The sequence below is a fragment of the Scardinius erythrophthalmus genome, assembly GCF_964197995.2.
Source record: "Scardinius erythrophthalmus genome assembly, chromosome: 23".
Classification (NCBI taxonomy): Eukaryota; Metazoa; Chordata; class Actinopteri; order Cypriniformes; family Leuciscidae; genus Scardinius; species Scardinius erythrophthalmus.
Window position 1 is genome coordinate 4,623,280 of NC_138243.1, and position 133,485 is coordinate 4,756,764.

General features: G+C 41.1%; 2 protein-coding genes across 5 annotated transcripts; both read left to right on the forward strand.

The window, feature by feature from the left end:
• Positions 1-50,687: 50,687 nt before the first annotated feature.
• On the forward strand, positions 50,688-74,429 carry ankrd55 (ankyrin repeat domain 55). The gene is made up of 11 exons (XM_081354164.1): positions 50,688-51,070; positions 51,920-52,039; positions 54,266-54,396; positions 56,145-56,254; positions 57,117-57,177; positions 58,603-58,731; positions 59,254-59,438; positions 64,791-64,958; positions 70,329-70,990; positions 71,693-71,782; positions 73,890-74,429. The coding sequence occupies exons 1-11, from the start codon at positions 51,031-51,033 to the stop codon at positions 74,159-74,161; spliced, it is 1,968 nt and encodes a 655-aa protein (XP_081210290.1). The 5' UTR covers positions 50,688-51,030; the 3' UTR covers positions 74,162-74,429.
• Positions 74,430-74,798: 369 nt separating this feature from the next.
• LOC308684006 (interleukin-6 receptor subunit beta-like) lies at positions 74,799-117,569 on the forward strand. Of its 4 annotated transcripts, none has more exons than XM_081354982.1 (15): positions 74,998-75,092; positions 94,013-94,090; positions 94,179-94,481; positions 96,851-96,989; positions 97,102-97,268; positions 99,768-99,922; positions 100,186-100,345; positions 102,299-102,375; positions 102,526-102,715; positions 108,249-108,431; positions 109,457-109,594; positions 114,315-114,464; positions 114,553-114,693; positions 114,837-114,853; positions 116,926-117,568. In XM_081354982.1, exons 2-15 carry the CDS (start codon positions 94,036-94,038, stop codon positions 116,974-116,976), a joined length of 1,926 nt encoding a protein of 641 aa, XP_081211108.1. In that variant the 5' UTR covers positions 74,998-75,092; positions 94,013-94,035; the 3' UTR covers positions 116,977-117,568. The 4 variants fall into 4 exon arrangements, with proteins under 4 accessions (XP_081211106.1, XP_081211108.1, XP_081211105.1 ...); XM_081354981.1 differs by lacking the exon at positions 74,998-75,092 and adding an exon at positions 77,141-77,258; XM_081354980.1 differs by lacking the exon at positions 114,837-114,853 and having other exon boundaries at positions 74,799-75,092; positions 116,926-117,569.
• Positions 117,570-133,485: the final 15,916 nt, after the last annotated feature.

Sequence of the window (133,485 nt, forward strand, 5' to 3'; positions counted from 1 at the left end):
ATTGATGGTTCTGTGAAGAACATTTAACCACTTCGAGGTCTTTGGGATCAGGCTGACCCCATTTGAATTTTTCTTCTTTGAAAAACATGGTTTCCTTCATCTCAGTGGCATGAGAGTTTGTATTTTTGCGACATACCTATCTATAACACACAAAACATCTGGGTTTGATTTGGTTGTTCTGAAGGTCCCACATCAAAATGACCCCAAATTTAAAATGCATGGGAAAGATGAAAAACAAAAAATAGTTTTTTAATTTTCTTTTGTCAGAAAAACACAAAAATTAAGCCAGCATAAATCAGAAAATTTCCACAAAGAAATAAAGGCCTGGTACTAGAGCATAAATGCAATGTGGAAAGAACATGTTCACTCACACACACACATATATGCACACACACACACACATACAGACACACACACACTCAAACACACATGCACACACACACACACACACACACACACACACACACACACACACACACACACACACACATACGCACACACACCATTGTGTGCACTCTTCACTCCTGTTCATATCTGTTCATATCTTCATATTCATATCTTCATTTATTTTCTTTTTTTTCTTTTTTTTTGCTGATTGTTGGTTTTATTTACTTTTTTATTATTAATTTCTTATTCTAAAATTAATGATTTTTTTATATTTGAATTATTGAAATAAACTAATTTTTGTGGCATTATTGCAAAAACACACTTCAAAAGACCTCAAACAACAACAACTAATTCTAATCTTTGAAAAAATACAGATTTTAACGTATTTTAAATGTTTAAATATATATTCACAAAATATATTACAAAAGTCGTGAGAGGAGCAGTTGGCCACATCCAGATAAATGAATGGATCTCTATGAGCCTCTGCTGGATATACTGTATATGGTCATTTGTTCTACAACTGTAATTCCAACAGGTTTTCCTCTAATCAGCAGATGCAGAATTCTGCCCCTGGATCAATATCCAGAAATAACTCATATTTGCTCATAACAATCGATTTGACACAATTCTCTAAACTCAGATCACTGTTCTCAAAACAGTTAACACAGTAACCTGAACAGTTGTAATTGTCCTAAACAGGTTGTAAATGGTCCTCAATTTCATGCATATTACAAATCACATGCATCATTTTCTCAAAACACTGCACCAGATTGTTTTCACAGTAGATCATACAACCAGCCAAAACTTTAATATATCAAGAAAAACAATTGCAGATTTTTTTTTATTGGTTTCACAAGAATCACAATCATGTGTGCACCATTTTTCCAACCACAACAAACAAAACTCTGTTATTTGTTAAATTGTCAGTTGCACGTGGAATGTCCTCAATCAGCCCCAAATACATCTCTGCTGAGTTCCTATAAAAGAGGAAAAGAAAAAAAGGAGAAGAATGGGAAATTAAGAAATGTAAGAGTAAGATATTTTGGAGAGAATAGAGGAAGAGGTAGAAAGAGATGAGGGGAAATGAACAGATGGTATAGGAAGAGGAGATGGAGCAAGAAGAGCTGAGGATGTAGAAAGAGGAGAAGAGGGGAAAGTAGAGGGAGAATAGATGGAGGGGCAGGGGAGGTAAGGATAGGGTACAAACGGGTTTCAAATGAAACCAGAGCCACCCTAATTTACCATGTCATTAATGATGGTCTTTCCTTGAGAGAAAAGAGAGGACAGAAAACTCATCGTTATACAACTAAACTCGTCATTACAGAACTTTGAAGAACACGATTAAAGAACACGAAAAACATGTATTTTCATTCATGTATAACAGCTGAATTTGTTATTAAACCAACAGAGAGCACACTTGTAGTTTTGATGTTAGTATTTATTTTTGATAAACGCATTAGAATAAAATGCAGTGCTTCATTAATATGCAGTAAGTGAATACTGAACTGTTTTGCCAACATAAGAGTGTTTAGTTTGCTGCACTAATTGTTTTGAGCAACTACATTCATTTGGAGAAATGCGTCAAATCGATTGAGAAATTTTTTTTTTTTTAAATCAACATTAAAGTGCTTTATGCATAAAAATTTTATATTTCACAAGCAAACTAATGGTCTAGTTGAGTAATTTTGCGGGAAATAGGTTAAAAAAACACACAGCACAAACGTATAGTTAAGAAGTAAATAAAAAATGTGATATTTCAATTGTATTATTAGATTTTATGTTTTTTATACAATCGCTCTGTAAAAGTTTGGTCTAAATGACCCCCAAGACACTAAGTGTTAACTGTATATGAGGACCGCTACTAACATTCATGGACCCTTTCCATTCCACAAAGCTTCTTATAGAAAAGGGTTCTCAAGTTTTTTAGAATGTTCTTCACACTAAGGAAAAAAAGTGGTTCTTTTAAGAACTGTTCACCGAAAGGTTCTTTGGTTCTTCTATGGCACTGATGCTAGAACACCCATTTGGAAGCTTTATTTTTAAGAGTGTACTTCAATAATCTGTGTTTATTTATGATTTGGATCTGCGCTTCTCGTCCGGTGTGCGACCCCCTTTTAGCTCCAACTTGCCTCAACACAGCTGCCTGGAAGTTTCTATAGGTGCGTCACAATCAGCTCCCTACTTCAGCAGTCAGCCATATACCCTGATCAGGGAGGCGGCCATTTGAAGGATTTGCAGAATCCTTTCAGGGCACTAAAATGTATGCTCCCTAAAAAGTCCCACAGTGCACCATGAAAACCAGGGCGCATTGCTACTAATATGCATCACAGCAGAGCAGACGGGACTGAAGAGCCCTACGGTGGAACAGAGGACCACCACAGCAGAGTAAACGGGACTGAAGAGCCCCACGGCGGAGCAGAGGACCACCACAGCAGAGTAAACGGGACTGAAGAGCCCCACGGCGGAGGAGAGGACCACCACAGCAGAGTAAACGGGACTGAAGAGCCCCACGGCAGAGCAGAGGACCACCACAGCAGAGCAGACGGGACTGAAGAGCCCCACGGCGGAGCAGAGGACCACCACAGCACAGTAAACAGGACTGAAGAGCCCCACGGCGGAGCAGAGGACCACCACAGCAGAGTAAACGGGACTGAAGAGCCCCACGGCAGAGCAGAGGACCACCACAGCAGAGCAGACGGGACTGAAGAGCCCCACGGCGGAGCAGAGGACCACCACAGCAGAGTAAACGGGACTGAAGAGCCCCACGGCGGAGCAGAGGACCACCACAGCAGAGTAAACGGGACTGAAGAGCCCCACGGCGGAGCAGAGGACCACCACAGCAGAGTAAACGGGACTGAAGAGCCCCACGGCAGAGCAGAGGACCACCACAGCAGAGTAAACGGGACTGAAGAGCCCCACGGCGGAGCAGAGGACCACCACAGCACAGTAAACAGGACTGAAGAGCCCCACGGCGGAGCAGAGGACCACCACAGCAGAGTAAACGGGACTGAAGAGCCCCACGGCAGAGCAGAGGACCACCACAGCAGAGCAGACGGGACTGAAGAGCCCCACGGCGGAGCAGAGGACCACCACAGCAGAGTAAACGGGACTGAAGAGCCCCACGGCGGAGCAGAGGACCACCACAGCAGAGTAAACGGGACTGAAGAGCCCCACGGCGGAGCAGAGGACCACCACAGCAGAGTAAACGGGACTGAAGAGCCCCACGGCGGAGCAGAGGACCACCACAGCAGAGTAAACGGGACTGAAGAGCCCCACGGCGGAGCAGAGGACCACCACAGCACAGTAAACAGGACTGAAGAGCCCCACGGCGGAGCAGAGGACCACCACAGCAGAGCAGACGGGACTGAAGAGCCCCACGGCGGAGCAGAGGACCACCACAGCAGAGTAAACGGGACTGAAGAGCCCCACGGCGGAGCAGAGGACGACCACAGCAGAGTAAACGGGACTGAAGAGCCCCACGGCGGAGCAAAGGACCACCACAGCAGAGTAAACGGGACTGAAGAGCCTCACGGCAGAGCAGACGGGACTGAAGAGCCCCACGGCGGAGCAGAGGACCACCACAAAGGAGTAAACGGGACTGAAGAGCCCCACGGCAGAGCAGAGGACCACCACAGCAGAGTAAACGGGACTGAAGAGCCCCATGGCGGAGCAGAGAACCACCACAGCAGAGCAGACGGGACTGAAGAGCCCCACGGCGGAGCAGAGGTCCACCACAGCACAGTAAACGGGACTGAAGAGCCCCACGGCGGAGCAGAGGACCACCACAGCAGAGTAAACGGGACTGAAGAGCCCCACGGCGGAGCAGAGGACCACCACAGCAGAGTAAACGGGACTGAAGAGCCCCACGGCGGAACAGAGGACCACCACAGCAGAGTAAACGGGACTGAAGAGCCCCACGGCGGAGCAGAGGACCACCACAGCAGAGTAAACGGGACTGAAGAGCCCCACGGCAGAGCAGAGGACCACCACAGCAGAGCAAACGGGACTGAAGAGCCCCACGGCAGAGCAGACGGGACTGAAGAGCCCCACGGCGGAGCAGAGGACCACCACAAAGGAGTAAACGGGACTGAAGAGCCCCACGGCAGAGCAGAGGACCACCACAGCAGAGTAAACGGGACTGAAGAGCCCCATGGCGGAGCAGAGGACCACCACAGCAGAGCAGACGGGACTGAAGAGCCCCACGGCGGAGCAGAGGTCTGCCACAGCACAGTAAACGGGACTGAAGAGCCCCACGGTGGAGCAGAGGACCACCACAGCAGAGTAACCGGGAGTGTAGAGCCCCACGGCGGAGCAGAGGACCACCACAGCAGAGCAGACGGGACTGAAGAGCCCCACGGCGGAGCAGAGGACCACCACAGCAGAGCAGACGGGACTGAAGAGCCCCACGGTGGAGCAGAGAACCACCACAGCAGCGTAAACGGGACTGAAGAGCCCCACGGCGGAGCAGAGGACCACCACAGCAGAGTAAACGGGACTGAAGAGCCCCACGGCAGAGCAGACGGGACTGAAGAGCCCCATAGCGGAACAGAGGACCACCACAGCAGAGTAAACGGGACTGAAGAGCCCCACGGTGGAGCAGAGGACCACCACAGCAGAGCAAACGGGACTGAAGAGCCCCACGGCGGAGCAGAGGACCACCACAGCAGAGCAGACGGCACTGAAGAGTCCCACGGCGGAGCAGAGGACCACCACAGCAGAGCAGACGGGACTGAAGAGCCCCACGGCGGAGCAGAGGACCACCACAGCAGAGCAGACGGGACTGAAGAGCCCCACGGCGGAGCAGAGGACCACCACAGCAGAGCAGACGGGACTGAAGAGCCCCACGGCGGAGCAGAGGACCACCACAGCAGAGCAGACGGGACTGAAGAGCCCCACGGCGGAGCAGAGGACCACCACAGCAGAGCAGACGGGACTGAAGAGCCCCAGGGTGGAGCAGAGGACCACCACAGCAGAGTAAACGGGACTGAAGAGCCCCACGGCGGAGCAGAGGACCACCACAGCAGAGCAGACGGGACTGAAGAGCCCCAGGGCGGAGCAGAGGACCACCACAGCAGAGTAAACGGGACTGAAGAGCCCCACGGCGGAGCAGAGGACCACCACAGCAGAGCAGAGGACCACCACAGCAGAGTAAACGGGACTGAAGAGCCCCACGGCGGAGCAGAGGTCCACCACAGCAGAGCAGATGGGACTGAAGAGCCCCACGGCGGAGCAGAGGACCACCACAGCACAGTAAACGGGACTGAAGAGCCCCACGGCGGAGCAGAGGACCACCACAGCAGAACAGACGGGACTGAAGAGCCCCACGGCGGAGCAGAGGTCCACCACAGCACAGTAAACGGGACTGAAGAGCCCCACGGCGGAGCAGAGGACCACCACAGCAGAGTAAACGGGACTGAAGAGCCCCACGGCGGAGCAGAAGTCCACCACAGCAGAGTCAATGGGACCGGTGACCACCATGGCGTCGCTGAGGACCATCACGGTGGAGCTGAAGACTGGTTCATGACAGGGCAGGAGAATCAAGAGTGATGTCTGTGGCAAGGCAAGCAGAGTCTTTAATCTCGGCTTCCTTGGCCAAGGCTGGGGAGCTTACTCAAGTCAAGTCAAGTCACCTTCATTTATATAGCGCTTTTAGATAGTTTCAAAGCAGCTTTGCAGTGATAAAAGGAAATTAAAGAGATTGTTTTGGCTTTACAGCAGCTCTAGAATAAAGTTATTGTCCAGCTAAAGTTAGCTTTGATTGATTCACTTCCGTTGCAAAGATCATTAGTTGTTAAAGATCGGAGATCATTAATAGATTATGTTAGGGCCGCTTACACGACACCGTTCTAACAGAAAACCCTTAATGCGCTCCGGCCGTTCATTTACACAACAACAGTGTCTGGTGGCTCGAGAACGCAAACCTTGAAACAGGTTCCAAGGTGCAAGCCTTGCAAAATTTTGGGAAAAAAGAAAATCTCTGCGTAAACTTTAAAAAACGCGAACCTGTGAGTACGCTGACGTAGTGCACATGCGTATTATGTGTTTAGTCTATAGGTATGCGCGTTTGAATATATATGTGCGCAGGCGTGTAGTCTTTCTTTATAAATTGACCTCAACAAATTACTTGTCTAGCCTTAAAAATGTATAATACAGAATTTTTTTATCGCTTCCGCGTAACCATGTGAATTGGAATTATTTTGATAACATTTTATCTGTGCAGAGTTAAAGGGAAGGAGGTCTTCACAGGGGAGATGGGGGCGAGGGCGTTCAGTAACGGTCTCCGTGGCCATAACAGGGCTGGGCGCTCCAGATTGACCTCTGTGGTCGTGACAGGGCCGATAGAGAATACGGGGACAGGGACGACCTCCGTGGTCATTTCATAGTAGACCGAGTTCATGAGCGGGTACCACCGCCTCGGGAGGAGATGAAGTGTGAATGGTCCACACACACAAGATGGCGGTTGCCATCACAGGAAGCACATCTTAGCCACTACTGGAGCATGAAGTATCAAGTAATAATTAAACACCAAGCACAAACAATGCGAAAGCATCAGCCCTTCTGGCGCACTCAGTGTCCGATTTCGTTTTCATTCACTCCTTCAAGTGTAGGGGATAGTGAATGTGGGTATAGGGGGCGATTTCGAACACAGCTTAGGTATATAGGCAAGACAGGAACAGAAACATACACAAAGAACAAAACATAATCCTGACAATTATCTACTATCTTAAGTAAATATTTCTTTTATATATTTGAAGTACACGACAAATGCACATTCAATAATTTAAGAAGACATCTTTTTCACACAAATATATATATAATGTAGCATTATTTTAATGACAAATACATTTTAATGACAGTTCCACCTCATGAAATAGACCACATTTTGAAGATAAATGTTTAGGTATTAAAGCTAAAACGGAATCCCTCCTTTTCTTCTGGGTTTAAAATTGATTGTACGTGTTTGAATTGCAAGCAGTCCAGATCGAGAGATTGGAAAATCACTTTAACTGCAATCAAAAAGTCCCTGAATCAGCAAAAATGTGCCTTTTAAAGCAGAAGTTCAGTGGATCAGCCTTCTGTTGGCTGAACACAAGTAAGCAGAGCATTGGTTTAGGGGGAGGGCTGCTAGAGGAAGCAATTTCCTGTTAAAGTAGATCCACTTCATCAGTAAGTGTTATTCTTAGCCAGTCAGGCTTCCTGCAGCTTCTATGTTTTCCTGTTCACGCTGACCACGACACAAAATATTTTTGCCCCAACTTGCAATGCAGTTTAATCCCAAATTAGAGTTTAACAAAATGAGTAAGACAAATGATGGAAGAAAAAATTAAGCATAAATTATGCATAACAGTTCTTTTAGAGATTTGTTTGCACTGAATTACAGAGAAAACGGCCAGAAATTATTAGGCCCTTTCTAAAAGGTTACACTAAACATATTTCAACCTTTCTGATTTTTTTTCATTAATACCGAAACTTTGCTTCGATTTCTACATTTCTGTGACTGTCCAAGTAAAATACAATGCCATTTCAGCAAAAAGAAAACAAGACAAAAGACTTCCTGGACTTCCCACAGTAAACGACTCGACTGCAAACAAAGAGCTGGCTTGACTGCCATGGTAATCAAATGGTTTGAAGCAAATGTTCCTTAACAGGATCTATGCAAGATTTCTGCAGTAATACACATGCTGAAATCAACTACATATTCCATATTCTGAAGACATACAATAGCTTCATTTGATGAAAAGAACAATATTTAATTGAAATCTTCCTCTCTACGGTAGCTCTCAAACTAAACTTGCATTTAGGCTATAATCAGAAATGCTGGTATACTTAAAATGTGAATATGCAGAAGTACAAATGACATTTGAATGCTACTGCAGAGGGAAAGATGCAATGGGCTCAAATTTACTTGCGTATTGGTGTCAGTTTGTATTGTTAAACTCTGCATGAAATAAAAACTGACATTATTTATTTTCTTAATGCATCAATCTCATTGTGAGCAATCATCTGTTCATTTATTATTTTATTAGCCTATTATTATTTTTGGACTGCGCAACTTGTAATCAAATTGTAATAACTAGCTCTTCCTGTGATATGACACTATGCGAGGCTCGCTGAATTCAGCCAATCACATTGAAATCTGCCTCAGTTTCAATATGCAACACTCATTTTTCACAATCCAATCAAAAACTAATGTATAATACCAAGTCCTCCCCTAGATTTCCCCCCCTCTTCAAAATCCGCTTCACTCTAGAGTTTTCTTAGTATAATTTTTGAGTGTACAATATTTTCATAATGCTTTTCAAAAGTACAACTTATTTCTTTAGGGTTAAATCTTCTTCATACTGAGTGCACCTAAAAATATAGGTTGTAAATTCAGTTTCGTGATGACTTTAAGTTGCATCCAGTATGACTGAAAAAGTTTTACTCTATACCACAACAAAATTAACAATTCTTTTGACTCTCACACGTTTTTCAAAACTTTTCCTCTCTCCTTTGTCCTCCTCCTTCATCAACTCGTAACAGCTGATGACTTTGCCACATTCTTCATAAATAAAACAACAACAACAACCATCAGCGGCCAATTCTCCACACCACAGACCGACAAACACAAATCTTAACAGCAAACACACACACTCTCGCACTCACTCATATCATCAACACCTCTCTGGAGCAACACCCACAGCATTTAAGCTCGGGTAACCCCACTGCTTAAGAAACACACTCTAAATCCATCACTTTTAGAAAATTACAGACTAGTATCCCTTCTTCCATTCATTGCTAAAGCACTTGAACAAGTCGTGTTCAACCAAATCTCTGCCTTTCTCACACAGAACAGTCTGGTTTCAGAGAGATCACTCAACTGAGATGGCCTTGCTCTCAGTTACTGAAGCTCTGAGACGGCAAGAGCAGCTTCCACATCTTCAGTACTCATCCTTCAGGATCTGTCTGCTGCTTGTAACAGTTAACCAGCAGATCCTCCTGTCAAGGGCATAAGACACAACATCTAGCAACTGGAGTGCCTCAGGGCTCAGTGCTGGGACCACTTCTCTTCTCCATTTACTTGTGCCCTTCAGAGCCTTGCATTCTACAAGTGAACCTTGTGCACCTTGTGGTATCATCCCAAATATAACAGAAATCAGGTAACATAGCCTAGACATTAACAGGTACACATATACGTCAACAGAAACTAAACAGGACTAAACACGGGGCTTAAATACACAGCAAACAAGAGACACACCTGAACCGAACTAACTAACTCAATCATTTACCAAGGATACAAACAGACAGGGTACTGAGGAAGACTGAACCAATTAACACTAGAACAGAACTACACACATGAATCAAAACACGTGAACAAGCGACAGTACTGTGCTAGACTAACTGGGACTTAGAAGCTTATTATTATACAGCAGTTTACAGCATTTGACTGATCACAGAGTATCCACCAAGTATATCCACCTGTTATTATTTGATGTGAAAATGAATTTCACATGAAAAAAAATGGAAATAAAAAAATGTAAATCTTCCTGTGGAATATAAGTTAAACAGTGCACCAATACACAAAAGCATTCAAAGGAATAGGAGGCCAGTTTGGTCAAAGGCAGGAAACAGCTTTGTGGATAGATGTTATTGTTTCCAACTAATGAAAGGAAAAGTGTGACGCAAATGATGTGGATCGGAGTGGGTGGTTGTACATTCATGAAGAATTGTGGCATAGTTTTGGATGCTCTTCATAAATTGGAAGGTTAAACTGGACCCCTGATGGGTGAAATGTATCTGTAATATCAGAGTAATGAGACTCCATCAGACAGGTTGCATAACTAAGTGATTCAAACGCAGGCCAATTTAAGTAGTGCAGTATACTAAAAATATAAAGTAAAACGGTTTCATTAGTGAGAAATTAATATCATATCAAGGTTGTCAAGATAATGAAGATAATATCAATGTTTTGTCTGATAATCATGATGGTTGAAATACCAATATCACCTGGACTGTAATTCTTACTAATATCTATTATCTTGATTGTAATATGAATGATTCAAATTAATGTGAGAATTCATATTTTATATTATTGCCTGTAATTACGTAACGGAGCATTGTCAGGAAAAAAGGCTTGTCTTATTTTGAATAGCTGCATGAAGGTCCAGACACAAATATCTTTTCATATTCCTCTGCAGACAGTGACCTCTTAGTGACCTCTTGCGCCTTTATGATTCGCATTTCAGCATTTCGTGAGTTCACACTTACAAATCATCAGATAGATTAAAAGAGTAGGCGTATTTGGCATGCAGTCCGAGGGAGGCTCCGAGCTGGGAATGTGACCCAAACCCAGAGTACTCCCCCGTATACCTGGCTGGGATAGGAACCAGCCGAGAGTGAGGAGTCGGGGTGGAGGAGGGATGCAAAAAAAACTGTCGAGGAACGTAAGTGAGTGGGCTATTTATATAGGCCTCCAATCGTACTGATTGGGTGGATCATCTGAACGTGCTCCTCCCGAACTTTGTTAATGAAACATCATGTCTATGGCTGCACTTGGTCTTGATGCCCACTGTTAAAAGTGATCAGCTGACTTAACTGACTTAAATATTATTATTTTTTTATTAGTTTTAAATTTAGGATTCGTTCACTTCAGAATAAAAATTTCTCACCCCCATGTCATCCGATATGTTTATGTCTTTTCTTCTTCAGTCGAAAAGAAATTAAGGTTTTTGAGGAAAACATTCTTTTTCTCCATATAGTGACTTTATTGGCAACCAATGGGTTGAAGGTCCAAATGTGAGTTTCAGTGCAGCTTCGACACGATCCCAGCCGACGAATAAGGGTCTTATCTAGAGAAACGATTGGTCATTTTCTAAAAAAGTATAAAATTTTATATACATTTTAACCACAAATGCTTGTCTCTCTGCGATGCGCCCTGCATTACGTAATGACGTTGGAAAGGTCACGTGTGACGTATGCAGAAGTACCGCAGTAGGACGAAAAACTCCCATATAATTTTCTCCTCCAACTTCAAAATCGTCCGACACTGTTGTTTTACCTTTTTTGTAAAGGGCATTTGACTTAGTCTTTGCACGTTCGCTTTGTAAATATTGGATGGTACTTTCGTCTACGTCGCAATTGACCTTTCCAACGTAATTACATAATGCGTGGGTTCTGCAAGATGAGCATTTGTGGATAAAAAGTAAATACATTTTTATTTTATTTTTAGAAAATGGCCGATCGTTTTTCTAGATAAGACCCTTATTCGTCGGCTGGGATCGTGTCGAGACTTTGAAGCTGCATTGAAATTGCAATTTGGACCTTCAACCCGTTGGTTGCCATTGAGAACCACTATATGGAGAAAAATCCTGGAATGTTTTCCTCAAAAAAACGTAATTTCTTTTCGACTGAAGAAAGAAATACATAAACATCTTGAATGACATGGGGTTGAATAAATTATCAGGAAATTTTAATTCTGAACTAATCCTTTAATTTGAAAAAATTAAGTAATGTGGAATTGTCAATTTCACATAACTTAATTTTTTCAATTAAGTATTAAGTTTATTTTCTTAATAATTTTAAGGCAACGGGTTTACCAAAATATGTAAGTAAGTAAACTGAACACTTTTTACAGTCGACTCTATCCGGAAGCAGGGGCGTAGTTTGTGGGGGGGTTGGGGGGGAGATAACCCCCCAATATTTAAATCTATGCATTACAACCCCCCCCCAATATTTATACCATGATCACATGAAAAATATGCAGACCCAAATTTCAACCCCCCCAATGTTCAAACCAAATCTACACCCTTGTCCGGAAGGAAGTAAAAACGGTGTGATTTGCAATGGACGCAGACGAAATGATAATACAAGCTTTTGCTTTCCGCACCATCTTTCAAGGTCAGCAAAACATTGGGTTGAGCCTTTGTCCTCCATTGTGCCATTTAAAAGAGTCATGTGTCCACGGAATTGGACCACCGTTGCTTTTTCAATGACATACAACTCGCATTGATGGAAATATCAGATCTGTCTGCTTACATGGCAGATGCAAATGCACGTCTTCGATTCATATCAGATGTATTTACACATACCTGTATGAATGAGGCCTGAAACCACATGAATGAGCTAAACTCTGCAGGACAGTGGATTTTGAGGGCCAGAGTTGAGAACCCCTGCAATACATATTGTTAAAAATGTGGACATTTAGTTCATAGCACAAAAGATTAATTTAAGATAATTCTATAAAATTGTATTTTGTTAGTTAATTATTTAATTTGACTTATTTCAGTTTGGTTTTCAGATTTGAGTTGAGGTTAATGTTAAAGAGGTCCATGTGTCGAGCAGGGCAGACTGAGAGCCGAGGGAAGTAATGAGCGTCAGCTGAGCCCCACACCTGCCTCGAGTCTCACGGAGGAGCTCCTGAAGGAGAAAAAGAGGAGTGATGACAGTAGCCGCGTTTCCATTTCCCTTCAAATTGCGCAAATTGAAATTACGAATTGAAAATACGCCCAATGGAAACACGTCAATTTCGCAAAAACTCCCATTTATTGCAAAAAATGTTTTTACGCTCGCATGAGGGGGTTCTTCAGGCAATTCGAAAAAGAAATATTTCGCAAAACTGCAATGGAAACAGTTTTTGCGCATTTACATGTCACCTGATGTAGATGACGAGGTATGTTTGGACAGAATACGAGATAGAGTTCTTTATTAAATTCATATAAGACAAAAGAATTACAGGAATAATGGATTCTAAACCTCAAAAAAATGCCACAATCAAGACCTCGAAGCAGATCTGAGGGAGAAACACCCAGAAACACCTCATATGAGCCGCTCACAAGTATAAGAGTCTTTCCTTGCCATTAATGCTTGGAAAACACACATACATCTCCTTCGATTAATAATAATGGCTAGTGCAGTGGCTGGGATATAGTACATAAACTACCAACGTCCGTTGACATGGTTTTTGGAATGACTTTACTGATCGCGAGAGGAAAAAATGAAGTTTTAGTCACATAACATTGGTTAATGGAAATGCGAAGTTTTTTTCCGACATTTTGTCGAAAAGTTTTGCGCAAATCTGTAATGGAAACGCGCCTATTGAAGGATGAGAGAGGACCAGGTCTGGACTTCATGTTGTGTTTTACAGTTTTTTAAAAATGATTACACACTTTTTTTTTTAATTATGGCTCCATTTCTCAAAACTCTACACACAAAACCACAAAACACACACACACGATGCAAAATGCCACTCATCTCTTGTAAAAGCAAACACTTCATTTAAAACTATATTAACTTCTAAAAATGCTATTTTTGTGTAGTAACTTTACACAAACATAAAATGATTAGCCACATATACAAACTTTACGTTGATTGTTCGCCTGTACAACTACTTTAAAGACTTGGGGTTGGGCTCTTCTGTTAGCAACTGCCCACCCGAGCAGGATGACAAGTTTAGCATCGCAATTTACCATTAGGATTCTCTTTAGAAAATCATTTATATATGCATCATTTGCAGTTCTGTAATTTATAATCAAAGAATTCACTGTTTTGATTAAAACGCACCTGATGTCATAATTATGAATTCCCGACTCGTAAATATGAGCTTCCCAGGAAGACTTAAACACACTCTGTGACTGGCGTTTCGGTTTCATCTGCAAATTACTAATCTAAATGGACAACTGCACTTTCATGAAAACTATATTGTCTGAGCAGGAAAGCCAGTATTGGAAGCAAAAAGTTCATTTCATGCTCATTTGGTATCAGAAAAGCTTCTGAGGACATGAGAGACTCTGGCATTTTATATAATAACAGCAGTTGCTCTTTTAATGCTCGTGGAAATAAGGCCATGATGACAGATGGGGGAAGATAAACCGAACTCCCCCACGCCAGTGAGTGCAACAGTGGATTTCAGTGCTTGATTGTGTTGACTCCATTACCGTGAACTAAGAGAAACAAGAAGAGAAAAAATATACATTCTACAGTTTTGTGACAAACCATATGAAAAAAAAAAAAAAAATTCTCCAAAATATATTTTTAAAAACAGCAGATTATTATAATATAGCTCATTTGCTGTATCTCCTGATTATAAAACTTTTTTCAGACTGCCTAACATTTCAGCCTGTTCAAACATGTATATTATAAAATATATTTTGTTTAAAGCAAATATCAAAATATACTGTAAAATTCAATGGGCATGTAAATACATTTATAATCATAAAACATATTTTGGGTAAATATCCCCCCCCCCCCAATATATTAATATTTAAACAAACAAACAAACAAACAAACAAACAAACAACAACAACACACTTATTTGTATTGACAATATATAAAAATGTCCCAAAAATAGGCCTATATGAGGAAATATAAGTAACTAAAACGTATCGAAAATATTTTGTTTTTTTACTTTGGCAATACATTTTTGAAATTTTTTTTATATATATATTTTGAAATCCATGTGAAAATCTATGTATATTGTTTGCCGTATGGGACTGCAGGGGAGGTTAATATCAAAGCAGTGGTATGCACCCCCCCCCCCAGCTCAGTGCCTGGTACAGCCGAGCCTCGTCTACACACTCCTCTGTCCTCCTCCACCAGAGCCTGTTACCAGAACAACCAGTGGAGCATGTCAAGCGGCATCACACAGATTATACAGTGGCTACACAGCAGTGTGCTATAGCTCTGCTTTTACAGCTTTCAACAATGGCCAAGGCGTGATTTCTAGAACTTCTATAAACTCATACAAAACCCCAAAACAAACACATGGGGTGGGGGCTCCTATTATGCATTACATTTACTCATTGTCCCACTCTCACACACAACATGCAAAACATTACATATCTTTTCAACAAGACTGTAATAAAACTGAGCCAGGAGGTCTTTCTGTGTGAAGTTTGCATGCTTTTCCAGAGTCTGCGTTGGTTTCCCCCACTGTCCAAAAACAACAGTCCGTATGTGTGAGTGTGTGTGAGTCCCAAGCCATGTAACCTACCCTGGAAAAAATCATTGCCAAAACATTTCATGGAGTATCTTGCTTTTGGCAAGAGGTGGTCACAGAATCACCAAGAGTCAGACATGACTGAAAAGGTTAATGACTGAATGATAATAAAACTATTATTGTATCGAGGAGAGCAAGGGAGGCTTGTGGAAAAGTGAATCTAATTGCAGGAGATTTTAATAAATGGAAGAAGAAGAAGAAGAAAACAACAACCAGGAACACAGAAGCACTTTCTGAGCACTTAATGATTATCGAGTTTACAAGTTGGCAAATGAGCATTGTGTAAGTAATTGGTAAATGAATGTGTCATTTTGAAAGCCAGCTATCAGAATGAGAGTCGTAGATCCAAATGCAAGCAAACAGTTTATTGAAGGCAGGTTGAACAGATGATAATACTCAAAACACCACGTATAGCAGGCGGGCGACCAGGATACAAATACACCGGAGAGGATGAGTGAGATGAATATTCCTGTGTGGATGCCAAACGGGAACTGGAATGAAGAGAACTCCAAACGATCTCCAGAAGTCTGGGAACACAGACGAGATCGAGGAAATAACTCCGTAAGGAAACTCAGGCACCGGAACTGGGTAAGACAGCATAAACAAGTGACGAACCGACACCAGGCAATAATCACTCCTGCTAGATATAGGCAGCTAACAACAGAATTGACTAGCTGCAGCTGCGGGTTGATTAAATGATCAGCTAGTTACTAAGCAACAAACAAGACAACACACTCAGATCCCACACCCATAACAACCAACAGATACACAAAATGAACACACGGATGGATGAACCATGACACCAGCGTTTTCCAAATAAAACAAATGAGCTGTTTTGTATGATGAGTCTAATGTAGAAAAATGTGTTTAGATTTTTGCAAAACAAATATTGCAAACTGAGTGTATTTTCAGGTTTACTTTCCTTGTGGACTGCACAATGTACATTTAACCCACACACACAAACACTCTCTCTCTCTCTCTCTCTCTCATACACACACACACACACACACACACACACACACACACACACACACACACACACACACACACACACACATTCTCTCTCTCTCTCTCTCTCTCTCTCTCTCTCTCTCTTTCTCTTTCTCTCTCTCTCTCTCTCTCTCTCTCTCTCTCTCTCTCTCTCTCTCTCTCTCTCTCTCTCATACACACACACACACACACACACACACACACACACACACTTAATTTCAAAAAATCATTGTGTCTGTACAGATGGTTTTTTTTATCACAGTAATAAGAATGCTATTTTTTCACTGATTGATCATTTTGGAAGAAATGCCACTAAGCAAAAAACAAACAAACAAACAAACTGACTCTAAAATTTTGAGAATAACTGACTCTCAAAACCTGAAATGTAACTGATTGTCTCCTGAACTGTTCAGTATTTCTGTGAAACTTAACTCAAGTGCAGTTTCAGTCCGTCTCTAGATGTTGTGTAATTGGACCAGATCAGTGAGGAGAGAGTGAATCGGCTCAAGGGCTGCCTGGGTTTAGGTGAAAACTGCAATTAATCAGCTTTAATCACAGCGGTGGGGAGATTCAAACTCATACCCCACAGACAGAGTGTTCTTTTGGCTTCGCCAATTAGTCGACAAACTAATCTTATCCAACTGGTCCAGACAGATTTTCTCCCAAAACAAGGGCCATATATGTCGGGCAGGTTTTAATTTCACAGCAGTCGTCAATGACATCATTGTTTGATGCAATAAAAGGAGTATTATTTGTCAAGTTGTGCGCTGTTGATAGAGGAACTCTGCTGATACATGTTTGAACAGGCTGAAATATTGGGTAGTCGGAAAAAAGTTTTACAATCAGGAGATACAGCAAATGAGCTATATTTCTGCATCTGTAAAAGTTGTATCTATTCCTGAGGAGTTGGTCTGGCCTCATATTGACACAGCAATGTGTTTTGAGCTGACAATGATGGTGCTGTTGGTTTACAGTTTTTTCTGAATGCTTAAGCGCTAATCGTGATTCTTGTAGCACAATTTCTAAAACTATTAATACGTATAGCAAAACCACTCACTGAGTTTGCAAAACTAAAAGCACAAACACTGCTTTGCACTCAGTTTGCAATTTTGTAACACACACTTTGCAAAACTGTAGGCACAATTCACTGCACAACACTCTTTTTGCAGAACTTTAAACACAACTCACTGCTTACACTCAATTACCAAATTTCCAACACACTCCTAGCAAAATTATACACATGTATGTCTATCATTAACACTATTTTGCCAACTGCACTGTAAAAAAATTTAAGCCAGTACAACAAAAAAAATCTTAGTACTAATTTCCTTCAGCTTTTTTTCGTTTACTCAACTTTTGTAAATAACAGTTAGACTGACTGAAATTAAGTTGTAAGTCTTACAATTTTTTTTTTATTGGGTTAACTTAAGATTGTTAGTTTTCTGGAGAGGTGCAACTATTTTTTAACAAAACTTTTTAAGTTGAGCCAATTCAAAAAAAATTGTCTCAATGTCTGAAGTTGAGTGAACAAAAAAATCCTAAAGGAAATTGGTACTAAGTAATAATATGTTAAGACTGGAAACTAAAATAACTTTGCCCAAGTCAAAAACTGAAAACAGTGAGTCAATGTTAACAAAACATTTATTCAGAAGCATGTTGAAGGCAAATAAAAATGTCATTTCAATTAGCTGTCATCATGACAAGAATTTTCTTTTTTTATTCAAAGGAATATATTACCCCAAAATTATAATTATTTACTTTTTTCTGTCTCAAACTCATAGGACTATTTTCTTCTATGCAAGACACAAAGACATGCAGCTGTAATTTGTATTTTCTGAAGTAATACAGTTTTGGGAGAAACAATAAACTAACAATTCTTTTTAAATCTTGATATCCGATTGTATTCAGAAGACATGGATTAAATCATATGTGTTACATTTATATAAAACATGGTTTACATTTATATATTTATGTTCTAGAGAATAAATGAAGCCATAAAAAGACTATGCACTAAATAAGAGTACAAACTGGAACAAATAAATGCTCAATCTGACAATTATCCATATGGATTGCAGCTACTTGAACAAAAATATTTTTGAAGGACCGGACTCTTGCTGAGCACTTTAAGTCAAGACCAATAAACAATTTTTAATTTAGTCAAAAGTGTATTGTATGCATTTTAATTGTTTAGGACAGTTCACATTGAGGGCATAAATCAAGCCAAAGATGAGAGTAACAGCTGTGGCAAAGTTCTTGCACATTATCTAGCCCAATCTGCTCTTATAGTACTACAGAGAGGCACCTTATAATTGGGTTGGAGTGGAACAGTTGCAACATCATCTTCAATGATAGTTAAGATCCTCATCTTCTCCCCTTGTGAATGTCTTCTGGCTCTGTGTCCTGCAGTAGAAAATAAATTGACATAACTTTTTTTTATTTTGAATTGTTAAACCACAGAGTGACCCTAAACATGTGCTCATGTACCTTCACTTGAAAAGTAAAGGTGGTCATGTTTTTAAGCTTGTTCAAATTCAGCCATAGAACTAAAACTGATAAACAGAATACATCTCCCAATTTCCTGCACCTGTGCTGTTAGATGCCATATCAGTATTAAAGGGATAGTTTACCCAAAAATGAAAATTAGCCCATGATTTACTCACCCTCAAGTCTGCCACTATATCACTGCCCTTATAAAGCTTGGAAGAGCCAGGAATCGTTTTAATATAACTCCAAATGTATTTGTCTGAAAGAAGAATGCCATATACACCTAATGACTTCAGGGTGAGTAAATCATGGGCTAATTTTCATTTTTGGGTGAACTATTCCTTTAATATAGTTACACGTGGCACAACATCATGGGGATCTGGTGAACAGGTGAAATTATATCAAGTGTGAGTGTATATTGCAGCACATTGCAGTTTCTGTGTCTGAAAGACAGAAAACAAATATGGAACAATCTATGCATGTTATATCCAAAGAGAAGCATGGGAATTACCTTGAAAAGGAGATGGCAAAATTCAGCCTTTAACCAGAGAGATATGACCACATGCAAAATAATTACCTGATGATTAAGTTGGTCTAGGAGGATCTTCATCTCATCGGATACACTCCACCACTTGTTTTGTACAATTAGATGTGTATTCATCTAACTAAGAGAAAAAGGTGCTCTTCTGATTAGTTTGTGTAAACCTGTAATACTCAGCACAGACCCTGAAAAAAAAAAAAAAAACACTGTTAAAACAGTAAGAATTAAGTGTAGGCCTACACGTTAATTCAGTTCTACTAACTAAAAATGATAAACTCACCTGATCTTTCAAAAACAAAGGCCACTGTTTTAGCACATCAGAGGTTCTTGTTGCTGTACTGATGTTCTTTAGTCTAAAAGGGACAAATACAACATAACAAAGATTCATATTAAACAAAAAAACAAAACAAAAAAAAAAACAGTTACAGTAGGTTAATTTACATATAGTAAAAATACTACAGAAATGGAATAATCAAATGTGAAAAAAATGTATTCATTTTTTCCTTAAAAATACAAAAGTTATAAAGAGCAGTGAGTGATTTTGTCTTTCGTTGATTAACAGGAAGGACACTGACAGCGGCAGATAACATATTTTCACTTTAAACATTATTTAATATACAAAGCAAACATGCGTATTTTTAACATAACATTTGTTTTGCATATATAGGCCTATATTTTTCCCCTCTAAATTGTATTATATTGAATTATATTGCACTACTGTAGAATGCCTGAGCCTCAACCTAAGCATGTACAAATTGTCACTGACATTTGTATATAGGCCATACAACAAATAAACTTGAAATTGAATTTAAATCGAATAGACTACTGTCACTTTAAGAGCTATTGCACAAATTTAATACTGAAACATCTGGATTTTACAACATTGTTTGTTCACTTAAGACATAGCCGACTGTATTACATGAATACTACACACACAGTGTTTTTTTTTGAAATAATTATGTGTATTTCACTATTAATTAGCAATAAGCCGTGAAAGATAACTGAATTCGCACTCACATTCTGTCTGAGATAAACAGCTCTCTTCTGTCTCAATCAGCGCAAGCACCAGATTTGAGTCTTTTTCTAACGACTTACTGCGCTTAACATTTTAAACTTCGTGCACGTTCTTGTCTTTTCTCATTCAAGCATGTTTCCTCGCTTTAACGTTAGTCTAGGTGTCAATAGTTAAGTAAGTTAGCCATGTGCTACGCGGATAATCTCTAACAATAGACACTTATCGTCTCCACAGAAAATATCTTTTAACATAATACTATATTTTACCAACATATGTCTGCAATCAATGTAGCTTATTTTCATTCATAAAACAAAATAAAACTTACCTCAGAGATGAATCCAGTCCCTTCGATAGCGTGGTTGAAGGAGGAAACCCCGTGTAACGTACATAGAGACAGACTGCGCATGCGCGATGGTGGGAAGTTAAACGTTCCAGCGCAGAAATCAAAACATTAAGTTTTCTCAACTTATTTTTTTGTGTTCATTGGACAAATAGTAGTAAACATGCAGTTAAATAGTTTTTATAAGTTAACTCAACATTGCGCTCAAACATTTGCCCACTCAACTTATAATCTTAAGGTGAGTAAACAATTTGCAAGTTGGATTTTTTACAGTGTGTCTGGCACACTTTCACATGTGAAAACTGTTTTAGATAATTAGTTCACTTTGCAATCAGCCTAAGCACTATAAATAAGCCACAGGTAAGCTGTCTGTGTGGAGTACAATGGAAGGAGCAGTAAGAGTGAGAAGAGTGAGAATCAGAGGAGGCAGAGGGAGAGGACGTGGAGGTGAAGAAGTTGGAGGAAGAGGACGTGGAGGTGAAGAAGTTGGAGGAAGAGGACGTGGAGGTGAAGAAGTTGGAGGAAGAGGACGTGGAGGTGAAGAAGTTGGAGGAAGAGGACGTGGAGGTGAAGAAGTTGGAGGAAGAGGACGTGGAGTTGAAGAAGCGAGAGGGTTAGAGGAAGTTAGAGGAAGAGGACAAGGAGGAGCAAGAAGAGGACGAGGAGGCCGAGGGAGAGGACGTGGAGGTGAAGAAGTCGGAGGAAGAGGACGTGGAGTTGAAGAAGCGAGAGGGTTAGAGGAAGTTAGAGGAAGAGGACAAGGAGGAGCAAGAAGAGGACGAGGAGGGGAAAGAGGAAGGGTAAGAAGAGTAAGAAATAGAATAACTGATGACATCAGAGCTACAATAGTGGACCATGTCATCAACCATGGGATGACCCTGAGGGAAGCTGGCCAACGGGTTCAGCCTAATTTGAGCCGCTACACTGTGGCAAGCATCATTAGGACATTTCGAAATGAGAATCGGTAAGTACTTTGTAGCACTGCCATACTCTAATGAGAAACACAACAGTATGCAAAAATACTGAAATTGTTACTTTACAGAATTGCTAGACGTCCAGATGTTGGGGGCAGAGGAAGAATGTTCACTCCAGAGCAAGAGACCCATATAGTGAACATGGTGATTGCCAATAATGCAATAAGACTGCGCGAAATACAGCAGCGCATAATTGATAATGACACCATCTTTCAAAATATACACAGTGTAAGCATTTCTGCACTAAGTCGTGTACTTGCGCGCCACAGAATAAGAATGAAGCAAATTTACAGAGTTCCTTTCGAGAGAAACACAGAACGTGTAAAGCAACTGCCATATGACTATGTGCAGGTAAGCTATAGTGTCATTGGTTCTGAATTTGGAAGTGCATACTGTAGTGCTGTGCATGGGCCTGATGTGTTGCATTTGTTTTGTCTTGCCCAGAGAGTGATGGAACGAGAAGCAGATGTCATGGGACATGAGCTACTTTTTGTAGATGAGGCCGGTTTTAACCTCAGTAAAACCAGGAGACGTGGCAGGAACATTTTTGGACACCGTGCCATCATCAATGTCCCAGGACAACGTGGTGGTAACATAACCATGTGTGCAGCTATAAGCCAAAATGGTGTTGTTCACCATCATGCAACTATAGGCCCATACAACACTGCACACATTATTGCATTCCTGGACACCTTACATGACATGCTCACTGTTCAGAGACCAGAGCAGACCCAATATGTCATCATATGGGACAATGTTAGTTTCCATAGGGCTGCTTTGGTCCGCAACTAGTTTACAGACCACCCATCCTTCATGGCACTCAACCTCCCTCCATATTCTCCATTCTTAAATCCCATCGAGGAGTTCTTCTCTGCCTGGCGCTGGAAAGTGTACGACCGTCATCCTCATCAGCAGGTAGCCCTTTTACAGGCAATGGAGGAGGCATGTGGAGATATTGACCAGGCATCATGTCAGGCCTGGATACGGCATTCAAGGAGATATTTTCCCCGGTGCCTTGGACTGGAGGATATCGCATGCGATGTGGATGAAATTTTGTGGCCGGACCCAGAAAGACGACATGATGTAGGCTGATTGTCTTTTTTTTTCCCTTTTTTTTTGTGAAATTACTATTTTGTGTTCTGACTTTGTCTTGGTTTTGATGAGTGTGAATAAACACCAACACTTGAAGTTTGGATCCTTATATGTTTACATGACACTATGACAAAAGTATGACCTCAAATTGACATCTGTACACAGAGAAAGCAAAAGCCAGATGTGTTTTGTATTCATACCATCAGTGTGTAGTTGGCACATTGTGTGCTTAGTAGATGATGGCTTGTGTTTACTGTTTGATACGAAAACACCATTTTTACGAAGGTGTGAAGAGTTAATCTAGCTGTGTTCGCTTTTGCAAGAGAACTACAATGTTTTGATAATTGGGTGAAAGGTTTTCTTATTTGTGTGTAGAGTTTTGCAAAAATAGCCAATAGTTACAAAAAATGTGCTTAAGCAATCAGAAAAAACTGTAATATTAAAGTGTACCCTCTTTAAGTACACTTAGGTTGCTTTTTATTTCATTACAGTTTTTTCTGGATTGTTTACACACATTTTCTGAAAGCATGCCTCATATTCTCAGAACTCTACACACAAATCCAAAAACACACACACAAAGGGCAAAACCCCTCAATTCTCCTACAAAATGAAACTTTACATTCAAAACAATGTTATTTCTTCTCAAAATGATATTTTGTTTTCAAATGACACACACAAACCATCATATGAATAGACATTTATAAGAACCAGTTGAACACTGATGTGCTCAGTGTAAAACACTATGATGAATGGAAAACACTTCTTCTCCAGTCATCATAATGACTTAGGCCTTTTTTGTTCAGTGTTACACTTACTACAGACAGTACATGCATAAGTGTGTTGTAAAATTTCTGAGAATATTGTTTTTATACTCAGAACACACAAATGCACGGTAACAAATATATTTTATTTTTCCCACAAAAACAATGTACACAGTGTACATCCCAACCAACACAAAGCTGCACATACAGTGGTCTACATACAAAACAACAGAAGAATTGACTGTATACAGTAAAAAAATAAAAATAATCCAATTTTGGCATCCATTGCTCCATTGAAGAGCTGACCTGTTGCCCTTTTATGCTAAAGCTCTGATTGCTAATTGTAAAACTGTGTGACGGGTGTTTGCCCATGTGATGAGTTAGTGTGCATATTTGAATTGCAGTGTGTTCCTTGTGAAAACAAGAGATTTTCTGCATGAAAATTGTGCCAAAAGCAGAGAACTGTGTGTAGTGTTTTGAAAAACGTGTGTTTTAGAGCTGCAATCTGAGTGTAAAGCAGGAATTGTGCTTGTAGTTTAGCAGAATTGGTTCAGGGGGTTGGCAAATGAGTTACATGTTGTGGTCATTGTGTCTCAAGTACCAGTATTTGTGTGTAAACAACTGAGAAAAACTGTAATATTATATCTACATGTCAAGTTTTTTTTTTTAAATAAATAATTTTTAGATTTAATATTTAAAGTACACTACTTAGGACTTCCTTGTCCTTATTTTCTGAGTCCTAACAGAACCAGAGCGGGAACTTTGAGACAGAAGGCAGTTGTCACAGTCATGTTTAGTTGCATTGTCTTGTTCTGTGTCTGAAATCGCCGCCCATTTGTAGTGTTGTCCAAAACCATAGCGGACGTTATCAAGTGCACTCTTTCAATCCCAAAATGCACTGCAATAATACATTTTAATTTTACTGATTGTGCACTTTTAGTGTACTTTAAATCTTAAACATATTTTTTTTAAACTTGACTTGTAGGTAATATAATGTTAATGAAATAAAAGGCAGCTTAAGTGTACTTAAAGACAGCACACTTTTGTGACTTCCACTAACATACTTGTACACTTCGATGGAAAACATCAAGATTTGAATAAAATGCTCATTTAAAAAAACAAAAAAAACAACTTACATTCACTTGAGGTGGATATGGTTTTTGTTTGATAAGAAGAAATGCACATAAACTATGATAAAATACTACATTCATATTCAAAAACTTATGTGACTGAATATTTTTCTCAGAATGAAAGAAAATTTGTGTTCGACAGCTCCATCAATTCATGTGAAGTGACATGGTCTTGTTACAATTTCACTATAGTGCATGCTCATGTACGTATTGTGTGGTTATGCAGTTTGTCTATTTATTAAATTACGTTTACTGTATCATTTGGCAGACACTTAAAAGTGACTCAGTGTGCCTGGTATGCATTGTTTACAAGCTGTTTGATTGATGTACTTCTCGAAAACTTGAAAGTAAACTTAGCATGCTGATTTAAATCTTGCCATTCAAGACATGACATCAGACTGTGGTGGTACTAGTGGTTAAAGATGTTGACAGTTTGGTCCAGTTGTGCCTGCAGAAAGGGAGCTGTAGATTGATAGCATTTGTTTGATTGGTTTGCTGGATGCAAACATAACAGCTGCTTTAGCATCAATGCATGTGAATCAGTATGATAGTTTACAAAATGTTTAGTACAGAGATCATGGGCTCAGGAAGTTTTTAAATAGTTGTCCTGGGAGCTTAAGTTACAACATGCATCAGTCTACAGCCTAAGTTTGAGGTTTTGAATTTAAAGACCTTTTTTATTTTTGATCTTAGCAAAGACGTCAAAACTTTGGAATGCCACAAAGTGGAAAAACTCACACAAAAGAAACCTGACTAAGGCAGTTTGCTTCTTAACAACTACCTGTTGATACCCTCATTACATTTGATTATTTCATGATCCGCAATCCCATGCTGAAACAGTTTTGAAAAAGAACAGATACAGTTGCTTCTATGGTTTTAGTTAAAGGTGAAGTGTGTCGTTTTCGATGCACCTAAACTTTCTAAACTTTTTTTCGATGCACCTAACCCTAACCCTAACCCTAACCTTTGCAGGGGATTGGAGTCTTGGGATCCTTGATGAGTCCAGGCGGGGTGTGAGCAGTTCCCCCCGATTGTTCTGTGGTAGAAGAGCTGAAGCTTCCCAGCAGTTCCTTAGGGGTTGGAGTTCTATGTGACGAGGGTGGTAAATACTGATTCTAAATGCAACCCTTGTATTTGCTCCCCCTAGAGGTAGAACTGCTGCTGACTGATAAAAGGAGCTTCTCCTTCATCTTGCCTCGGCACTGAAGAGCGGCAGATCACGTGCGCTCCACTGACTTCACTCCTATTGCTTGTCGCTCCCGAAAGTCGCTCTTCAATTGCATAAAGTTGAATATATATCAGCTTTGTCATGTCGCTTGACACGCATCCCATCCGGTCGCCAATGGTCACTGTCGCTCGTGCCGCAGGAAATCGCCCGCTCTCCATTGAAATGAATGGGATCATGTCGCTTTACAGCTGCTTGTGGCTGGTTGTGTTATTGCACCTATATACAGCGTTTTTAGACGTTATCACGGATTTGTGTGAACGTGAATAATTTTAAAAACGTTGTCATCTGTACAGAGGAAAAAATTATTATGTTTTTAGTACTTCGTCGTTGTGTAAACAAGCAGAGGGCTAGCTAAAACCATGTAAAACCTGCAGTATGATTCTGTCTCTAGACTCCAGCACTCCCAGAGGTGCTCTACAACTGAACGGGTTCGCAAACCAGGGCAAACAAACCACCTCATTTTGGGGTCTAAAGCCAGGGGCACACTGTGCGATTTATAATAGTCCTTTACGATTGTTGCTTGTCAGACTGTACGAACATGATCGTCGCTGACATGACAAGTCATGTCACACTGTAAGATCTCAGTTGTCATTAATGTCAGACTATACGACAGTCGAGACACGTTAAACACAGACGCACACAAGAAAATTTGTCCAGAGTTTTACAACAATCAATGACACGTTCGGTGACTGTGAGCTGCATTACATGCGGGATTGAAACAGTGGCTACAGAGAAATCTCTTACATTAATTTTGGTCATGGCTTGTCTTGAAAAAATGAGGACAATTTGATGGTCGTCACACTGCAGGACTGTGAGTCAAATCTTCTGACACTGCCAGAATTTCGTCGGAGGTAAAATTTTATCGCAGCGGTCATTATTTGGCTGTCAGTGAACTTGTCAACCTAACCTAGGATCGGAGGATTCTTTTAGGATTTGTAAAATTTGTCTCAGACGGCCAAATCGCGGCCAAAATTGCACAGTGTGCACCAGCTTAAGGCCAGAAGAGCTCTGAGCCTTCCTTTGTCAGATGATAAAGTCTATACAGGGGCCAGACAAAGTACTGACCACGCCTTTTATAATGTATGTATTAGCAAAATGGGGCAAAAGACCACTTCTTGTAGGGTTCTCAAGATCGATCAAAGTACTCATCGCAGGGACTGGAGGACCCTACTTTAAGACCCGACTAAAGGGGAGGGTTCAGCTCTACAGTCAAACCCGATGAAATTGGGCTCTCTAAAGTCTATCACTCCCGAAGGTGCCTACAACTAGGAAGGGTTCGCAAACTAGGGTGAAAGGAGGTGCCACCACTGAGCTCGTTCTCGAAGAGTGGAGAACCCAACTATTAAGAGTTCTACAACACAAAAGTTTCTCTCGTTTCTCTCTTTTTCTCTCGTCTGGTCCGTTTAGTGGCCTGGAGAGCAATATCTATAGTGCGGCGTAGCTTGGCCACCACCTCAGGGGAAAGACCCTGGTCTTGGTCCTTCAGCAGGTTGGCCTGGTAAGCTTGCAACATGGCCATCTTGTGCATGGCAGTCCCAGCCTGACCCGCTGCCACGTATGCTCTGCCATTCAAACGCGATGTAACACGCAGAGGCTTGGATGGCAGAGCCGGAGTCTTCAATGTCGATGCCTCGCCTACTGAGAGATAGCTTGTCAGCGTCTCTTCCACGGAGGGCAATGATACATATCCGTGCTCATGCATCCCCTCTACATTTGCATAATTCACGTGCTGAAAGGGGTGGATGCAGGACGAATATGGTTTCCTCCATGACCTCAGCGTGGAGATCCATAAGAAACGGAAGACTCAAGGGAGCAGGACGGTTATGCCCAGACAGAAATATTGAGGAGCAAACCCAACTAATATTTCAATCAACAGCCAGAGTATGTAAGCAGCCGCTTACCTCTCTCTAGGTTCAGCAGTTCCAGCATCCCTCCACCTCCCCAAACTCCACCTTCATCTTAGGTACCTTGCCCTTCATAATGATATCCCACATTTAGCCACTCTGGGGGTATATCAGAGCTTGAGTTGAAGCTGCTTCATCGAGCCCCTCATCAGTGGACAACAAGCCAAATAAGTTTAACCTAATATCTTAAAGATTTTATGGGCAAGCAAACTTGTTAACTGAACTGTGTATGAATGTAACCGTATTAAGGACTCAAATGCTGGACTGACAACCATATTCTGTAGCGGTGTAAATCTGGTCAAAGTACGCCTGTGAAACGTCTCTGGTTACTTGCGTAACCTATGTTATCTGAATAGGGAACGAGACGCTGCGGATAGCGCAGTGGGATATTCTCTGAATGTGCCGATTGTCTGAAGCCCTATAGAATCACGCCAATTCATTGGCTGATGGTGCCCACGCAATCTGGCTCTGCCCCGACGCTCTTATGTCACATCATTACATATTTGCGTGCACCATCTGCTCCTCAGATTTCTCTGCCGAAAAGAAAACTGTCAGCAGCGCGAGGAGCTTGGCAGCTAACGCAGCGTCTCGTTCTCTATTCAGAGAACATAGGTTACGCAAGTAACCAGAGACGTTCTCTTTCATAGGTTCACTCAACGCTGCGGATAGCGCAGTGGGAACGGACTACCAAACTCGCCAAGCTAGAGCGCTTTCCATGACTGGTACATAAATGAGACAACGACCAAGATGAGTTCAAACAGAAAGAACCTGGGAAATTATAGAACCTTACAAAAGTGTGCAGAGAGGACCAGCCTGCCGCAACACAAATGTCCTCCAAAAGTGCTCCTCTAAAAAGAGCTTGAGAAGATGCCACACTTCTGGTGGAATGTGCTCTAATGCTAAGAGGTGAAGGCAAGCCACGCACCTCGTAAGCCAACGAGATAGCTTCTGTGACCCAGTGAGAAATCCTCTGCTTTGATGCAGCAAGCCCACGGCGGCCAGCATCGAAGCAAACCAGAAGCTGGTTCGATTTCCTCCAACCGCCTGAGCGGTCTAAATATATCTTAAGAGAACGAACTGGGCAGAGCAAGTTAAGCTTCTTATCTTCCTCAGAAGAAAATGGAGGAGGGTGGAAAGCGTTAAGATTAACTACCTGCGAGCGGAAAGTTGTGGAAAGATCTTTGGGGACATACCCTGGTCTCGGCCTCAAGGAAACCTTGACCAAGCCAGGAGCAAAGTCCAAGCAAGACTCGCTAACAGAAAGAGCTTGTAAGTCTCCTACCCACTTTAACGAGGACAAAGCCAACAAAAGAGAAACCTTGAGAGTCAGAATCCGCTCCGGAGCTGACTCCAAGGGCTCAAAGGGGGCCTTCGTCAAACCCTCTAGGACAACAGAAATGTCCCATGAGGGAATTCTAGGGGAGCGAGCCGGTTTCAGGCGCTTAACCCCACGCATGAAGGCCGAAACTAACCTTAGTTTCCCCAGGGGAATCTCGTCCGATTCCCTATGTGCTGCAATAGCTGCGACATAAACTCTGAGAGTAAACTCCAGAAGCAAACTTCTCCTGCAGGAATTCCAGTACTGAACCAACAGGGCAGTTAACTGGGCTCCTATCATGTGCTAAGCACCATGTCTCAAAAACCTTCCATTTGGAAGAATATAGCCTCCTTGTAGAAGGGGCTCTAGCACTCGCAATGGTCTCCTGAACGTCAGTTGGGAGATCAGAACTTAATGCTAACGGCCTCTGATCGGCCAAACATACAGCTTCCACATGTCTGGGTGAGGATGCCATATCCTGCCCTGCAGCTGGCACAGCAGGTCTTCCCTGACCGGGATCTTCCAGGGGGAAGATTCCAGCAGAGGAATTAGCTCCGAAAACCATGGCTGAGACGGCCAGAACGGAACTACCAGGAGGAGGCGGACTCCGCTCTCTCTCACTCTGGCCAAGACCGCCTGGATCAGTTTGATGGGCGGGAAGGCATAGAGTTTCTGCGTTGGCCAAGGGTGAGTGAACGCATCTATCCCTAATGGAGCCGGGGGACTTAGGGAGAACCAAAGCGGGCATTGGGACGACTCTTGAGATGCAAAGAGGTCCACTTCCGCTTCTCTGAAAACCTCCCAGATCTGGGCCACCGTCTGGCGGTTCAACATCCATTCTCCCGATCTGAGTTTCTGCCTCGACAGAAAATCTGCTGCGAGGTTCAGAACCCCTGGGACATGAACTGCTCTCAGAGATAGGAATCTGCTCTGAGACCACAGGAGAAGGTGACGCGCATGCCTGTCTAGGGTGCGCGACCGAGAACCCCCCTGCCAGTTCACATGAGACACCACTGCCATGTTGTCTGTTCTGACAATTACATGGTGTCCCTTCAGAAGAGGGAGTAAATGATGCAGAGCCAGAAAAACGGCTCTTAACTCCAGGCAGTTTATGTGCCAAGAGAGAGTCTCGCCAGTCCAGACCCCACATGCTGGTCTGCCCTCGAAAACTGCTCCCCAGCCGGTGAGAGATGTATCCGTCGTAATCATCTGGCGACGAAATACTGCACCCATGCTGACCCCTTTCCGAAGAAAAAGAGGGTCCCGCCAAATTGACAGGGCTCGAAAGCAACTGCACGATACCTTCAGTAGGCGAAGGGTTGGCCCGGAGGGCCGAACCCCTGAGAGCTTCATCCACCACATGAAGGGTCTCATGTGGAGCAGGCCCAGCGGTAGCACGGAGGAGGCCGCGGCCATTAGGCCCAGCATCCTGCGGCAAGTGCCCACAGACACATGATGGCCTAGCGAAAAACGGGCCAAGCATGTCGTTAGACTGGAAATCCGCGTAGGAGCCAAGCGGGCCTGCATGAGAACGGAATCCATGTCATGCAATCCAAGAAAACGGTGCTTTGAGCCGGAGCAAGAACACTCTTCTCCGAGTTCAACCTCAAACCGAGAGACTGGATATGACTCAGGACGATGTCTCTGTGGTGGGTCACTAGCTCCCTGGACTGGGCAAAAATGAGCCAATGGTCCAGGTAATTTAGAATACGGATGCCCTGGAGCCGCAATGGGGCCAGAGCTGCATCCATACACTTCGTGAATGTCCTCGGGGCCAGAGCGAGGCCGAAGGGAAGGACCCTGTACTGGAACGCTCTTTCTCCAAAGGCGAACCTGAGGAACTGCCTGTTTCGCCGTACAACCTGGATGTGAAAGTAAGCATCCTTTAGGTCTACTGTCACGAACCAATCCCCTGGCTGAATCTGAGATTTGATAGCTTTCAGCATCAACATCTTGAATTTCCCTTTGTAAAGGGCGAAGTTCAGTCGGCGGAGGTCCAGTATGGGACGCAAACCGCCGCCCTTCTTTGGGACCAGGAAATAACGGCTGTAAAAGCCCTGTTCGGTTTCCCCTGAAGGAACCTCCTCTATTGCTCCTTTGAGAAGGAGGGATAAAATTTCCTGCTGAAGCACAGAAGCCTGAGTGGCGCTGTCTACTACAGTAGGAAAGACCCCGTTGAAACAGGGGGGATTGCGGCAAAACTGATGAGTGTAGCCGAACCAAACTGTTTGAAGAACCCAAGACGATACCCCTGGTAAGCGCTCCCATTCTTGAAAGAAATGTGAAAGAGGAAGAGGGATGTTGTAATGCAGACGACATACCTGAGAGAGGGTGCCGTGTTGACGTTCATGGGGTAGAGAAGTTGACTGTGCAGGAGAGCCCTTGGCGTCCTGGCACATGATGGGAGGCATCGATGCTGGGGTCATGGTGACCAGGTCCGCCTGCTCCGGAGGAAAATGAAAAGTGCCTCAGAGGATGCGACCGGCAGTTATAGAGAGTGTCGGGGGTGAGGGGAGAAAGCAAAAAGCGTCTCCTTCCTCCCGCGCCAGGCTGAGTAGAGATGGTGAAAAATGGCCTGCACTTCGAGACACTCTGAGTGGCGAAGGTGACAGGGCAAGGAAAGGAGAGCTGGGAGGTGGGCAGAAACGCTTGCGCGGTCTGTCCCAACCTTGAGGAAGCAGAGGAGCTCTCCTTTTTCCGACCGGAGGGTCAGGAACTGCTCTGGGCCGCCGGAGCGGTCGGTTTGTCGGACCGCTTCATCTGGAGGTGCTTGTGAGGCCGTTGACGGGGAAACGGGCGACCACGGGCTCCCCAAACCGTGGTAGGTGGGGGATGCACCGGTTCGCTCCTCCTGGAAGAGAACTCCAGTCTATGAGAGGGACGTTCTCTGGGTCGAACAGGGGAGGGAGCAGAAGGTTCCCTAGCCCTCCTGGGCATGAACTGTCTGAACGCGGCCGATTGGGATTTGGAGGAGCGGAATTTCTCAACCATAGCGTTGACCGCCTCACCAAACAACCCTGTTTGAGAAATGGGGGCGTCCAAGAGGAAAACCTTCTCCTTGTCACGGATCTCCGTGAGATTAAGCCACAAGTGGCGCTCCACCGCAACGGAACCAGCCATAGAGTGACCTATAGTGCGTGCGGTATGTTTGGTGGCTCTTAAGGCTAAATCCGTAGCCTTACGAAGGTCCTTGACCGATTTCCTTCAGGACGTCCGCTTGGTAGGCCTGAAGAATGGCCATAGTGTGCAGGGTCATGCCTGCCTGCCCAGCCGCCATGTAGGATTTCCCAATGAGAGAGGAAGTAGTCCTACATGCTTTAGAGGGGAGGAGGAGGCGCGACTTCCAGGACAGCGCAGACGACGGAGCAAGATGGTCGGCTAAAGTCTCCTCAATCGCCGGAATGGCGGAATAGCCCTGTTCCACAGAACCTACAAGGTTGGTGAAATCAGCAGCTGCTGCATTAGTGAGGCGCGCAGAGAAAGGCTGCTTCCAGGATCTGGAAATCTCGTGATGCAGATCATTGAAAAATGGCAGCTTTCTCCATTGAGGCCTAGAATTAGGGCCACTGTAGAAGTCTCTCGTCGAGTTTCGACGACTGAGATTCGCGGGGCTCGTCGGGCCAATCAATAGCGAGCTTCTCTGTAGCGCGCGAAAGTACGTCAATGAGCTACGCGTAGGCCGCGCTTCCTGGCCGCTCGGCGGTATAACCTCGTCGGCGAGAGTAGGCCCGAAATCCTTGGAGTTGGAAGCCTCGGTAAAAAGTACATCCTCCAGCCCGAAAGAAACCGCGTCGCGTGCTCCCGGGCTGGGGCGCAAATAATCGTGCGAAAATTCGACTGGCATGCCTCGCGCGTGCCGAGGGAGGGAGGGAGAGAAAGAGCGGGGCTCGTCTGCTCGAACTCCACATCTTCAAGCTCTACATCCGAACCCCAAGTCGCGGATCCTGGAGAGGCCTCGGGAGCACGACAGGGGGAGACGAATGATTCCCTCTCAAAAACCGCGAGCCGCGATTTGAGGGTTTTGAGCAACAAATTTTCACAGAATTTGCATTTAGACGATCCTATGACTGCCTTGCGCGCATGTGAAAAGCCCAAACATTTAACACACTTACTGTGTGGGTCGTCGTTAGCGATGTAACAAGCACATGGCGGGGTACAGCGTCGGTATTCCATGGCAACTTCACCGTAAGGAGAAACAGAGTTCCGCTTGAACAGTCGCAGAAGCGCCAAGAATAATCCAGAAGTCGTATTTTTCGAGCTCAGAAAAATCACGAGCAAAGGCAAACGTGACCGCTTCGTTCTAAAGGCACAGAAATCTGAGGAGCAGATGGCACGCGCGAATATGTAATGATGCGACGTAAGAGCGTCGGGGCGGAGCCTGATAGCGCGGGCGCCATCAGGCAATAAATTGGCTTGATTCTTGATTGGATTGATTGGCTCCAGGGCTTCAGACAATCGGTACATTCAGAGAATATCCCACTGCGCTATCCGCAGCGTTGAGTGAACCTATGAAAGAGAACACAAATTTCTCTAACATCTTCTATGAAATCTAGTCCCATCTGAATAGGGCTCAGACAGCTTTAAGTATGACATTTATAGGATTTTCCTGAAAAGTGTAAACACTGTTGGTGACGCTTTATTGAAACTTGTTTTTTCAATGGTAATGGTGAAATGACTTCTGAAATCGTGGAATACTGGTCAAGAGCAGCACTGGATGCCTGATATGTAGCCTAATTATATTGGCAGTTTGAACTGCATTTGTGTGCAACAATCATATAGACCTATTAGTTTTCAAAGTGTATATCATGTCACCTTTATATGATAACAAATTATTTCAACTCACCCCTTTTCATTGATTTTAACTAAATAGCCTATATAATTATTATGATAAAATTATGTGTTTTGCCTATGATGAGTCACTCTTGCTATACAGCGATGAATCCCTCAATTTTATCATAATCATGAGTGACAGCAGAGGTCAAGAGACCTTTATATGGCTGTTATCACCTATTCATTCTGGCCCATACACCACTGGAACATGCTGAATTATTGCTATGCCAAGATATGTGCTCAAACTCTGCTTTCTGCTTAAGCAAACTGCTCTGGCCTTCTGTTGCTAAGATAACACCTGTGCTGGTTTTATGGGATGTTGATGAAAAACTGGAAAATACAGTGTTCTCACTAGCACATAAAACAGCTTTTATTTGTTCAGCTGTGAAATAAGCCACTGCTACAGAAAGACACTATGGGAGGAAAAGCTATAAAATTCTGTGTGTGTGTGTGTGTGTGTGTGTGTGTGTGTGTGAGAGAGAGAGAGAGAGAGAGAGGGAGAGAGAGTTTCATATTTTAAAATAAAAAAGTAGTAGATGAGAGGCTGTCATGATTTAATAAACTTCAGAGTTAGTGGCGCTTCTCAAAGATGCAGGTCATTTGCATGACAACTGAAGTAAAAAGTTAAAGCTTTATTTAAGATGTAAGCAATTTTGGAATAACAATAATAATAATGGGTTAATGGTACATGAACACTCAATAGCAGGTCGTTTTTATCTTAACTGTGTTTTTACAATACAATGTCAACAAATACATCACCATGTATGTTTATTTGTGAATGGTCTACTATAAGAATGGAAGATTTAATCACTTGCAACGACTGTTACATACACTGTAACAAAACAGTTTAGAAGATGTCCAGAGCATATATTATATATTATATTACATTATTACATTATATTTCCCTTATAAAAAACTAAATTTCTGGTAAATTTCCTGCAAGCTCATATTTTCACATGCTAATGAGATCTGTGGTAAAAGTTTGCAGTGGCAAACAGTAGCCTAGTAGCAAAGCTTTGATGAGCACAAGTGCAATATACAGGTGGGTAATTGCATTGAATGTGCACTTGTGCACTAAAGTCTTAAAAGTATATATTAAAAATCTGTACTTGCAGGAAATACATTAATTAAATAGACGGCCACCTAAGTGTACATAAAATACACTTTAATACATTTTCATTTAATTGTAAATGATGTGCAATTTAGTGTCCAAAGGCATTACATTCAATTCTTGATTCTTTTAAAGTAGGCCTTTATTATTTCTGCAGTCAAGTCAAGCCACCTTTATTTATACAGCTTTATACAATAGAGATTGTTTCAAAACTTTACAGTGATAAACAGGAAAATAATGATTCAATGTTGCAAACAAGTTCAATTCTGCTGTAAAGCAGCACTAAATAGACAATAGTGTCATTGTTCAGTTCAGTATTGATTCAGTTCAGTTCAATAACTGTAAAGATCATCAATTATGAAAGTGAGTTTAAAGGGATATTTCACTACTGGAAAGATTAATGTGTATTTAAATTAGGTAATTTATGTTGTAGAAATGTGAAATTATTTTAGAAGTTGGTGCCTTCTAGACTGAGAAAAGCCAGAAAATGTATTTTTGGCTCATGTGACAACAACTCCCAAAATGCACTTGCTTCACTGCCCTACGAGGCCACGCCTACCGGTTACAGAGGGCAGTATCGGGAGAAATGATACAACTAGGCTACTAGTCGACTCGAAACTGAAAAGACGGCGTTTTGTCGTGAGATCCCCCTATGGGCGAGTTGAACACATGCGGGACGAGCTCCTCCTACTGGCTGGAGTCTCTCGCCTCTGGACAAAAAAGCCTCTGATGAGCTAAATGACGATTTTTGCGTCATCTGAGGTTTTTTTCCAGACACACAATACAGAAATCTCTCGTCTCAGGGGGACATGAGGGAGGGACGCACGGTCATTCCAAAATACTACCGGGTTTCTACTGATACAAAGCTTAATGCTAATCGGTGAAGTATCCCTTTAATTCAGCTATAAAGCCGCTCTGGAGAAAACAGCGATGTACTAAAACACTTTCATTGAGTGGAAACATTTCCTTTATTTTTTTTATTATAAGATAAACGAATGCCATTTTACTGGTATTACTTGTTGGACATGACGAAAACTTTTTAGTGGTGTTAGGTCAGTGTTCCTGTAGTTCAAACTGTGGAGCATGACTCTAGCAATGCTAATTAAGGTCATGGGTTTGATTCCCAGATTTTAGGGGAGACTGCAATGGACTTCATCAGATGTATGTGATTTGTGCTTCAGACTGATCTGTGGTGAAATGGTTACCAGCCACTTCTTTCTCAGATTGGCTTGGGTTGGATTAAAACTTCATGTTTTATTGACTTGTTGGACAGAGTAATGTTCAGAGGATTCAGAGTAATCTTACGGACACTCATTTTAAGTGGTGTTCATGAAACTAGGCAACTACAGCACATTCAAAACATACATAACAAGAAATTATCAAGTTGCATTACTTGAAGTCGGAAGCCAGTGACAGAGCTCAGTGCAGACCACTGGAATTACAATGATTGAGATAAATGCCCAATATCATGGCTTTAGTAAAGTACTGGTAAGTCCCACCTTCAAAATAAAAGAGCTAATAACCATTTGATGTGAAATTGCTTATTTGAAATATGTTTATAGCTTTTGAAATGTTGGTGTTTCCCCATTCAATTAGTTAGAAGTTGTACTTTTATGACTGAAAATTGCTGCCCAAGTGTGTTTCCAAGATGGCCTCCAAGTGAACTGACTTGTCTTGATGGAGACTTTGGTTCTAGTAGTCTATTAGTGGGGCTGTGTCTGGATATTGTAAACGACCTTTCAATCAAGTCAATCTCAACCAACCAACAACCCATTGGTCCATTCGACCACTGAAAGTGTCTGGCAATGTCTGGTTGTATAATGAACTGTCTGTAAGTAAACAAGCATGCCAGTGTGTACTTCTGACGGCATCTGCTTTCTATAATCTCTATGTTTTTCTTTTACTCTGGCCACAGGCAATGTTTTCATGCTGATATACCTTTACAATATGTGTGCAGCTACTGCAATGATAAATAGAAAATAATTGGTTACATTTTATGGTCCACTTTAAACACTCTACTAACTACAACTTATTCTACTTACACCTAACCCTATATAATATAACAGTTTACTAACAGTCTACTACAGTCTAATACCGTACTGAGAGATATAGTTGACATGTAGTTGACAAGTTACTTATAGCTTGTAGAAAGTCTAAAGTGGACCATCAAAATAAAGTGTAACCAAGCATTCACCCAGAAAACCATCCAGAAACGATAGCCTTTCCTGCATCGATATGACCACTCGTTAAATCTCTGTCTTTCATTGCAGGATTTTGTGCTGCCCTAAGCAGCCTTTGTACTCTGTTGACTGCAAATCATCTAGAGGTTGGCAAAGTTTACTGCAGGGGAAAAGGGCCCTTTTCAAAGCCTCCTTTTGTCTTTTCCTTTCTTTCTCCTCCACGCCCAGCCTACGCTCTCTCCTCCCTCCCCTTGCCTTTCTTTCTCTGAAAGACAAATCACAAAAAAGTGGCAGCTTCAGGTCAGGTCATGTAAAACGAGCAGACATCAGTTTCTTCTTTGTCTTGAGGGAGAATACCACAGGTTGAGGGTACGGCTGCATTTGTGAGATAATGACCCTTCATTGGCCTGAGGGTGATGCTATTGAACTACAGCAACTATACAATGTCTTAGAGTTGAGATCCTCCCTGAGGAAACTTTTATGGCTCAGAAGCTTAGACTTATTGGAGACCTTGACTTAGTTTTAGATGTTTCTCTTCAAATTTCTTATGGGAAATAAAAATGGACATGAATTAGTCACTTGTTGACATATAGTAAGTGCAGTGCAGGGGTGTCCGATCCTGCGGGCCGCCTTCCTGCAGAGATTAGCTCCAACATGCCTGGATGTTTCTGATCCTGAAGACCTTGATTAGCTGGTTCAAGAGCATTTAATTAACTAAACTCTGCAGGACAGTGGCCCTCTAAGAGCAGGACCGCCTTGAGTAAGGGTATAGTCATGGAAGAAATATGCCAAAACCAATTATACAGTGGTTCTCAAACAGAGAGTTGGGACCCCCGGTTAAATCATTTAAAATCAGACAAAAGAAACTTTTTAAACTCTAAAAGGCTACACTGTAAAAAGTGGTAATTATTTCTACCTGACTCACCCATAAAAATGAGTTTTGTTGGTATAAATTGATTGGTTCTGTGATTATTTTGGATTTTAATACAACCAGTTAATTTAGATGTTACAATTTTTAGGTTACAATTTTTTCAGTGTAAAACAGCTAAAAATTAAGATTCAAAAGCATGTTTCTTATTTTAACGTGTTCCCTCAACATCTGTCATTTAGTTCCCATGGTCTTGGAAAAGTTTGATATGTGAGGGAAATTAAAAAGTGTGATTTCTAGACCTGAAAATGTCATGGACATTAATATAAAGGAATACTAAAGTAGAATTTTCTGTATTCATTTTTTCTAGTTACGTCAGGCTTTAAAATATTTTAGCAGGAAGAAATTAGCCTGGTAATACCAAACTCTGCTACTTCGCTTTGCTTCGTAGACAGAGTCTGGAATGGCATAATAGAGAAGTGTTTTCTCTCTCGCGGGGGGGCGCTTGTCTGAAGTTTAAAATCATTGGTTACCCGTAAGCCAATCACATGACGTTTGGTTATGGCGTGTGTTATGCGCAGGCTCAGCCGCATCTAACTTCCACTGTAAACACATGTATGATGCGAAAACAAAACCATCGAGTGAAATACCGGAGTAAACATGGCTGTGAACGACTTTTGCAGATTATGTGAAGTAAATCTACGCATCCACGGTACAATCAGCGTCTACGTCACGGTTCTCAGCCCGCCCTCTGTTCGTTGATTGGCCCGGCCGTCCGAAGGCCGCTGGAAAACTGAAAGATAGGCTGCTATCTCAGACTGACTACAGAAGCGAAATGAAATTGAGCGGAAGTAGGAAGTCTGACATAGTCAGGCTAGGAAGAAATTGCTATTTTTGAGTAAACTATTGTAATCGCTCTCAGTGCTGGGTTGTGTAAAGAAGGACATCTGGCATAAAACCAGTGCCAAATCCAACGTATTTGCAGATAATTCCAATGAAGAGGACCCTGCAAATGAACGAGACAAACGCTAGGAAAATATATGTATTTTAATTAATGAATCATAATTATTTAATTTAATTGTTGTGCTAAAGTATTGCCAGTCATAGTTTCTGTAAATACAAAAGGTTGAAAGTGAGCAGCTTTGTCTTCACAGCAGGAGTACCAGAAATATCTTTGGAGGCCTTTGGAGGTTTTGGACAGCGTAGGGCCTTGGAGTCAAGAAAGTTGGGAATCACTGCAATAAAATATCCAATGAATCCATAGTATATAGTGTTTTCATGTGAGAACAAACAAATGTATAAGGAATCTGCTTATTATCAGGACATTCACGTATGTACAGAATGGTAGTGGGTCTACAAGCAAGTGGAGTTGGGATATAACAATCACACAAAAGAAGCACACCTTGTCAATGAAAAGCTTGGCTCAGTTAGCCATCAGTTAGCCATTGAAAAGGGAAAAAGGACCAGGTGAAGCAAAGTTGATTGAGGGGGTTCAAAAGGGTTACAAGGTGAGTGAACAGCACAAAGGAAAATAGGAGCTCTGCCTTGTTTTGTTCACCGAGATCAAAAGTTGGGTTCAGCCAAATAATAAGTAACTCCATTAACTTGAACCCCAGAGTGTCTCCAACTGAATTAAAGTGGAAGAAAGGAGGGATTGGAAGAAACACACAGATATATTTGGCGGTGGACTAATACCTCGGACACAGTAGACTCTTACAAACAACCTAACAATGGCCTAACAATTACTAACACTGCAGAAACTCCTGTGACTCCACTGGGCTTCTCCAGCCGTGGAACAACAGTTTGTGGTTGAACCCCACCAGACAACGCTGTTGGTTGATTGTTGTCTCACACCGTCATATTCAGCCACTGACATGACATAGTCACTGAGAGTTTCTGATGTCTGGTGTACCCCTAGTGGTCATAAGGGGCTTTTAAACCGGGTAGCCTAGTTCTAGGAAATTAAGCGTAGCGTCAGTTCTGGCAGGTCACGTTAGTCAACTCGCATCAGTGACTCTCAGCTGATCCATGTATACCTATAGGAATATGACACCTATCACTGTATACATATATAAGCTCCTTCAGTATTATCAGCAGCTATCGTGTTTCTCAGGAGCCAATTACCCTTCTCTATCCCCAGCTCCTCCTCTCGTCAGTCAGGATTTGGCATTCCGGATTCCCCTGAATCAGGCTAAAGTTAATTATAATTAATTAATATAATACTCTAATTATAGCCGCTTTCCGACCAAGTAGTTACAGGAACTTAGTTCTAGGAACTGTCCACTTTTAAACAGTTCTAAGAACTACTCTCCCCCAAACTCGGTTTTGCTGTTTGCGTTCGCACTGGCCAAGTGCCCATAGGAACTGGTAGGAGGGGTAAGGGAATGACGCAAGCACAGTGACTTTTATTTTGACGGCGCAACGGACCTTTATTTTGACGGCGCTGAGAACGCCAGAGCAAACAATGCTCGCATTCTCTGTGTTTATTAGTTAGTGATCTGTCTAACAGTACTGTTTAACATGTTAATAGATAGAACTGTTATAGAAAGTAGACAATATATGAAAAAAAAATGTATTAGCCTATGCCGTGTGGTTGATGTCCAGTGTTGCTAGCTGGGCAGATAAACATAATCATGTTTGGCTTGGTCCCATCAAAGTTGCATTTGATTTTCTCTTCAGCATAAAGGTTTAGAGACCCATCTATCACTGTTTTCCATGTTTGTATAGTTAGTTTATGGAGTAAATATATAGGCTATAATCTGAGTGTTTACGTTCTAGCTGTTTTAAAAATGGCGGGTGCTGGTGTTCCGCTGGTGCGAACACTCCGACATCCGGGTACTTTAGCCAATAGTTCTAGGAACTGTGAAAAGGTTCCTCCGGTCGGAAAGCGGCTTATGTTGTACCATACCGCCAATCCTAACTGTATGTAATTGTCAATCGTATTTGACGATAGTGGTCCTGACAGAACTTAGTTCTAGAAACTAGCCACCAGTTCCCCGAGAACTAATGGTTCCAATAGGAACATTTTCCTGGTTGCATTCGCACCGCCAGTAGGAACTCTGAAGTGACGTAAGCCACGCTTGTTGTTGTGACTTTTATTTTGACAGCACTGAGAATGGCAGAGCCTGAGCTCACAGCGCTCACATTCTCCGAGTTCATTAGTTTACGATCAGTCTAACAGTCCCGTCTAATACGTTACTAGATAGAACTGTTATACATATAGAGTAGACAGTATGTATAAAGGTATTACCCATCTATCACTGTTTTCCATGTTCGTAGAGTTAGTTTCTGGAGTAAATATATAGGCTATAATCTGTGTTTACACAGTTTTTTTTTAAATGGCGGTGCTGGTGTTTCTCGTGCGTTCGGCCAGTCAGCGTCACTAAAGTCACTGTAGTTCCTATAGCGCTGGTTTAGACCGACTCTGAAGTAGGAGTAAATTAGTTCCTCCAAAAGAAGTTCCTAGAGCTAAAATCTTTCACAGTTCCTGCGGTGCGAACACCAGAAAATCCGGGTACTTCCGCCAATAGTTATAGGAACTATGAAAAGGTTCCTCCGGTGCAAAAGCCTCTATTGAGAGGTGGTCACAACCAACGCTTTTCTCCTTGGGTGGAATCACAGGGGTGCTTGTGTCCATTGGTCTCCAGTTCAGTCCAGGGACCACATCGGCCTACTGGAGTTGAGTGTGGTTTTCCCAGCCCTTCATTATTTCTTGCCAGTTCTGGCAGGCTGCCATGTGCTCATTCGGTCTGACAAAACCACTATTTAACCTGAACCATTAAAGTAGCACAAAGTTCCCTGCATTTCAATCACAAGATTCTCAGTTGATCTCTTCCTAGACTAGCATTGCTGAAGTTCACCTCCCAGGGTCGAGCAATTCACTGCCGCTTGTGGTTTGTGAGAACAGAGACAATCGGCCCGATGCTGAGGCCATCCAGGCCTTGGTTTCTCATGCTTCTGAGACTATTGGTGGGCAGGCCATGGTTGCTTCTGCTCTGGAAGCATTTGTTGTCACAGATGGACGGCGCTGTTTGATACCTGGATCCAGCCTGCCTGCAGCTTTAGGTGCAAAACTCTCTTTTAACTGATTGTGAACCTGCCGTTGTTCATACCATCACTAGTATTAGAGCTGCATCTGCACGTCTGCTCTATGCAGTACATTGGATTTTCTTCTCTTCATGGTGCAAGGATCATGAGCTGGATCCTATTACACTGTGTAGTTCCAAGAGTTCAGAGTCTTTTGCAGCAACTTTTGGATTCGGGCAATGTAGTCTCCACATTAAAGGTATATGTTGTGGGCATTTCTGCGTATCATCAGTATTCTTCACTTGGTGCTCATACTCCTTATTGTATTTTTTGTTAAAGGGAGTGAAGCAGTTAAGGCCAGCTTGTAACCCCCATTTTCCTGGGTTTCCTTTGTCACCATTTGAGCATTTGCATACAGCTGGCCTTAGGTGTATAAAGTGTATAGCTTTGAAAACTGTTTTTTATTGTTGTTATTGTTGTTGGCCATCACTTCCGCTACGCTTGATGTGCTGTCTGTTAGTGAATTATGCATCCATTGGTTGCTGGATGATTCTGGAGGTTTTCTTCGACTAAATTCATATTTTCTTCCTAAAGCTCTGCTTCATCAGTTTATAAACCAGTTGATCAATTTGGCAGCTTTTTAATCTCAATTGGATCAGATCAAAGCGTCCTGTGAGAGACTTTAAGAGTTGGCTGCTGCCATTCGCCTTAGACAAACATATCAGCTTTTTGTTCGTTAATTGTTGGTGTCTGGAAAGGGGCCGCTATATCAAAGCAGAGATTGTCCAATTGGATTATGGAGGTGATCACTATGGCATGCAAGAAAGCTCAAAAGCCTTTGCCAGGAGGAATCTCTTGTCTTTCCAATAGGGCTATATATACATCGTAGTCTCTATGGCGGATATCTGTGCAGCTGCATCTTAGGCTTCTCCCTGTACTTTTGTCCGCTTCTCCAAGGCCCTGTTTACACCTGGTATTAAGATGAGTTTGGTTGATCGGATCACAAGTGGTCAATGCTAATACATGTGTAAACGGGATCTAAAACGTTTTGAGCTTGTCCACTTTTGACCACTTCCAGAGGTACTTGAAAACAACGCCCAACTCTCCTCCTACTGACCAAATGCATAAAGATTATGGGAAGGGCACTAGCCAGGCGGGATTTAAACTTTGTCGACTGGAGACACAAGTTTTACCAAGCACAATGTTCTCTTTTGTCCATTAAATTGAAAGATCTGAAAAAAAACCCGTAGACCCTCCCTTTTGAAGAAATCAGGACAGAAGTGGTCTAAAGTGGACAAAAGAGACGGATTAAAACACCAGGTGTACACGGGAATGTTTCTCTCTCATCCACTTGTGATCCGACCGACCAAAACACATCTAAATACCAGGTATAAACAGGGCGTAAGTTCAACATTGCTATCCTTCTTCCTGTCAGTTCAGCGGTTCTTCAGGAGCAACCTAGTCCAGTCCAGTCCACTTTTAGACACGCACTTGCAAAATTCCCTAAGCACGTCCCCTCGGGGGAATCCCTGCCGCCATTTTGAAGTGCATTCCACTTCGTGAAAACCATCAGCCGAAAACTGAAGCTTCCCCGGGGGCCGCCATTGATTAGCAGGCCATCACCTGCTGTTAGTATTCCATTGACTCCCATTCATTTTGGCGTCACTTTGACAGCGTATAACTTTACATCTGAGGCATTTAAAGACTCCATTTGTCCATTATTTATTTCTAAAGAAACGCGAAAATGTATAAAAGGCTCCATTACCTTGTATCTTACGTTATGGCCCCGTAGAAGCAGTTTATGTAAAAATAGGCTAACGCGACTCTCTGTCGCACAGTAGAGAGATTACCGTATGGACAGGAGGAGAAGCTCGTGGGCAATCGGGGGGACGTGGAGGCAAAATGACAAAATAATTAATCAGAATTCTTAGCAAAAGTTTCTCCTGCTGCTAGCTCATGGACAGCTCCTCCTCACGCTCTCCGTCTCTGCAAGTTTCGGAAGGGAATGATTCAGATTTCTCTCGGCACAGCTACTAGAAGACAGACGGGTTGCTCACGTCACATCTACGTCGTCAAGCTCAGTTTGAGTCTGCGCAGTACGCTCAGGCATCAGGAAGTGAGTGCTTCTAATTGACTTCACTTTTCTCCGTTGAATCCAATGGGGTCACTCTGTCCATTTCTTTTACTGTCTATGGGCGTTCCTCAACATGTGGTAAGAATCCTCCACTAGTGCTTACACACTGCCTCTGGTGGTCAGGAAGAATGAAACAGAGCACTAGTTATAAAGGTAACTGAGGTTCTGTGAATGACCACCAGAATTACTTGTTACTCTGAATGTGCATAGACATACCAAGACTGAATGCTGAGCTAATTTGGCTATGAATATTTAGTATTCTGTTAGCAGATAGAAACTCCCCCTGAAATATGACTTGATGAACAGTTAGTGAGGTAAGTTCAAATTCACTTGAGAGATCAAAGTTCTTGTTCAACCTCAGATTTGAGACTCATATACATACTCATATACAGCATAAACATTCCCCTGATATAGTGACCATGGATGTGCTTGTCCTTGTGCAGATAAGAGTGGGGTGTGTATTAATGAGAAGAGGATGTGTGCTGCTACATCCACCAGCAGGACGTCCCTCCACACACTTCCTGATCAAGAGTTTTCCCCATTTCACTTGGCAGACACTTTGGAAGCTTTTTTGTGATGTGTATCCAAAAACGTCCCAGTGGTGCTGGCACTGCCATTTCAAAAAAATGCTTAGAGAGGGAATATCAAAGGCATTTCTGAAAAACAACTCTGGTCAGATGCAAAACACTGGAACATTCCTTCCTTGTTCAACTCTCATGTTCTGGTTTGCATCTGAGAGACCCCAAGGCCCTTTAAGAGCTTAAAAATATACTTTACATTTGAAGAATCAGGCAGATGAGCACTGATTAGATACAAATTTTGTAAAAATACTGTATTATGTAAAATTATTTTAAAAACAAAATAATGATTTGAAATGCTTATGATACCCCAACAAAACATGAATAAATGCAATTAATTTTTTTTAAGTACACTTAATTTGATAAGTTGATTAACATTTTAACTGTATAGTGTGTTATTCGCTGGTACCTTTGGAGTTAATATATTTTAAATGTACTAAATTGCAACTTCATCACTACAAATGCATAATTACCAATATATTTAAATGCATGACATACATGTTTCAATGGAAATGACATTAAAGTATATTTTACTTCACCATGAAATTAATTACATTAAAAAAATCAATTAAATAATTATGAAATTACTTTTTAATAGCTCTTTGTTGAACTAGTTGCATTTAATATATCTAATATTCATGTCTAACATTTAATTTTCATTTCAGTTTGAACAAAAGCATATTATTTTATAAAAATGTATATTATATAGGCAAGGCAAGGCATTAGCATTTCTAATGTTTTTTTTTTTAAGTATACATTTTAAAAGTATGCTAAATTGTACATTGTCACTAGGGACAGTTGTCTATTTTCATTTATTATCTTTATTATTTATTTATTATTATTTAGAAAGTCAGTTTCAGAATCTCATCATGTAAATATTTCTGGCACAGGAATGAATGTCCAGGAGAACAGGGAAAGGCATATACAGTATAACACATAATGGAGTTTTATCACTATTGCAGTAAAAACATATACTGAATGTGCACAAATGCATGTACTGTAAACCCACTGTAGCGTCTGTGCTGCTCCCATCCCCCTAAAACACACCCACCCTGCTCCGTCTGGCATCTGGGACAAGCCAGACATCTCCCACACAACTGACGTTCCCATTTCAAATTCCAAGGAACAAAAGCGGCTGCCCACAGCCGGCACAGACGTGCAGCCGGCCCGCAGTGCTCCAGTGGACACCGGCCCTGGCAGAGAGCCACTCGCTGTACAGACCCAGAGGAACACGTCCACATGAAGAGACCCCCACCTCTGTAGAGGAATGTGTTAATAATTCACTTCATAAAGATGAAAGGGCCTTTGATATGACAAGGAAGGGGAAAAACATTAACATGTCTCAAAGTCTCTTTCCAGTGCGCATGTAGGCCTAGTTATGCAGTGTTTTGAAGATTTCTAGTTACTGTTTGCTAAAAAATGCTCACAATAGCGCCTTGTTCACACTCATCAAAGTGTAATTCTTACAGTTTATTCAAGACTGTGATATTGGATCTTTGTTGGATTTGTAAAACAATTTGTAATATTTGTATTTATTGATTCCCTTTAAGGATATTTAGATTCACTGGTATTTCAACCAGCGTATCTCCATGAAAAAATTGCAAAATTATATGCTTACGGATTGTTCATATCACTCTTCTCTTCTCTTCTCTTCTCTTCTCTTCTCTTCTCTTCTCTTCTCTTCTCTTCTCTTCTCTTCTCTTCTCTTCTCTTCTCTTCTCTTCTCTTCTTTTTTTACAATGACATAATTTTCCCGTACTTTTTATGGAGTTCTTTGATTTCATCTGTTTATATAACAATGTTTATTGACCATAATTGCTCAAACCTCCAGTGTGCTCATAAAGGCGGGTTGAAGCAATTTCAGCCATGAGTTTTGCAAAGAACCTCGGGCTCATTTACATGCAGACAAATCACAAATGCTGATATGGGGAATACAATTCTGAATAATACGTTTTATTTACGGCTGCATAGCCATGTCAGAATATATCATCTAATGACATTTGACATGATTGGCCTATATTTATTTGCTTGTGTCTTGCGCCAGCTGCTGGCCCAAAGGGGATCATGCGGTTTCTGCACTATAAAGCGTTCGGTGTTGTTTAATGGCAGCTAAAATGCCAATAACCCTTGCGACTTTTTTTTTTTTTTTTTGTGTGTGTGTGTGTGTGTGTGTGTGTGTCCAGTTATCTGAGTAGCTGTATTAAGAGTAGCTTATTACAATGGTATGCTGCAAAGTCAAATTAGTTTCTTATTAAACAAAAGAAAAAAACTAAAAGACTAAATCTGCACAAATAAAAAAATAAAAAAACCTAATCTGAAAGAAATCATACAGACACACACACACACACACACACACACACACACACACACACACACACACACACACGCACGCACGCACACAAACACACGTTTACTTAACTATCTAAATGGGGACATTCCATAGACGTAAACTGTGTTCTCTCCCCTTGCACTAACCCTACCCCTAAAACTGCCCATCACAGAAAACTTACTGCATTTTTACATTTTAAAAAAACTTCAATATTTTTTTTTTTTTTTTTTTTTACCAGATTTACAAATGAGGACGTCCCAAAAGGGAGGTTTTTGGAGATTTTGGTCACTTCTGGGTACACATTTGTCCCACAAATATAGGAACACACACACACACACACTGGGGCGCGCGCGCGCACTTCTGGAACGCCCCCTTCCACTGGCAGAATGCAGCTGCTGCTGTTATGAATGAAACATTTCATTCTATCCATTGACGTCTCGTCACTGTCACTGTTACTCAGAGTGTAATTAGAATCACAATTGGATTGAATTGGAACCCTGTCAAAAACGGGCTTTATTCTACATGTGACTGATTCCTACAGAGAACTGTGATGTGGAGGTCGTGAGATATATCTCTGGAATCATGCGCGTAATTTGCACGGGGGTTAGGGGGGTCATGACCCCCTCAAAAATCTGATCCAGCTAATATAACCCCCCCAATATCATCACATCATTCAGATTAAAATAAATATGAAATATTCCGAATTAATACTTTTGTTCGTTTTCTTTTTTAATTTCATTTGCCAGCAAGAAAGACAGTATCATATTTTAAATAATCTGTAATGTCCCCCCCGCCTACCGCACCGACTACTTGGTATTACCCAACCCGCTTTCTCTACCAAGTTTGTTCACTATTTTGCGCAGTCGCCGACTCGCTGGGATGAATGGTTGTAGAAAGCTGACGGTGCATGCTAACGGATGGAAAGATGAAAAAGAACACTGAAACAGCCAGACAACGATTTTTCGTTGTTGGTCGACATCTGCCAAAAAGAGGAAAAATCCTGACCAAACGGAGGTATCCTTATTGCCAAGTTAGCTGTTAAGTTAGCTCAGCATTTCTCAAGGAAGGGCGCGGGCGCGGCCCACTGGTGGGGAATAGAGACATGACAAGTGGGGCGCGACAAACAGGTTTTGTGCCCATCTATTTAATTCCTTTATTTATTGACCATACACTCAAAACATAACAAAGACACATTTTAATGTAAGCCTTGCTTAACCTTTTCACACGTAAGTTTAAAAGTTGTTCAAGGCGACCGTTATTGATCGTAGTATCACTTTATGGTTCCCATGGAGACGCGTCATTCATTGCTTGTCACACCGCAGCCACAATGATCTGCTTTTATTTCCTTCTTTGTGAAATTTTGAATAAAAAATTGGATTTGTTTTGTTGTTCAAACACCTTTATAATGATCGCGTTAGTTGAGCTGTATGTGCAACGTATTTTAGGTAACGTTATCTTATTAAAAATACTTAAAAAAAAATACGTACATTATTAGGAATTTACTACCTCCGGCTCAATTTGAGATTATTATTATGTTTATTTATTTATTTATTTATTTATTGTTCTTTTTGCATGGAGTTTGCAAAGTGAAATGAATCAAAGCAAAACGAACGTTAGTCCACACTTGTTTCTGAATTTGATGTTATCAGAGGCTAACGTTAAATGTAAACACAATTTTTTTTATCTACTTTTGAGTCTTATTTCATGCAAAGTGATAATATAATTGCACTTTCATTTTCTCTATTGGAAAGTTGTTAATAAAATTGTTAAGATGTTAAAAATGTTAAGATGTTAATAAAATACATTTTAACAGTTCAACTTAAAGCCTAGTTTATTAACATTTTGTTGGGGTGATTGGGGACAGGTGGGGCTCGGACCCCTTTCCTACCTCCGAAGTGGGGAATGGCAGATAAAGTTTGAGAAACACTGAGTTTTGGTGATGCCCACCAATATGTGAAATCTGTTGAGAATAAAGGTGCAAGCTGCACTCCAGTGTGCCACCCTGTATTGTGTAATGTATTGAGAGTTGAATTGTGCATAATACATTTGCTGCATGTAGGTGCCAATGCAGTGATGCAATTGATTAATCTTTAAGTTCTTTTTTTTTTCTTTTCTTTTTTTTCATAAGATATTGAACACACAAAAAATCAATTAAATGGAAGCTGCCACTGCTGGCTAGTGCTTAAACACTTAATTTAACTACTGTGTGTCATTATGGCATAAATAGTCGTGAACAGCTGCATTTACGTTAAGTAGCCTAAATCAGTAAAAGTATCACAATGTATTTCTAATACAGGAACGGCAAATTAGCATGTTACCTTTTACGCAAGAAAATTATTCAATAAATTAATAAATTAATAAATATGCCGCGAGTTTAACCCCCCCAATGGTAGACCCAAAGTTACGCCCTTGTCTGGAATCAGTGTGTGAGGACATGGACTCACTGCTGCTCAATGACTGCCTCTCGTGATGTCCTCGAGGGTTCCCATGGTGACAGGCTGCATGATACATATGAATGAAATGAAAATATGTGTGAAGGACTGGTGCTGGTGATTCTGTTTTGACAAGATCGTAACAGGTTTAATCTTGACATTAAAACCTGACAATTCATGAAATTACTGTAATGACACAACAGAATGACAGAAGAATGTAAAAATTAAGATAGGACATAATAAAATGATATAGAATAGAATATAGAACAACAGAATAGAACAGAAGAATGTAAGAAATGATGTTGAGCATATAATAAAAAGTTGTTGATTAATACTTTAGTCCCCTGGAACTTGCTTGAGTTCGCCTGGGTTGTGCTGGTTAAAGGGATCACTGGTTAAAGGGTTAGTTCACCCAATGACAATTCCGTCATTAATTACTCACCCTCATGTCGTTCCAAACCCGTAAGACCTCCGTTCATCTTCACAACACAAATGAAGATCTTTTTAATGAAATCTGAGATGCCTCCATTGACAGTCTACAACCACTTTCAAGTCCCAGAAAGGTAAAGACATCATTAAAGTAATCCATGTGACTACAGGTGTTTAACTTCAATTTATGGAGCGTCGAAAGTGCTTAATTTGTGCAAAAAACAAACAAACAAACAAACATAATTTACCACTTTATTTACAAAATATCAATCTCCAATGCCCATTCACAAGAGCCCGACGCATGCGTGCTGTGATGACGCGAAAACAGCGTGAACGCGCATTGGAGGTTAATATTTTGTAAACATGGAGTCACGTTGATTACTTTAATGATGTGTTTACTACCTTTCTGGGGCTTGAAAGTGGTAGTAGTGTATCTGTCAATGCAATGGAGGGACAGAATGCGCTTTTCATCAAAAAGATCTTCATTTGTGTTCCGAGGATGAATGAAAGTCTACGGAACAATATGAGGGTGAGTAATTAATGACAGAGTTTTCATTTTTGGATAAACTACCCTTTAAAATAATAACTGCTTGAGTGAAGAGAGTACACAGCAACAGTCCTGTACTCTACAGCGTGTTGTGAAGTGATCTCACACACACACACACACACACAGGCCGTACACTAGTGATGCCAGCAGGCTTCTGCACATGCTCAGTGTGTTCCCCCATCATCACATCCCGCAAAATCAAACGGAGCCGCTGCACGCGCATCTGCGACACCTGAAGACGCGCTCTCGTCTCTCGCGTCTCCGCAGCGTCTTCTGCGCGTCCGTGCTGTCGCGTCGGGGTTCTCCACGCGAGCGGGTCGAGTCGCGGTGTGTGTGTGTGTGTAAGCGGACAGTGCTGGAATCAGGAGCCGAGGGACATCATCATGTCGTGGGCACTGGAGGGATTTCTCTGAAAGCTGCTTTTGATTATGGAGTTCAACACCTCATCCGTATTTGAGCAGCACAAAGGTAAAGCACTGCACACACACGCACACGCACACGCACACGCAAGAGCTGATAACAAGAAGGTGTTGCCATGGTAATGCTTATCAGTGGGGTTTGCCATAGCCCATCATTTGTTTATCTCGCCATCTGTTTGTGTGTTGGTATAACCCACCAGAATGAAGAATACTGGCGACTATGATTATGTTGATTAGTAAAACATGAGAGTGAGGGTCAACATCCAAAAGCTTCGTGAGAAACCCCAGGGGTTTCTGTTGTAGTCTGATGAGGTCTCTGTCAGCAGATCCTCCTTTGCAATATACCCAACAAGCTCCCCAGACAATATATATAAGCTCAAAGGAACATGATTGGATTTCTCTGTGGTTGTTAAAGCCGTAATGATTTCTCAGTATATTCATCAACGTTGTCTCCATATCTCCTTAGGAGTTAATTCATTTTCCAGTTGTTGACAACAGTAAGAGCACTGACCTATACAATTTCATTTTGGAAGAATTTGGAGAGAAACGTTTGAATTCATATTGAGATTTCTCTACTTTTGATTGCAGGAAAATGGAACAAATCTCCAGTCTATTTAATCTCATTGGTTTTTAGAAGAAACATCTGAGAGATCTAAATTCTTTTCAATAGGAAAGCCCATGGCGTCAAACACCTGCTTCTCTCGCTCGACCTGTTGATTTATTAGGACTGGAAATATAATTGTAGCGTACGATGATTAATGTGAAGCTGTGACAACTTCCCCTTATTCTTCTGTAACTCAGTCCTGAAATGTTCAAGCTCAAATGTGTCAGTACACCGCATTTTATTTACACCCAACAGATGTTGTTGAGTGATCCGTTTGATCCGTTTCCCTCTCAGAAGCTGCGGAGGAGGTTGATCTGAATGTGGTGTACCAGGCGGCAGCGAACGGAGACGTCAACACGCTGACCGCCACCATCCGAGAAGACCCCTCCATCCTCGAGTGCTGCGATGGGGAAGGTGTTCTCTCACACCACACACTGCACTTCTGCCATATACTCAAGATAACTGTTCTACCCTTGTGAAAAGATGCACACTTAATTGTATTGAATGTGCCCTTGTAGTGTACTTTAAATCTTAAAAGTATATTGTATATATTAAAGTATTTTTTTTTATATCTCAAAAGTATATTTTACACATGTATATTAATGACATAAAAGGCCACTTAAGTGTACTTAAAGATGACCTATTATGCCCCTTTTGACAAGATGTAATATAAGTCTCAGGTGTCCGCAGAATGTGTCTGTGAAGTTTCAGCTCAAAATACCCTACAGATCATTTATTATACCATGTTATAAATGCATAAAAACATGCTGTTTTCGTGCATGTATCTTTAAATGCAAATGAGCTGCTGCTCCTCCCCACCCCGCTTTCCAGAAGAGGGCGGAGCCTGTACAGCTCGTGCCTCGCATACTCTGCCAAAAACTAAAACATCTGTTAGGTTTTGATTATCATCTCTATCGCGGTCACGCTCCCTTGACATTACAGTTCTTCATCATCATGAAAGTTTAAACGTAAACAGCAAGTAAAGAAATCGCATGTGTATATTAGATCTGTGTATTACAGTGAAAGCAGCGTAATATACAATACAAACAACAAAAGAAAAACAGAAAATCACTCACTGACTAACAGTCACTTGACTGAATAACTTTAGTAGCTTTAATAAGACTATATTTCTTATGTGAATGCTGCTGTTAAATACTCTGGTGAGGAGATAAACATGGCGGTCTGTGTACAGCTCACTGAGGGCGGGGTTTATGCTAATTGGGCGGAGCCTGAACAATGTGACGTCACAAAAGCCAGAATCTGCAAACGGCTTATTCTGAGCCACTGCGCGATTTATAGGGTTTAAAAAAGTTTGACACATTTATATGTTCAAACACCATGTAAAACTGAACGTTTAAATCATTATGTTTTAATAATCTTTTGTCATGCTGTAAAGAAGTACACTTATTTTGATGGGCTGACTAACTAAACTTTAGCTATCATACTAAAATATGTATTTGATTAAAAGTATTTGATTATAATTTAACTATGTTATTCAATATTACATTTTAAGCTAAAGCAACACCAAGGAACTTTTCCTCTGCGGTCGCCCTGCCTATGGAAGCGGAATTGTCCATTACCGCTGTCGTAAATAATTTACCGCCTACCGCATCCTACTGTCGCACGCGCACGCTCGCTGTTTATCCAGCACCGGCAGTACGCTCCACCTATAGGCAATTGTAACGCTTGCTGTAAAGCAAGTCAAATTTGTAGTTTTCTTATGTCTCATTAGAACTACAGAAACGCGACCCGATCTGGCAATCTTACATAGCGTGGATATATCAGATAAAGGACCACTGAAACGATTTTGGAAACATTATTTGAAGGTAAAAAATCATACTTAGTGTTGCTTTAATATATTTTAAATCTACTAAATTGCAACTTCATCATTGCAAATATAAAATTACAAAATATTTTCAAAAGAAATGACAGCGAAGTAATTATGAAATTACATGAATATGTATTCTTAAGCAGGTCAAAAAAGCACTCTAAAGCTAGTTTAATATAAATGTAAACTATTATACATTTTCATTTAATTACAATTCCAACATGCAGTTGAGTACTGTATATATTTTAAAGTTTATTATTACAGTAATAAGATCTCTTTTAATTTTTTCACAAGGGTTGATACAACACTGTCCTGAAACTAAAGGCTGTGGTATTTCAGATGCAAGCTGGCCATTGTGATTGTGTTATTAATGGTGTTTGACAAGGCAACTATCATGTTGCTCATAGTTAGGGTTACCAATTTGAACAAACCCCTCAGCCTAAGTATTGAACTTTGATGCATAATGTGTTAATGCTGCTCACATGAGATACGTCAAATTATGCAGAATGTTGAGGAGAGCTGTGTTTTTATATTTGTGCAATATTTAGAAATACGTGATTGAGGGTGGGATGTTTCGCTGTGCCGAGCAGCCACCAGCTGGCAGACACCCACCCACAACCCTGATTAGGAAAAAATATTTCATGAGAGCATTCATCACTCAGAATCTGAAAACCTCTGATCATTGTCATTCAATCAGTCACAAATATTTCTGAGACAGAAATAATCCACCATCATAAACAGATTACAGTAGGGCTAACCTACATTGAAGTTTTGATGAGAACTGCTGTTAAGGTGTGTGTTTCTGACGACAGGCTCCACGCCGCTGATGCATGCTGTGTCTGGGAGACAGCTGGATACGGTCAAACTGCTGCTGAAGATGGGAGCTTCTATCAATACACAAGACGCCTGTGGACGGACCTCCCTCTCTCTAGCCACATACCTTGTACGGAAACACTCTCAGGATCCACTTCCTTTAACGAGGCCATATTATGCCCTTTTACAAAGTTTTGATTTTGTTTTTAGGCTCTACTAGAATATGCTTGCTTGTTTTCATGCTTGAATGTTTAAAAAACACATTCTTTTCCCCATGTCTGGCATTGTTGCAGCTCCTCTCTTCCCAGTCTGTCAGTAACGCTCTGGGATGTGTTTCCCGAAAGCGTCGTTAGCCAAATATGTTCCGTCATTATCAGCATAGTTCAACGAGTCGGTGTTTCCCGAAACTATAGTTCAAACAAATGTTCGCAAGCAGCATCACACAGTTGTGTTTGGAACGGCAGATCTCGACCTGTGGTTAGAAGCAGAGTTTCTTGTTTGCATGACATGTGGACTTAATAAATCCTTATCTTGAGCCAAATAAGCAAGTTGACATTCAGTACAAACTGTGTCTTTTAGTTCGAATACATACAAATGTCATTTATGTCTTTTAGTTTGTCAAGAGATTTAAAGCTGCGTTTTTGAAGAGTGCGCATGTGTGAATGTGCTCTAGTACATTAGAACGAGCCTATGATTGAATCTGGAAATAAAGCAAAATAACTGAGAAAAATTAGAAATAGTCTTCAGATGCCATATCCGTAATTTATAGCAAAAAATATAGTATTAATTAGATCTCAAAAAGATTCATTAAAGTCTCCCTGTAGTCAATAGATTTATCTTTTAAAACTCATCTTTGATCACCAAAATGACATATTTAAAAGTTTTTTCCTTAAAAGAAATGTCTTCATACAGCTTGAATGTAACTCGACACCCTTGCCTCATTTAGTATGCGTGGTTCTATGAATATGCAAATGAGCCCCGCCTCCACTCACTCACTCACTCAGCTCAGAGATCCACTCGTTGACGATCACACGTTGATCTGATTGGTTACAAGGTAATTTGTGACATCAGAAACACCAGCGATATCAAACCGTGTTTTTGAGACTGTCTTTGGTTCAATGCTAATCTGGCTATCACCAGACCAAGCTCAATCTTTTAAGACTGAACATTGGTCTGGGTCTGGGGGGTGGGATAAGCGAAATAAACCTAAAATTCTCGGGACAGCAGCATGTGTCCAAATTTTAATCTTAACCGTTCTATTTCATCAGAAACGATCTGTAAACAGGGCTTTAAGTGTAAAATACCGAACTTGTCCTTTAAGCAGCGAGTAACGTCATTGTACGGGAAATGCCACCCTGTTTAGTTCCGGTCCCTATGAAGCCCCTCCTTCTGAAAAGCACACTGTGCTCTGATTGGTCGACTGGAGCAGTGTGTTGTGATTGGTCACTTCGAGTGTGTTTGGGAAATGTCCCGCCCCTTACCATAACCGCCAGTTTCAACACTCTAATAACTAACTCAACCAAAACTCAAGACTACAATGGAGCGTTAGAGTTCAGAAACACTGACACTGATATAGAGAATAACTCCCGCGGGAGGGACTTTGTGCTTTAGAATTTAACAGAGCTTTTTCCTGCTCAAACAGCAACATTACACAGACTAAAGAAAGATGAACATGGAAAAAAACATAATAGGTCCTCTTTAAAAATGCACATTTCTGCCTTGTTTGTGTGCGCTGTTGTCTGATAATTGTTATTCTTCAGCATGTTTATGAGCTGTCATGTACAAAGTTGCAGTGACCTTCATTTCTTTGACTGAATGAAATGGTTGCTTATTGTTGTGTGTGACCTTTACTGTAATCTGTTGTTTTAACTTCTGCAGGGTTGGCTGGAAGGCTGTGTGTGTTTGCTTCGGAACGGGGCAAAGCAGAACATTCCTGATAAGAACGGACGCTTGCCAATTCATGCTGCTACTGCTGAAACTGACTTCAGGTAACAAGGAAAATAAACAGAAGTTGTTATTGCAAATAGGTTAATGAAACAAGAGGTAGCGAGAAGTACAGTAAAATTACTTGCTGTGCATTTGACAAGATGAAGAGATGGTTATTAGAAAACAGGAGGAAATCAAATCTCAGCCAACAAAAAAAATTGGATTTTTACATTAAAACCTCTTTTTTATTATATTCGTGCTATAAACATCCATCAGCAGATAACGTACTGGAAATAATGAGTTACGACAAGATAAGATATGTTGTTAAAGTCAACATGAAACCAAACATTTATTTTCTTAATGTACATTCCTTGATTCATCAGTGCACGTTATTCTGAAAAAAAGGTGGAAAATTTAAATTTTCTTCAAAATAATAATAATTGTCACGATCATGTTGTGTTTAGGTTCATTGTCATGTTCTGTTTATAGTTTTCACTTCCAGTTCTTGTTGATTGTTGGTTGTCATGGTTTCTGATTAGTTCACACCTGTTCCTGGTTCCATTGATTATCATTCATTGTGTATTTAATCAGCTTTTCAGCTGTCATTGTTCTGCACTGTCAATCTTTAATGTGCATTATTGGTCTTGGTGTTCAATTAAAAGTATCGTTATCGTTCTTTCTGCGTCACACATCGTTTTTGGGATTTTAAACTACATGCATTGTGAGAATAATGTGCTCTGCCTCTGAAATGAATGCTTGATTTCAGCTGATGTCACCAATCACTTTTAATTTTCAACCCCTCCCAACCACCATCCAAATCATTTCCTGACATCATTTTCCATTGATTATCTGGTTCGCATTCTATGATGGAATTAAAATGGTGTATTTATGGAGTTATAAACATGCTTTGTTTGTTTGTTGAAGGCTCATGGCTGTGCTGCTACAGCAGTCAACACTGTGTGAAATCAATCATCAAGACAATGAGGTGAGTCACAGCACTACGACTAGTGTACTTCAAATCTTAAAAATATATATTATTTTAAAAAACTAATTGCAGGTGATATATTTTAATAACACTTTTTAAAAACATAATTAAGAACACTTAACCCTCTGGTGTCCCTATCGTGGCAGTCAAAAATGGCTGAATTCTTTTTTTATTTCAAAGAAATGAATGTACTATATTTTAGTTTAGTTTTTTTAATTTAATATTTGGTATTTTTAGAGGATTTTATGGTACTAAATGATATTTATGAAGTAGTTATACTCCATTTATAACCATGAGCATCCTTTTTGAGCATGGACCTGCAAATTAAGTTTCCAACTTAAATTGTCAAACCGGCGAAGTACACTTTAGGCTTTGAGCTTGGTCTCTTTTTAAAGACAGCATATTGGCTGAAGCGGCGTTGTTCAGACCGATTGGTGTATGATATTAAAGTACCGCTAGAGCATTTAGAGAACAGACGGTTCTGTGTGCTGTCCAATCCCTCTCGTGGTACTTTGATGTCATACAACGATCGGTAAGTTAGTAGTTTGTTGAAACTGGCGATTATGGTAAGGGGTGGAATAGGTGTATTTAAGGCAAACACACCTATTTTCATAAAGGCAAAAAATCTTAACGTCTATAATAGGCTTCTTTTTCTTTCTTTATTTTGGTTGTAGGGTGACAAATATTGATGACCTGGATTGCTTTCACTGTGGTCATATTTATGTTTTCATACACTTACATCTATTTGTAAAAAGCATGGTCATCATTGTATCATGCTGTACTGTCATTCTGGCCTTTAGATAACAGTAGGGTTGTTGTATTTTTGCGGTTTGTACTAGGACATCATTGCTATCCAGGATCAGATAATCCATTTTACTTTTGTGCCGGTTTTTCAAAGCAAAATTGGATTGGATCACCTTGATTAGATACACACTTACATATTTCAATGCTTTTCAGAAAAGTGATGAAAAAAAAAACCACTTTAAATTAAATATAATTTTTTGTTTGATATTTATAGCTGTTTGGGGATTATTTTATGGTGCCAAAATCTCTTTTTCTACTTTACAGTTAGGCTACTGAAAGGCTTAATATGTACCCTAATGTCTACTTCTAATTTATTACTTCAACAGTTAAAAATAATCAAGAGCAAAATAAAACAATTTGTGTGTGTGTATGTATATGTATATATATTACATGATACAAATGTTGTATTTTTTCTCCAGTTTTAAAGTTTTATTACTGATGATTTGATCCAGATCAAAACCAAGATTGGATTTTGTGATCTAATCTGATTTTCAGAATTTTCAAGATTTGATCCAATCTGATCCGATTAATTTTGAACAACTCATGCTCCATTTGCTACTATAAATGAACAGCCATGAGCACTTGTGTAACCCGTGTAACGCTCTGATTGTTGTTGGGCAGGGAATGACAGCTCTTCACTGGGCTTCTTTCCACAACCGACCGGAGCATGTGCAGGCCCTGCTGCAGAAAGGAGCCGACCCGACACTCGTGGACAAAGACTTTAAAACAGCGCTCCACTGGGCTGTGCAGGTACAAATCATAAACATAACATTGTAATGGTATATTATAGCAAACTAATTCATACTCTGTTATAAATAATGTACTGAGATCTATATTTATACATAATATATTTATAATTGTAGAGTTCAGATGCAAAAGCCTCTAAGTGCTATCTGAAATTTTCTTCTAGAATGATCATTTTTATAAAGATTGTATATTTAAGTTAAGTAATTTCACTTAAATGACAATTAATAGGTAATTTGCATTGCCATTTAAGTGAAATTATTGAACTTAAATATACAAGCTTGATAAAAATGATCATTCTTGAAGAAAATTTCAGATGGCACTTAGAGGCTTTTGCATCTGAACTCTTCAATTGTAATATCAGAAATTTAATTTCCTTGTAAGGTAGAAAAATGTAAAGTTTCATCATGCAATTTAATGCTATTTATCTCTTAAAAATTCATTGTAAACAATGTTTTATATGTACATTTTATACGTGCAAGTTGATTATTAATTTACATGTCTCATTGTTTTATAACTATGTGGCAGAGTGGCAGCCAGTTAATGTGTTCCCTCATTCTTGACCATAATCTGGGCTCCTCTGTGATCAATTACGATGACGAGAATGGGAAGACCTGTGTTCACATCGCCGCCGCTGCAGGATTCAGCGACATCATCTATGAACTGTCTCGAATTCCTGAGACCAACTTGCAAGCTTTAGACGTGGATGAACGGTACAGTAAACGTGTTGTGTGATATGTGAGTGGCGTTGTGTGAGTGAGTCTGCGTTCAAGTGCTATCTTGCTCACTGTAGGAACAGCTAAGACAAAACTTGGTTTTGCTAGAAGGAGTGTTTAACAGAGAATGTTTGCCATTGGTTTGGAGGACATCATGTCACTTTTATTTGTGATGGGGCAGAATGAAACTCTAGTATCACCATAGAAACATTGTGGCAGAAATTCTTAAAGGGGACATATTATGCCCTTTTTCAGTTCATTTAATTTCAGTTAATTTCTAAAGCACATTTAATAACAGCAGCAAGGCTCACCAGAGTGCTGTACAACACAAAATAAAAAGACCATAAGAGAACAGATAAAACAAGACATTACAATGTATTAAAAGCCAACAAAAAGAGATGTGTTTTAAGACTAGATTCGAATGCAGATAAAGTAGAAGCAGCCCTAATGTGGTTTGGAAGGCTGTTCCCTAAAGTGGGACCGGCCACAGAAAAATCTCACTTTAAGCAAGTCCTTGTAATTTGGAGTAAGTTTTGATCTTCCGATCTTAGGCTTCATGATGGATTATAGGGTAAATTAGACAGATAGCTCGGCGTTTGATTATGTAAAGGTTTATAGACAAGTAATAGGATTTTAAACTTGATTCTATAATTAACTGGCAGCCAATGTAGGTCTTCCAGAAGGGGAATTTTTTACATCCTTTCAGAAATCTCGCTGCTGCATTTTCAAAGCCTTGATTTTGTTTCTGGGGTTTATGCTTGAATGCTTATACATATTTGACTTTGTTGCAGCTCGTCTCTTCACAGTCTGTCAATAACGCTCTGGCTGCGTTTCCCGTACAACAACGTAACTCGCTGCTTCACTACCATTGTACGAAGCATCGTTGAAGAAATCAACTAGATAGTTGCGACTGCTTCCCGAAACCATATTGTCGCAGATTGGTCGTTCAACCACGTTGGTTTATGATGTCACACAGGTGGTGGAGTAATAACTACTTTTAATAAATCGTTTGAGATCAAATTAAGGCTAGATGTTTTGCTATAAATTTCAGACATGGCACCTGAGTCAAGTCAAGCCATCTTCATTTATAAAGCGCTTTTAACAATGTAGATTGTTTCAAAGCAGCTTTACAGAGATAAACGTATAATTTAAGGTAACAGAGATTGTTTTGGCTTTATAGCAGTTCTTTAATAAAGTTATTTTCCAGCTAAAGTTAGTTTTGATTGATTCGCTTCCGTCGCAACGATCATTTGTTATTAAATTTGGGGCCTCTAAGACTCTACAGTAGACATGTGCCGGTATTCGGTAATGCAATAAATCGCGGTAATGAAAATGCACGATATTGTTATCGCGGGCACTTCAAAATACCGTGAAAAATAATAGATCAGAATTTATATTTATAGAACGCGCATAAGCTTTTTTCCATCAACCGCTTAAACAAACACGCTGCGCGAAACACGTGCGCACTCTGATGTAAACAATCCCCACATGAAGCGCTGTGTGCATGCGGCGCAGTGTGCACTCTAGTCTAATGTAAACAATCCTCACATGGAGAAGAAGCATGGCGGAAGGAGGAACGCTGCCGACGATTTATCCCCCTTCTAAAAGCAGGGCTGCCAACTCTACGCATTCAGTGTGAGACTCACGCAATCGACACTTTTCACACGCTCTCGCGCCACACATTCATTTTCTCAGTACACTGACATCGACAGACTAGACAGAGCAGGTTACTTTTGAAAATTCTCAGCTCTCATGTTCTGTCCATTTTATTACGAAATTCAGACAATAAATACCGTTTTGGTGCTTGTAAATGTGACGTGACAGATCGCTGTAGTAGCGCATCAGTTCAAGTAAACCGATCATCTGTTACTTTTTATTTAAAGATACAGCACAGCTTACCGAAAGGTATGCCTCATACATAATATAGATCAATCAGTGTTTTTCAACCACGGAAAGAGGTCAATAAAACTGCAGGTGAACAATTATTACATTTACCTCAGGAAAGCCATTTAATGACCAACACGTAGTAGAGAGGTGTATTTTGCTAAATATGTGCACTATATTACATTTGTATTATATTTTTACTTGTGTCATAATTTATTATAATGAAAACCTAATTATATTTAATTTAATTTGTTCATTTTTAACCTTTAATAATTATAGCAATTAAAATACCGTGATAATACCGTATACCGTGATAAAAGCTCAATCAATTAATCGCAGCATGAAAATTTGATACCGGCACATGCCTACTCTACAGTCTCTCTCTACACAAACTTTAAACGCGAACCTGAGAAATGCTGATGGCGTTTACATGCTCATTAAGAATTGGTTCTATAGTTTTGTGCATTTGAATATATGTGCGCAGGTTTGGAATTCCCTACAAACCAAGCCTAAACAAAGTACTGGTGTTTCCTTATAATTTTTGATACAGAATTTTATTTTATTTTATCAATTCGGGGTAGATACGCGAATTGAGTTTCCCGACAACGCTTTATCTGTAGAGTGGTAAAGGGATCCTCCATAGGGAGAGACTAGTTGGCACTTCAGCACTGCGTTGGATCGGGTTCAGGCGAAGGTCCTTCATCAGATCTGGATACGGCCTGGATACGGCCTGGATCCGGCAGGCTGCGGGAAAACCTCGGGATAAACACAGACACTAAAATTAGCGTAGATGCCATTCTTCTTATGATGTAACGAGTACATCAGGATTTATGGGAAGTGTTCCCAGTTCTGGCTGACCTAATCTATGCAGCCTAACATTGAATTATAGAAGTCTATAATGTATTATGTGAATGCTAGGTCAAAGAGATGTGTCTTTAATCTGGCTTTGAAATGACAGAGTGTGTCTGCTTCCCGGACAATGGTAGGAAGACTGTTCCAAAGTTTTGGTGCTAAATAGGAGAAGGATCTACCGCCAGCAGTCGATTTTGATATTCTAGGTATTATCAACTGGCCGTAATTTTGAGATTGCAATAGACGTGAAGGACTATTATGCGTTAAGAGCTCGCTCAAGTACTGGAGAACTAAACCATTTAGTGCTTTGTAAGTGATCAGCAATATTTTAAAATTTATGCAATGTTTAATAGGGAGCCAATGAAGTGTTGACAGAACCGGGCTAATATGGTCATACTTCCTGGTTCTGGTAAGAACTCTAGCTGCTGCGTTTTGAACTAGCTGTAGTTTGTTTATTAAGCGTGCAGGGCAACCACCCAGTAGAGCATTACAATAATCTAGCCTTGAGGTCATGAACGCATGAACTAATTGTTCCGCATTTGTCAATGAGAGCATATGACGTAATTTAGATATATTTTTAAGATGGAAAAATGCGGTTTTACAGACACTAGACATGTGACTTTCAAATGAAAGATTGGTATCAAAGAGCACACCCAGGTTCCTAACCGACGACGAAGACTTAACAGAGCAGCCATCAAGTGTTAGACAGTATTCTAGGTTATTACGTGAGGAAGTTTTTTGTCCAATAATTAGAAACTCTGTTTTTTCAGAATTTAGAAGTAGGAAATTACGAGTCAATTTTTTATATCAGCTATGCATTCCGTTAATTTTGTGAATTGGTAAGTTTCATCAGGGCGTGAAGAAATATAGAGCTGAGTATCATCAGCATAACAGTGGAAGCTAATGCCATGTTTCCTAATGATATCTCCTAATGGTAGCATGTACAGAGTGAACAGCAGCGGTCCTAGTACTGAGCCTTGTGGTACGCCATACTGAACTTGTGATCGACAAGACATCTCTTCATTTACTGCTACAAACTGATAACGGTCAGATAAGTATGATTTAAACCATGCTAGTGCAATTCCACTAATGCCAACATAATTTTAGAGTCTATTTAAAAGAATGTTGTGGTCGATAGTATCAAATGCAGCGCTAAGATCGAGTAACACTAATAGAGAGACACAACCACGATCGGATGATAAGAGCAAATCATTTGTGACTCTAACGAGAGCTGTTTCGGTACTATGGTACGGTCTAAATCCGGACTGGAAATCTTCGCAGATATCATTTCTTTCAAGAAAGGAACACAGTTGTGAGGATACTGCCTTTTCTAATATCTTTGACAGAAAAGGTAGATTCGAGATCGGCCTGTAATTGACTTATTCTGTAGGATCAAGTTGCGGTTTTTTAACAAGCGGTTTAATCATAGCCAGCTTAAAGGTTTTTGGTACGTATCCTAGAGACAAAGATGAATTAATGATATTAAGAAGAGGATCTATGACCTCTGGAAGCATCTCTTTCAGTAGCTTAGTCGGTATAGGGTCTAACATACATGTTGTAGATTTAGATGATTTCACGAGTTTAGTAAATTCTTCCTCTCCTATAGCAACGAACGAATCAAATTTTTCCTCAGGGAGACTACAATGCACTGCCTGATGTGATACTGTAATAGACGGTTGCATAGTTATAATTTTGTCCCTGATATTATCAATCTTATAAGTGAAGAAGTTCATAAAGTCATTACTGCTGTGTTGCTTGGAAACTTCGGTGCTTCAAGCTTTATTTTTCGTTAGTTTAGCCACCGTTTCAAATAAATACCTAGGATTATGTTTATTTTCTTCTAATAGGTTTGAAAAATAAGCAGATCTAGCAGCTTTTAAAGCCTCTCTGTAAGTAATTGAACTGTCTTTCCATGAAATGCGAAATACCTCCAATTTTGTTTTCTTCCAGTTGCGCTCCATTTTTCTGGCTGCTCTCTTAAGGGCCCGAGTGTGCTCGTTGTACCACGGCGTTGGACTATTTTCTTTAATCTTCTTTAAGCGCAACGGAGCAACTGTGTCTAAAGTGCTGAAAAAGAGAGTTAAAAGTTTCTGTTGCAATATCGAGTTTTTCTAAGCTATCTGGGATGCTGAGATGATTCTGCGTATGCCTTGGTCGGGAATTATTATAATGAGGAATATTGTGACGTGTTCGTTCCCAGACGAAAACTCAAGACTACAATGGAGGTACAATGGAGGCGTTTCAGGGAGTTCAGAAACAGTGACACTGATATACAGAATAACTCCCGCGGGGGGGACTTTGTGCTTTTGAACTTTGCAGAGCTTTTTCCTGCTCAAAAAGCAACATTACACACTAAATTAATCTAATTATGGGAGCCCTTTAAAATGAACCTAAAAATTTGTAAGCATAGTGCATTTTTACGTCTAAACACTTTTTTCAAAGTTACTTACAGTATACTTAGTTGATAATACTTCACTTTTAGAGCACATTACTGATGGGTAACAGCTGCAGTTCCTGAGTGTACTTATCATAATGATGTCACATTCTTAACCATAAGCCCAACACGCCCATGTTCTTTATAATCATACAGCATGATTTCTTTTTTTGTGTCAGGACCCCGCTCCACTGGGCCGCCGCTGCAGGTAAAGATGATTGTGTGCAGGTGTTGTTGGAGCTGGGAGTGGAGCCCAACCCTCGAGATATTAACGAGAATACGCCACTCACATATGCCATGTACTGTGGTCATACTGCATGCATCAAACTCCTCTCCACTGAAAACAGGTTTGTCATTTAGTTTTTTTGTTCAAATGTTGTTCTATTTTGTTGCCAATAAAAAAATAAAATAAAAATGTTGAGTACATACTGACATATCTGTGACTTTTTAAAGGAAGCAATGCCCCCTTATAGTGTCAATAACTGCCCCCCCCCCATTAGCATCAGTAACCGCTGTAGTTTCACACTGCTGTTGAGGAATTTTGGCGAAACTATTTAGCAAAACTTCCCCCAATAGTTTATTGAAAAATTAGGCAAAAGCGCACAGAAGGCAGAACCCCAGGCATAGAGAACGAAACAAAGCCGGACGTTGGCGGAGAGGAATGGGATTCTGAGAAACAACTGAGAGCCAAGAGAATAGTCCATTAAGACATCAAGAGAATGGTTGTGTGTCATAACCAGGGAGAGCACTCTGAATACCGTTTATTAACGGAGCTGGAGAGCGAGAGCAGGGCGGGACAGAGGACGGCTCCCACCACACAAGGCAAAATGGTATCAGGAAGTGGGAGAGAGAATCTGGATTGTTATTTTTGCAGCCGGATGATAATACAACACAAGTCAAAGTGCCCAAAGAAAAGTGCCCATCAATCCTGCCTCAAATTTGGTCTTTTGGCTGACCTGATGTATTTGAGGTTCCTGTGATTGGTCCACACCACAGATGGGACCACAGACCCTTCCAACTAGTGACGCCACTCACCCGGAGCCAGCCAAAAACTCCCTAAATTTAAATTGATTTCTTAAATATTAGCACAATATGAATTATACTTGAATTCTAAAGGCAATACTTAATGTTAGTCATATGCCCACAAGAGGGCGCAAATGAGCGCAATAAGCAAATATAAGCCAAATCAAGCATTGCATCTTTTATTGCAATTTAATGACATTCGCTTTTTAAAGTGCATTAACCTTTCAAAATATTTTTCTTAAATGAAATGTAATTTCCTTAATGTGCATGCAAGGAAAATTAGGTAACGAAAGTGCATAAAACAGCATGACAGCTGTAAAACTGTGACTCTAACAGTGTAATGTACTACATGAACACAAAATAGCAAACTGCCATTCAGAAACAATCCAGTTCCACTCACTACATCTACATATTGCTCATCAAAAACACCAGATGCTCAACTTGCTCAGCTCTAACCGATGTGGCAGGTATGGTCAAGTGTGTCTTTGCCAGCTGCGCAATACCTGAGAGGGTTTTCGTCAGCAGGAAGCCTTGTCCCGCCATTTTTCAAACTAACAACGCAGCTGCACTGCACTGGATAAGCTAACATACAAGCTAACATAAACTGCTTCAGTTACGTCATCATCATGTCTCGTGCTTCTTGACACCGAAAATATGAATGCAATTTTTTTTTATTGTTTACATTTTTTTATGTCAGCCTTAGTGGGGAGACAGGCATTGGGAGAAGTAGGGGCATTGGTGACCTTACCATCCTCCGGGAAACTCGGAAAACTGGCCCAACTCACTCTGTAGTCCTCAAGACCGGGGCCAAAGTAAAAAAGTTATGGGTTCACTTTATTTTGATGGTCCTGTTAACACATTCTGTTGACTATAAGTAATGTCATGCCTACATGTCTAACTCTCATTCGAGTATTAGTAGACTGTTTGGGTTAGAATAAGTTGACATGTTCTTGCAAAGTTACTGATGTCTGTTGAGGAGCATCAAAATAAAGTGTTAGCAGATATTAAGTCAAGTCAAGTCATCCTCATTTATATAGCGCTTTTAACAATGTAGATTGTTTCAAAGCATCTTTACAGAGATAAACGTATAATTTATGGTAACAGAGATTGTTTTGGCTTTATAGCGGTTCTTTAATAAAGTTATTTTTCAGCTAAAGTTAGTTTTGATTGATTCGCTTCTGTCGCAACGATCATTTGTTATTAAATTAGGGGCCGCTAAGACGACACCATTCTCTCTACACAGACTTTAAACGCGAACCTGAGAAATGCTGATGGCGTTCACATGCGCATTAAGAATTGGTTCTATAGTTTTGTGCATTTGAATATATGTACGCTGGTTTGGAATTCCCTACAAACCAAGCCTAAACAAGGTACTGGTCTTTCCTTATACATTTTGATACAGAATTTTATTTTATTTTGTCACTTCGGGGTAGGTACGCGAAACGAATTTCCTGACAGCGCTTTATCTGTAGAGTGGTAAAGGGATCCTCCATAGGGAGAGACTAGTTGGCACTTCAGCACTGCGTTGGATCGGGTCCAGGCGAAGGTCCTTCGTCAGATCTGGATACGGCAGGCTGCGGGAAAACTTTTCCAATTGTCTATGTCTATATTGTTTTGCGGACACCACCTCAACAGCCAGCCATTGAATGAATACAATCTACTAAGTATCTCATCACTCCTGCGAACAGGAAGGGAGCCAGAGCAAATTACAGTGCCTGACATCGTACTTGCGAGTTCACACATATCTCTTTAATGTTAATTTTTGTGATCTCCGACTGGTGGAGTCTAACATCATTAGTGCCGACGTGAATAATAATCTTAGAGAATTTACGAGTAGCATTAGCCAGCACTTTTAAATTTGCTTTGATGTCAGGCGCTCTGGCTCCAGGCAAACATGTGACTATGGTAGCTGGTGTCTCTATTTTCACGTTCCGTGTAATAGAATTGCCAATAACTAGGGCTCAATCGACAAAATTCTCAGTGGGTGTTTCACTGAGTGGGGAGAATCTGTTTGATGTTGTAATCGGAACGGAAGAGCTGTGTTTTGTCCCGCGACTACAGCGTCTCACTGTCACCCAGTTGCCCTGCTGCATGGGCTCTACTTCAGCTGGAACCGAACAGAGTACAGAGTTCACTAAGCTAGTCGCATCCAAAGCAGTATCTAAAGCCCTTGCACTCTTACAATTAACCTTTGAATAAAGTTTGGATGTGTGTCTCTAGTTCTGAAATCTTCTCCGCCAGCCTCATTATCTCCCTGCATTTATCACATGTAAAAAGGCTATGCTATACATGTTACATGAGGTACAGGTGACAATAAGAGGAGAAGATGACATGACTCACCGTGTTTGTTGACTGATACTCACCACAGTGTTTTGATGAACTCGTAAAAGGCGCGCGAGAAAAAAATAAAAATAAATAAAGAGCGCACGGAAGGCGCGAGCGTGATTGAGAAAAAATAAATAAATAAAGAGCGCATGATGGCATGCTAACAGGCTAGCGAATTACTAGCGTGTTGTGCTAGCAATAACAATTTAGATTGAAGCTAGCGATGACAGGTTAATGTGTGTTGTTGATTAAGTTATATTTAGCAGATTAAGTTATATAAATAACAAGGAATGATAGTAAATAATTATTAAAACAGAAAGATACGAAGCTTACAGACGCAAACCAATGCAACGCAGCAGCAGCAGAGCAGACAGTCTACTAATACTCTAATGAGAGTTAGTTCACATGTAGTTGAAAAGTTACTTATAGTCAACAGAATGTTCAAAAGGGAACATCAAAATAAAGTGAAACCAAAGTTATCAAAGCCAAAGCCATATTTATAATCCCTGTGGAGATGTTAAATACAATATTCCAATTTTTGCCCTCCGTAATCAAGACCAGATCGTAAGCATTGTGAAAGTGCAGTTTCATGAAATACCTTGCCCACTGCAAGATCTTGAAGACTGATGAAATATGAGGTTTTAATGGTTTTTAATGGTTCAGTCCTGCATTGTCATTGAGTCCCCAATAATCAGCTCAGGGCCGTGAGGAGCCACCCTTCTTCTTCATGAAAAAGAAACCCGCCCCCACCAGAGAAGATGACTTATGGATAATGCCTGAGACTGATAGCAAATTGTTGACGAAATTCTTTGCCCAGTTTATGTGGGGGTTATGGAGGGATAGCCAAGGATTGCCTTCAACTATAGAAGTGAATGTGGAGTCCAACACATAAAACACCAGTTCCTCAGTGTGGTTGTCATTTGTGAGACTCACTGGAGCAGCGACCTGTGAGACACTGGCCAATGGATGAGCATTTAGTGCATGAGGTGTAAGTGGGGCAGTCAAAACCTGAAGTGAAGCCCCCTTTCCTTAACCCATGAAGCGTCAATAAAATTCCTTGTCCTACCGCAGAGTAGCCGGTATGCAATGGTTAGTAGTACTTAACAAAAGTGGTGGAAGGAAGGACAACTGGTCATGGGTGCTCAAGGCTTATTGATGCACGTGTGGAGCAATGGCTAGCGCATCTGGTCCGATCACACAAAAGAGTTACTGTTGCCCAAATTGCTGAAAAACGTAATGCTACCAATGATGGAAAGGTGTCAGAACACACAGACCGTTCAGAGAGTGTCATGTTGAACCCTGTCCACTGCCGAAAGCACATACAATAGGCATGTGAGCGCCAGAACTGGACCATGGAGCAACGGAAGGAGGTTACCTGGTCTGATCACGTTTTCTTTTAGATCAGGTTGATGGCCAGGTGTGTACTCATTTTACCTGGGAAAGAGATGGACTATGGGAAGACAGCAGGTTGGCGGAGCCAGTGTTATGCTCTATACATAAACATTTCTGGCAATCATCTGGATGTTACTTTGACACTTACCACCTACCTAAAGATTGTTGTAGACCATGCACACCCCTTTATGGCAATGGTGTTCCCTGATGACTGTAGCCTCTTTTAGCGGGATAAGGATAAAAATATAAAAATGGTTCGGGAATGATTTGAGGAACATGACAAAGAGTTCAAGGTGTTGCCTTGGCCTCCAAATTCCCCTAATCTCAATCGATTGAGTATCTATGGGATTTTCTGAATCCATAAATCCGAGCTTGCAGGAGTTGAAGGATCTGCTGCTAATGTTTAGGTGCCAGAAACCACAGGACGCGTTCAGAGTCCATGCCTCGACACAATATTACGCTGGTGGATTTAATGTTGTGGCTGATCAGTGTTTAATGATACTTAAATATATGATAGAAAAGTGGTCATAGATGTATTGACATGCCTGGATTGCCGCTTGAGGGACAGTGGCAGTTAATACAGTAGGTCATCATTTCACTGACACTTTATTAACAATGGAACAAAAATGTGAGTTCAAGCTTGTTTGCATGAAATGCTTCCTTCTCAGTTTAATGATATAGTGCAGTCAACACTTTTTTGTTTATTTCTCATGAAATATGCAGCATAAAATAAGAAATATACAACTAAAAGTGGCATGTTAAGGCAATTTGTCCTCTACATTAAACCCATCCAAGTTAGTGCACACACAAGTAGTGAATAGTGAACACACACACACACACACACACACACACACACACACACACACACTGCAAACCATACTTTGTTCTAGTACCATTCAGATAAAATGCAGGAAGAGTATTTATGGTATTTATAAACTAAACTAAACTAAACTAAAGATGGGCATATTTTTTCACAGGTCTGACTCAGCAAGGCCACTGCATGCCCAAAACAGTGACTCTTTTATGCGCAAGGAGGGGAAATTTCGCATGCTAAATCACATCTTCTGCAAGAAGAAGAAAGACCTGCATCCTTCTCAGCAGACAGACTTGAGTCAAGAATGCCAGCTCAAAGAAGAGACGTCTGAGGTGGACGACATCATCACAATGTTCGATTGTGTTGTTGAGCCGTTAGCCAGAGATGAGAGTGAAAACAGCTCTACTGTCAGAAAGCGAAATAACGAGTCTGAGAAAGCCCACCTCATTGAGGACACATCCAGTAAAGACTTGATAAGTCTCCCACCCATACGCACACAGAGTCTTCCTCCAATCACTCTCGGTAAGTCTTTGCTGGCAGACTCTCAGGCTTTGGCCCACAGGACCGGCGGAGGTCACGCGGGAGGACATTTAGCGCACAGGTCGCAGAAGAGCAAGAGCGAGCATGACCTGTTTGATGGTAAAAATAAAGATGAAAAAGCTGTGGGACTTGCATGGAAGACTGAATCCAGTCAGATACTGACTCACAAAGCCTGGATCTCGACTCCATCTGAACGGCTGCTTGATAAGCTGCTGCAGGGATCTTCAAGCCCTTTAGATGTGCTGTGCTCAAATCACTCACCATACATACAAAGAAATGACCAAGGTAAGATATTCCATATTGGTAGTTAGATGATTCTTCAATTAGGTGAACATTTTGGACTCTTTTAGTTTATTTATTTAAAAATCATTTACGTTTTGAAAGCATTTGGCAGACTTTCCCTAATTTGGGCTTGCCTTGCCCCTTACACATACTTTTTAAAGAGTACTTATTACGTAATATATATGCACTTCACCTACTTAATTTATAATTACTTCTATTGTCTTTAATGCTGAATGAATGCACTGATAAGGATTTATGGTGATCTGAAATATATGTTTAAATATATTTGTAATTACTGTAAATATTTGTAATTGAAGTTGCAATTTAGTACATTTTAAAATATATCAACTGTGTAATACTGAACAACACATGGCAGGAAAAATAATTATAATTATATAAAATGTACTTTAGTACATTAGTAAATTTCAGAGTGCACTTTTAAAAGTGTTAAGCATAAGTGAACTCTCTTATAAGTGGCCTTTTATGAAATTAACATTTTTATAGTTTTAAGTTTTGACATGCATTACAAATGCATGCTTTATCGTATGAAACAATCTTTTAATAAGTTTTTAATTTTCAAGATTTCAAGTAGTCAAGTGTCCCTGATTGAAGAACCACCCAGATATAAATGAGTGAATTAGTCTATAAAATGTACACTTGCAGAATTTATGCAGTTTTTTTGTTTGTGTTTTTTCCTCTAAACAGCTCAAAATCATCTTTTCCCTCTGAGGGTTAGAGAAACTGCTCTCACACGAAACAGTCTTGCTCCTATCCGTGACCACTGCACTCACAGATGTAAGTCTAATCCTTGTGTCCTAACGTCATATTTTCATGGTTCATGCAATACCCTGTGTTCATGATGCTAAACAAAAAAAGAATTATTAGATTATTGCATTTTTATTGGTTTGTTCAGAAATCTACAGTAGATAGACACATAATTGCACACAAAAAGTCTCTGTGTAAAAATATAAAAGATTTGTGACAACAAACAATTTTGAAGTAAAAAAGTTACATTTGGTTTGAAAGTAAAACATCTGGTTAACATCCACACAAGTTTTTCATCTAAATGTTTGAAATAAAAATATAAAAATATCATCTTACTTCATTTAACCCTAGAAAGATTGCAGAGAATGCAACAGTATATAGGGCTACATTTGCAACAATTGAGAGAGAGCCTAATTCGCCTATGTTGATTATATTTATTCCATATTTACCAGGTATTTGCTTATTTGCTGTCTATATGTTTAATTATTACAATGGTCCATATTTGATGAAGTTTAAACAAAATGTGTTAAACACTTCCCGATCTTCCCTGCATGAAAAACATACAGTTGTAATCAAAATTATTTTTGATAATAGCAACATTTACAGACTTTCAGCTGTTTGCAATGAACAAATCAAACAAAAGCAATTGAAATAGCTCGACACAACAAATGTTTCAAGTGGATTCCCCAAATTCAACTGAAAATGCAACTTTTAATGACTTCTGCAGTCTCAAAATGATTCAACTAAGGCAAGCATCTTTAGTACTTAGTAAAACACCCTTTGTTGTTATGACCTTCTGCAAACGAGATGTATAACCAGACACTCAGCGTTTCTGAGGAATCTTAGCCTATTCCTCAAGAGCAATGGCCTCCAGTTCAGTAATATTCTGGGTTTGCGTGCTGCAACTGGCTTCTTCAAATCCCACCAGAGATTTCTATAGGGTTTAAGTCAGGTCACTGTGATGCCACTGTAGACTCTTCCAGGACTTCTTCTGCAACCAAGCTGTGGTGGAATTTGAGGTATGCTTGGGATCATTGTCCCGTTGGAAGGTCCAATGAATCCCAAGCTTCAGTGATACTGCATGATGCACGGCATGATACTTCAAAGAATCCGTCTTGCCTTCCACACGTTGCAGGTTTCCAGTGCCAGAGGATGTAAAGCAGCCGCAGAGCATCACCTGGCCACAACATGCTGAACTGTAGGCAGAGTGTTATTTTCAGCATATGCTTCATTCTTCTTCCTCCAGTCACACCGCTGATCCATAGGGCTGAAAAGTTCCAGTTTTGTTTCATCTCTCCACAGAACAGACTCATTTATATGATTTTGGGCAATTTTCTTGTGCTTTTGGGTCAGTAGTGGTGTACGTCTTGGAGTTCTGCCATGGAAACCGCATGCGTTTAGTATGGGCCTTACTGTGCAAGCTGAAACCTCAGTGCCTATTGCTACCAATCTTGCTGAAGGTCTTTTGCAGTCACTCGAGGGTTTTTCTGAACCTGCCTTCTCAGAAATCTGGTTGCAGCCGTCGATAGCTTCCTTTTTCTTCCTCGTCCAGGTAGTGTAACCACTGTTCCTTTAACTTTGAGCTTGCTAACTATGCTTCCAACGGTGTCTCTTGGAACATTTAGTGTCTTCGCTATCTTTTTGTATCCTGTTCCTTGTTTGTGAAGGGCAATGATATATTCTCTTAACTTTTTGGACCATTCTTTTGATTTCATATTTCTAACATGCAGTCAAACGTGATACTCAACAAACCTAACCAGTTGAGATATTTTGTGTGTTCTAGCTCAAGCACACCTGGTGACACTAATGATTAGTTGCATCAGGTGTGCTTGAGGCCTGTTTTGCAGATGTGTCCTGTTGTGAGGGATTCTATTCAGGTGGTGAATCATTTTGAGACTGCAGAAGTCATTAAAAGTTGCATTTTCAGTTGAATTTGGGGAATCCACTTGAAACATTTGTTGTGTTGAGCTATTTCAATTACTTTTGTTTAATTTGTTCATTGCAAACAGCTGAATGTCTGTACATTTTGCCAATCAATTCTGATTTGCAATGGGGGTTGAATAATTTCGATTGCAACTGTATATTGGAACCAATCAAATATTCAGTTTAACAAACCCAGCTTTCATGTCGTCCACAGTTTCTTTACCACCTGACCAGGTCTCCCAGGGAGTGAAGAAGTCCAAATCCTCTCTAGGAGCGAGTCTGACTGTACTTCCACCCCCGTTTGCATCCAAACTGCACCGATCCGGCATTCCCCAAAGCCAGTCGTTCGGCTCCTTCCCGACTCCACTGACAGGAGAACCTTTACGCAACATTCAAGTTCTTCCAGCCATTCCTCCGCAGAGAAAACGCAGCCCATCTCCTCTCGCGACCCAGAGGCCGCAGAATCGCTCTGACAGCAGAAACTGATGGAAATCTGCCTGAAATTAACGACCAATTGAAAACTGTAATTCTGTACAGCTTTTCATGGTCATCTGGATTCATTTCAATCATGAGGACACTGAAGAATCACTGTTTGATAAAGTTACTAAACAACAGGCTATTTTTTCATACAATTTTACAACTTTGATCTTTTTCTATGGTATGCACATGGTTGAACTTTTAACTGTAACATTTAAAGATACTTTAAGCTTATCGTTTACTGTTCTTATTAATAAAGGAAATTGTTGAAGTATTGAATAGCAATAACTTACTAAATAATACTCTGCCCAGCCAAAAGATAAAAGTCGCTGTTTGGATTTAAATAGGCAAATGCTTAAGAGTCTATGATTGGATTATTATTGCAGTGATTATTATGTTTCTAGCATGTTATATGTTTGGCAATACCCTAATTGATGGGTTGCCGTCTATTTAACCATCATTTGGTTTTTTTCTAACCAAACATCAATGCACCTTTTGATGGAAATAACATCACAATATTTATTTCCATCAAGAGGTGCATCAATGTTTGGTAAATATCTTGTATTGACAGTGCAAGAGTCCAGCACTCTGTAAATCATTTAGCCTACAGCAGCCTACTGTCGCACTGTTTATCCAGCACCGCTTTGCAATGAACGGTGTCCACAGACAAAGTAGAGTATGATGCATGATTTTATGAAAGTATGATGTATTGCGACATCAGAAATGAAGAAAAACTAAATAATGACTATTGTAACGCTTGCCGTAAAGCTAGTCAAATTTGTAGTTTTCTTATGTCTCATTAGAACTACAGAACCCGATCTGGCAATCTTACATAGTGTGGTTATAGAAGATAAAGGACCGCAAAGCGGAGGCATAAGTACCTTTCACCCTGTTACGACTTGATGAACCACTGAAACGATTTTAGAAACATTATTTTAAGGTAAACATTTTTATATGATATCATATAATATAAATTGCATTATTTTCTTAATTTCTAAGTCAATAAAGTGTATTCTAAATTAATAAATGTAGTGTAAATGTAGTAATGAAACAAACTTCCATTCAAAAGTTTGGGGTCAGTTTTTCAAAACAAATTAATACTTTCATTCAGCAAGGAAGCACTAAATTGATCAAAATTGACAGTAAAGACTTGAACATTGTTACAAAAAAAAAAAATCTATTTAAAAATCGATATGAATATGAACTTTCTGTTCAAAGAATCCTTTAAAAAACTATCACAGTTTCCCAAAAAATATATATTAAATATTAAGCACCACAACTGATCTCAACATTACTAATAATAATAATAACAACAATAATTGTTATGCTGAAAATTGCATCACAAAAAAAAAAAAAAAAAACTTTTAATATGTCCAAATAGAAACTGTTATTTAAAATTGTTATAATATATCAATACTGTTGTTTATACTGTATTTTTTATCAAATAAATGCAGGCTGGGTGAGCAGAAGAGACCAGGGACGGACTGGGGCTAAAAAACAGCCCTGGACTTTCTCCCAAATAGGCCCATCATCCGGCCATTCACCCCTAGCCGTGCGCTACAGACACTATAGCCAGGATGTCCTGATACTATAGCCTATGCCACATACTGTAGCCTATCAGACAAGTAACATCTCAAGACCAATAATGATAATTGGGGTTGTGTTTATTAATGAAGCCTCAGCCTTCAAATAAAAACAAAAAAAATTGTACAATGCCATTACATCTGCATTGAAAATAAAATACAAATAATGAAATGCCACTGGCCACAGAAACCCCAAATTACACAAACTTGTAATTTTAAAACATATAGTTACTATATACCAGGGGTCTCCAACCTTTTTGTGTGCTACCTCAATAATCTAGAAGGGTTATAGGCCTACTCAAATATTTATTATACATATAACATGGTGCTTTTTAACTTTACCTTCAACTTTTTTTTACTTTTCACCATCATGCGAAATAATAAAATATCTTGATATTCTGGTTCAGACTTACAAGCCTTTAAAAAAAAAACAATTCCTGAAAAATTATGAAAATATATATTGATTTGTTTTTTATTCTCTATAAACTTATTGTATGTGTTATCAGTAGCACAAATATTTAGTAGCCTATTAATATAAATGCAAAATAAATAAACTGCCATAACTTCTAAACAAAAACATTACTGCATTAGGCTACATTTAATAATTTATACGACTATATATAAAAGCTTTTTAATATGAACAGGCACATTTCTGCCCCATTTTTTTTTTTTTACTACAGTTTTACTATAGTAAAGTTGTGGAGTGAAATGTTTTCTAACTGGTTTGTTCTTGGAACAATGTTTCGCCTGTTTATTTGCGCTGTTTCATCTGTCTTTTAACTAACTTAAATCACATAGTCATCTGTGGGTTTATAATAGAGAATTCTCAGTGGATCGCGCAGCTCTGTGTAATAATGTTCGCGTTATCGATATCAGCACTGCTTGCTTTGGCCACGCACAGATCAAACAAGTTCCGTTCCCCTTTTTGAGCGTTTCCCATTTGATGTTTATCAAACGCAACGCAAACGACAGCGTTTAATCAAAGAAAGTTGGGTAATTCAGTGGCAAGTTGGGTAAAAATCGCAATAGCTTAAAATGTTATTTCAAAAACATTTTAAAATCCAACTGACCCCAAACTTTTGATCGTTAGTGTAGGCTACAGTACAAATTTCTTGGAGTGATTTTTTTTTTCGGATTATATTTGCTCACTATTAATTAAATTGGTTGTTAAATACTAAGCCATTAAAAGGTTATTAGAAGATGAATCACATATGTCTGATCAAATAATCAAATATCAAATGAAACTTATACCTTCGCCTATAGGCTACCTTCATGAATGTGTCTCTCTTGTCACGAAAGACGGAGGCGATGTCAGTTTTCTCTATCACTCTGGGCAATGTGTCAATAAGATGAGTTCCCTAATGAATATTCATGAGTCTTCCCCTACCACCCTGCAAAAAAAAAAAAAAAAAAAAAAAAAAAAAAAAAATCGCGGACGGCCAGAACAGACATGTTGACTTAATCCTCCGCGATGACTAAGTATTAAATTCATAGTAAACCATATAATGTGAACACCTCTAAAGGTAGGAAACCATTACAATGTCTCCAATTTGGTTTTATTATTATTATTCTCTCATTTATGATCCTATAATCTCGTATAGTGTGAACGTCCGTGTAGTTCACAGGGATCGTGTTACTCTGTGATATTTAAGTTATGAAAAGATAAACCTTTTTTGTTTGGCAATTCTAGCTCATTAAATAAAAAAATACTATATGATAATATAATATTACTATATGAATTATTTTCTGGAGCTTGTACATGTACAGACATATTGCTGGTTTCCTTGCCTCTGAAATAAGTGTCATGTAATATAATTGGAATAAAAACCATACATACTATATTATTATAATCGTGTGTAGGTTTAAGGAGGCCAACATTGTGATCTGTGGTTTAAAAATTGTTGGATTATGTATTGGATTATTATTTATGGATTATTTATTTTATAAACTTAAAATTAAATCAAGTAGCAAAACAGTATGATCTGCAATAGAAAATACTATACAGATAGTATTTTTGTCCATTATTTATTACTTATGGAATCTCAACATTAGTCTATATTATAATTGATTAGTAAAAAATAATGACATTAATCTGTTTGCAATATTTGTATATTTATATAACAAAATATTGTATATATATTGTATATTGTATATAACAACCAGACACAGTTTAAAAAAAACAAACAAACATTTTTTAGTTCTTTACAAAGTGCACGTATTAGCGATTTATATATTTTGCTCTCTAGTCCTCTCAAGCTTCAAGCAGCAGTGTTTTCTCTTACTGTGTAAATGATGTGTTTAAAGGGTTAGTTCACCCAAAAATGTCAATTCTTTCATAATGCACTTAACTATAGAACCAGTTCTTAATGCGCATGTGAACGCCATCAGCGTTTCTCACAGGTTCGCGTTTAAAGTCTGTGTAGAGAGAATGGTGTCGTCTTAGCGGCCCCTAATTTAATAACAAATGATCGTTGCGACGGAAGCGAATCAATCAAAACTAACTTTATTTAGCTGGAAAATAACTATTAAAGAACCGCTATAAAGCCAAAACAATCTCTGTTACCTTAAATTATACGTTTATCTCTGTAAAGATGCTTTGAAACAATCTACATTGTTAAAAGCTCTATATAAATGAAGATGACTTGACTTGTCAGTAATTACTCACTCTCATGTTGTTTCAACCCCGTAAGACTTTTGTTCATCTTCAGAACACAAATTAAGATCTTTTTGATGAAATCTGAGAGCTGGCTCACTCCTTCATAGGCTGCGAGGTAATTTCATTCTGCCGGCCCAGAAAAGTTAGTAAAGACATCGTTAAAATAGTCCAAGTGACTACAGTGGCTCAACCTTAAGTTTATCAAGCGACTAGAATACTTTTTGTGCGCAGAAAAAACTAAAATACAGACTTTATTCAACTATTGATTTTCTTCTGTGTGGGCCTCTGAGTTCATGAGAGACACGACGCATGCACTAGAACTGAAGAGATGACGCAGATGGGAAAATGTAAATGTGCCAGGGGGCCAATATTTCGGAAAAAACTGAAGCTTCCCCGGGCGCCGCCATTGATTAGCAGACCCTCACCTGCTGTTAGCATCCCATTGACTCTTTGACAGCGAATAACTTTACATCTGAGGCGTTTAAAGACTCCATTTGTCCATTATTTATTTCTAAAGAAACACAAAAATGTATAAAAGGCTCCATTACCTTATATGTTATGGCCCCGTAGAAGCAGTTTATGTAAAAATAGGCTAACGATTGCGTCATAACCACGCGACACTCTGTCGCACAGTAGAGAGATTACCGTATGGACAGGAGGAGAAGCTTGCGGGCAATCGGGGGACGTGGAGGCAAAATGACAAAATAATTAATCAGAATTCTTAGCAAAAGTTTCTCCTGCTGCTAGCTCATGGACATCTCCTCCTCACACTCTCCGTCTCTGCAAGTTTCGGAAGGGAATGATTCAGATTTCTCTTGGCACAGCTACTAGAAGACAGACGGGTTGCTCACGTCACATCTACGTCGTCAAGCTCAGTTTGAGTCTGCGCTGTACGCTCAGCCATCAGGAAGTGAGTGCTTCTAATTGACTTCACTTTTCTCCGTTGAATCCAATGGGGTCACTCTGTCCATTTCTTTTACTGTCTATGAAATGTGCCAATGAGAAAACGTAAAAGTGCCTTACCAATGCCGCAAAATGAATGGCTTACCTTTCGCACTTTCCCATCAAATGATCGTGAGCGTCATCTTCTCAGTTCTCGCGCATGCGTCGTGTCTCTCTTGAACTCACTCAGAGGCCCACACAGAAGAAAATCAATAGTTGAATAAAGTCGGTATTAGTTTAATTATAAACTAACTTTAATTATTAATTAATTATAGCTTTTTTTGCACACAAAAAGTATTCTTGTTCATTTTTGGGTGAACTAACCCTTTAAATTCTTCATATAGTAGCACTTTATTTTACAGTCCTTTGTGAAACTAATATATTATATAGACTCATTACATGCAAAGTGAGATATTTCAAGCATTTATTTGTTATAATTTTGATGATTATGGCTTACAGTTTATGAAAACCCCAATTTCAAACTCTCAGAAAATTTGAATATTACATGAAATCAATAAAACTGTCAACGTTTAGTCTATCTGGCACAAGCAAGCAAACTGCAAAGGGTTTTAGAACCCTAATTCAGATATCAGAAGCAAAGTCTCTGTCTCTGGCACAAGCAAACTCTGATTTTGTGATTACTTATCACAAGGTTTTGAGAATTAGTAATCTGTCTATAATCTGTCTAGTTTCTCTTCCCCTTCCTTTTATTTATACACACACACACACACACATACTCAAACTCACAAGTTTTCGCCAAAGTGTTTGGAAACATTTAAAAGCATAGGAATGTCGTTCCTTCAAAAAAACAAAAACAAATTTTAGTTGATTAATTAAAGTTGATTAATTAAAATACATCACATTCCCCTCTCTGGTCGTAATCATACGACCAATGTAGCTGGATTTTTAATTCCTCTAATGAATTATTCCATAACCACATGATTTACCTGCAATCTAATTTACCTTTACCAAATCATCCCATTATAAGTCAGTGACTTTAATACCACCTGATATCTCTAATCATACTGTACCATGTTTCATCTTTTACTTTATAATATCTGTAAGATATTCCTTCAATCAGCGTCCTAAGCTGTAATGAAAATACAACCAATTTCCAATGTTACCACATACACATACCATCTTCTCATCTTCTTCATCTTCTTCCCAACATTCTATCTTCAAGCAATCTAATTCTGTATCTTTAGTAAAAAGATAAACCATAGTACATTGCCTTTATAACTTTAGGAGATCTTGAGTCACATTTAAGTATCATCTTTCTCTGGATTTTGAATCTCATTGATCTATTAGGCCTTTAATAGAGAAGGTAAGAAACATTTTTTACAAAATCCTTAAATTGTCTCGGTTACTAACGTAACCTCGGTTCTCTCTAGATGAGGGAACGAGTGTTGCGTAAGCTAGGTTGCGCTACGGGAAAATCCCTTTTCTCCAGAATACTGAAGCCAAAAATTATCCTTAATTTTGTAGTAATTTAAAACGCATTTGCTGCACAGAGCAGACCTAGGCGAGGCGGCTTGCGCGCCTATTGGTCGCTCTGCGGCAACTGCTGCAGCCTATCGAGGGACTGCTCTTGACGTGAGCCCAATGAGGGTGCGGGCGCCCTCGCATGTCACGTCCCGCCAGAATGGGCGTGGCTTATGTCTATATAAGCCCAGTCCCGATAGGATGTTCTTTGGTTTTTCATACTGAAGCGAAACCAGAACGTAGCACAAGCACGGCAGGGTTACGCAACACTCGTTCCCTCATCTAGAGAGAACCGAGGCTACGTTAGTAACCGAGAGCTAGCTTACGCTACGGGAACCCAGTGTAAAATGCCGTGCGTACTGAGTGTTGTCCACAACATAGTCCCAAGGGCAGGTGCCCGGGCACACATGGTAGTGGTGATATCAAATCCAACTAGACTTGCAATATAACAGTCAGGAAGGACATAGTCGGCCTGAACTGTGAACAGACAGTTGGATTGAGCACAGTCCGCTCTGTACGCATAACACACAGTCCTGCCAGATGTAATCGAGCAGGGCTACTACACATCTGTTTAGACTGATAACAGTTTAGCCTGTAATGCAGGGACTTCTAGGTTATAAAACCTTATGAATATAGACGGAGAGGCCCAGCCTGCCGCCGTACAAATATCATGAAGTGATATCCCACTGGACCAGGCCCATGAAGAGGCCATGCCTCTGGTGGAGTGAGCTCTAACGCCCAATGGGCAGTTAAGGCCCTTGGCCGTGTAAGCCAGCGCGATAGCGTCTACTATCCACCTGGATAGGCTCTGTTTCGAGGTAGCTAACCCTTTGGTGCGGCCACCGAAGGAAATGAAGAGCTGTTCTGACTGTCTGAAGGCAGTCGAACGGTCCACGTAAATTCTCAGAGCCCTGACCGGGCAGAGAAGATTTGCATCATTCTCGCTGTCAGATCTCGGGAAGGCTGACAGGGAAATCACTTGTGCTCTGAAAGGGGTGGAGAGCACTTTGGGGACATAACCATGTCTCAGTTTGAGGATGACTTTGGAGTCATTAGGCCCAAACTCGAGGCACGTGGCACTCATGGAGAGCGCGTGCAAGTCACCCACTCGTTTAACCGAGGCGAGAGCCACCAGAAAAACGGTTTTAAACAAGAGATACCGTAGATCTACTGATTGCAAAGGTCATGGCCTCCAGGACCGTGGAAAGGTCCCATATGGGAACCAAGGGGAGTCGAGGGGGGTTCAGCCTCCTCGCTCCTCTCAGGAAGCGGATGATAAGTTCATTCCTACCCAGTGACTGACCATACGTAGTTTCTCTAAACACAGCCATGGCTGAAATGTGCACTTTGAGCGTGGAGGGGGATCTGCCCTGCTCCAGAAGCTCTTGTAGGAAGGAGAGAATCTCCGTCACCCCACAGCATTGTGGATCCAGATCTCGAGCTGAATACCAGCTGGAGAACACTGACCATTTAGACGCGTAGAGCCGTCTAGTAGAAGGAGCTCTAGCCTCTGTAATCGTGTTTAGTACTCCTATTGGGAGGTCAACGGGTACCCGTTGATGGCCCATACATGTAGAGCCCACAGCTCGGGGCGGGGATGCCAAATCACGCCCTTGGCCTGAGAGAGGAGATCTTTCCTCAATGGGATCGGCCATAGGGCTGCATTCGATAGCTGCATCAACTCTGGGAACCATACTTGGTTCGTCCAGAGCGGGGCCAGCGCGTTCCTGTCCTTTGAAAAGAATATTGGGCAGTGAGCGTTGTCTGACGACGCGAAGAGGTCAACTTCCACTCTGCCAAAGCTCACACCGAAGTTCCGTCTCGCGAAGAGGGGAGAAGCGGTTCCAGGTGGAGATCTCGAAGGCCGGGAGGGGCGGAGAGGTCCTTGCTCTGGTCCTGGCTCGCGTCTTCCGCTGGGGAATCACCCATGGTCCATGGTGTTGTGTCAGTGCCGGAGTGAACGAAACCAGGGATGATCGCGTCCTGGGTGCTTGGGTCCTGTGCAGAGAAACACACGGAGTAGACGACGTCGGAGTCAAAAGGTTACTAACCACTGACTTGTGAGCATCGGCGCGTGATGTTTCAAGCGCTGATCGCCGCTCTCTCAGCTCGGCTTGTCTCTCTAGTAGGTCGCGAATCTGCTTGTCCACGACTCCAATTCTAACTGCACAGAATGCAGCTCGAAGGTGTCCTCACCTGCACTCAAAGGTAACGTTAGACACAAATCCGATATATTCACCATTATAGCAGATGTGCTATAATGGCGAATTATAGCTTTCAGTGATACGGGTGTAAATAAGACGATCGATAGGCGCGACCACGCGTGCAATGCTAGCGGGCTAAGGCTAGTAGCGGAAGTTCGGAAAGTTGGATATAAATAGCGATATCAAAGCAATCCGATTGTTTTTTAAAGAGAATAGTATTCCAGATATGTTCACACACTGTAAAAATGAAAATGTTCGTTTGTAAAAGAGTGTAAAGAAGAAAATTAAGGATTATGAATTAATTCGACGGAGCTCCAAACACGACAACGCAACTCAGTGGCGACCAAAATGAGCCACAGAATCATGGTAATGTGGTAGATTTTTCCCTAAACCTAACTATCTGGGTCTCGTCTACAAATCGACGTCCCCTGGGTCTCATCTACAAATCGACATCCCCATTCAATAATAGTCACATTACTAACTTCTTCCCCTAAACTAGCTTCCTTCCAAAACTAGCTTCCTGCGCAGGAATAAATCGACAAACAGACCTGCAAATGTCCTTTAAATGCTTTAATCATGGCCAGGAGATCTTCCCGAGCAGTTCTCAAAGAATCTTTCCCAAGAAGCAAGGCCGGAGGATCTCAGACAAATTCCATTGAGAATCCCACCGTGAATCCCAAATAAGACTAACATGTCACCTTCAATATGATTGGTTAAAGCAACACCAAGGAACTTTTCCTCTGCGGTCGCCCTACAGGTTGGAAGCGGAATTGTCCATTACTGCTGTCGTAAATAATGTAGCCTACCGCATCCTACTGTCGCACGCGCACGCTCACTGTTTATCCAGCACCGGCTTTGGAATCTATTGTAACGCTTGCCGTAAAGCAAATTAAAATTTGTAGTTTTCTTATGTCTCATTAAAACTACAGAAACGCGACCCGATCTGGCAATCTTACATAGCGTGGATATACCAGATAAAGGACCGCAAAGCAGAGGCATAAGTGCCTTTCACCCTGTTACGACTTGATGAACCACTGAAACGATTTTGGAAACATTAATTGAAGGTAAAAAAATCCTACTTAGTGTTGCTTTAAATTGTTTCAAAAGCCCCAACCTTTTTTTCTCTGTCACTGGCACAATCAAACTCTGATTTTGTGATTAGGCTACTTATCACAAGGTTTTGAGAACTAGTAATCTGTCTAGTTTCACTTCCCCTTCCTGTTATTTACACACACACACACACACACACACACACACACACACACACACACACACACACACACACACACACACACATACTCAAAGTCACAAGTTTTCCCCAAAGAGTTTGAAAACATTTAAAAGCCATATGAATGTCGTTCCTGCAAAAAACAAAAAATAAATGTTAGTTGATTAATTAAAGTTGATTAATTAAAAAAAAATCCATCACAAGGTCAGGCGAGTTTGCTGGCCAGTCAAGCACAGTAATCCCATGGTCATTGAACCAGGTTTTGGTTCTTTTGGCAGTGTGGGCAGAGATACCAAGTCCTGCTGGAAATGAAGTCAGCATCTCCATAAAGCTTGTCTGCTGAAGGAAGCATGAAGTGCTCTAAAATGTCCTGGTAGATGGCTGTGTTGACTCTGGACTTAATAAAGCACAAAGGGGCCCAAACCAAGTACTGAGTACATATGCATGATTATACTTTTCAGAGGGCTGACATTTCTGTATGTAAAATCCTTTTTTTATTGATTTCATGTAATATTCAAATTTTCAGAGATTTTGAATTTGGGGTTTTCATAAACTGTAAGCCATAATCATCTTTATTCATTTATGCAAAAATACGTTAACAATGCTATTCATGCAATGTTTTGAATACACATCTTCTATGATAATATTGCTTTTAATTTCTAAATTAAAATAAATTTTGATATTTTTGGTAGACATAAAGACAAAAATATCAAATGATACAAATATCCAAAATTTCAGGTTATTTTACCATTTTGTAAAATAGATTTTCAGAGGAATTTATCTTTTCTTTATTGTGGAAAAACTAAAAATGCTTGTGTTGGAATTTAAGGAAGTATTAAAGGAACTATAACTTCCCTCATTATTATAACTCTATTATTTGAATAATGGTATGAAAATAAACAGGATGTCTATCAGGAGGGAAATAAAGAGCTCAAGTTAGCCGTTGCTCAGTGAGAGATTAGTTAGCTTTCATGCGTGTGCTGCACGTCTTAGTTTATTTAGATTTTTTTTTTAACCTTGTTTTAAAATTTTCATATCATGTTGATTTCTTTAAATCGAACAAATTACTCATCAGTGTAGTTGTAACAGAGACAGGGGTGCCACAAAGAGGCCCCAACAGCAGCAGCACCACTGCTCTGAATGTACCGGCAGATGGAGGCGAAAAAATGAAGTGACGTGATGATGAGGTCAAAAGTTCAGTGTTTAATCCAATAGGTGCAACTGGTATTTACAGTGAAAATCCAAAGAAGAAAAAAAAACTAATCAAACAAAAATAAATAAAATAAACTGTTTAAAGTTATCTGCAAACAAAATTTGGCTATACCAGTAAATCGGCCCAAAAACAGAGCAATAACTCCCAAACACTCACTCTACGAGCCTTTTTAACCACACTGAGGCGCCTTCTTAAAAAGGCTAAGCCCCTCCTACTTGGACCAAACCATTTGGTAATTAAAGATAATAAAAGACATTTAAAGAAGACAAATCAAAATAGATTTAACAGTAACACAGAGATAAACAGTTTGAATAATATAAAAATATATACACATTGAAAACAAAACAACTCAATTAATTATTAATGTTGAACAACGTTTATCAAAGAATCAAACAGAACTCCAATCTCCCCCTCACACATGACAACAATTAACTGTGCCTATTGGCGGGAAAGAGACATTCAAAATGGTGGCAGTTCCTTTGACCGGGTTTCGTCTGTTTGGTAAAGTAAAATGTTCCTATACGTAAGTATGACAATTTATTATTATGTGAGAGGTTAATTGAAATCAATAAACATATAACATGGTTACCGGCCTCGTTTGAGTTCTTTACAATATATAAATCAACAACGAGAAATTAATAACTCAGTAAATGAAAAAAGGGCATGGTGAAGACAGGTACAACACGAAACAATACACAATCAGTGACACACATATATCTGCATTAACTGGTGTAAAACTATGCGCAAAACAGATAGTGTGTTAAGATGTTAGTGTGAAAGTGTCTGTATGTATGCATTTTCTCAGTTCAGTGTCATACTAAGAGTCTTCTCCAAAATAAGAGTCTCTAGTCACTAGGGATGTAAACGGTTAATCGATTATCGATTAATTGTCGACAAGAATTTACTCGATTAAATAAAATTATTGTCGGTTAATTGAACATTGCGAACGTGCACGAGATTCTCGCGGGCGGCGAGAGACCCGACACAAACTTGAGGCGGCAAAAAAGAAACCAAACATGAGGCGGTCAAAACGGAGGGGAATGTGGGAGCATTTCAGAAACAGAGCTGCCAGCCCTCACGCATCACACCACACATCCATTATCTCATGCACAGAAAAATCGCGAAGCTAGAGAGAGGCGGGGTGCGTTTCCCGAAAGCATCGTTGGCCAACTATGGTCGCAAGTTCATCGCAATGTCCACTGAACTCTATTGGTAACGACGGAACTTGCGACCATAGTTGGCCAACGATGCTTTCGGGAAACGCACCCCAGGTTAGCTATGATATATAAAAACTCAGCACTCAGATTCTGTCAATTTTATTACGAAATTCAAACAATAAATACCGTTTTGGCGCTTGTAAATGTTATGTGACAGATCCCATAGCGCACGTGAACCGATCATCTCAAACGCTACTAGCTAATAGTAAAAAAATAACACGAACACTGTTGAAAGATACAGTACAACTTACCGAAATGTATATTTCTCATACATAATATTGATCAATCAGTGTTTTTCATCAGCGTGAATAGGTCAATAACATAGCTGGAGAACAATTATCTCACATTTACCTCAGGAAAGCCATTTAATGAACATAATATAGGCTATAGCACGTAGTTGGCAAGAAAAGAAATAGCTATAGAGAGTATTTTGCTAAATATGTGTTCTATATTACATATTTATTATATTTTTACTTGTATCATTAAATAAAGTTATTATAATAAAAAAACGCATCATATTTAATTATTTTTAACCTTAAATAATAGCCTACTACCAGCTGATAGGGCTTTCTGTATGTTTACAGCATTAGGTGAGTTGTTTTTTTTTTTCTTGAGAAAAATTAATGTCTATCTTGTGTAGCCTACCTAATATTTATCCAAACGAGTCAATATTAAATAAAATCACAATACCGGTAATTGAATTGAAATAATAAAAAAGCGTAGCTTACCAGAAATTGTACCATGTAAACATTGTAACATGTTGTCACTAAACCTAATAAAATTCAGTTTAGTTACTAAAATGTTAGTGACAATCACAATACACTTATTGTGATGCAATTTTTTTTTTACAATTATTTTTAAAAAATTTTATGTATTTTAATTTTCTGTGCATAATTTATTTTGTTAAACTACATAAATTCCATTATCTGTACCTTATCCCAACTGTTACAATAAAACATCAGTTGAGCAATATAACATGCATTTTTATTCAGTATAAGCAATATTTTGCTTTTTATGTTAAAGACACTATTGATACCGTGAGAAATTTACATTCTCAGGAAAATAGCCGCTTATCAATTAATCGTTAATCGATCGATAAGGTCAATCAACTAATGATTAATGAATTAATCGATAATTTGCATCCCTACTAGTCACAGATCCTCACTGTGACATTTCCCCCTCCCTCTCCAGACACCGCCTATGGTGTCCTCGAGAGAAAGTCCGCAGTGTAATTTTGTGACCCTGATCTGTACAGCACCTCAAAGTCAAACGGCTGCATGGCTAGAAACCACCTAGTAATGCGAGCATTTGTGTCTCTCATGCGGCCTAACCAGGCCAATGCTCGGTGGTCAGTTTCCAACCGGAATTTTCGTCCAAGCAAATAGTACCTTAAAGAGTCCAGGGCCCACTTAACAGCAAGGCACTCCTTTCCACAGTGGAATAGTTTACCTCTCTGGGCAGGAGTTTCCTACTGATGTACACAACTGGCTTGAGTTGACCTTCTTCCTCTTGAAGGAGTACAGCACCAATGCCATGTTGTGAGGCATCAGTCTGCACTGTGAACAGTTTCCCAAAATCAGGACTCTGCAGAACTGGTTCCTGACATAATGCTTCCTTTAAGTCTTTAAAGGCCTTTTCACAGTCCTCAGTCCATACTACATTGTTGGGCTGGCTCTTTTTTGTCAAATCTGTTAGGGTTATTGCCCTGGCTGTCACAGGCCTTCCTGCTCCTTTAACAGCCTCCACCATCCCCACCTGAGGTCAGGTACTTTGCCCTTCCCAGCCTCTCCACCAGTTCATCCACCCGTGGCATTGGATAAGGATCAAATTTACTAACGCTGTTCAGCTTCCCGAAGTCTAAGCAGAACCGCAAGGTACCATCTTTCTTCGGCACCAGCACTATGGGACTGCTCCATTCACTTGACGATGGCTCAATAACACCCAGTTGTTTCATGGTTTGTAATTCCTCTTTTATAACAGATAGTAATTTCTCTGGGACACGATACACCAACTGACGGACAGGTTTAGGGTCCGTGAGGATGATAGAATGTTCGACCAAGCCTGTTCTGCCAGGGGTATCCATGAACAGATGTTCAGGTATACATTCCCATAGTTGATGTCTTTGCTCTTCACTCAGGTGCTGCAAATTCAATTTGCTGTCACTGCGACAGGTCGGTAAATACTGTTCTTCTACTTCCTCTTCACCCTCTATGGCTCTCACCAGCAAAGCAATGTCATTGCTCTCCTCTGCTTGGTCTGGAGTTCGATGCGTATGCCATTTTTTCAGCATGTTCACATGAAATGTTTGCAGAGGCTGGTTTCTTGAGGGGATTTCGATCTGATAGGTCACCAGACCTACCTTCTTCTTTATCTGGTATGGGCCTTGCCACTTCGCTAACAGTTTATTGTCGGAGGTTGAAAGAAACAACAGGACTTCATCCCCTGGTTCGAAGCTTCGAGATCTAGCCGTCTTGTCATACCAGTGTTTCTGCTGTACTTGGGATCTTAACAGGTTTTCTCGTGCCAAGGCAGTACTCTGTTGAAGTTTCTCCCTCATTTTCATCACGTAAGTGAGGATGTTCGTCTTCTTTGGATTGTCTGTCGCCTCCCAGCTCTCTTTCAGGACATCTAGAGGACCTCTTACTTGGTGGGCGTATAGCAATTCAAACGGAGAGAATCCTGTAGAAGCCTGGGGTACTTCACGGTAGGCGAAAAGGAGGTACGGCAGCCATTTATCCCAGTCTTTGCCAGAGTCTGAAACAAACTTTTTTAACATATTCTTTAGAGTCTGATTGAATCTTCCAACAAGACCATCAGTCTGAGGGTGATATGGGGTTGTTCGTACTCTCTTAATGCCCAATAGCTGATAAACTTGTGTAGAGTGCGACTCATAAAGTTAGTGCCCTGGTCTGTCAGAACCTCTTTTGGTATGCCTACTTGCGAAAAGAATTTGAACAAGGCTGAAGCTATCTGCTTAGCAGTAACATCTCTCAAGGGATATGCTTCAGGGTATCTCGTGGCATAATCAGAGATTACTAGAATAAACCGGTTTCCTGCCTGACTTCTCTCAACTGGTCCAACAACATCCACTACTATTATCTCAAAAGGTACATCAATCACAGGCAAAGGGATTAGTGGTGCATAAGCAGGAGTCCGACCAGTAGTGAGTTGGCATTCAGGGCATTTTTGGCAGTATTCTTTAATGTCTGTGTGCATTCTGGGCCAATAAAATCTTTTAGAGATTCTCCAACATGTTTTTGCGAACCCTAAATGACCTGACCATGGAATGGAATGACCTAACTGTAACACCTCACTTCTTTGTGCATTAGGTACAACAAGTCGAAGATCTCCCTCTTTAGTCTGCTTATACAGGAGTTCATGTTTCAACACAAAAGCATCCTCAAGTAATACATCAGAGTCTTTCTTCTTCTTAACCTGATCAAAACATGTGGCTAGGGTTGGGTCTTCCCTCTGCAGCTGGGCTAGACCATTCGGAATCACAATGTCTGACTCACATAACTCAGGTTCAGCAATATCCTCGTTAGCCTGTTCTGAGGTGTCCATCAAGTCTGTTACCCAATCTCTACGCTGTTGCAACCTGTTGTCTTCTGTTGTTCCTGACTCAGTCTCAATATCAGCTGAACAAAAAGGCAAGGTTTGTAAGGGATCGTCTAGGTCTGGGTTGTGTGGTGTCTTCACTGCCTGCTTTGACTGAGCCCTTGTCACTACCCCACACCATTCTGTGTCCTGCAGTAATTCAGCCAACACTGGCATATCTGTGCCAAGGAGGATGGGATAAAGAAGAGTCTCAGCAATTCCAACCTTCATCAGATAAGACTGATTCAAGACTTCAATATACACTTCTGCAGTAGGCAATGGAGTGTTGTCACCATGTACACAACAAACAGTAACTGTTTCTGTGTCATTCCAGTCTTGTCTGGGCACATATCTGCTCTGCACTAGCGTATAGGGATCTCCCAGTCACGTGACCTCTAGCCGCGTGTCAGCCATTTTGACGGAATACTTCAGCGCACCTACATACATGAGAATGCGGATTATCACATGTTTTATGACGAATTGATTAAAATAATATAATAGTATATAATGGTCACTGTATTAATTATCTTGAGCCTGCTGTAATGTTCCTATAAATATATTTTCTTTCCAACTGTGCATTCTGAATAATAAATAGGCTAAATATATTTATCCACTAAGCTGCAGCAGTCATATGCTCGTCTTCCCATTAACAGTTTTTTTTTCTTCTCTTTCTGACATTTCTTACCTGTTGGGTTTACATTTTTTAATTAAATTGACTATAAAGATTGCTTGTGTGTGCTGGTGTTTATTCCAGTCTTTTAAAATAGTTGAATGAATGCTCGCGATCGTGCCTAGTAACGATGTTAAATAGGCTAACGTTAGGCTATTTAATCAATAACGTTAATGTACACAGGGTAGAGGAGAATGACAGTCAACTACTTTGAATATTATAGCATTTTGGGCATAAACATGTAAATAATGAAAAGATTGACATTGAAAAATGACAGAATGATTAAAATTTTAATTTTTAATTAAAATAAATAAATGTTCGTGGTTCACACTGATGTTATTCATTTGTTGTCACACACTTCAGCGTCACGGTCACTGGTTTAGACGAACACTGACCATTATCTATTATTAGCACAGCGGCCGTCAGCTAACTCTTCACGTCATGTCATCACAAAAAGAAATATACAAGAGGAAGATAAAGGAATTAGTAATCATAGATCCTTATGAAGCACCACAAGTTCTTTTTACAGACATTAAATGTGTAGAAAAACTTCCTGACATTTAGTTCGGTGACATTTACAGCTAACGTTAAGTTACCTTATTCACTTCCCATCACGCTACACCGGAGCTTCATTAAAAGCATACACAAGCTTAGCAGGCTATCGGTATCACAGCATCGCTCGGGCATGATAGAAAAATAGGTGAATACAGAGCCATATTAGACATTCTCTGGTGAATATTTCACGACGACCTGTATTATGACCAGCGGTTTAGGATTTTCTATACCGTCAAAATGGCTGCTCCAAATGGCGTGACGTCACGCGGGACATCCCTATATGTACAACCAGGCGGGAAGGAAGTCGACCGGAAGTTGAAGTCGGCCGGGTGCCGACATCTTGTAGCAGAACTTCACTTGCATTAGCATCCCATTGACTCCCATTCATTTTGGCGTCACTTTGACAGCGAATAACTTTACATCTGAGGCGTTTGAAGACTCCATTTGTCCATTATTTATTTCTAAAGATACACGACAATGTATAAAATGCTCCATTACCTTGTAGCTTATGTTATGGACCCGTAGAAGCAGTTTTTGTAAAAGTAGGCTAACGATTGCGTCATAACCACGCGACTCTCTGTCGCACAGTAGAGAGATTACCGTATAGACGGGAGGAGAAGCTCGCGGGCAATCGAGGGGATGTGGAGGCAAAATGACAATATAATTAATCAGAATACCTAGCAAAAGTTGCTCCTGCTCCTAGCTCATGGACAGCTCCTACTCACACTCTCCGTCTCTGCAAGATTCGGAAGGGAATGATTCAGATTTCTCTTGGCACAGACTCTAGAAGACAGACGGGTTGCTCACGTGGTCCGTGTAACGCTTTGCTCGGTTTGAGTCTGCGCGTCAGGAAAGGAAGTGCTAAGAAATCGCTGAAAATGGGCTTCACTTGTCTCAATTGAGTTCCAATGGGGTCGCTGTGTCCATTTCTTTTACTGTCTATGTGTACAACCAGTATCTACCAAGGCTAAAACTGGTCTACCATTTAACAAGACAGATCTAATTGGCTGTGAGTTGCATTTCATGGGGGATTACTGAACTGAGTGAGGAACATAAGGCTTGCCGTTTTCGGTTTCTTCAGGGGGCAAAGAGGTCTAGTATGGCCTGGCTGTCCACAATGATAACAGACAACATCCTCCTTAAAGGGATAGTTCACTTTGAAATTAATTTTTGATATGTTTTAGCTTACCTCAAGGGCATCCAAGATGTAGGTGTCTTTGTTTCTGCAGTAGTTTCAATTTGGATATTTTTAGGTCAAACCGTTCTTGTCTGTCAGTCATATAATGCAGGTCGATGGACACTGTCTCAAAACACAAGCACAAGCAGTCCAAATTAAAACAATTCCCCATCGTCCAAATTAAATAATTCCCCATCGTAAGTACACATTGATGGCCTAAGACACGAAACGAGCGGTTTGTGTGAGAAAACGAACAGTATTTATATCGTTGTTATCTCTTGAAAACAGCACACGTCCAAATGATCTGACGGCGCGGGCGGGTATAGATGTATACACTAGATGTCGCCTTGGCTACGCAGTTCATTGGAACGAAACCATAGCCAAGCGACATCTAGTGTATATATCTATACCCGCCCGCGCCGTCAGATCATTTGGACGTGTGCTGTGTTACAAGAGGTAAAAACGATATAAATACTGTTCGTTTTCTCACACAAACCGCTCGTTTCGTGTCTTAGGCCATCAATGTGTACTTACGATGGAGAATTGTTTAATTTGGACGATGGGGAATTGTTTTAATTTGGACTCTGTGCTTGTGTTTTGAGACAGTGTCCATCGACCTGCATTATATGACTGACAGACAAGAACGGTTTGACCTAAAAATATCCAAATTGAAACTACTGCAGAAACAAAGACACCTACATCTTGGATGCCCTTGAGGTAAGCTAAAACATACCAAAATTTATTTTCAAAGTGAACTATCCCTTTAACTACACTTTGTGAAGTTACATGCGGAGTAGTGGCTTTACTTTGTGTGAGTCTTAGGATTCTATCTTGAGAGTTTGAACAGCAGAATAGTGCATATGTTTGCGAGTCGGGACAAACAGTCTGAAGTGAGTTTAACATTTTCCAAATTGAATTAGCAGTGATTTAACCAACAGTGATGTCCTTAATATTAACCTGAATATTAATCAAGAAACCAAACAAAAAAACTCACTGCTCTTGATTTATTTCAGTGTTCTTTATTACTAATTTCTTGGATAAAAACTTTACTTCATTGAAAAATTGGTGGTCCAGTGACAGGTAAATTTTTTGCAGTTTTTTCTTTTTTTTTTTTTTTTCTGGACAGTAGAGCGTTATTTAAAAATTTGGCAGTTTTCAATTGTAGACGTTTTTGATTGCAGCAAATGGGAGCGATCCTCTCGACCCACAGCAGTGAAATCATGTAGTTTAATCTGAAAACATACATTACAGGGATATGAAATGTTCTGAGTGGGAATTACCACTATCTGTATTCACTATATCTATATCTTTTGATGTCCATATTTTATTTTTTCAGGTATATCCAGTTTTGATGTGACAATGGACGCTTCACATCATTTCTTCTTACTCTTGATGTTTTTGCACTGTACAATAGGTAAGCCATGTCACAAGTTATTTACTCCCAATTAACAGTTTCTTAATTGTTCTTTAGTGATACTCAATTTAGTGTTTTGTCCACACAGGAACCAATACAGCCTGTGTAAAAATTATTCCAGACTCCAACAGTAGTATTCCTGTTGAGGTGGGAAAAAACTTCACCGCGACATGTCACCTGCCGGAGGGATCTGATTACACCTCAGATGACATTGAATGGTTTTTGGAAGAATGCATTGCAAAGCAGCATTATCATAAAATAAATGAAACGGCCGTCAGTGTTACTGTTAACGCCAACAGTAACATGAAAGGCTGGTTGAAGTGCAAAGCCACCAGGAAGTCCTTGTCATACATACCACCGTGTGTCTATGGAGTCTCACTCCTTCCAGGATGTGAGTGTCTTCTTGCTGCAATCACATCATGTGTTACTTTCTAATTAAAAGGCTGGAATTCTTCCACACTCCAGTTGTGTTTTAGTGTTGTACGTATTGTAGGGATAGTCCCCTAAGGGACATGGTGAAGGAAAGAAAGATGAGATGGGAGGAAAACTTTTATGTCAATGCTTTTGCATTCTCTCTTAAATGTTTTGCTTTCCCCTTAGAAACTTTTGAGTTTTTTGGAGGAACACAAAAGTTTTGCGAGCGAACACAGTGTTTCTCAGGGAACGAAAAACGTTTACGAGAGAACCTCAAAAGCAATGGCATAATTTGTCCTCCTGTCTCATATGTTTTTCCATCACCTTGTCCCTTTAGGGGCTCCGTAGGATAGTTCCACCAAAATTGAAAATCTTTTGAATTTGTTTCTTCCATGGAACACAGAGGAAAAATATTGCAAAGTATCCAAGTAACCAGACATTTGTGTCCGGAAAAGACATTTCAGTCATTATAAGCTTTCCCTGCCTTAGATTTGAGATTTCAGTAGCGCTCAAGTTCAATTTCAAATAAAGTACTTTTTTCTTCAAAGACCATGATCATTGATGTCACACCTGGCCCGACAACCTTCAAAAAACCCTATTTGAATTAAATGAGATTTCAATAATGTTTTCAGCAAATAACGGAATCATTATTTCACACAGAAAGCTAGTGTGTGGCTTTAGAACATTTGGTTAATATTGACAATTTTCAGTTTTCAGTGAACTGCCCCTTAAGAAGCTTTTATTAATTTGTTTATAAAAATGTAGGAGAAAAGCAGCCCTTCTGTTGTGGGAAATGCCAAAAATGTTTTTTTCATTATTTTAAAGCTAATGTATTATTGACTTTTACTTCATTTTGTATTTTTATTCATTTACAGTGGGGAGAACAAGTATTTGATACATTGCCAATTTTGCAGGTTTTCCTACTTACAAAGCATGTAGAGGTCTGTAATTTTTTATCATAGGCACACTTCAACTGTGAGAGACGGAATCTAAAACAAAAATCCAGAAAATCTCATTGTATGATTTTTAAATAATTAATTTGCATTTTATTGCATGACATAAGTATTTGATCACCTACCAACCAGTAAGAATTCCGGCTCTTACAGACCTGTTAGTTTTTCTTTAAGAAGCCCTCCTGTTCTCCACTCATTACCTGTATTAACTGCACCTGTTTGAACTCTGTGTAAGGACATCAGGAATAAAATTGTAGACCTGCACAAGACTGGGATGGGCTACAGGACAATAGGCAAGCAGCTTGGTGAGAAGGCAACAACTGTTGGTGCAATTATTAGAAAATTCAAGATGACGGTCAATCTCCCTCTGTCTGGGGCACCATGCAAGATCTCACCTCGTGGGGCATCAATGATCATGAGGAAGGTGAGGGATCAGCCCAGAACTACACGGCAGGACCTGGTCAATGACCTGAAGAGAGCTGGGACCACAGTCTCAAAGAAAACCATTAGTAACACACTATGCCGTCATGGATTAAGCTCAAGCCAAGCGCATATCCAGGCCCGTCTGAAGTTTGCCAATGACCATCTGGATGATCCAGAGGAGGAACGGGAGAAGGTTATGTGGTCTGATGAGACAAAAAATTGAGGTTGTACCGTGAGTACAACCTCAAGAACACAATCCCAACCGTGAAGCATGGAGGTGGAAACATCATTTTTTGGGGATGCTTTTCTGCAAAGGGGACAGGACGACTGCACCGTATTGAGGGGAGGATGGATGGGGCCATGTATCACGAGATCTTGGCCAACAACCTCCTTCCCTCAGTAAGAGCATTGAAGATGGGTCGTGGCTGGGTCTTCCAGCATGACAACGACCCGAAACACACAGCCAGGGCAACTCAGGAGTGGCTTCGTAAGAGGCATCTCATGGTCCTGGAGTGGCCTAGCCAGTCTCCAGACCTGAACCCAATAGAAAATCTTTGGAGGGAGCTGAAAGTCCGTATTGCCCAGCGAAGGTCTGTATGGAGGAGTGGGCCAAAATCCTGCTGCAGTGTGCAAACCTGGTCAAGAACTACAGGAAACGTATGATCTCTGTAATTGCAAAAAAATGTTTCTGTACCAAATATTAAGTTCTGCTTTTCTGATGTATCAAATACTTGTCATGCAATAAAATGCTAATTAATTACTTAAAAATCATACAATGTGATTCCCTGGATTTTTGTTTTAGATTCCGTCACTCACAGTTGAAGAGTACCTATGATAAAAATTACAGACTTCTACATGCTTTGTAAGTGGGAAAACCTGCAAAATCAGCAGTGTATCAAATACTTGTTTTCCCAACTGTATGTACAGGTATTCTGTTTACATTCAATGTTTTTCTGTTTATGACCTCCAGACCCTCCGTTGAAACCAGAGAATCTGACGTGCATTGCTGTGCAGAAGGGCAATACTATTTCCCCTCACTTACAATGTTCCTGGGATCCAGGATCGCGGGATCCGCTGCTCGACACCACTTACACTCTTCATGTTAAAATGTATGTGTAAGAGTAGCTGTTGTATCTATTAACACTGCATCAGTTGTTACACCTTTAATTCAAGATGAAAGACTAGAGTATCACTTACCTTCTCTTCTTTTTCTTTTTATAGTGGGGATTTAGAGGTTTCCAGCAGCTGTAAACAGCGTCTTGCAGGAACTTGCATCGTCAACCTGAGTACTTTTCCGTTTTACATGATTGTGACTGTGTGGGTTGAAGTGAAGAACGGGTTGGGGTCAGTACGGTCAGACGAACTTCAATGCTATGCTTTGAAGTTTGGTAAGATATGGGCTTTTGCATTAGGAAAGAGTGCATTTTACACTCTACAGTGCGTGCAGAATTATTAGGCACGTTGATTTTCTGATCATAGTTTTTTCCCAGGCACATTTTACCAATTCCAAACCACATTAATCGTAATTTTGTATTTAATCATTTATAAGTGATATATAATTGTTCATGAAGGCTGGAAATGAAAAACACCTTATTTTCAGGTGCCAAGTCAAGTCAAGTCAAGTATATTTGGATAGCGCTTTTCACAATACAGATTGTATCAAAGCAGCTTCACAGTATTAAATCAAAATAACACAAAAAGGTTTGTTTCTAGTGGAAAAAACCCTCCACGTTTGGTAAGGCTGATCAATAGTATTATTGATTAATTAAATTAAATTAAATATCCCCAACTGAGCAAGCCAAAGGCAACAGTGGCAAGGAACCGAAAAACTCCATCAAGTGACCTAATGGTGACCTAAAACTCCATCAGGTGACCTAATGGAGAAAAAAAAAACCTTGGGAGAACCCGGGCTCAGTCGGGGGCCAGTTCTCCTCTGGCGTTTATGAACTAGAGGCCGGATTTAACTGTAAGATTAAAAATATGATATGAATGCCTGGCTGAAGAGATGCGTCTTTAATCTAGTTTTAAATTGGGAGAGCGAGTCTGAGCAACGAACAGTATCAGGAAGGCTATTCCAGAGTTTTGGAGCTAAATGTGAAAATGCTCTCCCTCCTTTGGTAGATCTGGATATCCTAGGTATGACCAAAAGCCTCGAATTTAGTGATCTTAAAGAGCGCGATGGATTATAGGGCGATAGAAGATCTGTTAAATAGACTGGAGCTAAGCCATTTAGGGCTTTATAAGTCAGTAGCAATACCTTGTAATTAATACGGAACTTTATAGGTAACCAATGTAGTGATGATAAAATCGGTGTTATATGATCATATTTTCTTGATCTAGTAAGAACTCTAGCGGCTGCATTTTGGACTAACTGTAGCTTGTTTATTGAGGATACAGGACAACCAGCTAATAAAGCATTACAGTAATCTAGTCTCGAGGTCATGAATGCATGAACTAACTTTTCTGCATCAGAAACTAATAGCATATTACATAGCTTAGCAATGTTTCTAAGGTTGAAAAAGGCTGTTTTTGAAACATATGAAATATGATTTTCAAAAGACAGGTTGCAGTCTAGTATAACACCAAGGTCTTTTACTGTAGAGGATGAAGTAACAGGACATCCTACTATGTTAAAGTTGTATTGTGAGAGGTTTTGTGGGCGTTTTTTTTAACCGATAAGTAGTACCCTTGTCTGGATTTAATAAAAGAAAATTACGCGTCATCCAATCTTTTATATCTTTAACACACTCTGTCAATTTGGATAATTTAGCGTTTTCAGCCGGCTGTGATGAAATATATATTTGAGTGTCATCAGCATAACAATGGAACCTAATTCCATGTTTCCTTATAATATTTCCAAGTAGCATCATATATATTGAGAATAATAGAGGGCCCAACACAGATCCCTGCGGCACTCCATAGTTTACTGGAGTTATGATCGATTTTTCTCCGTTTAAATAGACAAAATGGTAGCGGTCAGATAGGTATGATCTGAACCAGCTTAATGCTTGTCCTTGAACACCAGCATAATTTTGTAGTCGATCTAAGAGTATTGTGTGATCTATAGTATCGAACGCAGCACTAAGATCAAGTAAAACTAGTATTGAGATACAGCCTTGGTCAGAAGCTAAAAGTAAATCATTTCTGATTTCTTGATGAATTCTTCAAACAGTGGTAGAAGAGGATGTGGTGCTGGTCCTTCAAGAGTCACTCTCAATCTGTCTGTCTATAAAGCCTATAAAAAAACAGTCTTCATGTACAGTCTTTTACTATACTTCAGCTTGTGATTCTTATTAAGTGAGGGTTCATTTTAGGATTCTTTACCTAACCCAAGTCTCTGAGATCCTGACACCTTGCTCTTCTGGAGACTCCAGGTTGGTTGCAGTTCTGGAAAATGGTGGCACTGGAAACTAAAGGGTTCCTGATGGTTTCACACTTAATTCTTCACCTTAATTCTTCATTCTTTTGCAGTTAGCATGTGTCTTTTCTTCTCCACCTGTTTTTGTCTGACCCTGCTGACCTAATGAGTATTTCACTGTCCTATGGTCATGCCTTAACTGCAGTTTATAGTATTGCATTAGTATTGCATTCTTCTCATGGGCATTTAATAATTTTTCAGTCTGAGTTAAATCTCTTTTTTAGCTTATTTTATCTATAAAGAAAACTTGTAATTTATCACTTATAAATGATTAAATACAAAATTAATTGTAGTTATTATGAGTAATGTCGTTTGGAATTGGTAAAATGTGCCAGGGAAAAAAATATGATCAGAAAATCAACGTGCCTAATAATTCTGCACGCACTGTATATGGATGCGTAACTTCAGCTATCTTCTTCACTTTTTAATTATTTTTTGGTTTTTATTTGTTTTTGCATTTGTTTTGTAGCGAAACCCAATCCACCATTGGATGTCCAACCTCTTGCTGAAAATAACTCCTCCACATCTCTCATGGTTACTTGGAAACATCCCATTGAAAAGTCAACTATGCAACTCTCTTATGTCATCAGATACTGCCAAGTAGACTCAGATGTTTGGACCGAGGTACGAGAAAGCCAAAAGCAATTCAGATTTTAAAATGGTCAAGACAAATTATGATTTTTTTTATATGTGAATAGTGATTGTTAGTGAAAAATTTGATGTGATCTTTAGTTTTGACCGATCAAACATTTTATTTACCTACCAAAGCGGGTTTCTTATTTCAAACAATGGAGTACAAGCTTGAATTATGTTAATCTTACATTCCATGTTGTCCTCACATCAAAAAAGTCACAGTGTTTTATTCATGAATTGAATCCCTCTTTCAGGTGCCTGAGGATTACACCCGAGCACACACGGAGTCATTTAGACTGCAGTCGCTGAAGCCTTACACTGAATACGTGGTACAGATGCGATGCATTGAAGATCAGCATGGAAGCTACTGGAGTGACTGGAGCGCCAATGCTACAGTTCGCACTGCAGAAGCCCGTATGACCTGTATTATTCCCAAAGTTATTTAATTTTTCTGAAAGGGTTGTATTTATTTGGACAGCTGATGGAAGGATCCTAGAATTGCAAAATAAAATAAATATTCCTAAACACTAACCCCTAATTTCCACCAACTGCGGAACGGCTGCGGAACGGCTGCGTATCCGCTGCGGAACGGCGGCGGAGTCAATAGGTTTCCATTAAAGTCAATGTGTGTTTTTTCACTAACTGCGGAACGGCTGCTTTCCGACTACGGCGATCCGCAGCACTCCGGAGCAGATACGCAGAGCTTCTATTTTTGCCGGATGCCGGAGAGCTCCGCAGCAATTCAGCACTTATATCGTGCTATCATACATGAATTCACAAGATCTCGTGGGTCCTTGTGACTTCAGATGTCAGTCATGGCCGCTGCCGTTCCGAAACAAATCCGGACCTGGTGAGTATTGAAGGACAGCGGGGCACGGAGCCGATCCGCAGCGGAGCCGATCCGCAGCCATTCCGCAGTTGGTGGATATTCGGGGTGAGGATGACTTCAGAACTGTAGATTTGTAAAATAGTTCAAATTATTAATTTTCATGCGATTTTCAAATAGCGTTTTTATTGCCAATTTATGAACGGCTTTTAAGGAATAATAAGTAGCTTATCTTAGCTTTCATGCATGTTTAGAATTTTGAGAATTTTTTAGAGTTTTCCCCGACTTCCTAGGTTGTCTATGAAAGCCTGTGGGCTGATTTTTATGTGAAGGACTCTGGAAGTTTTTTTCCGGGAGAATCCAGAAAATGTGATGTTTATCTTCCGTTCAATGACACATGAAACGAATGCTTATACAATGTTGAGGGTAATGTCGAAAGAGCCATTTTGTATTGTAATGTCAATGTGTCATGCAAAGAAAAGGGATTAATTCAAACTATAGTCTCATAAAAAGCCAGATCTAAAACTATCAGAACAGTGTAATTTTAATGAACTCATCTGTCGACATGATGCCGGTGAATAGCAGAGGTCATGGATCGCTAAGATCAGATGCTTTCTGAACTGCTGTTTTCTCACCGTTGTCATTTTGTTATTGAGAGGAAAGCGTGCAGCACATATTTACGTTCTTCTAAACGCCGCTCTCAGCAGCGTTGACGGCGTCTGGATGTTTGTTAACAGTATATCACTATAGAGGTATTTCTTAATTCTTTTACTTCTAAGCAAAGAATGAAAAAGACCTCCGCAGTGAGTATATCAGGGTCTTGAATCACGATCAGTCTCTTGTGTGTTACGTGAGCATGAGCAATAAGCTGCTGGCTGCAGTTCACTCAATGGCCCCCGGTGTCATTAATAACAAGGGTTTCTGAATTCTACATATGACGCCCCTTCAAGCTACCCTTTTAAAAAACTAGTTAGCTGCTCTACAAGGCAACAAAAACAGTTTCTTTCCAATGATGTAAACTCGTCACTTGTCACTCCAAAATATGTCATTTACAAGATTTGTGCTGAACCAAAAGATTGTCAACACAAGAGTTTAAGTGAACATTTAAGAGCATTTAAGTGAACCGGCTTTTTTTCCACAATGCATATTTTAAATACAGGAATACGCGGAGAATGAATCTGAACGTACCATTTTACTTGACTCACTAATGAATTGGAGAAGATCATTTACAGGTGCAATGTGAGACTAACCACTTCAATAAAATGAATCTGACTTTCCAATGCAATTAATAAGAGAGTGAGTTTGATTATTCTCTGGACTTGCTTGACAGTAAAGTGTGTGCAAACAGTAAAGCATGCACAAGCAACTTGGCATTAAAAAAGTGATGTAAAAAAGCAGCTGAATTGCTGTCAAGCTACTAAAATGCATATTTAATTTAGCAGAATCACTGCTTAATTACTTCCCAACATTCAAAAATATTATTGAACCTGCATCTGCATTAATATTTATCAGTACATTTTTAAACCATCTTATTTCCTCAGAGCCAGCAAGTGCACCAGATCTGTGGAGAATCATCGAGCCCATTCGTGATAATAGAAATGTCAAATTACTATGGAAGGTAAATTCCTTTTTTCTTGTTTTTTTTTTACCTGGTAAACGATAAAATATCTTAGAGTGTTTATACAGGGTGGAAATCTCTATTAGTGTAATATTCAATTTCTGTTGACAAGTTTAATATTAAACATTTTAATATTGTCTCCTATTACAGCCTCCTGTGAAAGCTAATGGAGTAATAATTAAATATGACCTGTATATCAACGAGAAGCTTGAAATAGCACATAATCAGATGCATCAGATGCAGTTGCCACCAGGAAAAGAGGCAACCATTGAAATAACTGCAACCAATTCAGTTGGAGCGTCTCCTAATGCAACTTTATTCATTCCAAGATCAGATCAAGGTATATTAAAGATTTCAGAATTTTTCATTAGTTATTTTAAACAATTTATTACTTTTTTAATTTCATTATGCATGTAACACTGACCCTTCTGTTGCCTTCAGAACGCCTGTAGGACTTCACCAGATAGTCAAGTCACTTTCATTTATATAGCGCTTTTATCAATATAGATAGTTTCTAAGCAGCTTTACAGTGATAATAAGAAATTAAAGGGTGGTTGATCATGATTTCACTTTTCTAACTTTAGTTAGTGTGTAATGTTGCTGTTTGAGCATAAACAACATCTGCAAAGTTACAACGCTCAAAGTTCAAAGCAAAGGAAGATATTTGCTTTTAAAGAAATTGTTTTTGACATCACTAACCCTAAAATTTACATAAACCCTGCCCCCGGGAACATGCAAGCAGTGTTGAGAGAGGAAGAGTTGTAGTCGAGCACATTTGTGAGTCTGCTCAAGCTGTCGCATCCGTCTTTTCACATGCAATACAGTGCAGAACACAAATGCAATAGCATATCACTCTGTAGACATCTTACAACCGTTCCCACATGAGTAATTTTATAGATTATCATGACAGAATATGCTAATCAAAGACTTGAAGATAGTTAACTCCACATCAGCAACATAAATTTGTCAACTAACCATTTGGAAACGTCCTGTTGCATTCTACATGTTGTCGCTTCTTCTTGAGTTTCTCCATCATTGTCCGACTTCAGTTTAAACATAAAAGGCAGAACAGTGTCTGACATTTTAGTGTTTGTTTGCGTGAGGTAATCAGAGCTGCTAACACACACACACACACACACACACACACACACACACACACACACACACACACACACACAAACACACACACACACACACACACACAAGCTCTTGAAGCCCCACCCCCTGTGCCGGGAGCAGCAGCTCATTTGCTTTTAAAGGGACACACACAAAACAATGCGTTTTTGCTCCCCGTCAAAAAGGGACAATTTAAACATGCTGTAAAAAATGATCTGTGGTGTATTTTGAGCTAAAACTTCACATACACACTCTGGGGACAACAGAGACTTCATTTACATCTTGTAAAAAGTGGCATTATACCCCCCCTTTAAAGTGAAAGACTTTTTTGGGGTTTACAGCAGCTCTAGAATAAAGTTATTGTCCAGCTAAAGTTAGATTTTGATTGATTCACTTCCATTGCAAAGATCATTAGTCATTAACTTAGGGGCCGCTAACATGACACCGTTTTAACTGAAAACAGAAAACATTTCATTTGTAAAGATAGTGTAATATAAATGGTAATAAATTAATTTGTTGTGATGAATGTGAAAAGTCAGCCATATTGATATCATAATGGCCATGTGTATGTGATATACATGAATTAAAATTCTAGCTCTAAGATATACAATAAAATATGAAATTCCAAAAGAACTGAAATTAATTTGGAAAAAGGACACACAATTTTAACCGATTATACGATTATAAGACAATAGAATGGTTAAATGTAAAAGCATATACACTCACCTAAAGGATTATTAGGAACACCTGTTCAATTTCTCATTAATGCAATTATCTAATCAACCAAAAATGGAGCGCAACTGGAAGAAAACAAAACTAGAGGTATTTCGCATTTCATGGAAAGAGAGCTCAATTACTTACAGAGAGGCTTTAAAAGCTGCTAGATCTGCTTATTTTTCAACCCTATTAGAAGAAAATAAACATAATCCTAGGTATTTATTTGAAACGGTGGCTAAACTAACGAAAAATAAAGCTTCAAGCACCGAAGTTTCCAAGCAACACAGCAGTAATGACTTTATGAACTTCTTCACTTATAAGATTGATAATATCAGGGACAAAATTATAACTATGCAACCGTCTACTACAGTATCGCATCAGGCAGTGCATTGTAGTCTCCCTGAGGAAAAATTTGATTCATTCGTTGCTATAGGAGAGGAAGAATTTACTAAACTCATTAAATCATCTAAATCTACAACATGTATGTTAGACCCTATACCGACTAAGCTACTGAAAGAAATACTTCCAGAGGTCATAGATCCTCTTCTTAATATCATTAATTCGTCTTTGTCTCTAGGATACGTACCAAAAAACTTTAAGCTGGCTTTGATTAAACCGCTTGTTAAAAAAACGCAACTTGATCCTTCAGAATTAGTCAATTACAGGCCGATCTCGAATCTACCTTTTCTGTCAAAGATATTAGAAAAGGCAGTATCCTCACAACTGTGTTCCTTTCTTGAAAGAAATGATATCTGCGAGGATTTCCAGTCCGGATTTAGACCGTACCATAGTACCGAAACAGCTCTCGTTAGAGTCACAAATGATTTGCTCTTATCATCCGATCGTGGTTGTATCTCTCTATTAGTGTTACTCGATCTTAGCGCTGCATTTGACACCATCGACCACAACGTTCTTTTAAATAGATTAGAACATTATGTTGGCATTACAGGAAATGCACTAGCATGGTTTAAATCATACTTATCTGACCGTTATCAGTTTGTAGCAGTAAATGATGAGATGTCTCATCGATCACAGGTTAAGTATGGCGTACCACAAGGCTCAGTATTAGGACCGCTGCTGTTCACTCTGTACATGCTACCCTTAGGAGATATCATTAGGAAACATGGAATTAGCTTTCACTGTTATGCTGACGATACTCAGCTCTATATTTCTTCAAAACCTAACGAAACTTATCAATTCACAAAATTAACGGAATGCATAGCGGATATAAAAAATTGGATGACTTGTAATTTCCTACTTCTAAATTCTGAAAAAACAGAGTTTCTAATTATTGGACAAAAAACTTCCTCACGTAATAATCTAGAATACTGTCTAACACTTGATGGCTGCTCTGTTAAGTCTTCGTCGTCGGTTAGGAACCTGGGTGTGCTCTTTGATACCAATCTTTCATTTGAAAGTCACGTGTCTAGTATCTGTAAAACTGCATTTTTCCATCTTAAAAATATATCTAAATTACGTCATATGCTCTCATTGACAAATGCAGAACAATTAGTTCATGCGTTCATGACCTCAAGGCTAGATTATTGTAATGCTCTACTGGGTGGTTGCCCTGCACGCTTAATAAACAAACTACAGCTGGTCCAAAACGCAGCAGCTCGAGTTCTTACCAGAACCAGGAAGTATGACCATATTAGCCCGGTTCTGTCAAAACTGCACTGGCTCCCTATTAAACATCGCATAAATTTTAAAATATTGCTGATTACTTACAAAGCACTGAATGGTTTAGCTCCGCAGTACTTGAGCGAGCTCTTAACGCATTATAGTCCGTCACGTCTATTACGATCTCAAAATTCCGGCCAGTTGATTATACCTAGAATATCAAAATCGACCGCTGGCGGTAGATCCTTTTCCTATTTAGCACCAAAACTCTGGAACAGTCTTCCTACCATTGTCCGGGAAGCAGACACACTATGTCAGTTCAAAGCCAGATTAAAGACACATCTCTTTGACCTAGCTTTCACATAATACATTATAGACTTCTATAATTTAATGTTATGCTGCATAGATTAGGTCAGCCGGAACCGGGAACACTTCCCAAAAATCCTGATGTACTCGTTACATCACGAGAAGAATGGCATCTACGCTAATTTTAGTGTCTGTGTTTATCCCAAGGTTTTTCCTGCAGCCTGCCGGATCCAGGCCGTATCCAGATCTGACGAAGGACCTTCACCTGGACCGATGACAACGCAGTGCTGAAGTGCCAACTAGTCTCTCCCTATGGAGGATCCCACTACCACTCTACAGATAAGGCGTTGTCGGGAAAATTCGTCTTGCGGTCCTACCCCAAAGCAACAAATAAAATAAAATTCCTTATCAAAATTTATAAGGAAAGACAAGTATTTTGTTTAGGCTTGGCTTGTAGGGAATTCCAAACCTGCGTATATTCTTACGCACATAACTATAGAACCCATTCTAAATGCGCATGTGACCGCCATCAGCGTTTCTCACAGGTTCGCGTTTAAAGTCTGTGTAGAGAGAATGGTGTCGTCTTAGCGGCCCCTAATTTAATAACAAATGATCATTGCGACGGAACCAAATCAATTAAAACTAACTTTAGATGGAAATAACTTAACTCTGCTGTAAAGCCGAAACAATCTCTGTTACCTTAAATTATACGCTTATCTCTGTAAAGCTGCTTTGAGACAATCTACATTGTTGAAAGCGCTATATAAATGAAGATGACTTGACTTGACTTGAATCACATGGCAGTTGCTTCAATGCATTTAGGGGTGTGGTCCTGGTCAAGACAATCTCCTGAACTCCAAACTGAATGTCAGAAGGGGAAAGAAAGGTGATTTATGCAATTTTGAGCATGGCATGGTTGTTGGTGCCAGACGGGCCGGTCTGAGTATTTCACAATCTGCTCAGTTACTGGGATTTTCACGCACAACCATTTCTAGGGTTTACAAAGAATGGTGTGAAAAGGGAAAAACATCCAGTATGCGGCAGTCCTGTGGGCGAAAATGCCTTGTTGATGCTAGAGGTCAGAGGAGAATGGGCCGACTGATTCAAGCTGATAGAAGAGCAACTTTGACTGAAATAACCACTCGTTACAACCGAGGTATGCAGCAAAGCATTTGTGAAGCCACAACACGCACAACCTTGAGGCGGATGGGCTACAACAGCAGAAGACCCCACCGGGTACCACTCATCTCCACTACAAATAGGAAAAAGAGGCTACAATTTGCACGAGCTCACCAAAATTGGACAGTTGAAGACTGGAAAAATGTTGCCTGGTCTGATGAGTCTCGATTTCTGTTGAGACATTCAGATGGTCAGAATTTGTCAGATTGGTGTAAACAGAATGAGAACATGGATCCATCATGCCTTGTTACCACTGTGCAGGCTGGTGGTGGTGGTGTAATGGTGTGGGATGTTTTCTTGACACACTTTAAGCCCCTTAGTGCCAATTGGGCATCGTTTAAATGCCATGGCCTACCTGAGCATTGTTTTTGACCATGTCCATCCCTTTATGACCACCATGTACCCATTCTCTGATGGCTACTTCCAGCAGGATAATGCACCATGTCACAAAGCTCGAATCATTTCAAATTAGTTTCTTGAACATGACAATGAGTTCACTGCACTAAAATGGCCCCCACAGTCACCAGATCTCAACCCAATAGAGCATCTTTGGGATGTGGTGGAACGGGAGCTTCGTGCCCTGGATGTGCATCCCACAAATCTCCATCAACTGTAAGATGCTATCCTATCAATATGGGCCAACATTTCTAAAGAATGCTTTCAGCACCTTGTTGAATCAATGCCACGTAGAATTAAGGCAGTTCTGAAGGCGAAAGGGGGTCAAACACAGTATTAGTATGGTGTTCCTAATAATCCTTTAGGTGAGTGTATATATATATATACATACATGATTTGATATGTATCTGTCTATCTATTGTTCTGTCTATCTGTCTATCTGTCTGTCTGTCCATCCGATAGTGCTTTATTGTAGATGGTTAGATAAGAGAATAGGGCATATGAAAGGTGTAACGTGTGATGTGTTTGTGGTTCATCAGAGCTTCCTGGCGTGGGGAGTGTGAGCTGGTCGGTGCGTGATGAAGAGCTGCAGGTGGAGTGGACTCATCCTGGCAACGCTCATCTCTCTGAATTCCTGGTGGAGTGGGTGAATCTGCATGAGGAAAAGCCTCAGCCACACTGGCAGAGAGTTCCTCGCAACGTCAACACCACCACACTAACCGGTACCTGCGCTATATTTTCTAAAGCTCGACTGGCTTATAAGCTGAGAGATAATATTGCCAGTAAACATTGTAAATTTGCTTTGTACTTATTAGACCTGTTTCGTGAATCTTGTGTCTGTGGCGGGTTTGCTTGCAGTTATTGCTGTTACAGCAGTGTTGGTGGTAGCAAGCAAGGGGAAGTCACTGTTTCACACTGAGTTTCGGGGTGTTATGAGACCTAGAGCTGCACGTTTTTTTTTTTTTGTTTTTTTTTTGCTGCTTCAAACTGAATCACGATTTTCCCACGATTCTGAACAGACAACTAAACAAAATAACATATGATTTACTAGAGGTTTTGACAAAATGTTAATTGCTGTAGTCTATTTGTTTAATTAATCTGAATTATTTAAAAAAATCAGTTTGAATGAATGATTCAATGACAAATGCATTTTTAACACATTGATGTAAATGATACAATCATTATTGATAGAATCATTATCATTATTATTCTGTGATCATTTGAATATTTGTTACACAGAAATAATGATACTGTGTGGTTGAAAAGACTGTTTATGAAGCTGTTCATACCTATACATGACAACTGCTCTCTCCGGTTTAAAGCGCAGATCTGAATGTTCGCTGTGATTTTGTCAAAGGTTTGATAGACACAGCCGAATCCTTGTTGTTTAGGAATGAGATCTGAATCAAAATCGTGATCTTTTAACAATTAATTGTGCAGCTCTACAAATTTCTCAAATCCATGAAAGATATTCAACAATAAGAAAATCAGTCAGGGCAAACTATTTTTCACAGCACCGTTTAAGCTGAAGTTTTGCGGAAGAAACACTTCAAGGTTTGGTTTTGACTGTGTTCTTGTCTCAATGCCCCCCCAAAAATTTATATTATGTTTGTATAAAAATATTATAGTAGTGCCAACTATATATATATATATCACAATGCACACACACATATATTTGCAGTTTCAGTGTTTGAGAGTAATGTAGCTGGCATTTAAAGGTGACCAAAGTCTTTTCCCCTTTCCGAAGGTTTAGTAAAACTGAAGCGGTACAAAATATCAGTGTATCCAATTTACCAGCAGCGCTTTAACACCCAAGCAGGAAGACCAGTAAAGCGCATCCAAGCAGGAGAAGCAGTGACCGATGCAGCCTACATTAAACAAGAAGGTTTGTATCTCAGATGTGCCACACATTCAAATGGCACTGTCAAGTTAAGTTGTTAATATGAAGTTAATGCAGTTCCCCTTCGAGGGAACTCGCACTGCGTCGTCGTCGTGACGACACTTTGGGGAACGCCCCCAGCGTAGCGCGTCTGAAGCATGAATGAAATCCATCCAATCTTGATTGGTGCTGCGTCATGACGTAGTAGATGACGGCATACCCGGAAGATACAAAGGGACACCGGCACACACACACGTTAGCTTTTTTGTTCTTCAGCTAAAGCGCTCTGTGTGAATTTGTCTGTCTATTTGGTGTTGTCTGTCTCTATAAAAGAGTTGCACAAGCAAAAAAATGCGGCAAGCAGTTTAGAAGGTGTGTGCACCCGTGTCCGCGTTATTTATCGGGCACGGACACACACCAGCTGTGTGTGCAATGCCTCGGTGTGCAGCACGCTAGGGCGGCTCTCGAGGGAGCCGCCTGTAGCGAGTGTGAATGGCTGCCGCTCAGGGTGTTACGCTCACGGCTGGCCATGTTTGATGAGGACAGCCAGGCTCGCAAGCCCCACGGTTCTGGGCCCACCGCTGCCGAGTAAACACTGCCGTTCCCGCAGATCGTGGGGCTCACAGATGGATCTCTCAACGGGACACGGGACTGCTGCGGCATCTTCCCGGTCCTCGTCTGAGGATTCAGATGTTCTCCCGCCCCGGCGGAAGCCCGCAAAGCGGCTTCTTCCCGCAAGGCGGAGGACCCGATGCTACAGTAATCTGGCTCTGAGGAGTCAGATGCTTTAAGCATCGAGGCGGGTGATGTGGAGCTCGATCCCCACACCCGCTCAAGAGGAGCTGGTGGAGGTTTTGACCCGCGCTGTGGCCAAGTTAAGAATTGATTAAGCTGGATGAAAAGCTGGATGAAAGATTAATCTGGATGAAAGATTTTATAAGCGTAGGTCTCAACCTCCATGCCGGGGCCTTCCGTTTTTTCCTGACTTGCACAATGAGTTGTGAAAATCATGGGAAAGACCATATTCAGCCAGGCTCTCCAACCCCCCAGTGCTTGATTTTTCTAATGTGCTGGGAGCGGCTGAATGTGGTTATGGGACAATGCCTCGGGTGGAGGAAGCTCAAGCGAGCTATCTTTCTCCCGAGGCCGCATCATCCCTTAAGGCCCCGGTACTGCCCACTAAGCCATGCCGCGATACATCTTCGCTAGTAGGCAGGGCCTATATGGTGGCTGGGCGGGCTGGTAGCTGCCTGCACACTATGGCGGTGTTGCAGGCCAACCAGGCTGACCTCCTCAAGGAGCTTGATGAGGGCGAGGGTCCCTCTCCGAATGATATCACGGAGCTAAGGAAGGCCACCGACTTGTCTCTCCGCAAGACGGCCCGTGCCATCGGCCGCTCCATGGCTGGTCTGGTGTGTGTGGAGAGACATTTATGGTTGAATCTGTCGGGGATGAAGGAGAGAGAGAAACATTTTCTCCTAGACTTCCCGATTTCACCTTCTGGCCTCTTCGGCGGCGCGGTTAATACCGTCGTCGAGAGGTTTCAGGAGGTGAAAAAGCAGTCGGCGGCTTTCCAACAGTACCTCCCTCTCCGCTCTGGCTCCTCGGTGAAGGCTGCCTCAAAGGGGCAGCCTCGGCCGTCTACCAGCTCCTTGCACCGACAGGTGCAAAAAGAGAGTGTCGCCTCCCACGCCCCTCCCGAGGGAGCCTGGCAAAGGATGCGGCGCTCTCGCGGGAAGCCTTCTGAGCCTAAGGTCGATCTGAGGACCGTCCTTCAGGCAAAGAAGGCTTCCGCCAAGCGGTCCTAGTTGCGGCCAGACCGCTGAGAGCTGTCCCCCCCAGGGCGGGGCGATCAAGGTCGCCTCCACCCTGGAGCTCTCGGGAAATCATTTCCCGCGCAATCACGCTGCTCCAGCCGCCTCTAGAAAGACCTGCGGCTGGGCAGCGAATGCGTCCGCACACCAAAAATCATTCTCGACTGCTCCCTGCCGGTCAGCCGCTTCAGGAGGTCGGGAACGAGTCTCGGTTGACACCCGAGGCCAGCCTCGAGAGGCTAGTTCCCTTGGCCTTAGTAGATTATCTCGGCGCATGGTCATGCCTTCCGAATATATCTGCGTGGGCCCTGCGTACTGTAGAGCTGGGTTACAGACTGCAGTTCAGCTCCCCTCCCCCAAAGTTCAACGGGGTGGTCTGGACTGTGGTCGGCCCAGAGCAGGTTCGGGTTATGGAACAGGAAGTTCAATCCCTGTTGGTCAAGGAGGCCATAAAACGTGTTCCTCTGCCAGACAGGCAGTCCGGGTTCTACAGCCGGTACTTCATAGTTCCCAAGAAGGAAGGGGGTTGCGTCCAATAATAGATATCAGGCACTTGAATCGTTCTCTGAGGAGATTCAGGTTCAAGATGCTCACAATTCCAGCCATCGTGAGTCAGATCCAGTTCGAGGACTGGTTCGTCACGATAGATCTGAAGGACGCATACTTCCATATATCCATCTTTCCATGTCAGGAAGTTCCTGAGGTTCGCTTTCGGGGTGAAGCGTACCAATATCGGGTTCTTCCCTTTGCCTAGCTCTCTCCCCTCGCACCTTCACCAGGTGCATGGATGCAGCGCTGGCTCCGCTGAGACTCCAGGGCATCCGTGTACTCAATTATATCGACGACTGGCTAATATTGGCCAAGTCGCGCGAGATGGCAGTTCGGCATCGAGATTTCTGGCCCATATCAGGTGCTTGGGGCTGAGACTCAACACGAAAAAGAGTGTGTTGACGCCCTCCCAGAGGACTACGTTCCTGGGAGTTGTATGGGACTCCACGACGATGTGGGCACAAATGTCTCCTGCGCGCGTGGAGTCCATACGGGTGATGGTCTCCAGAGCGAAGCTAGGCCACAACCTCACTGTGAAGCAGTTTCAGAGATTGCTGGGGCTTATGGCAGCAGCGTCCAACGTCATACCTTTTGGCCTGCTACACATGAGACCCCTACAGTGGTGGTTGAGAGCCAAGGGGTTTTCCTCGATCGCTCTGCTCCCGGGAGTCTTGGAGCGGGTCCGCCGGGAGGGGATCAGCCTACTTTTAGTAGCACCCCACTGGCCGACCCGGGTATGGTTCTCGGACATTGTAGCACTGCTGGACGGCCTTCCGTGGCAGGTCTCTCTGAGGAGGGATCTGCTATCGCAGACAGGGGGCACAATATTTCACCCCCGGCCAGAGCTGTTGAACCTCTGGGTCTGGCCCCAGGTGTTGTCGAGACCCTGCTCAGCTCCAGGGCTACTTCCACCAGGAGACTGTACAGCCTGAAGTGGAATGTGTTTTCCACTTGGTGTAGAGAGCATGAGGTGGACCCAGTTAACTGCCCATTGGCTTCAGTGCTGGAGTTCCTCCAAGATCGTTTCTCCGCCTGTCTTACCCCGTCCACACTTAAGGTTTACGTGGCTGCCATTGGGGCTTTCCACTCGCCTGTAGGTGATGGGCTCTTGGGAAAGCACCATCTGGTTGTACGTTTCCTCCGTGGGGCTCGGAGGATGAGGCCTGCGGCTCACTCCAGAGTCCCAACTTGGGACCTGGCGGTGGTACTTGAAGGGTTGGCTGAGGCCCCCTTCGAGCCACTGGAGTCGGCTGAGGCAAAGAACCTGACCCTTAAGGTGGCCTTTCTCCTTGCAATCACCTCGCTGAGGAGAGTGGGGGATCTCCAGGCCTTGGCTATAATGTCAACTTGCCTGGAGTTTGCCCCCGGTGGAGTTAAGGCTATCTTACATCCCAAACCGGGCTATGTGCCCAAAGTGCCGTCTAGTGTGGCACGGTCAGTGGTTCTTCAGGCCTTCCATCCTCCACCTCACGTGACGGCGGAAGAGGGGAGACTTCACCTGCTCTGCCCAGTCAGAGCCCTAAGAGTGTACTTGGAGAAGTCTTCTTAGTGGAGGAAGTCAGAACAGTTGTTGGTGTGCTTTGGCTCATCCAAGAAAGGGCTGCCTGCATCTAAACAGACAATCAGCAATTGGATTGTCCAGGCTATAGCCACGGCTTATCAGGTGCGCAATTTGCCTTCACCTATGACCGTAAGGGCTCATTCCACCAGGGGCATGGCCTCCTCAGTGGCCCTCCTTTCTGGCGTCTCGCTTCAGGAGATCTGCGAGGCGGCCGGGTGGGCCACCCCGCACACCTTCATACGTTTCTACAGTCTGCAACTCCCTGTGACGCCTGGCGCCAGAGTGCTCGCGTCCTAAGTGTGCCTGGTCTCCCAGCTTCACACTAGGGCGGGCGTGATTACGGTGTGGCATAGTGGGCATTACGTTCCCCAAAGTGTCGTCACGACGACGACGCAGTGCGAGTTCGAAGAGAAACGTCTCGGGTTACAAATGTAACCCTTGTTCCCCGAGAAGGGAACGAGACACTGCGTCTCGTCGCCACACCTATCACGGGCAGAGCGCTTGCTTCATCGCAAAAGAGCTAACGTGTGTGTGTGCCGGCGTCCCTTTGTATCTTCCGGGTATGCCGTCATCTACTACGTCATGACGCAGCACCAATCAGGATTGGATGGATTTCATTCACGCTTCAGATGCACTACGCTGGGGTCGTTCCCCAAAGTGTCGTCACGACGACGACGCAGTGTCTCATTCCCTTCTCGGGGAACAAGGGTTACAGTCGTAACCCGAGACGTTTTCTCATAAAGGACAAGTTACTGAAGTACACTCTTGTAACAGCTTTGTGGTGTGGTGTTTTTTTTAATAGCTCCAGAAAAGGGCCCTATTATCAAAGTTTCAAAATCCAAGAAAAATGCTGCTGAGCTGAAATGGGAGGAAATACCTCTGGTCAATCGGTGTGGATTCATCACCAACTACACATTATTCTATAGGGCCGGGAACACTGAGCACTGGCAATGTATGTTCAACACATGATGGTTTTGTAATGTGTGATGAAATGAGTATGATGATTTCACAAGCAGATCTTTATCAAATGTTTTTGGCAGCTGTGACGGTGGGTCCTAATGTCCGCTCATATGTACTGACTGATCTGGCCAGTGAAATGGATTATGTGGTTCACGTCATGGCATCAACAGTAGCAGGCTCCAAAAATGGATCAGACTTTAATTTCAAAACATTGAAGCATGGTATGTCTTTTAGCCTCATTTTATAGATTTCTTATTACATTCTTAATGATGCCAGATTTTATTGTGATTTTAAACAAGCTTAAGCTAAAAAAAGGATGTGACATGCGTTGATGCTTTGATGTGCATTTGTTTCTTGGCTGTAGGTGATGGAGAGGTGGAGGTATTACCCTGTTCATGATGCTAAAGAAAAACAGAATTATTAGATTATTGCATTTTTTTGGGTTTGTTCAGAAATCTACAGTAGATAGACACATAATTGCACACAAAAAAACTCTCTATGTAAAAATGTAAAAGATTTGTGACAACAAACAATTTTGATGTAAAAAAGTAAAATTTGGTTTGAAAGTAAAACATCTGGTTAACATCCACACAAGTTTTTCATCTAAATGTTTGAAAATAAAAATATAAAAATATCATCTTACTTCATTTAACCCTAGAAAGATTGCAGAGAATGCAACAGTATATAGGGCTACATTTGCAACAATTGAGAGAGAGCCTAATTCGCCTATGTTGATTATATTTATTCCATATTTACCAGGTATTTGCTTTTTTGCTGTCTATATGTTTAATTATTACAATGGTCCATATTTGATGAAGTTTAAACAAAATGTGTTAAACACTTCCCGATCTTCCCTGCATGAAAAACATACAGTTGTAATCAAAATTATTTTTGATAATAGCAACATTTACAGACTTTCAGCTGTTTGCAATGAACAAATCAAACAAAAGCAATTGAAATAGCTCGACACAACAAATGTTTCAAGTGGATTCCCCAAATTCAACTGAAAATGCAACTTTTAATGACTTCTGCAGTCTCAAAATTATTCAACTAAGGCAAGCATCTTTAGTACTTAGTAAAACACCCTTTGTTGTTATGACCTTCTGCAAACGAGATGTATAACCAGACACTCAGCGTTTCTGAGGAATCTTAGCCTATTCCTCAAGAGCAATGGCCTCCAGTTCAGTAATATTCTGGGTTTGCGTGCTGCAACTGGCTTCTTCAAATCCCACCAGAGATTTCTATAGGGTTTAAGTCAGGTCACTGTGATGCCACTGTAGACTCTTCCAGGACTTCTTCTGCAACCAAGCCTTGGTGGAATTTGAGGTATGCTTGGGATCATTGTCCCGTTGGAAGGTCCAATGAATCCCAAGCTTCAGTGATACTGCATGATGCACGGCATGATACTTCAAAGAATCCGTCTTGCCTTCCACACGTTGCAGGTTTCCAGTGCCAGAGGATGTAAAGCAGCCGCAGAGCATCACCTGGCCACAACATGCTGAACTGTAGGCAGAGTGTTATTTTCAGCATATGCTTCATTCTTCTTCCTCCAGTCACACCGCTGATCCATAGGGCTGAAAAGTTCCAGTTTTGTTTCATCTCTCCACAGAACAGACTCATTTATATGATTTTGAGCAATTTTCTTGTGCTTTTGGGTCAGTAGTGGTGTACGTCTTGGAGTTCTGCCACCGCATGCGTTTAGTATGGGCCTTACTGTGCAAGCTGAAACCTCAGTGCCTATTGCTACCAATCTTGCTGAAGGTCTTTTGCAGTCACTCGAGGGTTTTTCTGAACCTGCCTTCTCAGAAATCTGGTTGCAGCCGTCGATAGCTTCCTTTTTCTTCCTCGTTAGTAACCACTAGGTAGTGTAACCACTGTTCCTTTAACTTTGAGCTTGCTAACTATGCTTCCAACGGTGTCTCTTGGAACATTTAGTGTCTTCGCTATCTTTTTGTATCCTGTTCCTTGTTTGTGAAGGGCAATGATATCTTCTCTTAACTTTTTGGACCATTCTTTTGATTTCATATTTCATATTTCTAACATGCAGTCAAACGTGATACTCAACAAACCTAGCCAGTTGAGATATTTTGTGTGTTCTAGCTCAAGCACACCTGGTGACACTAATGATTAGTTGCATCAGGTGTGCTTGAGACCTGTTTTGCAGATGTGTCCTGTTGTGAGGGATTCTATTCAGGTGGTGAATCATTTTGAGACTGCAGAAGTCATTAAAAGTTGCATTTTCAGTTGAATTTGGGGAATCCACTTGAAACATTTGTTGTGTTGAGCTATTTCAATTACTTTTGTTTAATTTGTTCATTGCAAACAGCTGAATGTCTGTACATTTTGCCAATAAACCTGATTTTCAATGGGGGTTGAATAATTTCGATTACATCTGTATATTGGATCCAATCAAATATTCAGTTAAACAAACCCAGCTTTCATGTCGTCCACAGTTTCTTTACCACCTGACCAGGTCTCCCAGGGAGAGAAGACTCAAACAGTAGAGCGTTGGTGTTTGCAACGCCAGGTCATGGGTTCGATTCCTGGGGAAAGCAAGAACTGATAAGAATGTAAATGTGTACTTTGTAATACAATGTAAGTTGCTTTGGATAAAAGCATCTGCCAAATGCATACATTTAAATGTTTGTATCCAAACTGCACCGATCCGGCATTCCCCAAAGCCAGTCGTTCGGCTCCTTCCCGACTCCACTGACAGGAGAACCTTTACGCAACATTCAAGTTCTTCCAGCCATTCCTCCGCAGAGAAAACGCAGCCCATCTCCTCTCGCGACCCAGAGGCCGCAGAATCGCTCTGACAGCAGAAACTGATGGAAATCTGCCTGAAATTAACGACCAATTGAAAACTGTAATTCTGTACAGCTTTTCATGGTCATCTGGATTCATTTCAATCATGAGGACACTGAAGAATCACTGTTTGATAAAGTTACTAAACAACAGGCTATTTTTTCATACAATTTTACAACTATGATCTTTTTCTATGGTATGCATATGGTTGAACTTTTAACTGTAACATTTAAAGATGCTTTAAGCTTATCATTTACTGTTCTTATTAATAAAGGAAATTGTTGAAGTGTCGAATAGCAATAACTTACTAAATAATACTCTGCCCAGCCAAAAGATAAAAGTCGCTGTTTGGATTTAAACATGCAAATGCTTAAGAGTCTATGATTGGATTATTATTGCAGTGATTATTATGTTTCTAGCATGTTATATGTTTGGCAATACCCTAATTGATGGGTTGCCGTCTATTTAACCATCATTTGTTTTTGTTTCTAAACCAAACATCAATGTACCTTTTGATGGAAATAACATTACAATATTTATTTCCATCAAGAGGTGCATCAATGTTTGGTAAATATCTTGTAGTGACAGTGCAAGAGTCCAGCACTCTTTAAAGTCTTCTCCAGCACATCCCAAAGACTTTCAGTGAATTTAAGATCTGGGGCCCGTTCTTCGTAGCCTACGTTGCTTAAAACATCCGAGATCAAATTACACATCCAAGATGATATCATCGTGCTAATCATGATCTGGCTAATTAGGTTCTTCAAACACACCTGCCGGATATGATTAGTATTGCTGGATTGAGTTATCTGAGATAATTGTGCGTTCATGCGCTGGTTAAAAGGGGATATGTATCGATAGTAGAAACATTGATCAGCAACGCTGCTATTGGCTGCTCAGCGTGGCCAAAGAGCACGCTCAGTTTTTCTCCTCAGCAGAGCAAGAACTAATAGTCGAAGTTTATTCGGAATTTTAATGTTTAATCAAAACGCCAGGGAACACCTCAAAGTCTGCAAAAGCCAGGAGAGAGGGCTGCCAAAAAGTAGCAGACAATTTAAATCCGTTAGAAGTGGCCATGTTAGATGTTTTTATCACTTATTAGCCTATATTTTTGTATTTTAATAATTGCATAATTACTTTGTTCATTGTAATGTCAGAGTCACCACACTAGAACATGGGAACAAATAAAAGTGAAGTAGCCTACAAAAATATTCTACATAATGGTAATTTTTAGTTAGGCTATATAGTCTCTTTTATAAAAGGCACTGTTAAATTAATGGTTGTCTGTTTATAAAAGCAACCAAGAAAAAGGCTGAAAAAAAGAAAAGAAAAGATCTTATAGTAGCCTACACTGTAAAATAATTTTTGCTGCATTAAATTAAGGCCGTATAGTCATTTCAACTGTTAAATCTTGAGTTATGATGAATTGCTTTGACTTGTGAAAGTGAAAACTGATAAACTTATGTTAATGTAAAAATATTTTGCCATGAGTTATTGATCACATTTTCCCCGAGTGTAGTTCATTGTAATGACATTGTGTTTTCCTCTTTTGTGCACTTTTACATAATACATCAGCACTTGTATCTGTTCCCAAGAAAGTGGTGGCAATATGTGCAGTAAGTAAGTGGACATTTTCTAACTTTCCAAAGGAAAGAAAGTATAAGACTTTGTAATGTCCATTTGTTTCCATTGCACTGGACAGTGAATAAACCCTCTCAGATATCTGTCATGGAGGAACTAGCCCACCTGCAAGTGCATAAATAACTTTACTTAATTAATGCTTTATGGCTGCAATATAAGTAGCAGGATTCCACATCTACAGAAAGGCCTACAGAAGAGTCTGCACAGACAGAGGAGACATAGGCCTACAGGTGGGCAGTGTAGAGCCAACTTTTCCTTTTTATTTGTTGCATGAGGCATGTGCCTAATCTCTCTTGTTGCAGGCACTTGACCACTGACCACTTTACAAAGAACAATTGAAATAAAACTCAAGGAACTAAGCATATTTGTCTTTTATTAAACATTTAATGAAAAGTGTTTTTTTTTTTGGGCAATGTTGTGTAATATGGCACATGCAACAATGTCACAGGCCCTGTCAGGTGTGCAACCCTCAGACTTTTCAGACACTGAAATCTTCCCTTTAGTTAGCCAAAGTTCATTTCATTGTGTGCCCTTGTCCTGGCTAGAGCTGTATTGTAACTGGTTTGGGTCAGGGAATGGGGTCATAAAACACCTGTCTGCAGACAAGAACATGTCATAATCACCTATGAAAAAATGCACTTCTGTTAGGATCAGCATAAGTGTATGTAATACAGTGAGCTTGATATTTAATTGTGGAACTTTTCTTACCACTTTCAAATAATGTGCATAAATGTAAATCTCTGAAAATGCTTAAGTCATGCACAGATCCTGCCCATTTTGCTTTCACATTTGTGATATGGAAGATTTTAGTCAACTGCCTTTTTTATTTGATATAATATTAATAATCTGGAATATTAAGAATCACAATAGTAACTGGGCTGCACATTTACATTGTGAACCCCCTTTCTGTTCACATAGCCTAATCCCCTTCATTGAGACCTTGATGGCAGTCTATGGTAGCCTATAGTCTATGGTACCATTTACGTTAGTGAAGCCTGCGTGACATATAGGCTACTGTAATCGGCATGGTCATGATTGCATGATCTTCATAAAAAATTATGCAACCTTTTTTTTGGGGGGCCGGGCATAATCAGTACGATAAAAGGGTCTTAATTTGATTCTTTTAAAATTTAGGCCTTGAAATTTTAGATGAAATGTTGTAAGAGGGTATACAGCTCTCTTTGGCATCCAATAACTTTAAGGTCATTTCTTCACTGTAATTTCAGATAGTCTCGCCCCCAAACTCAGTCCATTGGCTGAATCAGAAGATGACCCTGCACAAAAATAGAAATGGTTTAATTAATCTCATTTATAATGGTTAATGCATTCAGTTCCTTTAGTTGGCTTGCCCCATCCCACCAGTAACCCTAACCTTACTGAGCCTACACCACCAACCAAAAAGGCCTAAATAAAATCTAATCTAAATCTAATCAGAATCTCTTAATAATTGTTCAAGAGATATAGATTTATCTGTCAGTCTCGGTTTTATTTTTATTTATTTTTTTGGTCTGCTTTTTAACCCACACAATTAAATGTATTATTGATTAGTGTTTATTTAGAACCACTTTGACTGATATTTTGTATTTCTGCATTTCGCTGCCAAGAGACTTATATTTGTCACGGTTAGTTGATTAGTTTAGTTTATTTGCCATTTGTACCGGTACAGCTATACAGGTACATAGGAATTTTTGTAGCGGAGCTCGTTGAGTCAGCATTTAAAAAAACTCAACATATAAGACCAACTAACAAACTACAGTACATACTTTGAGAGATACAGTCAACAAAGATCAGCACAAACCTATGTCAAGCAAACCCACACACTAAAGATTATTACTTTAAGATTAAGATTAAATTAAGATTGTTACACATTAAAAAATATTGTACTGTCCCGAGATAATATGTAATATAAGTATTTAAAACTTCCTGTAATAAAACATTCTCTATTTAACAGAGACTGACACATGAACACAGCACAGACTACCTCTAACATCTCTATATAAAAGGAGGTAACATCTGTGTAGCGTCTGGACCAATCAGACACACACAAATTATTCATTTATTTAATGAATAATCCAGCAAACTCACTCTCCCAAATAAGGCCTGTGAAACGTTCCCCAAATGAAGCTAACACACTGGCAGGACGCAGTGTCTTGTTACAGGACACACACTGAGACTGGGTTTACGACCGAAAAAAATGTCCTGAGAGCTGTGACTCTCATTTAAATTCTTGCAGAGGAAGAGAAATAAAAACCCTGTTAATCCTATATATATATTCTATATATAACCACTTGATAAATGTGTAAACATGTATCTAATTTTCCCATCTCATGATTTTCCCTTTTAATGTGGCGTTTGTATTCTTGTAAACTCAATTGGGTTAATGTTTCAGACTTTGCATATTATGGTTAACCAACATTATATGTGCGTCATGTTTGGTCTCTAAAAAATCCAATCTTTGTCTCCGATTTGTTAATTTACATTACAGGTTGCTAACTTTGTGATGCATTAAGAATCTTAAAGATTCTTTTCTTAAACACCCAATGAAAGTACATATTCAAATGCCCTGCTAGAACACAAAGGGTCGTAAAATTTCCCTCCAAAGGGAAATCTTCTCATTGGCTCTTGGACCTCCAGAGGTTGTGCCATCTTCACGCTTTAAAGTCACTGATCAGCTTTTAGCTCTCTCTTTAGTCCCTTTCTGAAATGCTGACGTGACGATGATGCTGAACTAGAAGCCTCTAAGGACCCACCAAGCTTGTGCCAGGCTGCGGCCTTGTCTTTCCATTCACCAAAGATACTCTGAAAACCACTGGTTCTCTCTCATCAAGACCACTTCAGCAAAGATCAACTGGAGCCTCAACAAATTGCATCAGGACATTTTAATTCAAATGGGCGAGACATGCAAGTATCAAACTTAGTCTCATTATTTGATACATTAAGTATCCTTACCCCTTTAAAGAAGGGCGTTTTAGAACTAAACTGATGGTTTGCTCGAGGCTGTTGATCTGCTGACAAACAATGATTTCAAACAATGCTATGCTTCAGCTCTCTTTCCCTTGGTAAACTGTATGCATGTATGTGTGTGTATGTTAGAGTAGTTTAAGTGTTTAGACTAGTTAATAAAATCTTGTTCATGTCACACGTAAAGTTGTCCTTGTCTCAAGCTCATAACTGGAGTCACTAATCATTTAGATTTTTGCTACTGCTCTTAGTAGTACTTTAAATTAAGAAAGACATTTCCCATGCCCCGGAAATGCACATTTCTTAGAGTTAATAAACAATTAATCCTGAGTGTTCATGGGATAAACAGGCTAATTGATTGTAATATTAATTTACGACAGTAAGTTCATTATATTAACTGATCCAAATATTCATAATCAATTATAACCAGTTATTATTGATTATTAATATTTCATATAGAGCTAATTTGCTACATCTGTCATTTTACAAAAATGAGACATATTTGTTCTCTCTGCCATCAGTCTAACCGTGGCTGGAAAAAAAACTGTTATAAAACCGCACCCTGTGTGAGATAATACTGTCCGGTCTGCCATATCTCAAATTGTATATTGAGTGTTTAGGCCTGAACATGGAATGTGCAGGGTGGTGTGTGTCCCTGAGAATGTTCTTAGCTCTCTTCCTGCAGCGTTGTGTGTATGTGTCCACAGATGGAAGGTCCGACCCGATGATTCTCCGCGGTCTTTATGACCCTTTGGAGAGCTCTCCTTTCTGCCTGGGTGGTGCTTCCAAACCAGACAGTGATGCCATTTGTTAGATGCTTTCCATAAGTCCTCTATAGGCCTGGATGAGTGGGTTGCGGCTAAGTCCTGCCTTCCTTTGCAGCCTGATGAAATAAAGCCACTGTTGAGCCTTCTTCACTGTGACAGCAGTGTTTATGGTCCAACTCAAATTTGATGACACATCTCAGTTTTTTACACCTCAGTCCCCTTGATGGTCAGTGGCTGTAGAAAGGATTTCTTTCTAAAAATCCATGATTAATTCTTTTGTTTCATCTATATTAAGAATTAGATCATTGTCATCACCATAAGCCAGAATTTTGTCAACCAGCTCCCTGTAACCAGTCTCATCCCCACCTTTAATCAGGCCCAAGACAGTTGTGTCATCAGCATATTTAATAATAGCAGTGTTGTTCTGGTTAGTGGCACAGTCATGTGTGTAGAGAGTAAAGAGTTTTGGACTGAGACAGCAGCCCTGTGGTGTTCCTGTGCCTAAAGTGAGCTCAGTTGAGATGTTACCTCACATCCTCACTTTTTGTGGTCTGTCAATAAGAAAATCCAAAACCCAGTTACAGGTGGTGGTTGGGACCCAGAGGTCGACCAGCTCCTCAATTAGCTTTCCAGGTCGGATCGTGTTGAAAGCGGAACTATAATCCAAGATGGGACTGGTATGATAATAGACGACTTAAAAAAGCGTGGTACCACTCCATGAGTAAGAGACAGATTAAAAATGTCTGTGTACACACCTGCCAGTTGTTCGCCGCAGACCTTCAAAACTTTTGGCGATACACCATCAGGTCCCACTGACTTACGGGGGTTTAGCATCTCAAAAACCTTCTGAACCTGTTCTTGTGTGACCTGGAGCGCACAATCCTCAGTGTTCAAACAAAGTTTTGAGGGAGTGTCCCAGTTCAGTCTATCAAATCTGGCATAAAAACCGTTAAGGCAGTCTGGTAAGGTGGCATCTCTAGTCTCAGTCCTGTTTGTGCTTCTCTTATAATTAGTGACAGACTGAATTCCCTGCCACATACTGCGACGTGTGTCGTTTTGCATATAATGGCTTTCACGTTTTTGGGAATATGCCTTCTTTGCAGCTCTGATGGACTTCCTCAAATCCAGGGGTTAAATTGGGATTTATTATGTGGGGGGGCTCTCCCTAAGGGGGTCCGGGAGTATGCCCCCCCCCCGGGAATGTTTTTTCAAAAAAAATAAACCTTTAAATGGCATTTTCTGGAGAGTTTTGTGCAAAGAAATGGAGAAATTGAGTTTACTTTACTGAAGTAGGCTACATTTTTCACGTAGTTGTAGCTTTACCTATCTGTACTTTACTTAAGTAGAATCAATAGTGCATAGGCCTTCTTTTGACTTTTACTTTGTTACATTTTGCAGCAATTATTATACTTTCTACTCCACTACATTTCTACAACGTTTCGTTACATTTTCTGATCAGTTTTTCCCCTGCCAAAACAGGGATTGAAAAAAATCTCCTGTTTTCGGGTGCTGATGCGGTGGTGACGCGTTCATGTAACATGTAAGGGTGGCGCTGCCAATAAAGCACCTAAAAGCTGTCACTAAGAACCCTCAAAGTAATGATTATGAATATGTAAAATATAGCAACGAGACATTTTAATTGTTTATTAATAAACAAGTGTTTTCTGTGTCAGTGCCCTGCATAGATGAAGTTGACGATGCTGTTGACGATGCTGACTCGCGATCTTCGCAGTAGTGAACGCACCAGAGAGAAATGCACATTTCATACGGATTACACAAGCAGCAGTCTGTTTTCTTTCGTTTTGAATTGTTCTGTTTAAAAGAAGACATTTCAAGCTTTCTATAGATATTTCTCAGGTCTGTCAGGCAAGTAGGCTATCTTACGCTGAGTTTCGGTTCATTTATGAGATGAGCTCCAGTTCACGCGCCAGTTCACCCGTCCGTAACATTGTTTTTTCCTCATGAATGCGAACATGAAAAATAAAATAAAATGAATATGTTATGTTCTGTAGAGAGCCGACCCTTCTTCATCCGGTGGGTAGTACTTTGGTTTGCGCAGTGTAATTCACAGAATTGCAAAAAAATATTTTGCTACCTAAAAGTTAAAGATTTGTTTGTGTCACGTCCACGGCATGTGTAGCCTATTTCCCTCATATTAAATATAAAACGCATGTGTAGACTGATATTTTTCTAATGTCTGGACTCCTTTATTAAGGGAGTATGAATATATAAACAGTTTCAATATTAAATGCATTTTCTGAGAATTTATATTTCAAGCTTTTACTGCAAATATTATATAGGCCTACATTATATGATGCGCTTTTATTCTTGCTAATGCTTTTAAACCATTCAAGCCATATCTTACTTATTTTATAAAACTTTAAAAGCGGAAAGCGCATCACTCATTCCTGGGAATACATTTGACATCACAGTCTGACCTTGACGGAAATAAATATCCTACGCCAAAAGTACCAGAGAAAAAGTCTCAGCTGTGCTCAGATTTGTAAACCGTACAGTTGCTTTGGTTTTTCAATCCGTACCCGTTTCGCCCCGTGGCTCAAAAGTGACACAACAAAAATAGGGACACACGAGAAAGCCAAAATAGAATGCAAAATTTATTAAAAAATATTAAAAACTATACAGAAAAAAAAAACTACGTAAAACAGTGAACAAATTCATAATCCGTGCACGCTTTCACAATCGTTGTTTTGTAAATCAATAGGTTACTGTTGTAACCCCGGTTCTCTGAAACATCGAGTGGAGAGATCCACCTATGGGAAGGGCATCCGTACCTGACCTCTGCAGAAGCATCCAATTGCACCAAGTCTGGCTAGACAGACAGAAGCGCGCAGCCAATGCCCGGTAAGGCCACACCCCCTTACCGAGGCATACAACTTCTCCGCGCGCTGCTATTCCTCAGTAAGTATATTCGCTTCTCGTGCGGCAAGCGGGGCAACGCTGGTGGATCTCTCCACTCGATGTTTCAGAGAACCGGGGTTACGACAGTAACCTATTGTTCTCTTTCATCATCTCGTTTCGAGATCCACCTATGAGAGAGACATGGACAGCTCCCCGATTGCCCAATACACTCACAGTGAGGTTCTGAAGGCCAGAGAAGGACGGTCACCTCAGAGAGGCGGTGCCTGACATGTCCCACAAACATGACCCTGCAAGGATGACGCCACTCTAAACTGCTGTGGACAAGCAGGGCATGAAACATGCATGAGACACATACATGATAATGGCCCCCGCACCACCAATGCACATAGCTAAACCCAAGAAGGAATGCGAATGCTTGGTGACAGGAATGAACATGGCCAGCCGGCCTATTCACTCCTCGTTGGTTAACCCAACGGGGCTGTGGGAAAGGGTTAAGAGGACCCTACCCCTCGGACCGAGAGTGCCACCGAGGTTCTGGTGACATCCAACCGGTAGTAACGCTCAAAGGTATGTGGAGAGGCCCAGCTGGCAGCGGAGCAGATGTCCTGCAGTGGCACTCCCCTGAACAAAGCCCAAGAGGCGCTAAGCCCCTTGTGGAATGAGTTCTGATGCCCCCTGGGGGCTGCACTCCCTTTGCTTCATAAGCCATAGTATAGCGTCCACAAGCCAATGTGAGAGGCATTACTTTGGAATGGGACTCCCCTTGTGCGGAGCCCTTGAATCAAAGAGCACTTGCGGAAAGCACTGGTCCTGGTCATATATGCTTGCAGAGCACGGGCGGGACACAGAGCATTCAGCCTCTGATCCTCCGGGGAGGCAAAAAGGTGGAGGGTGAAAAGCGGATAGCTCCAAAACCTCCGAAGTGAACGCAGGGAAGCGTTTCGGCATGAAGGCCGGGTTAGGCTTAAGGGAAACCCTATCTCCACTTAGGGAGAATTTGGCGCACGAGGGGTTAACCGAGAGTGCATGTAGCTCACTGACCCGTTTAGCAGATGCCAAGGCCGAGAGCAAAGCTGTCTTGAGGGACAGCAGCTTAAGGGAAATACTCCCCAGAGGCTCAAAAGATACAGAGGCCGCGCTTCCAGCACCATGGAGAGGTCCCACTCTGGAACAGATCCCCTGATGACCGGCAAAGAGCGGCGTGCACCCTTCATAAAACTGCGGGTTAGAGGGTGTGACGGTGGAGCCCTCAAAACCCACATGACAGGCTGAAATCGCAGCCAGGTAGACCTTAATGGTGGAAAAGGACCTGCCTCTTTCCATGAGGTCTTGCATGAAACACAAAATATCAGGCACAGAGCACTGATAAGATGTGAGACCACGCCCATCACACCACCCTTCGAACACTTGCCACTTACAGCCATATAGGGATCGTGTGGACACGGCGCTGGCTTTCTGAGTAGTGGCGATTACACGCGGCGGGAGCCCGAGTGCATTTAGGTTCGTCCTCTCAAGGGCCAGGCCCAGAGAGCCACCCTGTCCGGATGGGGGTGGTAAATCTCCCCGTTGGCTTGGGACAGTATGTCCGTGCGAGGGGGGAGGCGCCATGGCTCGGCGTATAACAGAGGGATTATCTCTGCCAGCCACGGGGCTTTGGGCCACCTGGGTGCTTTCAGGATGAGAGACAGGCCGTGCTCTCTCACCCTGACCAGTGTGAAATCATCAGGCACAGGGGAGGAAAAGCATACAGGAGCACTCTGGGCCATGGGTGGGCCAGTGCGTCTGCCCCGAGCGGCGCGTCCATGTCCTTTAGCGAGAAGAACATAGGACAATGGTGGTTTTCACGCGAGGCGAAAAGATCTATAACTGCCTGTCCAAATCTCATCCATAACATTTCCACTATCTGCGGGTGAAGACGCCAATCTCCGTAGATTGGGTTTTCCCTCGATAGCAGATACGGCGCCTCTGTTCAGAATGCCCCGAACATGAGTCACGCGTTATGACAGAAAAACCCGTCTGCTCCACATCAAAAGCCTGTAAGCTAGAGCGTGGAGTTTCGACGCCCTGATGGTTGATATAAGCCACTGCCGTGGTATTATCGTACCGTACTAGAACGGGATGTCCCTGCAGGCGAGGCAGAAAATGATTCAGAGCTTTCCAAATGGTAAAAGCTCTAAATAGTTAATGTGCGCTGAACGTGGTCTGCTCAGCCACAGACCGTTCAGCATTCTGCCATCCTGGGTGGTTCCCCAGCCTGTTAAGGACGCATCTGTCGTCACAACTTTCCGCATCGTAACCGTCCCGAGGGGGGTTCCCCGTGCGTAAAAGTTCTCGCTCTCCCAATGGCGCAGGGCCGCCGAGCAGGCGCACGTCACCGTTACCGAGCGGCAGAGATCACGAATCGGGCTGAAATGTAGTGACAAAACCCATTTTGTGAACGCTCTCATTCTCAGGAGACCCAACGGCACAACTTGGATAGATGAAGCCATGAGACCCTGCAGCCTGAGGCATGTGCGATATTGTACTCTCGCCCCTTCTCTGAACTGGGACAGACAGTCCATCAGCGAGCGAACGCACTCTTGAGAGAGACGCGTTGCATGGAGACTGAGTTCAATTCCAAGCCCAGGAAAATAACATTCTGACTGGGAGTCAGATTGCTTTTGCTCGCATTCACCTTGAACCCGAGGGATGTGATGTGCGCGAGCACCCGGCCGGTGACCAGCGACAACTTCTCCTTTGATTTGGCTATGATGAGCCAATCGTATATGAAAGTACGAATTCTCAGCCCTGATAGTCTCAGGGGCGCCACGCCCGCCTCCGCACACAGAAAGTTCGGGGACTCAAATTGCACCCGAACGGAAGAACTGTGAATTCGTAAAAATGCCTTGGTAGGCGAAACGAATATATTTCCTGTGTGGAGGGTAGATGCTTATGTGAAAGAAAGCATCTTTCAGATCGACTGATGTGAACCAGTCGTTCTGCTTTATGGCACGGGCGAGAGAGCCTTGTGTCACATTCTGAAATTGTATTTCCTTAAATGTTTGTTCAACACTCAAAGGTCCAATATATAGCGGGGGGGCGCCACGCCTTTTGGATAATGAAAGTACCAGGAATAAAAACCATGGTTTATCAGATTGGGTGGCACCATCTGAATCGCTCCCTTGTTTAGGAGGGAGGAAATTTCCTCTTTCAGAATGTGTGCGGCGTTTTCTTCTGTGTGAGAAGAGAGAACACCTGGAGATTTTATTGCAAACTGCAGCCTGTAACCCTGGGTTACGGTACGCAAAACCCACTCGGGCGCTGAAACGGCTTGCCAAGCCGCTTTGTGACTCGCGAGCGCCCCCGCTCGTGCCGGAGCGGGGCTGTATGGGCCCAGCTGGTTCATTTGCAAATGCGCCATCTAGTGGGCACACTAGAGGCGACATGCAGGGGTTCGGAGGGATTTCCTCTCTCTGCAGTAAGAAGTTTTCTCATTTGATTCGTAACTTTGTGCGTATTGTGTTGGGCAAACACTGGGGCTGAAAGCCTTTATTGACAGAGTGAGGGGAACATAGTGTGGTGTCCACTGTGCTAAACTTTCCCTCACAAAGTACCCCCTGATTTTTAAGTGTGGGGGAAAACGCACATCTCCTGAACACATGAACAGGGCAATCACAAGTGCAGGCAGAAAAATAATATCCACGGAGAGAGATACTCTCTCTGTAACGGATTTATTTAATTTGTTTGTTTTAAAGTGTTATTTAGTTATGTGTGTGTTTTGTGCTGGGGAACACAGGGGCGAAAGCCTTCCACACACAACGTCACTAAAAACACGGGCTGGGCAGCCGCAACTGAGCTGTGTGAGCCCAGCTGGTTGATTTGTGAGGCAATGGCGCCCTCTTGTGGACAGACTCAGGGCAACATGCATGGGATCAGAGAGATTTGCTCTCTATGTTGGCAGATATATAAATCTTCACGAATTCATCTGATTCGTTTGTTAAATGTGTTGTTTAGTGATGTGTGTGTTTTGTATTGGGGAACACAGGGGCCGAAGCCTTCCACACACAACGTCCACTAAAAACACGGGCTAGGCAGCCGCAACTGAGCTGTGTGAGCCCAGCTGGTTGATTTGTGAGGCAATGGCGCCCTCTTGTGGACAGACTCAGGGCGACATGCATGGGATCAGAGAGATTTGCTCTCTATGTTGGCAGATATATAAATCTGCACGAATTCATCTGATTCATTTGTTAAATGTGTTGTTTAGTGATGTGTGTGTTTTGTGTTGGGAAAACACTGGGGCCGAAGCCTTTATAACTGGGTGAGGGGAACCAAGTGCGTGCGGTGTGGTTACACTGCTTATGTACTTTCCTCACGACAGCATCACTAAACACACGGGCTAGGCTGCCACGAGACGGGATTAACCGACCGTCCGCGGGAGACCCTATGTCTTTTGGACAGGGGTTCCGGGACCGGGAGAGAATCCGGAGGGCTCGTGGCCCGTGAAGGCGGGCTCGATACTCCCAACGGTCGAACAACAGGCAGGCCGCTTGCGTTCGGGGCCGCCTTCCTAGGAAGGCGTAAATTGAAAACCTCAACATGTGATCGTAACACATCAAGGCCCGTGAGACCGTGTTAACAGTCTAGCGGGACGCTACGAGCTTCGTCATCGGAACCGGCCGGTTCGTCAACGAGAGTGAGGTTTTCCCGCGAAGATGTCCTCTTTAGTGAATGCGGATCGGGCTGATGTCAGCTCAAATATTTTAGAGAGGTGGCGCTCCGGGAGTCCCCCGGTAGTGCGTCATCATCACCGTGTCCTCCATCCGAGTCAGAAAGGCCTAGCACGGCGTTCGGGATCGAGAGGTGGCGCTCCGGGAGTCCCTCGGTAGCGCGTCATCATCACCGTGTCCTCCATCCGAGTCAGAAAGGCATAGCAAGGCGTAAATTGAAAACCTCAACACGTGATCGTAACACATCAAGGCCCGTGAGACCGTATTAACAGTCTAGCGGGACGCTACGAGCTTCGTCATCGGAACCAGCCGGTTCGTCAACGAGAGTGAGGTTTTCCCGCGAAGATGTCCTCTTCAGGGAATGCGGATTGGGCTGATGTCAGCTCAAATATTTTAGAGAGGTGGCGCTCCGGGAGTCCCCCGGTAGCGCGTCATCATCACTGTGTCCTCCATCTGAGTCAGAAAGGCCTAGCACGGCGTTCGGGATCGTGCAACTAAAAGCCGGCTTAGTAAAAGCTAACGTTACAGCAATTACAATGACCGCAATTCTCCGGGTTCTCCTAAGCTTCTTGAGCATGTAAAGCCCAAGCAGACCGCGCAGAACGAGAGGGTCCTTACCGGCGATGAGAGCACCACACGCGGCCGGACAGGCTCGTCGTGATAGTTCCCCGGAGAAGCGGCGGTTTAGACGGTCACATAGCCATGGGTGGGCCAGCGGTGAAGAACTCGGAAAAAAACGTGGCGGGCAGCCATGTAAGGAGGAGCAGGTGAAGGACAGCGAGAGCGCGGGCGGCTCCGGATGCAAAAAACACAGCGGATAGGCTGAAGAAACGACTGTCACTCACGTCTGGCGGAGGCTGATCTGGCGATATGTCCTCCTGAAGACTCGAAAGTGAGCAGCGTAACGTTAATCCAACCGAACTGTGTCAGTGCAGAGATAGCGAGAAGCGAATGTCAACTGAGGAATAGCAGCGCGCGGAGAAGTTATATGCCTCGGTAAGGGGGTGTGGCCTTACCTGGCATTGGCTGCGCGCTTCTGTCTGTCTAGCCAGACTTGGTGCAATTGGATGCTTCTGCAGAGGTCAGGTACGGATGCCCTTCCCATAGGTAGATCTCGAAACGAGATGATGAAAGAGAACGTTCCTTCGCAATAGTTGTTTGTAATAGGCTATTCAGTTCCTGTGAAAAATTGTGAAATACTGTTCCATAGGTGAAGTTACACAACAATATGGTGATTGATTACATAACAATATTTGGACGTAATATTCAGTTCCCTTGAAAATCTGTTCTAGTTAATGGAGTATACACAGGTGATGTGTAATATTCAGTACCAGTAAACTCCACCCGCTGGAACAGTTTCTTACAGTAACTGAATATTACACAACATCACCTGTTCAGTTTTGCAAACTGTACTCACAGATTTGTGGCCTATACCTTAGTTTAGAAATCTGTTTTTCTGTACATTGATTTGTTGTGTATTGTTAAGATGAAGACAACTGTCTTAACTGAATTTTTCTATGATTTGGCGATGGGGTATGTAGATGACATGAAACCGCGTGGTTGAACTGAAACCCCCCCAGGTCTCCCGTATTTTGGTACCCAAATGTTGACAGGTATGCCATAACGCTGGAATTGACATCACTTGATTACACATTGTATTACCTTGTTATGATATAGTAGTGACTCACATGTGCCAAACATATTTTCCTTACCTTGTCATTCAAGGCCAGGGCACTTTTTGTACAACCAACGTTGTGCTGAACTTGACTAAATTGATCTGCAGCGGCGGCCAGCAGCTCGTTTTTTTTTTTTTTTTTTTTTTTCAAGGCAGCAGAAGGTTCTGGAACTTTTGAGCGCTTCCACATCCCGCGCAACTACGGATCTCCCAGGAACATTCATTATATATATTGCTGCGTACATTTATCCTGGTCGGAGTTCTGAGTAGTAGCCTACCTAGATGCGCATGGTATGCCCGAGCGGTGCGCGATCATGGTCGACTGACAACGACGGCCGTGTTCCGATTGTTCTCATCTCAGCTCCGCCGAGACAAAATAGACATGCCATTTCAAAAATCTTTCATTTATAATCAGAAATATGTTTTCAAAGGCATCACTTTCATCAAATTTTATGTGACATAATTTCCAGTAGGCAACTGACTGCAAACAGGCACATCAGGACACAAACGAGCAGGCTTATGTGTCGGGGCAGAGCCCCGGAGGGCCCCGGCCCAATTTAACCACTGCTCAAATCGTATCGGGCCCTCTTATATTCTTCCTATATTCTTCCCTGTCCCCAGCTTTGAAAGCTACCTGTCTTTATATTTCAAAGATTTTCATATTGTCTTCTTAGTAATTAAAATTTGGATAGTTTTCTTCTAGAAAGACAAAACGTTCAGGTGGAGAAAAAGTTTTTTCTCCACCTGAACGTTTTGTCTTTCTAGAAGAAAACTACCTGTCTTTGCTTGATCTTCAAGCGTATATCGCCATTAAACCAGCGCTTTTGATTTGGAAAAACACGAACAGTTCTAGAAGGGACACAGATAGATGCACACCAGTTAATATAGGCTAATAACTAACAGTCTCTGAGTCGTGAATATCATCTGAAGCATCCTTGAAGATATTCATGTCTGTAGCCTCTAAGCAGCCCTGCAAGTTCATCAGTGCACTTTCAGTCCAGATGTTAGTTCAGATGAAGATGATGAAAAAGGTTCATACAGGTTTCTACAAACAAAAGTTCTTTAATACAACAAAATCATGTAATCCAAAGGCAAGCATGCAACATAACTGAGTGTCTATACAAACAATATTTCATTTCATTTTTTATTTATCTCGAACAATCAGCAAAACAAAATTTTAACCACAAAATACAACACAAACAGTCCGAATTTAATAACAAAATAAAATAAATAAAAATAAAATAAAATAAAAATATAAAAGGATTACAAAACCAGACAACAACTTAATATAAAGGAGGAACTTAAATAGACAGGGTGATTGAACTCAAATGATGAACCATAGACCGTGAAAAACAAGTAGTGACTCGTTTATTCAGAAACCATAGGCTAGTTATAAATGAGGAGCGGGAAACTGGAACAAAGGAAAACAAGTGACTGATAAAAACAAATAGAAAGTTCATGAAAGTTTAACAAAAACAGGCATTTTTTGACAATAATCAGGTTCACATTTTATCAGTTTATGCATTTTCTGAGAATCAAACACATGACTTTAGCTTGGTGGCGCCAGCGAGCTATTTTAAG

Bases quoted from the DNA above. Each gene is read 5' to 3' on its own strand.
- ankrd55 (XM_081354164.1), top strand. From the start codon at position 51,031: ATGGAGTTCAACACCTCATCCGTATTTGAGCAGCACAAAG. The intron at 51,071-51,919 runs GTAAAGCACTGC...TTTCCCTCTCAG, and splicing joins CGTATTTGAGCAGCACAAAG to AAGCTGCGGAGGAGGTTGAT. The intron at 56,255-57,116 runs GTAACAAGGAAA...TGTTTGTTGAAG, and splicing joins ACTGCTGAAACTGACTTCAG to GCTCATGGCTGTGCTGCTAC.
- LOC308684006 (XM_081354980.1), top strand. From the start codon at position 94,036: ATGGACGCTTCACATCATTTCTTCTTACTCTTGATGTTTTTGCACTGT. The intron at 99,923-100,185 runs GTACGAGAAAGC...TCCCTCTTTCAG, and splicing joins ACTCAGATGTTTGGACCGAG to GTGCCTGAGGATTACACCCG. The intron at 114,694-116,925 runs GTATGTCTTTTA...TGTCGTCCACAG, and splicing joins TTTCAAAACATTGAAGCATG to TTTCTTTACCACCTGACCAG.